The sequence below is a fragment of the Phalacrocorax aristotelis genome, chromosome 10 (genome assembly GCF_949628215.1).
Source record: "Phalacrocorax aristotelis chromosome 10, bGulAri2.1, whole genome shotgun sequence".
Lineage (NCBI taxonomy): Eukaryota > Metazoa > Chordata > Aves > Suliformes > Phalacrocoracidae > Phalacrocorax > Phalacrocorax aristotelis.
In genome coordinates this window covers 18,956,025-19,097,346 of record NC_134285.1, presented here as the reverse complement: position 1 = coordinate 19,097,346, position 141,322 = coordinate 18,956,025, and the positions used below count along the sequence as shown (strand labels likewise).

General features: G+C 46.3%; 6 protein-coding genes across 14 annotated transcripts; 2 read left to right on the top strand and 4 right to left on the bottom strand.

Moving 5' to 3' along the window:
- Nucleotides 1-10,372: 10,372 nt before the first annotated feature.
- VPS18 (VPS18 core subunit of CORVET and HOPS complexes) lies at nucleotides 10,373-22,767 on the bottom strand. The gene is made up of 5 exons (XM_075105558.1): nucleotides 22,570-22,767; nucleotides 16,644-16,785; nucleotides 16,369-16,460; nucleotides 13,772-15,642; nucleotides 10,373-13,017 (listed from the first exon to the last, which is right to left on the bottom strand). Exons 1-5 carry the CDS (start codon nucleotides 22,658-22,660, stop codon nucleotides 12,289-12,291), a joined length of 2,925 nt encoding a protein of 974 aa, XP_074961659.1. The 5' UTR covers nucleotides 22,661-22,767; the 3' UTR covers nucleotides 10,373-12,288.
- Nucleotides 22,768-34,649: 11,882 nt separating this feature from the next.
- RHOV (ras homolog family member V) lies at nucleotides 34,650-41,589 on the top strand. Its single transcript, XM_075105557.1, has 3 exons — nucleotides 34,650-35,002; nucleotides 38,321-38,379; nucleotides 38,723-41,589. The coding sequence occupies exons 1-3, from the start codon at nucleotides 34,807-34,809 to the stop codon at nucleotides 39,161-39,163; spliced, it is 696 nt and encodes a 231-aa protein (XP_074961658.1). The 5' UTR covers nucleotides 34,650-34,806; the 3' UTR covers nucleotides 39,164-41,589.
- An 18,410-nt stretch (nucleotides 41,590-59,999) lies between these two features.
- Nucleotides 60,000-80,221, bottom strand: SPINT1 (serine peptidase inhibitor, Kunitz type 1). Its single transcript, XM_075105578.1, has 11 exons — nucleotides 80,108-80,221; nucleotides 79,471-79,943; nucleotides 70,582-70,733; nucleotides 68,932-69,070; nucleotides 67,634-67,804; nucleotides 66,901-66,927; nucleotides 65,805-65,930; nucleotides 64,868-64,918; nucleotides 63,883-64,053; nucleotides 63,133-63,189; nucleotides 60,000-61,989 (listed from the first exon to the last, which is right to left on the bottom strand). Exons 2-11 carry the CDS (start codon nucleotides 79,898-79,900, stop codon nucleotides 61,793-61,795), a joined length of 1,521 nt encoding a protein of 506 aa, XP_074961679.1. The 5' UTR covers nucleotides 79,901-79,943; nucleotides 80,108-80,221; the 3' UTR covers nucleotides 60,000-61,792.
- PPP1R14D (protein phosphatase 1 regulatory inhibitor subunit 14D) lies at nucleotides 79,561-104,051 on the top strand. Of its 9 annotated transcripts, XM_075105587.1 has the most exons (7): nucleotides 79,561-79,990; nucleotides 80,694-80,775; nucleotides 88,158-88,949; nucleotides 89,093-89,574; nucleotides 93,834-93,929; nucleotides 94,141-94,173; nucleotides 96,226-97,065. In XM_075105587.1, exons 4-7 carry the CDS (start codon nucleotides 89,392-89,394, stop codon nucleotides 96,292-96,294), a joined length of 381 nt encoding a protein of 126 aa, XP_074961688.1. In that variant the 5' UTR covers nucleotides 79,561-79,990; nucleotides 80,694-80,775; nucleotides 88,158-88,949; nucleotides 89,093-89,391; the 3' UTR covers nucleotides 96,295-97,065. The 9 variants fall into 9 exon arrangements, 7 of the variants coding, with proteins under 7 accessions (XP_074961688.1, XP_074961691.1, XP_074961690.1 ...); XM_075105590.1 differs by lacking the exon at nucleotides 88,158-88,949; XM_075105589.1 differs by lacking the exon at nucleotides 79,561-79,990 and having other exon boundaries at nucleotides 80,363-80,775; nucleotides 88,158-88,310.
- ZFYVE19 (zinc finger FYVE-type containing 19) lies at nucleotides 101,385-112,944 on the bottom strand. The gene is made up of 11 exons (XM_075105581.1): nucleotides 112,619-112,944; nucleotides 111,966-112,087; nucleotides 110,089-110,142; nucleotides 109,376-109,536; nucleotides 108,133-108,278; nucleotides 107,083-107,197; nucleotides 106,308-106,517; nucleotides 105,720-105,799; nucleotides 104,893-105,003; nucleotides 103,319-103,461; nucleotides 101,385-101,906 (listed from the first exon to the last, which is right to left on the bottom strand). Exons 1-11 carry the CDS (start codon nucleotides 112,670-112,672, stop codon nucleotides 101,834-101,836), a joined length of 1,269 nt encoding a protein of 422 aa, XP_074961682.1. The 5' UTR covers nucleotides 112,673-112,944; the 3' UTR covers nucleotides 101,385-101,833.
- Nucleotides 112,945-117,826: 4,882 nt separating this feature from the next.
- On the bottom strand, nucleotides 117,827-137,661 carry LOC142062719 (embryonic protein UVS.2-like). The gene is made up of 11 exons (XM_075105574.1): nucleotides 137,544-137,661; nucleotides 137,363-137,387; nucleotides 136,301-136,438; nucleotides 134,173-134,290; nucleotides 133,450-133,628; nucleotides 127,998-128,079; nucleotides 123,781-123,908; nucleotides 121,887-122,002; nucleotides 121,224-121,449; nucleotides 120,003-120,121; nucleotides 117,827-119,427 (listed from the first exon to the last, which is right to left on the bottom strand). Exons 1-11 carry the CDS (start codon nucleotides 137,610-137,612, stop codon nucleotides 119,197-119,199), a joined length of 1,431 nt encoding a protein of 476 aa, XP_074961675.1. The 5' UTR covers nucleotides 137,613-137,661; the 3' UTR covers nucleotides 117,827-119,196.
- Nucleotides 137,662-141,322: the final 3,661 nt, after the last annotated feature.

Here is a 141,322-nt window from a genome sequence, read left to right as displayed (position 1 = left end):
GTACTAGCAACAAGTGCATGGCTGCTCGTGATACAGATGAGATTGGGATAAACATCATCCTTCCAGAGAACTGGCAGAGGGCTGCTGTGCCATTGGCATCCTGGGTGAAAAGAAAGGATTCTTAGGGAAATCATCTGCATTCACTATTCCATGGAATCAAGTCCAAATTTCAAAAAACTCCATCTAGATCTTGAATGAAGAAAGTGATTTCACAAAGTAAAGGGGTTTGATGGAAACCTGGCCACCATGTCTACCAGCCCACCTAGGGAATAAATGAATAGCCCAGCATTAGCATGTACTGCACGTGTGTAAGACTGCTTTTTGAGAAAGTTCCTCAATGCAAATCCTTTGCTAAAATTCACAGTGAATGGCACCAAGACGATTTTTGGGTGAGTATGACACGGCTTGTTTCATATAGGGACAGTTACTAATGGAAACAGTCTAAATGCATATAGATTTCAAACAGTAAAAAGCTGTACTACAGGTCTTGCATAGCATAGGAAACCAGTGAGTTTTGAGGTAGATAACTCCAGTAACACCGCTCTAGAGCACGTCAGGGAAGACTTCTTCCTGCAAGGACTCTAGAATAATTTAGATGTAGACTCGTATGTGGCAATGATGTGGTTGTCTCAATGCGCAAAGCAGCAGAACTGGGGTGAAGGACTCCAGAACACATGGAAGTGGAAAGTCATTTTTTCAGACTGGGCATTGGACAGGGCAAAGGTGATGCTGGTCCAGGAGGGTCAAGGATCTACTTGCCTGGTGACAGAGCTGGGGAAAATTGTCTCAGAAAAGAGAGAAGGGAAAGTATTTCTGACCACATTGGTTGGTTAGAGGTCTTGATCGCAAGAGGATTGAATGTTCATTCCTAGCACTCTGGACACAGTCTCTGACTCTGGATAAAATCTGTCAGTGGTGGAGAGTATGTGTATCTTCAGAAATGTTAACAGTGGCTGGAAGAAATTGGTTCCTCCATTACTATTTCTTTAACTCAAGAGAAGGTGCCTGGTTGTCTGACAGTGCAATATTTGAGCCAGTGGAAAGAGAAAAACACATGAAACCTGTTCACAAGCTGATTATTATGCAGATCAGCAATCGTTATCCTTTCTCTCATTACCTCAAATGCTTTCTGCCATCTGTTGGTAACAAACCTGCATCTGGCAGATTACCAGAGGAGCCCTAATCAATGGGTAATTGGGGTAGAGGATTGTGTGGACAATCCTGGCAATGAAAGCACGGAAAAAGTTAGAGCAGGAGAAGAAAGTCTGCCTGTCACAAGCATGACATCCTACACCCAGCGTATCTCCACCATTCTGACAGAATTCCTTCGTGTCGGGAAGAGTGTGAAGGGGGGGAGACACAGATTTGTCACAGGCAATGGGATGAATTATACCAGCCTCTGTAATGATACCTCAAGCAAAAGGTTAATTTCCAACTGATTATGCCAGTGAGTGCTGCCAGGAGATGCACAGAGCAGAGCAAGCACAAACACGCATGAGTTTGCATTTCCACGGTGGCCTCATAGAACCATCAGTTAATAAGATGTAGAGGATTCTACGGACTCTTTCAAGTAATGGCTCCTAATCTAGTCTCTTAGTGCCTTCTGATGAGAAAAGCTTAAAATATGTCCTCTGCAGGTTTTCCTTCTCCGGCTATGTATTCAGAGTCCTGCTCCATTCCACATAGTCCTTCCAAGACTTGATTACAGCAGCTCAGACGTAACATTTGCATTATTCCTCTGGCTTCCAAAAGAAACAAAGCTTTTTAAATCATACTTACTGGTGCCGAGCTCCCAACAGAGACATACTGACAGATTTCAACTGAATTCCAGAATGAGGCAGAGTCTCAAATTTACCAGATTTCTACAAGTTTTGAGGGAAATGACAGCTGGGTGGGACAGAGAAACCCAGACAGCACCTCCACTAAGGGAAACCAAAGGGGAATTTGCTGCTCTGCATTCATGCCATCAGCTGGCTGATCGGTCGGCAAATGCTTTGAGCTACTCTGCACACACAGAGCTGTCAAATGACTGCCACTGCTGCTGTCCTTCTCTACCATGAGTACCTAGAGAGTAAGAGATGAAGGTTTAAGTGGTAATTGTAAATACCTCTGTAAGAATCAGGTTTTATTGATTCACCTTTCAAAGAACGAATCAAAATAAAAACAGTACTGTACTGTTTGAAAGACCCAATCCATGCTGCCAGCCCTTCTGCTGCTCTGTATAGACCCACAGGACAATTTCAACCAGAAAAATGTTTCAGAGCATTTGACCCTCTCTAATCACATTATAAGGGTGCATTGAGATGTCAAGATATCCAAGTTTCACAACAACACCATAAATTTACAAGGTTAAGTAATCTCCCAAAACTAGATGGAAGGTGAAAAAGGCAGCAGTTTTTTCTTTTAAGCTGCGCCTTGCAGGCCACTGCTGTGTTGCACCTGCGTGCGCTGGCACCAGCAGCTGGGAAGGTACATACGTAACATCTACTGCCCAGACATCACCCTGGGAGTGTTGCATTCGTTGGAGCGTGGAAGGAACAAGGAATTCTTGTAGTAGGTAAGAAAGTGGTCCAAAGAAAAGAAGGAAGTAGAAATCCCTATAAATATCCAAATGCTGCCAATGCCCACACATGCTGGGCTGGGATCCAAAGTAACTGTTTTGGGGTGATAAGGATCCTTATTAGGCACCTGAACATGGGAAAGGAGCACCAACACCCAAGCCCAACACCAACACCGTGTTAATGAGACTGTGACAGAAAAACAACGTCCTTGAGTGATCTAATATCCAGGCTGCTGTGACTAAAAAGTGAGAACATGAATCTTTACTATTCAAAGGGACTAAAAGGAGGCAGCGGAATGCAACTGAAAGTTGGTTTTAGAAGCGTGCTCCCAAGAGATACAGATCTTATTTTCTTCCTGCTGTCACAGGAAAGGAGTGACTTTGACACGTATTGGATTACATTAGGGCAGAGAGCAACACCCCCATTTATTCAAATAAAACAATTTGGTGTGGTGTTTTGTTTTTTTTAATTCAGCATCTCAGGGACATTGCTGCAATCTCCATCTAACAGCTTCAGCCTGCAACATGCTGATTCAGTTGCATTTACATCCCCACAGACAGTAGGCATCTGGACACTATTACTTTTTGAAGTATAGTTTGTGAACCAAATTAGATAACTTAAAACTTTCAGAGAGGGAACAGAAATAGAGCTGGTAGAGAGAATTTGCCACACTGCATTTCTGGGTCTTGTTTTTGTTTCGAAATGTGAATATTGTGTGACCCCATCTTAGAAGGGGGAAGAAGGGCTTAGTCTCTTCTGTGCAAGACTGGATAGCTGTTTGTCAATGGGAGGAATACTTTCTCCAGCCATCTTGAGCCTCCCATGCTCATTAATGGTATTAGTCAGAAAGAAGGGGCCACAGTGAAAAGCCAAATCCTCTTCAGGTGTCATTTGTGGCACCAGAAAAGCAGTGAAAAAAATACGAAAAAAAATCAATACTCAGTTCATCAACATGACCGTGCTACTGTGGGCAATGTCTTTAGATTTTAATTTCAAACTTTGTTAACACAGCCATCCTATTGCTTCACTACTTAGCTCTGAACAGCTGTACTGGGCAAGTGAGAGGTGGCATTATTTCGAAGTCATGACACTTAATTGTCCTGCTGACACCTTAGTAGTGACTCAGCTGTGTAAGCATCTAAGAGCATTTTAAGGATCCTGAGTATTTCAACATACAGGCAGGTTAGTTTAGGAAATAAAAGCACCTGAAAGCCAGGTATGACACTCAGCAGCATCCACCAATATAGGAGGTTTGTAGATCATCCTCTGCGTCTACTGCAAATCATAATCCTTCCCTCTGCAAATACTGCAAATCACCCCTTCCCTCACAACCTGTTCTTGATGCTCCTGTTTGTGACTCAGAGAAAAGTAGCATACCCTTTAGGAAATAGATGTTAGGCAGAAGCAAGTATTTTCACAGTCTGTGCTAATTCTGCTGTATTGGTATAAAGACTGCAAGCTACATTCGCCACACTACCCTGGCACAGCTTTGGTGTTTCCCATGTTTCATCCTTCTGAAGCCTGGAAGCCAGTGGGCCTCTTGTTACACTCTCCACGTAATTATCTTCCCTTCTTTATTAGTTTTCAAGCTTAGCGGCAGGGAGTTTCACCATTCAACCCCTATTAAACCTCATTAACCCTATATTTAGTATTTATGTCAGAATCAAACAGTTCTTTGCTAGATTAGTGAGCAGAGAAAGTGAAAGAAGTGAGTGGGAGATGGAGGTGGCTGCTGAGCTGGTCCCTGTCCCAGTGACAGAATAATAATAATTAAAAAAAAGGTACAACATGTCAGGCATCACGAAGAAATGACTCCTCCACCACTGTTGATTCAGGGTTTCATAAAGAGGCAGTCAGCTCCAGAAGTGTTCCGATTTCTGAAGAATGGGATAAGACGACAGCACTTTGAACTTCTGCCCAAGGCCCCACCTACAGATTTTGGCTGACTTAGGGAAAGCATCCAGCAAGCTTGCTCTGGCCTAGCGTTATACAGATGTGCTGAAGGACTGGCAGTAATACCTATGTTGTGTGTAGAAATTCTTCCTACTTCCTCATTTCAACCTAAGTTCAGCCTGAACTTCCCAAGTTGTTGTTTTCTTCAGAGCATAACTCAGGGCAGGACAAGATGCCTGGCAGGCAAACAATCCACACCTTTACTTTTGGCTCAGGTGCCACAGCATCAAGTGAGCAACTCACCGTAACTCAAAGCTACTGAAATGCAGTACCGAATCACTCAATTCCATAAGGTTACCGCTTTGAAGGTACCTCTCCATAAGGATACAAGGGCCCCTCAGTATTCTTCTGGAAACTCTCTACTGCTCTGTAACCACACTGTAGGAAAAAAAACACCAGCTTTCAGGGAGCAAACTCTGATTCTACACCAGCAAAGAAACTATTGCCAGAGTCTAGGCTTGCTGACTGCTGAATACTGCTATACATTGTTCCACTTCAGTCTCCTAAAACTGGCCACATGTACAAACGTGAGGTAGATCAAGGATCAGAAGACATTTCTCAATCAACAGACAACACCAAATTTAAGAAGATGCTACTTATAAACAGAAAAGTCAGCATTAACTGATTTGCACCCACTCAAGCTCACAGAAGACAACATTTCTGTCCTTCATGTGTTCCTTGAGCAGTCTAAGCTGAAAGAAATTGAAAAAAAAAAAGTTACTTTACAGTTCTTTCTTACTTTCTCATGAAGAATTGTCAACAGAATGAAAATGAACTCTGGCTTATTATGGAATGGGTTTTGGTATGTTCTGCTTTCATTAGATGTTTCCTGTTCTAAAATATTTTTTGCTTTGGAAATCCTGCCACTGCAATTCTTTGAAGCACATACTGGGGATTACCATAAGCAACCTTTCAGAAGAACAGAGCAGAAAGATGACGCGGTCCTAGTTATTCCAGTCTCACTAACTGGACAAGCAGGCAAGTGTTTGAAACAGACTGCTGAACATAAGGAACTGCTTTTCTCCCAAAACGGCTGCTCAGCAGAACATACCACTGTAACACAAACACCGATGTCACTCTGAGACAGTCATGCTGTGTCACACAGGCAAGTATTAAACAAAGAATTGGGACATCTAGAAAAGCAAGCCTCAACTCTCAGTTTCCTCCTCATCCAGCAACATTCTGCTCAGTCCTTTCAAACACCATGAGCTGATCTAAGTTCATGGTCCTGTTATCAAGGATGGCAACATATGGTTCAGCTGCATGTGGAATATTATGTACATCAGCTATACATATTGTTATCTTCAAAGCTACTATGAGAAAAATTGAATGACAGCTATTTTGCTAGAACCACATTAATTAGCCAAAGACCACCAATTTTTGACTACCCTTACTTTCACAGGCTTTTACCAGAGAATAAGTAACTTGTTCACATGGTGAAAAACTCACAGCAGCCATCAAACCCAGCCAGGGCAGCTGCTACTAACTGTCATGTAGAGTCTGTAGAGAAAAGTCAAAAAAAAAAAAAACCCCAACCCAACCCCAATACAGCTGCCTTCATGTTCCTCTTTGTGACATTCCTAATTCATCCAAAGGCATTGGCCCAATATACACAGCCTTGTGTGTGAAAAGGAGAGAGGAACAGAGTTGAAATATTAGAGATCAAAACACGCCAGATCTACTCTCAGAGAAAACAACACTGTGCACCTTGTTTTTAATAAATGTGGGAAAATAAAAGAGAATCTACAGATAGGAACAACTTTCTTATTACTGTGGGACTGGGTTCATGATTTATTTATTAGAATATCTATTCAGTATATACACGCCAAGTGATGAAGAGAGACTGTTGAATAACTGGCGAACTGGAAGACACAGATACCTGCTTAAGCGGAGTCCAGCACCCTCCGAGCTCAGGCCGTGTTACGAAGATCACATCCCATGCCAAGTGACCAGCACGTGGATTTCAGTTGCACAAAGTGGAGAATAGCTGCTTTTGGATACCAAACAGTTGTTTAATCATTTTCATATAAGTCACCACCTACAATGAACCATGCAATACGGAGCATGAAATGAGGGGTAGGCTATGGTTCAGCTTCTCCTGAACGCTTTCAGCGCAAAAAAAACTCTACCAGTAGTATTCTCAGTTACAGATGAAGCAAACAAACTATGTGTTAAACAAACAGAAGGCTAGATCAAATCCTTTTCTGAAGACAACCCAGCCTGCAGCCAATACAGAAGCATAGCAGGAATATATGAACCCCTGCGAAGTAGGGAAATGCCGAAGTTACTACCTGACACTCATCAGGTACAGCCTGTATGCACCGTTACAAAACGTGGGTATTTATGAGGTGTTTGGAAGCATATGATGGAAATCTCTGTGCAGTGAGGCAGCCTGATGTTGTATGGACCCATCAGCTGTGCTTATTCTCACACCGACCAAGTTCTGCAGCTCAAGTGCTGAATTAAAACAGCTCTACAACTACCATCATAGGGGCCGTGAAGCACTTTTCAGCAAGTCTGAACCCAATACTGACTTGCTGCAAGCTGGAAACCATCCTCTGCTGAGCTGCCCCACAATGACAAAAGGTCTGTAGGATCAGTTATAGCTGTACTGGTAACCTTAGAGTGCTCGTATAGCTTCCTTGTTCCTAAGCAACAAGTCTTATTCAGACACGCTGCCTTCAACACCTCTGGCCTTTACAGAGAGGAAGTGCCTGAGCCCCTTTTTCTCTCCATCCCAACCAGTTTCAACAGGTAGATCTAACAAGTTTGTTTAATCTTTTTTCCCCTCCTTCCACCTGAAAGCAGCTGCAGGGCAGGTTGCTTTAAAGCTCATACCCCACATAAGTAGCCTGATGCCTTTCCATCTGGGAGTGAAAAAACCCAAACACTGAGTTGAGGGGGAAGTACCCCGAGTCTCCAATATCACAGTAAGGGTATGAAGCTCAAATCCTAGCGGGCTTATAAGGCGTAAAGTCTGGCCTGGGCACGATCACAGAGAGCAGATGGTTTGGAAGCTGAACACATACACAAATTTAAGGCACTCCTTTAATGTCCACTTTCAAGCCCTAAGCTCTTCCATTTTACCAAAATTCCTATTCCAAAGGAAAGGAGCCTTTTCTTCTTCAGCACCTCAGTGTGAAAAGTACAGATCCATCAGTACTGCAGTTCCACTGGGGAAGTTTCTCTGAAGTCAGACACATACAGTTTGGCCAAATTATTTTATAGAGACCACCATTCCCTCTAATTTCTAGGGCATCCTTTCCCCATGTACAAAAAGGATCGCAGGTCCTGGTGAGACTCTCTCTGCTTTGAGGATGCCATAAGATGCTCTCACTACACATACTACAGTGAATCACATGGTGCTTCATCTATTCTGGAGAAAAAGATTTAATCCATTTGAATAAAAATAATAATAATTTTTAAACCCACAGTTCCGTAAGTCTTGTATATTTCAAACTTCAAATTTCATCTCAGCACATTTGTTGCAAAGAAGAGGCCTGTTTTCAGTCTGTCTTCCCACTGCTCAGTACAGGGTTGTTGGATGAAGGAATGCAAGGAACAACAAACTTCCCGTCAACTCCCACTAGAAGCTAAGTATTTGCACTTGTAAACATAGACCGTCTATACAGTGACACAGCAGTAGTGAATGGGAACTAGCCATTCCAACAGTTACATGTTAATACATGACTACAGTGTGAGTCAAACTACTACATGTAATTTTGATGGAGTACAAGATGTTCCTACTCCCACTTGCTCCTTTATCGGGATTATGACCCCACAACACAGAGGCAAAAACACACACACTAACTTCTCTGTTTATGCAAGTCTGTGTGCAATATCATATTACAAACCCAGCTTTACTGGTGCTTTTAACAAAACACATTAGATATGAACTCAGGCAACTAAGGAGCCGGCTCACATTCACTTCTACGATCTCTGCTGCCAGGACAGGGTGAAGAGGAAGCAAGCAAAGATGGCCAGGCCCAAGGCCACCACATATTGCAACTCCAAGCCCAGAGATGGTCTGCCTACAGTTTACTAAATCAGCTAGGTCTGCAGGAATTCCAGGTCACTGGAATGCAATTAAACAAAAGAGGACCGATACTCATTTGTTAACAGAGCAAATCCAGCTTTTGATATTCAAAACCTGAAAGACAGCAATCTGTGAACTGAAATTGCCTTTTAGAGAATTTTTTTAGCATTTTTGGCTCCAATAACTACCTTACAGGTCTGTCTCCACCCTCCCCGCTTAAAGGCACTGGGAACCTGCCTCAGTTCCTCACTGTTTCATACCATTCTTTCTCCTGCTACAGAACACCTTTAGCTTCTCTGCAGCAAACCTCAGTATTTAAAGACAGCAATGACATCTAGCGGCTTATTAAGGATTTGCCTTACTAAAGTTTCAGCTCAGTCATTTATTTTTAGAAAGTAGACAAAACACACAGCGCTCAGCATTTCAGTTAGCAGCTTCCAACCACATAAACCAAAATTCTCTACAAAATCTTCCGTAACACACTCACAATTGTCCCCCACAAGGCGCGGCATTTCCCCAGTCCCTTGCTTGAAGCCTAAGAGAGGTGAGGTAGTATGTACAAGTCTGCTTTAGGCCTTGCCTGCACAACTACATTTCTTCAGTGTAAATCTAGATACAGATATTTGTTCTGGTTAAATGGGGCTGGGGCTCCCGCCCTCCCTTTTGGTTATGCTGTTCTCTAGCTGCATCAAACTAAACGGCAGAGGTTATTCACATAGACAAGGACAAGGCCTAAGGCCACATCATTTGTAACAGCTGGTACACAGTTCATTCACAGCTAAAAAAAATATACAAAGGACTGTGATTTCTAGAATGTAACTGTGCTGAAATTACAAGGAGAAAAGATAAAAATGCTATTCTAAAAGCAAAGAGGAAGAGATCTTCCAGATTAGATTTGCAGAACAGTAAGCAGTTAACTTCCTTCTACACCCCCAAAAAAAACCTTACCTTTTTCACTGAGTGATATTGCAAAATTGCCAAGAAGCACAGGTGAGCGGTTACTGAAACTTTTGAAGCATGTGACAATGTAAGGCAGGCTCAGAAGATATCTTTATGTAGCTTCCTGTACTACTGGCACTACTCATTTAACCACTGCTGGAGCCTATGCAGGCATTAACAACTCTCCACAGTCTTGGCAGTGAATGATCTATAAGATTTTTCGGTTAACAATGGTGAGGAAGCATGAGATTTGTGGTGTACATATCTGGTGCACAAGCCTACAGCCCTCAGAGAATGTTGTACACTAATCATTAAAAAGCCCCAAAGTACTTCTAGTTTTAACTGAGACATATTAATATCCAAGACTGGAATCAGTAGGTTCTTGAGGTGCCTTCCCCTACCACCCCATCTCAGGCAAGGACTTGAGCATTTTTATTTACTCAGTATGCCTCAGTTCCCACAGACACACGCTTCTTCCAATATTACGGCAAGCAGATCTCCCTGGAATGGTCTATAAGCAAATAATATTGCTAATCTTCAGAGCACAAAAGAAACATTTAGCGATGCAGCTGTTCTGTGGCACTAAAACAAAAAGAACGGAGGGCTATAATAATTCTAATATGCCAGGAAAGCATCCTGTAAAAACCCGAAAGTAAGGAGATGGATCGAGTATTAAGAACATCTCAAAAAAAAAAAATTGGAAATGCTCCCTGCATCAGAATGAGCTGCTACTGATGTTTCTGTGAAAGGGCAGAAAAACAGCCACTTGCCTTTGGCCAGAAACGGCGTTGGGGGCTGGGGGGGCGCTACTGTTGCTCTATAATGACATATACAACCTTAAATATCACACTGCTTACATGAAAAGATGATGATTCAGGAGCGGTCAGTTATAACAGGTTTAATGTTGAACTTCAAAAGACATCATATTTAGTTTTCACCACAAATTCTTCTGGCAGACTCAGCAACTTATTCAAAGCAAAAGGCTATCCAAAGACAAGGAAAACTACAACATGTGGATTTCTGAACCACTGCTTAATGGAACCACTGAAACAGTGGTTTCTGATAAGCCAGCAACAAACACTACCAGGTTGCAATGAGACTGCCTATCCCATGGCTCCAACAATGAAAAGAGGATTTCAAAGATGCAGGTCTTCCTACTGCCCAGTCTGATTTTTATTACTTATGTCATTTTACACAGCTAAAATTCATTCATTCCAGGCTGAAGATCCCAACAAAAGCACAGATGTTCTTCTGGAGCTCTGAATGGTTATCAAAACTCTCAGGTCAGCTCCTGGAGGACACCAATTTGTATTCCCTTTCAATGATGTGAAGATCCATTTCTTACCACCTTACGAACAGGGTAAGTGACGAGCAGATTGAGAAAGGTACTCAAGCACATACATTCATGTGAAAGAACTGAAGAGCTTTTTCAGAAGACAGTACTTTCTTTTGCTTTAATTATAAGAATCGTAATTTTTCACTTGGAGCATTCCATTCTTCAGTCTATTACTACCTTTGTGATTCAGCCCCAAACAGCACAACTTCATTCAGATTTTAGTTTCTTCAAAAATAAAACAAGGAACCCTTGCTAAATTAATAACGAAAATATTTTGTTCCCTCACTCACAATGTAGTGATTGTCACCTTCTGTGAAGAATTTTCCAAGTCAGAGCAACAGACAGAAGCACTGACCTGCAGCCATCTCCAGAAAGTATCAAGTACCGTCAGGAAGGCAAAAGACTGCCTAGTCACAAGGTACTGGCTTCAAATGGCAAAGCAAATTTCACACCACACAACTTTTCTGTAGTCTACCCTTGAGGGAACCTAAATCTAGATCTCAAGTGCAGCTTGGAAAGAACCACAGCAGGACAATACAAAAGCTGGGCTGCGGCCCTGCTTGCAAAGTATCAGTTGAAACATCACTACTGCACATACCAATTTTGGTTTGGGGTAAAGATCAAAACAAGACCCACTATAGGAAGACAGTCATAGTAGAAACAGGATGGAGAGAGGGAGGAAAGGATGAACAGACTAGGAAGTATTACCAGAAACAAAGTGAAGAGCACCTAGAGAAAATTCAAATGTATGGGCTTGTCCACAAACCTTGTGGGAAAGAGAATTATGCACCTTGAATTGCAGGCAAATGACTTAGGTATATTATGAGACACCCCTGCTTGAGAATTATACACATACTTATATTACGTTGTGTAGAAACATATATTTGTGTAATGTTATTTACAAAATATATATGCAAGAGTATTTGTCCTTTCATGTTCTTTCCATGTATGTGGTTAGAGGCTCTCAGCAAAAAGGAAACAGAAGGCAGTTCCAGCTTTGGAAGTGATGAACAAAGACTACACTGCTTAGTGTTCTTCACCACCTTTCCCTTTAAGCTCATCTTCACCAAAACAAATACCATGCAACAGAGAAGACAAATCATAGACTGTTCTCAATTCCTTCTGGATGTTCCTTCTGGTCCCATTGCATTCTGGACAAGGCACTCCATTAGCTTCACACCGAGAACCACAGAAGAAGAGCAAGCAACAAACATCTGCTAAAAAAATATTCCAAGTAAGTTAGCTCTAACTATTGTTGAAGTTCTTAAGACAGCCATAGCTATATCTCCCCATTTTCAAGACCAGTTCACTGTAATCCTGATATCAAGACCCCGCTACTCTTTCCTTGGAGTTCTACGGATGCCACTGTGCTCCTGCTTCTGGAGTTTATATTCCCACTATACAAGCTTCACAAGTTGTGAACAAAACCACTCTGGTGTGTTGACAGTTGCAGAATTGGAAAACTACAGCCAGCTTTGCATCTCCTCTTCATACTTTTGGGGATCAATAAAAGGCTTGTCAATGGACCGGATCATCAGCTCACCACAGTACACACATTCGGCTGCCACAATGTCATCGATGTCAGCTTTGATCTGTTCCCGGCTCTGCTGTCCCTTCCCCAAACTAATGGTATCTGTGTCCTTGGGACGATGGTGGCTCTTGGAAGGCTGACTGGTAGCTGCCAGCTTCTTCTGAAGATCTTCAAGTTTTGCCTGCTTATAGGCAGGAAGGTTTGGGAAAACTGCTTGGAGGAGACAGTCATAGTGAAACATGTGACCACACAGGAAAAGGTAAAAAGGGCGGTTTAGAAGTGGAAAGTCACAAGCAGCACATTTTTCCTGAGGTTCCACAGAGCCATACTTATTTCTCATCTCCTGGATATCCTCTCGGATTCTCTTGGCACTCTGTGTGGCTTCCTCCATCTCCCTTTTCAGCTCTTCAATGTGCTTGTTGTAGTCCTCCAGGGAGTTACAGATTGCCTCCTTGAAATGGTCAATAGTCACAAAGTCTGGAAAGAATGGCAAGACGTCTTCAATCTTCAGCAGGGCACAGCTGGAGAGGCAGGCCATTGCCTTCTTGACATCCTTCTCTTCCTGAACAACATGGCGAGCAATCTTCAACCAGAGCTTCTTCCGGAGTTCCTCATCATCTTCAGGGAGATCTGCACAGGACTTGGCGAGATCAACATCCACCTAGAAGTTGTACAGACAAGGAAACTGAGTTAAGCTTCCCTCTTTGTGTATCCACCATTCAACTTCAAAGCCTGCTGTCCGTTATAGGAGGCATTAGTAGAAAACTTCTACTAATTGCCTAACTTCTACTTCATTGCCTAGGGCTGCACTACTGACCTGCTCCTTCTTTACATGTCAAACACCTCTTCTCTCCACCAGTATTGCTCCCCAAAGATTTGCTTGCTACCCAGCAGGGAACAACAAAGCCCAACCCTACAAAGGGTAAAATCATGTTACGGTATCTCTGCTGCCCACATATTTCAGCAGAGACACAGCAGTGCAAATAGAAAAAATCCCAACATCTCCCTGAAGGTCAGACTAAGCTAACAAAGGCAATTCTTCTGTGATAATTATCATCACAGCTAGGAATAGGATGTATTTAGAATCCTGAACAATAGCTATACAAATCTTGCATAAATGCAGATGTGTTAAAAGTATGTTATGTTAGAGACTGAGCTTAAGACAGACAGTCCTCCCTCTTGTACCTTCCATGCCCCTACCGTCTATTATGGTTTGTCACAGTCAGTTGTAAATTAAAACACTTGTGAAAGCGTAGAAGTATGTTAACAGAGACAGGTCTTTCTTTCTAGACTTAGCTGCACAGCTCCTATACTGATGAGTCTGTCCAGTTCCTCTCAGTGCTTGGCTGTTCAAGATAACTTGAACAAGCTACATTCCTATATATCATAGCGTGCATGCGCAGACACACACATACCTGTAAGGCGAGGTCCACAGCCTCCTCATACAATTCCATCACTTTGTAAATATGGACACACGCATGGTGATGCCCATGCTCTGCACACAGGCGCAAGGCATACTTCAGGTCATAGTGGATCCTGTTTGGGTTGGTTCCCGCTTGCTCCAGGTATGACAGTAGCGAGTCTGGCCGACACAAAGCGTAAAGAGACAACAGGTAGTTGTGAATGGCTTGCTGCGTTACCTCCAACTGGTAGACACAGAACTCCATATATCTAATGGCTTCATTGATCTGCTGGGTGCTGGCACTCTGGCTGTAGTTAACAAGGGCTGGAATGAGGTTCCTGGCATCCAGCCTAGAGCCCATAGAAATCCAAGCATCAACTACCTTCTTGGGAATATGCTGGATGAGGACTGGAGAGAACTTGTAGAACAGCTTCTCATCTCTGTGCCTGGCCAGCACATTTAGAGCTTCATCGTACTCATCGTGCTGGCAGTGGTGAGCTACTACGCGCTCATAGTCCTGCATGATGACAGCAAAGTACACCATGTGCTCTGTGTCCCCATGGCTTGCCAACAGCTCATAAATAGATGCCCGGTTATTGAATAGACAGTCTTTGTTTTTAGGACTGCTCAGGAAAGTGCGAAACTTCTCCCGTGTATCCAAATAGAGATTTCGCTGTGAGGGATCTCCTTCCAATATACCTAGCCAGTTCAGGTACAGCTCTGTTAGCCATGTGGTCAGCAGAGTTGCCTGTGTCTTCTCAGAAGGCTTTAGGTTACTTAGCTTCTTAATCAGAAACTCCATCAGGGCCTCTTCTTGCTTGGCTTCAATGAACCTAAGCGCAATTTCCTCAAAGTAGTTCTGGGTCAGTGCATAACATTTGGCACTGTCTAGATACCGCTTGTTTTGGAAGCAGTGCTCTGCCTCTTTTGCCAGCACAATATCTAGGCACTCTGGACGATCTTTACAATACTCTTTGGCTAAATCAAATTTGTTCATATTCATATACATCTTCCACACATCCCTAGATTCCCGCTGGACGTGGTAGCGGAACACTACTTTCTCAGTGTGGATCCATATCTGCTGGACTGTGGGATCTTTGATCATACGTGTCAGTAAGCCAAACTTCTCCAGAAACAGATCTTGAAAAACAACCTGCCCATTCAGAGTGCATACAGCCTTCACCCGATCAGGCAGCAGCAACAGGAAGTGAAACTGAGTAAGTACAATGGATATTGGCTTGTTCACAGTTATGTCAATATCAGAAGGATAAACCCAGACCCGTTCATCACTCAGAATTGAATCAGGACGGCTATAATCCAATGTACCATATAAAACGCCATTTCCCATCATCCAGGCAAAGGAGCGCGGGTTGGAGCGCAGTTTTGGGGTATAAAAGGCTATCTCACTGAAACCAAAGCTGGCCGGAAACTCCCTGAAGCTGGGCAAATGGTCAGCATGTATAGCAAATATGGAGCTGAAGCCTTGCTGCTCTGTCCCTTCAGGCACTTTGCCAACAAACTGGAAGAGTCTCTTTCCAGTGGTGGCTATAATAAAAAATTTCCCTTCTATCCCTCGTTCAATCTCCAAGCAGCAGACTGGGGCAGGTCCTGATTCCTCCTCCAGAGTGTAGACCTGTCGGAAGTACTGGTCAGGATTAGTGCTGAAGAGGCTTCCCTCGCTGACAGAGATTTCAGCCTCATAGATCTGCCCCTGGGCTGTTCCCACCAGGATAGGCCCAGTGTTGGTCTCTGAACCAAGAAATTTGTTCCAGCCCACGCTTTCAATCAAGTGGCCTTTCCAGCGGGAGAGTGCTCGCACTTTCTGAACACTTCTGTTCAGGTAGAGGCATTCACTGGTGTTCAGAGCAATCAGGAGATGAGAGCCTGCCAACAGGAAAGGGATATGGGAAGGAGAAGGAGAGAACAAATTAAAACTGTGCTTAAGCAAGCCAAATTCCTGAGGCTTCTAATTCTCACATTTGATAAGCTCAGATATCAACATATTCAATCCTAGACTTTCCCAGGCATTCATAGGAACGTGGGGGATTTCCATGCTGGATCAGAATGGTAGTCCATAAACTCCTAGTCCCAGATGCTTCAGTGAGAAGGTATTCTTCCATTTCAGTAAGTGTTTTAAGGACAGTTCCCAGAGTTCTCTCCTACCCCTGGCAGCTGGTGACAGATATGAGCGTCTCCTTCCAAACTTTTGATTTTTGAAATCAGTCAAAGCTACAGTGAGCTGCAGAAGTTTTACAGTCCTTTTTAGAAATTCTTATATAAACACATACAACACAGGGTGTCTGCAAAGATTTCCTTTTATTGCTTTCAGCAGCCTTGCTCAGACCAGCCTAATTGCATGTGTTTCATTTCAGAGAGTTCAAAAGCAACAATATTCACACAACAAGCCAGTGTTTTTCTAATAGCACAGGGGCAAATCAGTAGGCAGGGCACCTGGGCAGTGGAGTCCTGCCCACAGAAGAACCACCTGTTCTCCTTATTGACAGAACAGAAAGAAATTGCCTTCACTTGAATTGAATGTGCTTGTTATGCACACTGAATTGTATCTGCTGCCAGACGCTGTCTGTAAATATACATAGTCCATTGCCTCACCTGTGTGGTCCAAAAACATCTTGTAGACTTTGGCTTCATCTTTGCGTCCCAGCTCTACCTGATTAGGTTCATCCGGCTTCCCAAGATCAATCCTGCAAAGAGAAACCATGAAAGCATGCTTCCAACAAAAGTTCACATAGGTGTAATTGCTTATTGCTTTCCATATTGGGTTCATGGCTACTTATCCAGTTTGTAACTGTAAGTTCTCTAGCAACTTAAGAAAAAAACAAGGCAAGGGAAAAAAAGCAATAACTTGAGGTCTCTGGCAGCATTACCTGAGAAGGGTGTCTTTGCCAAGGCTCATACAGAGCTGGTTAGAGGAGACCACTAAGCTGTTAATTTTCTCTGGAGGAGCAAAATCAATCCTTTGCTTGTTAAATATTGGTGTTTCCTTCTCCAGTCGTGCATTCACATATCCTGGAGAAAGAACATGAAAACTTAAAAACAAACCAAGACAAAAACCCACAATGACCACCCCACACTACATCAAAATCTAACCTAGAAGGCTAGAAGGATTATCACCTGCTCCCAGTTTTACTGAGAAAGGAATGTGCTCCATGGAGCATGAACACAGACAGCAGCACTCACATAGATATTTATAACAGGAAAGAAAAGTAGAAATAGGCTTTACTGCCTTGTCACAGAGCTGCAAACTTGTCACAAGCATTAATTTGAAAGCACACAAAATTCTAGGGGAAGCCACAAAACTGTCACATAAACTGCATAAGAAGCTGAAAATGAGAGTAGAACCACCAAGCAATTTGTTTTCCTTCGTTGAGGGTTTATTTGATCAAGACAGGAAAGAATGGCTGATATTACAAAAGACACAAAGAGGACTCTGGTTTGACACTCCCATGCAAGCTACCCAAGGGACCACTGTGACACTAATTGAAATATATTTATCTCTTATTGCATGTTGGAATTGAATGAGCTACCATACTTGATATCCATCATTCACAAGCTAAAGTTATTTTTAAAGCCATGTTGGGGTTTTTTGTATCCACACAGAAGACTTCATCATAGAGAGAAGTCTGTTGGGTTATTTGCTGCACAGAACACAGCTGGAGGTCACAATGATGCTTGTACTGTAACCCTGTTTTACCAATCATAACACTATCCTAACTGCAACTTCCCAGTTGTTGCTGGAAGGCATGCAAACTATTTATTAGAGCCAAAACAATAACTAAGACCTGGTGTTTGCTCAATCAATGCTCCAATCTTGGCATAAATTGTTTCTTGAACTGAAACCAGACTGGTTTACTGTTTCATGGCAAAGATGGAGCCAGACTAACCTAATCCTTGATCCTTTTGAAAACCATGCCTGAATTCTAAGAAATGCCCAATTAAATTAAGATTAGAGTTAAGGGCTGAAGATTGACAAGACACGGCCACCTCATGGACACATGTTACGTTTTAAGCCCAACCAAGCAAACCTGACAAATCAGTGAACTGAAAACTGGAGTGTGTACAACCACAGCAAGTTAGCTCATGTGACGGAGTAAGAATTCAGCTAGTCAATTTAGTCCCAACCAGCTTGGGAAATGTTGTATCCATAGGAAGGCACGTTGAGGGATTACTTATGAAGGATATCGAGGTGGGAAAGGCACAGAATGGAGAAGTAAGGTCCGACTTGACGGAAGTGACAAACTTCTGCAGAAATATGTTAATAAATAAAGAAATAAAACTTAGAAATCTATTGCTCTAAAAAGCTCTTATGATCTTCAGTGCAGGTGGGCAAAGCATAAGATGCAGTTCAAACTCCAAGACTTGTTCCTTTGGCTATAAAAGCCCAGCCATAGGTAAGCAGTCAACAAGCTGAAAACTTTTAAGACAGGTGAACCTGAAACACCATGTGGCAGCAGAGAGAAGCAGCATGACAGATTTAGTTTTCACAGAAGCCAGATAGAGCTCTACACCCAAAAACATGGGACTTGAAGAGACCATTCCGTTCTATTCCTAAATGAGGACAGCACTCGATATGGTCTTCCTATGAGGAAAAAAAACTACAAAAGAGTTCAGATATGCCAGTGAACTGCAAAATCAGAAAGAATTCTTATAAAGCCAAAACCAAGTGATGACACTCATTAGCAAAATCCTGGAATGTATGTGCATCCACAAACAGATTTTATCACAAAGTTTTATCCATATCTGTCCCATGAGACAAGTTTTCCCAGTGACGGAATTTCCCAGACGCACGAAGTCTTACATAACCCTCTGACACAGAAAACAGCAGAGGATCTCAGTCTACCACACTGCCTCAAGTTAGAAAGCAAGACGGATTGATACACTGCTAGGGTAACCCGTCTGCTTTGCTCCGTGTGCGAATGAAGGATTTCTAAAACAACCAGATCCATGCAGCAGTTAACCTAGACAAGAAGAATAAAACTGAAAAGAGCTATAGTAAGTTAAGGCCATTCATGGCCAAAGTAGCTAACTAGGAAGATGTAAACTTAAAGAAAAAAAGAAACATGGGATTGTACCTCAGAGGAAAGAAACTGTTTCCATTCTAAGGAACATAGGCCTGACACCCTCTAGACTGGGACTAACAATGCCACTTCAAAGCACATTCAATACCTATAATGTCCCCCAAATTATCCTGAAAAACTCTAACTTCAGCCATGTTGCTGTTAAAAAGACCAATGGAGTAGTGGAAAGCAGCTTGCTAAGACTACAGATCCCTTAATTGCCTATTCTGCCAATGCCTTCTCCTTGCCGCTGCCTCAACACTAGATTATCTGCGGGATCTGTAAAGGATTCTTATTTTTAGAAGAAAAAAGCACATGCAGGAACAGACAAAGCAACCACAATCTGAGTAGGCAGCCTTTTGCTCAGCACATGTGTTTTGTTCTTACACACTGATCCACATCTTAAACACCACCCACTTATGCAAATGTGCGTTCCTTCCAGTTCAGCAAAATAGATGTTCTTAATTTCAGATTAAGGAGCTACAATGCCACATCTTAAATTTGCTGGTATGAACTGTGGTTCAAAACAAGCAGACGAAATTCCCAAGCTGCAGATTCACATGATGTCACAGCTAACCAGTAAATATAAATACATATTTTTATATATATAAAAAGGAAAGATTTCTCTGATGGGAAAAAAACCACCTAACAACAGATCAACAAATCACATTAATTCAGACAATCTTCAGTTTTCTTCAGATTGCCACCAGGCAAAACAAGGCTGACTGAGGCAGCAAGGAAACCCGAACACAGGAGGGCAAGGGAGCAACTAGCACCTATACACAGGTAGGGGTTGAGCTGGGGTGAGGATTTTGGTTTTTCTTCTATTCAGTTATAGTTCAAGCCAGTGGATTGGATTCCAGCATTCTGAACTCTTTAGGACTGTATCCATTACAATTATAACAACTGTAGGTTCGTCATCACTAACATGATGATAGCCAGCATCCGTAATAGGAGAAGGATGCACTTTAGTTTACAGTTCTCTATACAAAGGAGATGTCTATTTTATAACATGTACTCCTTTCAAACAGTCTGCTCCTTCATCCTGACCCCAATGTCTCTCTTCTGTTCAGGTGAGATCCTACTGCAGCATTTCCCACCCTGATTTCTGGGCAAATCTGCATTTTTCCTTAAAGTTTTTAATCTGTTCAAAGATCTACGCTCACCATCATCCATCACATCTAGTGGGTCAAAGTAAGTTTTTTCATGCTGGAACTGCAGTACTTAAAGTTTGGCAACAGAGTCACTGCTTGGACCTACAACTTTAAGAAACAGCACCTGAAGTTTAACAAGCACAGGGAACAACTAACTGAAACAGAGGAATAAGGTTTAACATCTTCCAAAATTTCCAACCTAACTTTTTGGAGTCCTTTCAGGAAGTGAACTATTTACTTGCATCTTTTACCAAAATAAATTTGCTTAAACTTCAGACTTCCCACAACTGCTACAAGCCCAAGTTTTGTTCAAAATCATCAGTACAGTCTGGTTTAAGAATAATTAAAGTCCTGATTAGGCTGTGCCTTTGCAATTCAGCAGTTTCCAAAACTTTCTTTGCCAACATCAATTGTCAGCAAACAGGCAGATTTCTCAACTCCAAGACAAGCATGACTACAGACAGTGTTGCAGAAGTGAAGAAGAAAAGCTGAGTCCTTGAAAATTTATTTTTGGTAACACAGCTTGTCCCAACACCGTTTTGCACAACACCTATTCAGAACACTTATTCTGTATCTAACATTACACAACAAAATAGCTACACATGTTAAAACAAACACAGAGAACATATCTACTTCAGTACCTAGACTCAGAGTAATTCTGCTTGTGTATACTCAACGATATACATAGCAGGACATAATTCATCAATTCTTACCACATATGTAAACCTCACAGCCTGGTTTCCCCAAAAGTTAACAGTGGGCAACACTATATGAGGAAAACCTTGAAAGAATGTGTCTATGCATTTCCAAACTTATAACTCAAAATTGCCAGCTCTGCACAGCAGCTGGTACTACCATGACAATACCAGGCAGAACAGAATCCTCTCATAACTTACACTTCCCTGCCACTCTCAGTAAAACATTGTCAGGTAGCATCTCACAGGGAAGAGTTATTGAACCCAATAAACCTTGAATTTATCAACGAATATACCTGCCATTTGTTTGCTTTCTCTCACATGAAAGAGATATGGAAGACTGTCCAGAGGAGGGCCACAAAGCTGGTGAAGGGTTTAGAGGAGAAACCATATGAGGACCGGCTAAAGTCACTTGGTTTATTCAGGCTGGAGAAGGGGAGACTGAGGGCAGACCTCATCATGGTCTACATCTTCCTCACAAAGGGAAGAGAAGGAGCAGGTGTTGATCTCTTCTCTCTGGCCACCAGCGAGGCCAGGAATGGCAGGAAGATGTGCCAGGGGAGGTTCAGGTTGTATATTAGGAAAAGGTTCTTCAACCAGAGGGTGGTGGAGCACTGGAACAGGCTCTCCAGGGAGGCAGTCACAGCACCAAGCCTGACGATATGCAAGAAGCACTTCGACAACATCCACAGAGATACAGTGCGAATTTCAAAGTTGTCCTGTGCAGGGACAGGAGTTGGACTCAACTATCCTTGTGGGTTCCTTCCAACTCAGGACATTCTATGATTGTATGAAAAAACTGACTGGTCATCACACTGTTATATTACATTAATTGTACACCTCCCTGAACAGTGCAGTGTACCAAAGCTTCACAGACCTTGACAGAAAAGTTTAACAGTAATATAGATTGCTTTCTTGGTAATCTTCTTCAGCAGCAACCTTGCCATCACGTAGTCAGCCTGAGGGAAGCACTCCAAACAACTAAGCCTTTGGTAAACTGGCCCCAAGTTAGGAAACTAATGCCATGCAGGTACATCTGATACGGGCTGCCCAGAGAGGTGGTGGAATCACCATCCCTGGAGGTGTTCAAAAAACATGTAGATATGGCACTTCAGGACATGGTTTAGGAGACCTGGGGGTATTGGGTTGGTGGTTGGGCTTGATGATCCTAGAGTTCTTTTCCAACCTTAACGATTCTATGATCTGTGCAGACAGCCAGAATATAGTACTGCAACAGTGGGGTTCCTCGGAGAGAAGGGGGGTGGGGGGAAAAGCTAACCAAAAAAGGAAGCAAGCTGGTGAGATTATCTCAGACAACTACCACAGCTCTGAACTGAATAGTGCTGAGGTGTGGTTAGAATTCCTGACTACAAAGGCATGCCACTTCACATACATGTGTTTCCACCACGCACAACAAAGGGAGTATGGCCTTATGAAGCCCTCCCACAGACAACAGCGCCTCAGTTTTGCTAAGATGACCTGCACCGCCCCTGAGCTTCAACCCAAATCCAGCATCCCCTTGCATCAAAACATTTCACACATCAAGTGACAGACAAACAAACCGCAGCTGATGTTATGTTGCATGCACAGCGATACACCTTTTACTGGGAGCACTCCCCGCAGCCTGACGTACCCTACTCCCCACCCCGGCCCTAGCTAAGGAGCTGCCACCTTGCCTCCCCGCCTCCCAGAAGGAAAACCCGCAGCGGAGTTCCCCGCACGCCGGGGGCCCCGCCGAGGGGCTGAGGGTGGGAGCCGGCCTCCAGCCGCCTGGTCACCCGGCCTCGGCCTCCATAGCGGGGGGGGGGGGGGGGGGGGCCCACACACACGACGTGCCCAGAGCCTGGCTGTAACCACAGCCCGGCGCCGCCGGCGGGGGCCTCCTACCTGAGTGCGGGATGCCCACGCTGACGCGGCTCTGCTGTACGGACGCGGAGCGGTAGAGGGAATCTTCGTACTCGTCCAGGATGGAGGCCATGGCCGCCAAGAAACCGCCGGCGCCAACCGGCACCTCAGGCCCGCACCGGCTGCTTCCGCCAGCGCTCAGCTGACCTACCTCACGTGACCGCCCGGCAGCGCACTGCGCCTGCGCCGTGTGCCGCCCCCGTCCCGGAGCGCGAGACTCCCGGAAGGCGGTGTTCGCCTTTCCCGAAAAGGCGGCGAGAGGGCACCTGGACGCGTCCCGCCTTCGCCGGTGTCACTTACGCCCCTGTGTTCTCCCAAAAAGCGTGTTCGTTTGCCCGGTGTGCAAAACGCCGAACTGCACCCAGAACGGAGGTAGTGCAGAAGACACCGAGTTGGGCGGGAGTGTCGATCTGCTTGAGGGCAGGAGGGCTCTGCAGAGGGACCCGGACAGGCTGGATCGATGGGCCAAGGCCAGTTGTGTGAGGTTTAACAAGGCCCAGTGCCGGGTCCTGCACTTGGGTTACAAAAAGCACACACAAGGCTACAGGCTTGGGCAGGAGTGGCTGGAGAGCTGCCTGGAGGAAAAGGACCTGGGGATGTCGGTTGACAGATGGCTGAACACGAGCCAGCTGAAGGTGCCCAGGTGGCCAAGAAGGCCAACAGCATCCTGGCTTGTATCAGGACTAGTGTGGCCAGCAGGAGCAGGGAGGTGATTGTGCCCCTGTACTCGGCACTGGTGAGGCCGCACCTTGAATCCTGTGTTCAGCTTTGGACCCCTCAGGACAAGAAGGACACTGAGGTGCTGGAGCGTGTCCAGAGAAGGGCAACGAAGCTGGTGAAGGGTCTGGAGAACAAGTCTGATGAGGAGCGGCTGAGGGAGCTGGGGGGGTTTAGCCTGGAGAGGAGGACGCCGAGGGGAGCCCATATCGCTCTCTGCAACTACCTGAAAGGAGGCTGTAGTGAGGTGGGTGCTGGCCTCTCCTCCCAGGTCACTAGCGATAGAACAAGAGGAAACAGCTTCAAGCTGCATCAGGGGAGGTTTAGATTGGATATTAGGCAAAATGTCTTTCCTGAAAGAGTGGTCAGGCATTGGAACAGGCTTCTCAGAGAGGTGGGGAGTCACCACCCCTGGAGGTATTTAAAGGACGTGCAGATGTGGCACTTGGGGACATGGTTTAGAAGGCCTGGGTATGTTGGGTTGGGTTGGACCTGATGATCCTAGAGGTCTTTTCCAACCTTAATGATTCTGTGATTCTATTTTATTCAATTCATTTTTTGCGCAAAGGTGGGTGGTAGGTGGTAACTACACAAAGCTAGCACACCGTGCCAAGAAACTACAAGGTATTTTTACAGCTAAATGTGCCAGTAACAGCTAATATGCATGTCCCCCCAGCTAATCATTAGTTAGTTTCTTTCTCACTCCACCTTTACAGCTGCCTTTAAATTTACCACACATGCTCAGTAAGTGGCGTATTTGGGTAGGGGGTGTTTCTGTCCTATAGGTGTGATTTTTAGTATTATAATGAGGATAGTTCACCTAAAGGACACTTAGTTTTAGTTCTTACCAACATCCCAGTTAGTCGTCCTCCTTGACTATATACTTTATCACCCAGCTTTTGGCATCTTCTGAGGTGGAATATTCCCTTTTATCAGTCTCTTATTTCTTCTTCAAGGATATAGTTGTATAAAAATGCTTCCCTAGCTCTCAGCTCCCTTCTCTGGCCGCCACATTCTGTTTTGCCAAGTCACATGATTCATTGTTTTTACTTAGCAGAAAATTCCATTTTCCTTGGGATATCACCTATAGTCACAGCCCGGACCTTCATGTCCCTAATAATACCCTGAAGATGGCTAATCAGCATGTACCCTTGCTTCCAGGTCTTGGAGTATGTACAGACACGGCAAGGCTGTCCTGTGCACCTGTGTGGCGCCTGCGGCTTGTACTCACTGCCATCCTGTTGTGTGTAGCCATGTGCATGGTAAATCACCTGATGAGGGCATCAGTGTGCTTTACTGGGATCACTGAGTTGTGATGGTACTGCAGATACAGTATTTTCTAGTGATTCTACTGATTGCAACCAGGAATTGGCTGGTTTTAAACGCTCCTGTAAAAACTCCTGTGCTGTGATTCTTCTGTAGCACTGAGTAGTAAAATCTTGGCTTTATTGCTAATATAATGATTGTGTCACAGCATATGGGGATCCAGCCTAAGGCTGTCCTTGAACTGTGCTAGATTTGCTCTGCAAGTTTATCCCAGCTTTCTAGACTGTGTTGGACCCAGCTTCTGTATCACTAAATAGTACTTAAGAGGAAGGGTTTTCTTTTGTTCTGATTATGCCAGCAATTCCTATTTACAGCTTCATCCTCCAGATTGAACTAGCTGAATTTATAACAATGGCATTAGGAAAAAGACTAATCTCTTAAACAATACTTTTGGGTTTCATAATATATAAAATTAATACAGATCACAGAATCACAGAATGTGTGAATCACAGAATCACAGAATTCTGATCACAGAATCACAGAATACAGATGTACATGTATATACTGTGTGTATGCTTTATACTGTCTATTATATGTAATCTTCACAATGCTTTCTGGAAGGAACAGAGAAATGTTGTCCCACAGGATACAGGACAGTTTGCAACACGGAGAGATCCATTACACCAGGGAGGAGGTCTTCCCAAACCCAGCTTGCACATTGGGTGGCAGTGAGGCACCACTAGCAGCAGTGGCATGTGGTTGGCTTTGCACAAACAAGAAGGTTTCGTCTCCTTTTTCTCTGCCCTTTATTGGACACCTTGCCCTCACACACTAGGGCTTCAGTTTGCATTGCTCAGCCTTAGGCCGTCTCCCCAGCGCTGTGCCAGGTATGCAGGTCCTACACTAGCTGGGTTCCTGGAGGCTCCCATGGCATGCCTCCGTGGGGGTCACCTCTGCCTGCTTTGCTAAAAACATCAGATGGCTCAGCTCCCCCTGAGTCAGCCTGCCTGCAAGCACTGGCGGGAGCCCAGACCCAGCTCCAGCCTCTGCTGTTTACCTTATTTATGTGTGAGCTCTGAGCCAAAGCAACAAAACCACAGTCCTTTGCTTTCCAATCATCCTGATCATCATAAACAGCAACTCTTTTCTTCCAGCTTCTCAAAAGGTACACACAAATTACATTAGGTTTAGGGTAATGAGGTAGGAAGGGACTTCTTGCACTATCTGATCCATTATCCCACTCTTGTAGATACCACATCATATAGTCCCTTCTCTATTCCTATGAAGCTCTGTCTGAAAGCATGGGTATTTTTTCCCTTTTGCTTCAGCTCACACCTGTTCCAGATGCTCATTACTCTCATGATTTTAAGCTCTGATTTCCAGTCTAATGTAAGCTGTGGCTAGTCTGAATCCATTTGTTCTTATTCGAACACTGTCCTTTAGGTTAAAGGACATATTAGGGTGTTCATTTCCTTCGCAAAAATCATCACAATCATAGCCTTCATTCAGATGTACCAAATCCAGGATTTACCAAATCAAGTAGTTCTTGCCTTTCTCCTCCTAAAAAGAGGCGGCCATTAGTTTCCTGGAGCATCTGAGTAGTTCATCTCTGCTTAGGTTGCACTTCAGCTCATGTTTGTGTAACGGGTGAGCATAGTTTGACCCCTCATTTCAGATGAGGTCTCTCCCTATTGCCCTCGACAGTGATGCTTATACTTTTTTTAGTCACATTTTTAGCAGTAGAAGACTGAAGGGTTATTTGGTAAGGGGGAAATAAACTCTTTTGAAATATATCTGGAAATTAAGGTAATTTACATTTAAGCTAAATTTCTCAGCGTCCAGCTCTATGAGGTGTTTCCGTTCAAAGCCTAGATCAGGACATATCTTTGTAATCTTTTTTTCTTGGTCAGGTCCAGAAATGGAAGAGATTTCTTCCTCATTCTGGCAGATATTATTGTCACTTAGGACTGATGCCTTATGAGAAACCTTTTTCTGATTTTAGTGTGGTTAAATTGGAAGCCAGATCCTCACCTTATTTGGAAATTAAACATCAGCCTAAAGCTAATCCAGGCCCACAAGCCTGCTCCATCCATCTGCACTATCATCTGCTATGACTGTTTGTTTTAGAAACGTGTAATAATTATATTCCAGTGCTGCATTCACAGATTTCATGTTCTGAAAAGAAGAGAAGACCAACGGTTGCAGGCAAAAGGTTTATCAGCTCTTTGATTCGCCAGGAGAGTGTGGAGAATCAGATGATTACATTTTGTGTGTAGTAGAGGTATAAGTCTAAGAGGGACTTGTGGGAATGATTTAAGGGGAACGATTTCAGTGATGGGTTTGGATTGGAAACCTAAGTTCTGGTCTTGTTTTTGTACAGCTGTGATTACACTCGCAGTAATTTTGGCTTAAACAGTTAGCATTTTCTCCAAGCTATGGACCCAGCTATTGACATCTAGATACTGTATGACATGCTAATCTCTTCAGCTGCTTTGAGGAACAGAGTCTGCATAATGGTGCTGGCAAATAAGTACTGTGTCCAAGGTCTGGATTCCCAGCAGACTAAGCCTGTCTAAATCTGGGCTTCCACAACACTATGTCACTGTCACTGCTGGCTGCCCTGTCCAGCCCGTACTTTGTGCCAGTATTAGCATGTGTACGATTGCAGAGTGAGCCCGTTCATTGCCCTGCAACAGATGACTGTGTGATCCACAATCTAAACAGGAGTGCTGGGGCAGAAGAGAGGGCAGGAAGAGGTGGTTCTGGGAAAGGTAAGGCCAGAACAAAGGCAGTTCAGATTTAAATGATTTGAACTGTCCCTGAGATAGCCTAGTGACACAATGATAATTTGAATTAAACCCTTGACTTCCTCACATATTTCCATTACAGACCTGGTAAGGATCATAATTCCACCTCACTGTCTATAGAATATTCCTTCACTGTGACCAATATAAAAAACACGCTGCATTCATAAAAGCCATAATGGTGTATTTTCCCAAACACAACAGCCTCCATGAAATACCAACAAAGATGTGATATACAGCCAGGCTCTCAGACACCCTGCAGATACCTGTGTCCCCCACTGAATCAAGGCACCGTCTCCCAAGAGTGACACTTCCCCAGTGACACAGTCAGTTTCTTTGAGTGACCACTTGAATTCTATGTACAAATATACTATAGTAAAAGAAAGTGCAGTGGCTGTGTACCTATGGGTGTTATGGTTACCCATGAGAACCTGAACTGGAACCTACATGGGATGCCATACAACAATTATAATTTACAGTGGAAGAGATCAAAGCTCAAAATGAGCTTGCCAGAGCCCACCTCCGAACCATTAACCAAGCGCTCCAAACTCCTTGTCAGAAGCAGATTTGCTGCAGACCAGCAAATGCTGGGTGGAATCGGATTATGCCAGAGCAGCAGTCGCAGACCCGCTTACCACAGCTCCTCTGGCACCTTAAGAAGTTTTCGCACAAGTGGACAGTTGAGATCAGCTGATGCTGCATGTGCACTCCAGAGCATGCTGCCTTTCAGTAAGCACACCGAGTGCCCTCACGGAAAGTGTGTGGCGTAACCTGTCAGTCCTAAAATGAGCATAAAAGCACCAGAGGGAAAGGACAGAAACATGCTTTTACAGTGAGAAAAACTTTTTCCCATCACCAGCACCCTGTGGCTAATCACTCAGTTCTGATCCTCAGGGAAGATCTATAAATGATAAGCTTGAGAACTGAAACTGGTACTTGGTGGAGACAGTAGTCTTACAGCATTTTATGGCTTTCCTAACGACCCCTCTTCAGCCCAGCCCCTCACTGTTTGGTGTTAACTGCCCGGCTTTCCCTGTTTCACTTGGGAGATATGACCCTTATCACCTTCCTCTTGCTAATTCTCTCATGCCTTCCAATTAAGTGTTAACTCTTCTTTTTTGTGTAGAGTATCTAATTGATTGAAATAATTAAAATGAGCTCAGAGCATTGTCTCCCAACCTATCCTTAGTCTGAAGTTTGCTGTTTCTGTTTCAGGTTTAAAGAAAGGGCTTTGAGTGCCTTAAACATTGCCCGCTTTTTCACATTTATCAGTTGATTTATTAAAAGATGTATTTTCTCCAGCAGATGGCAACATACTGCTAAATTATATACAGAACATCTGAGAGGAAGGACTCGTTCCTGTGCAAGTCAGATGGGAGATGAATTTGTCTTTGAAAAGGGGCTGAGTACAATAGGGGTGCATATCTTTCCTTGGAACATTTAAGAAAAATATTTTTGAAGCTAGTGGCATTGTCATCTCATTTACATTTATCATTCCGTAATCTCAAAATGTAGTATAATATTGTTGCTCTTTGCCTCCGCATTTACCTAGAGTGGCAGTGAACAAATGAACCAGAATGTCTCTGCATCCCCCATGGCATTGTTTTTATTCCAAGGAGCAATAAAGTAGTTCAGAGGCCAGGATAGTGGGAGGTGTATTCTCACATTGTTTCTCTCCGGTTTTTATCTTCCTAAAAGGCATTTCAAAATCACACATCTCCAGTGCACACTGGAAATACCCATTAGCTGCTGTAGAATCGTAAGCTATTTTTATTGCTGTGGACTCAGAAACTACGGAGCTCCTATCAATCAAGAGCTCTATAAGGGAAAGCAAATACTAGGATCTTTCTTCCTTTGATTTCAGCTGTGGCAATTTTTCTATGAATAGCCAAAGCCTGATTTTCCACTGACTTGTGCGTTGTGGCTATTTCTGCCTCCGCAAGGTTGATAGAAAATGATACGAAGAGGCACTTGACATCACTTACTGCAGGTTGCTGTGACTAGCCGAGGTAGACCGCAAGGGAAAACCAGACTCGGGCTCTTGCCTTCACCCTTTTGTCTGTCACTTCTTTTAAGTGGTAATTAGGCTTGATTTTTCCCAGGGAGGATGCACACTCAGGTGCATGACAAAACGCCAGTGACTCAGCACTGGTCTCATTGCTTGCGATTATGAAGGCAACTACCCAGGCAGCGGCTGTATCTTGACTTACTCAGCGTATCACTTGGATCCGGTTTGCTCTGGCACCTGCACTCCAGTTTAACCCCTCTCTCAATCTAGATGCCCACCCACCTGCCCCCGTGCACGGTGGCATTGTTGCTTGTCCTCATCATCGCCCCATTCCTCGCACATAGCACTGTGAAAGGATTCAGAAATGTGATCCAGGGGCATCGTTTGCCAAGGGAGTGTATTGACATATGCAGCCCACTTGTACAAACGCAGGTAACGCTGAAGGCCAGGTTTGCTCACTACCACGCTAATGTCACCGAAATCGGGAATAAACCTCGTAACACCAATGCAGTGTTAAAAGGCAGGCGTTCTTTATTTAAGGCGTTGGGTGCACGGGGGATCGCTCCTCCTAACGTGCACGCTGTCAGATCTAATTGTGCCGGTTAAGTACATGCTCTATATACATATTCATTAGTGTCATTGTCCCCCCATAGACGATATACATATTCATCATATGCAAATGTCATTCACGCATGCCTGTTGGTGTCTCTGGGTGGTGGTCGGGGTCTCTGGATGAAGGATATACTCTTCCTCACTGCGTCCGCTAGTTAACCCTTGCTTTCGCGCAAACTCAGTTCTGAGATTACGCATGTACTATCCTTGAGGGATGGTCTGTTCTTGGTTTAGTGTTTGCTCTGCAGTCCCTTATCTTTATGGTTCTGTACATCTACTTTTCTTAAGGTCAAATTTCATTGTAACTTTGTTTAGGCACTTCTTACCTTGAGGCCTTTCTGACTCCCCCAAAGCAACAAGTTTTAGTCATCGTGCAGGCTGTTCCTGTTAAGGCTGCCTCATTATCCTGGCTAAGTTTGGCTCCGGGCCCCAGCATTTGTTGAGCTACACCAGATTGCATTAGTAACGCCCAACCATTTATTGCTACCTAAAAGTGAGGCTTTAATCCTTAAAACAGAGGTTTGGACCCTAAGCACTAAGAGTGAGGGTCTGGGACCTAAAAATTAGGCTTTGAGCCTTAAAAGAGGGGTTCTGACAGAAACACATTGTCTGTTGTTTCATTTGAGGTAATGATTACCTAACGACTAAAATACAGATCAAAGAATACACCGATTGTCCCCAGACTTAATGTTCACTTGGGTAGTACAGCAGCATCACGGTTGGTTAACTTCATCACTCTGGTTACATTAAGAGCGGCTGATGAATTTTTCTCTCTCCCTTGGTAAGAAGGGAGCCCTACTATTTTTAAAACTGAGGTCAGCCAACTCCCAAAACATGCCATGCTTTTTCTGGAGAAATGCGAGCAGTTTGGTAGGCTTTGCATAAGGCTATGGTAGTGGCTCCCACTCTGACTTTCCGGGAAATTGGTCTATGGCCACACACAATTACGAAGTTGCAAATGAGATCAGCCGGAGAGGCAGAATATGATGTTGTCAGAGGTGCAGTATTGCTCAGGAAGCAGTGAAAGTAAGGACCACTAGCTGCAAAAAAATCCCAGCATCACAATTTCCCAATATTGTAACACTACACTTAGAATCATAGAATCATTAAGGTTGGAAAAGACCTCTAGAGTCATTAAGTCCAACTGCCAACCCAACACACCCAGGCCTCCTAAACCATGTCCCCAGGTGCCACATCTGCACGTCCTTTAAATACCTCCAGGGGTGGTGACTCCCCCACCTCTCTGAGAAGCCTGTTCCAATGCCTGACCACTCTTTCAGGAAAGACATTTTGCCTAATATCTAATCTAAACCTCCCCTGATGCAGCTTGAGGCCATTTCCTCTCATTCTAGCGCTAGTGACCTCGGAGGAGAGACCAACACCCACCTCACTACAGCCTCCTTTCAGGTAGTTGCAGAGAGCGATAAGGGCTCCCTTCTCTGGACACGCTCCAGCCCCTCAGTGTCCTTCTTGTCCTGAGGGGCCCAAAGCTGAACACAGGATTCAAGGTGGGGCCTCACCAGTGCCGAGTACAGGGGCACAGTCACTGCCCTGCTCCTGCTGGCCACACTAGTCCTGATACAAGCCAGGATGCTGTTGGCCTTCTTGGCCACCTGGGCACCTTCAGCTGGCTCGTGTTCAGCCATCTGTCAACCGACATCCCCAGGTCCTTTTCCTCCAGGCAGCTCTCCAGCCACTCCTGCCCAAGCCTGTAGCCTTGTGTGTGCTTTTTGTAACCCAAGTGCAGGACCCGGCACTGGGCCTTGTTAAACCTCACACAACTGGCCTTGGCCCATCGATCCAGCCTGTCCAGGTCCCTCTGCAGAGCCCTCCTGCCCTCAAGCAGATCGACACTCCCACCCAACTTGGTGTCCTCTGCAAACTTCCTAAGGATGCGCTCGATACCGTCATCCAAATCATTGATAAAGATATTAAACAAGACTGGGCCCAACACTGAGCCCTGGGGAACTTCAGAGAGGAGACTGTATGGAATAGTTTGATCTGATCCATAGCTTCACCCCCACAGCAAGATACAAACCCTAGTTTCCTCCTCATCTAAATTGGCTTAGTTATTGTTTTAATTTAGTCTTTAGGACTTCTTCTTCTTCTCCTCCTCCATCTTCTACAGCTCCAGTCAAAAAATTGGCTGTAATTAATATAAATGGGCAGAAAAGGAATTGTCTTTCTCTAAATAACTGTGCTTTTTTAATAATAGGACTTTGTACAGATGTATAAAGTTTGTTCAGTGATGACACACACTGCCTAAAGTTATTGAATTGAATTTCCTCTGTAAATCACTGTATACTCTAATGGAGCAGCTTTTCTGTTTGATTTCAGAAGCTAGCGATCATAGTGCAGTCCAGCTGTATAACAGCTGAATGCTAACAGTACCTGAAATCTATATTTGGTCTGCCTGAAAAGAGTTTGATCTTCTGCACTTAATTCCCAGTGGATGGGAATTCACATCATGAGGAATACTGTCATAATTGGTACTAATTTTAATTCCCGGGAGAGAGGCCAAATATTGCCTTGCAGACTGCCTATTTCCCACTCAGCCAGTGAGCTGATCTTGGCATGCCGTGGGGCTCTCCTGCCTTACCTGCTACGTGTGCGGAGCCTGTCCCCACGGTCACCTGCCAGTGTAGAGGCTCGTAGGAGTGGGACGGACTTTCACTGCATAAAACAGAATTGTATGAAAATCTTGCAAAACCAAAATGTCTGACTTCTCGCTGCGTTGTGAAACTAAACCTGTGTCTTCTGTTAGCTGTCAGAGTAAGGCAGGACCTGAGAAACGAACCCGTGGGAGCTGCCCTGTTTGTTTGCTTAATCACTTAGTTTAAATATAGATTAAAAATCACTTAAGCTTGTCGACAAGTTAAGTGTGTGTCAGCCAATGGCTGTCAGAAACTGCAAGTGAAAAAGAACATGGTCACAGAAGGAAGAGATTTTAGGAAAGGAATGAGAGGAAAAGGGATTTAATCCTTGGAGCAGGGCAACTATGTCTTCTTAAGGGGCATCCATTCCCAAGTAAACAGCATATAAGAAACAACAGCAGCCAGCTTCTCTTCATCTCTTCCCCTGCTACTGCGAACACTTGCTAACAGTGAATAATTTGGTGAATAATCCCCCGTTTACATTAATTTCTTCTGATTAAATGGAAATGTCATAGTTTACAGAATGTCGCCCTGTGCCTGAAATGCACTGAAAAACCTCTGCAAGATCCTCGCTTGCTGTGCAGCCGGCCCCAGCTGCAGCGTAGCGTGTCCCGTCAGAGGTACAGCCACACCTCACACGTCACGGAGTATCGCCTGTCCCAGCACTTTCTAGCTCTTCTGGCGCAGTTCAACTGTCACTTGGCTCTGAACTAACGCTGAAAAGTGTCGGACTGGAAAAAGCCAACCTAATGCAAGCCAGTCACTTGAACGAGCAGCCATTCACTAGATGATGACCTGGCACATGTTTTACTGACAGCCTAGTTTATAATACCATCCCCATTCTTTGTAGCTATAGAAGTTTACGGTTACTAGTAAAAACACAGAATAGGTTGATCAAAGCAAACTGCTAGAGAAATCTGTAGAGAAGAAGCCTTCTTCCTGTTCCCAGGAAGCTTCTGGGCTCTCTCCAAAGAGTGGGCATGCTTCGTTCAGCCAAGACTCTTGAACCTGGGGGGCTGCAGTGCTTGTGACCTGTCAACCATGGGGAAAAGCATTTTAGGCTGTGCCTGACTTAAAGATGTCTTCCTGAGTTTAGCATTAATATAGGTAAAACACCTGGGTAGCTTACCGGCGTGGGTGCAAACCGCAGCGAGACACAGGCTCGGGAACTGCTAATCAACAGCTCCTTGCAGCACAGGTCTCCCTTGCTGGGAGCACGATGAAGGACGTCAGTAACTGACTTGGTGGCGTTCATGGACAGCACGAGTTTAGCTCCCCCATTGGGAAACAGCTCCACTTTCAGCGCTGATGTTGCAATACTAGGTATTGTGTGCATTAATACTTTCCCTCCAGTGTTTTCAATCGCTCGGTGGTGTTACGCTGGGGTGCAATAGTTGCTGTGATAGTGTGGCCACACCTCTCCTTTTCAGTGTCGTGCTCCCGCTGTTCTGTTTGTTTAGTCATACTGCATCTTCTCAGCCACCAAGGGCACGGTGTAGCGTGTGAGCTACCAGAGGTGAATATGAAAAAAGGCAGCGGACTGGCAACCCGTGCAGCTGGGAAAACATGCTTTGTGGCTTTTGCCAGCATGAGGCGACAGAGGAACTCGGTAACAGCAATCACATAGTTAATAAATGTGATGTGTTTCTGTTTCATTTGTTTTCTGTTGCCCCTCATCATACTGACCAGCACTGTTGGTTTTATTCCTGCCATGCCAGAAATCATCACAGATGCTGCAGGTGGGGTCAGTGGAAACAAATGCATCCGCGCGGCTTCTTTTGAAAAGAGCAGGGGGGGACTGCGGCTTTCCCGGTGTGCCCCCAAAACGGAGCACGGCGTGGCACTCGGGTCCTGCCGAAATCCCGCGGGGACGCGCTGCTCGGGGGCCGGGGAGGCGGCGGGGGGGGACGGATGCAGCGGCGGGAGGCGGTGGCGGGGCGGGCCGGGGCGTGACTAGGGAAATGGGGGCCGGTTTTGGGTGCAGGGCGGCAGGTGTAGCCATGAGGAGCGGTGCGAGGCGGGTCGGAGAGGGTGGCCCCGCTCGGCAGCTCGCAACCCCGACGGCAGCCCGCCCGCCCGGGCATGGCAGCGGCCCCGCCGCGCCGCGCCCCGCGCTGAGCCCCGCCGCGCCGCCGGTGCCGGTGCCGGTGCCGGTGCCATGCCTCCCCAGGAGCTCCTGGACTACTCGCCCGCCCTGCGGAGACACAGCCCTCCCCGGAGCAGCGGCCCGGAGCTGGGCATCAAGTGCGTGTTGGTGGGCGATGGCGCCGTGGGTAAGACCAGCCTGGTCGTCAGCTACACCACCAACGGGTACCCCGACGAGTACCAGCCCACCGCCCTCGACACCTTCTCCGGTAGGTGCCCTCCCGGGCTCCGCCGTGCCTCGGCCGGCCGGGTGTGGAGTACGGCGGGGGGCAATCCAGGGGCACGGTGTGCCCGGGGCGGCGGGCCGCCAAGGGGGGGGATTTGCGGGCGTAGGGTGCTCGCAGCCATGGGGGCCCAAAGCCCAGGGGTGTCGTCTACAACGCAGACCGAGCCCCTTGGGTGTTTTGTGAAGTTGGGCAGGTGGAAGTCCTGCGTTTTGCAGCTTTGCCTGTCAATGGGGCGTGCGTCAAGTTGTCTTGGACGTTCTGTGGCACTGGGCTCCTTCCTGGTTTGGTGGTGTTACTATGGCTAAATAGAAGGGGACTTAATTTTTTCGTGGTGGTGGTTTTTAGCTTCAGAAACATCATGGCATTGTACCGTAGGCTTTCCGGCTTCAGCCGATATTCAGCAAAAACATCCTTTTCCCCACATGTCCACTTAAGCTGGCATTGAACAGAGGCTGCCAAAAAGTTGAAGTGCTTTATAAGTCTGGCTAGAGTTGCCTTCCCTGTTGGCTGATGCGCTCTCATTAGTTTCTACTTTTGTAAATGCTGTCTTTGTTCTGGTTCTCCCCTCCTTTTGGGCTCTGATTTCTAATATAAACCCCAGGAAATTACAAAGCCCTTTGAAAGATTTCTGATCTTCATCTCCTACGAAGAAACACAACAGCGCATGACAGTATAGATGGGTAGATAAGAGATGGGCTCAAGTCAGACCAGGAATAAGACTTCTAATGTGTCATAGTCTCAGGGGCTCTTAGAGGGAGCGTTTTGTTTGTCCCAGTGATCCCCCAGTTGCTCACTCTTACGCTGTGATTTGTTGATTTGCCTTGACCCTCTCCAAGCTCTTCAACTGTCACTTGAAGGAAATGAACTGGGAACACGCTGCTGCTCAGGGTCCAGTGGTCCTCTGGGAACAGATGTAAGGAGCCCTCGAGCCCTCCAAGGGAAAGGTTACTGCTCTCTCTGCCCCCTTTACGCTGATGTGTACTGTTTTTGGCTAAGAGAGGCTTGACATTGGCCTCCACGTTTTTGGAAATGGCAAATCCATAGTAAAATGATCTAGAAAGGTGGAGGCAGTATGAGTTCAGAGACTCCCCAATGAGCAGCAAGTAATGTGAAGATAACTGCACATGGGTTTAGCCCCACTTTGAATGTCCAAGTACTGAGTCTGACTTCCAGGGGTGTGTAGCCTTTGCAACCGATAGAAATCAAAAAGATTAAAATTGGGTCTTCCAAAGTTTACTTTCTGCTTATTGGGAAGAAATGGGAGAATAGAAAAGTTTCCCTTCCCACTCCTACTCTTAACCTGGATAAACTTGAGGAAGTCCCTCCCTGGATTGACGAAGCACAGTTTAGGATCCACTTCAGAAATTTCAGCCCAATTCCCTCCACTCTTGGGGAATACTTGCAACTGAAACCGCCAGCAGAACTGAGCTTCACAGTTTACATCCCTAACCCCAGTTCTGGTCAAGGGACTGCAATGCCGGTACCAGATAAAGGAGATAACAAGACAGGAGAAAGTATTGCATTATCAGGGGAACAGCCCTGGGACTGTGACCCAGCTGCCTCTGGGTGCTACCTCCTGCTGGGTGTCACTGCCAGGTAGAGCAGCCGTGAGTGAAACACGTACCCGGTGACCTTTCTCCACCAAGCTATCCTGTTCTGCTGGCCCCTTTGCTATTGTACTGAAAGCCAGCCTCATGCTGAGGGTGTGTACCTTTGCGAGGGCGGTATTTGGAGGGCGGTTGCAGAGTTGCTGGCGTAGCTTAACCTAGCAGCAGGTACGGGGTGGGGGGTGGGGGGGACACGACGGGATGGAAACTTTGTGCAAGCACTGGATTAGCAGGTAATATACGCGGTGCCTTTCTTCTGGAGGCTGTAAAACATTTCACAGATGATAATTCCTCTCTCAACACATTTGTGAGGCAGAGGAAACCAGATACTAGAAAGGCAAATGCCCAGTGCCTTGAAAATCAAGTCAGGATCTAGCAGGTTCTTTGATCAGGAACAGGTTTCTCTTCCTGCTCTGGGGCAAAGATATGGTAACCCAACTGTTTCCCAGTCACAAGGAAGCAATGACTTTCAGCTACACCGCGAGGAGTGGCACTGTGGTGGGCGCACCCACCCCTTTGTTTTTCCTTCAGTCTCAGTCTCCCACCAAACTTCAGTTCATCTTTTGTCTGCCTCCTTTTGCCCAGGGTACCTTCAGGGAGGAGTGCTCTCCGCCAAGAGCTTGTGTGGAACTCTCCAAGTCGGTTGTTTCTATCACTTTTCTTACCTGGCTAATTACTTCAAGAATCACAAAAGATTGATCCTGGTTCTGTTTTGGGGTTTGAGTGTTCTTTTAACAAAAAAGCACAATAAAGCCTCCTCCTGGGCACAGCGAGAGCATTTAGGTAGTTCGTGTCAAGTGCCAGCCATTGTCACCTTAGCCAGGATGTCTGCCTCTATTCACCAGAGCACAGCCCTACGCACTTTGTTAGGACTTTCAAGTGATTTCCAGCTCCCTCAGCCCCTTTCTCCTTTTCCTTGGTTCCTAGCCAGTCTCTGTGGTGTCTGTGCTCTGAAACATCTAACAGTTTCATTCCAGATTTCCATCAGAGGTCCTGCCAGCCCTCAGTCTGAGTCAGCTGATACCACATGAAGGCTTGCTGTGATTAGGGAGTGAAATGGGAGCAGACCTTACATGTGTAACTCAGCAGTTTTTCGGTGTGCCTGTATAGTCTCTGAAGGGGATTTCACTCATCCCTGTTTCCTTAATAGTTTCTCTGTTTCAAAGTTGGGTTTAGGTCTTTGCTTTCCCTTATCTAGGACACTCACAGAAACTTTTTTTTTTTTAATGCCAAATTTCTGGCCTGGATGGGAGAAAAATCTCCAGTAGGTTGTTTAGTGGAGACTGATTTAAACTTCTACTCCTGGCCAGGGCACGTGTTCTGAAGTTCTCAGTTTGTGTTTATCAGTATCTGCTTACCTGCTTTGTGAAGGGTTTGTTGGCTAAGGGCTTTTCTCTAGAGAAGCAGCTGTCCAGTAATATGGAACGATTCTTTCAAAATACTGGAGAAGAGCCCAAAACACCTGAGGGATAACCAGATCAGAAAGTCTACTGCAGGTCTCTTCCTGGTGCAAGCTTCAGCTGTTTTAGTGAGGTTTGGGAGGATGTTCGGCAGGGAGGCCAGACTTGAGTGACTTTAGTGAGCCTGTTCAGTGTGATACGAAACAGAGTGCTCTGGGGGGAAAAAACTATGAGCGCATGCGCGTAAGCTGGGCAACTCCGTTAGACTCATCCTTATTCTTTTTGTGCTACAGTGCAGGTCCTGGTCGATGGAGCCCCAGTCCGGATCCAGCTGTGGGACACTGCTGGACAGGTAAGATCTATCAAAGCAGCTGTCAGCTCTGGTCCGTGTGGCAGGGACTGTATGCAGGCTTTTGAGGAAGGCAGTGTTTAACTGGGAAGGAAGGAAGGAAGGAAGGAAAGGCATTAGTCCAGCCCCAGCCGTTAGCTGGTATGGCAGTCACAGACAGGTGAATGACAGACTCCCTCAGCTCTGAAACTTGTGCCTGAACTGTGGCATGGCCACAAAGTCAGCACCATGCACTGCCTCTGAGGGTGTCGCTGTCCTAGTTAACACGTGAAAGAGCCACTGCAGCATCATGCTGTTAGGAGATCCGTCCAGTGAAGACTTTTTTTCCCCCCTCCATTTTCTGCAGGAGGACTTTGACTGTTTGCGCTCGCTTTGTTACCCTGACACCGACGTCTTCCTTGTCTGCTTCAGCGTGGTAAACCCAAGCTCCTTCCAAAACATTACTGAGAAATGGATCCCTGAGATACGAACTCACAATCCCCGGGCACCGGTGCTGCTGGTGGGGACGCAGGCAGACTTGCGGGATGATGTCAATGTCCTCATCAGCCTGGATCGCTATCATGTGAAGCCCGTGCCCCGGCCTCAGGCAGAAGGTCTAGCTGACAAAATCCGGGCTGAAGCCTACCTGGAATGCTCAGCACTGACCCAGAAGAACCTCAAAGAAGTTTTTGACATGGCCATTGTCAGCGGTGTCGAGCACAAAGCGCGTCAGGAAAAGAAGATGACTGCCAAAGGCATCAAAACTCTCTCCAAGTGCCGCTGGAAGAAGTTCTTCTGCTTCGTCTGAAGCTGCTTGCGGGGGGAGGGGAAGAAACACCTGATGCCAGTATTGGCTTTGCACCTTCTTGGAGTGACTGCTCCTATGGCCCCCGTGAGGAGGGTATGATAAGCTGCTGGGCTTGGAAACCTGGCTCTTGCTGGGTTACGGTATCAGATGCTTAGGAGACATGAACTGGATTTCCATTGTGCTGGAATGTGGAATGGTCCAGGCAGCTATAAGTACCTGCCAGACATGTCTGTAGCATCCCAGACTGATGGGAGCCTTTAATACACCAAGACTCAGTTACCCCAGAACAGGCAGGTTCCTTACATTGTTCAAAATGACCACTTTTCTGTCTGAAGCTAACACACTTCTGGAGTCCTGATGCAGTATAATAAATGTGAGGGACTTTTGAAGTCTGCCTGCATTTTGGCTGATTTACAGGCTTGGCAGAGAGTGGGGCAGGGGCAGTTACAGCAACTGCAATGTGGTCAGACACGGGCTGCCGAGTTTGTAACACGAGAACTTGGGTTCCCTCTCTGATTCTGCTTGCCAAAATAAGTAGAAGTCGCTTGGCTGTGCAAAAGCTGCACCTTTTTCTTAAAGGTCCTGTCTTGTGAGTACCCTTGAGAAGGTTTTCCCTAAATAAAGGCCATTAGCAGGCTGAAGAGAAAAGGCAGTGGAAGCTACAGTAATTCTTTAAGCAAAACGTTCTTTGAGAGGACTCTGTAGTCTAGTGGGTGCCAGGGCTATATCTTAAGAGGTAGTCATGAACTTGGGGACCTATTTTGAAAGGCCTTTTGCGTGTGTGGTGTTTTGAGAGAAAGAACAGATGAGGAGCAGTGATGAGTGGCTCTGTCTGTCTAGCAGAGAGGAAACTGTGTCAGTGAAGGGTTTGTAACACTATGAAGGGGTGAAGTGTAGATGGAGAGCCATGCACGTAATGAAAGGAGAAGAGAGGAGGAAGAAAAAGGTGGGGATAAAAAGGAAAAAGAGGGAAGGAAGGGAGATGGAGAAGGAAAGAAGAATGAACATTGTTAAATGAAAGTTGTGATTCTACTTAGTTGGGATGCTAATTTTAGGGAGTCTTCTAGGGACCTGGAAAATTTGCTAGTGATCTCAATTTCAAAGTAATGTTGTCCATACCTTAAGTTCTGAATCAAAAGGATGGGGTTGTACTGAGAGAGAACATTCCTCTTGGTCAGTAAAATCCTCAGTTTCATGTCTACACAGGAGAACAGAATTTACCTTGTACTGTTCTTCCTGAGGCTGCAGAACAGGAACGGAGGGCTCAGGGCTTTTTTCTGTTGTGTTCCCTTTCTTAAAAGTCACTGCTTGATCTGCTGAAATCAAAAGCAAAGGAAATCCATGAAGCTCCTGCCAGAGAAAAACATTGACTATATTTGCTCCGTTCCCCTCTCACGTCTTTCTCAGGGGATTAATTTCCCAGTGAGTCTATTCAGTTTATTACAGAACTTACATCAATTTCTGAAACTTCTTTCACAGAGACATTTCATTCTGGTTTATGTAGGAGAAAATGTGACGGGTCTGTCAAGCAATGCGTTCAGTACTCAGGGGGTTCTCTGCATCTGGCCATAGCCCATCGCTCTGGGAATGCTCTGGAGTAATGTGACAGAAGGGGATATAGCTGTGGATTGTTTGCTCTGCACCAAAACCAAGCACACCTGAGCTAGTGGGCCTGTAGAAAACCAAATGCAAGTAATGCAGAATGGCTTTGGATCCAAACAAATGCCTGCAAACGTCTCTCACAACCATCTCTCTGTGGTGCAGCTCATGTAGTCCCCAGGGTGTGAGACAAGCCTGCCTTTTCCCTGGGTAGTACAGTATGAAAGAGGTGGGCAGGTCTTCTTGCAAAGGGATGCAAGAAGATTGCATGGCTCCACAGCAGTGGAGCTGCTCGTAGGGTAAGGCTTAGAGACCTGAAAAAGACGGCATGTCAAAATGAGCTGAATGTGGAAAGGACTCCCCCGGCTGAAATGCCATCTGGGTCCAGCGAGGGGTCCGAAGAGATGGAGAGTACAGAGGCAGTAGCTAGAAGTGACATGTCCTACACACCTCTAGGCAGGACACCACTTCCTGAACAAAGCTCTCATTCAGCAATGCATCCCTGCAAGTATTTCCTAACTGTTCAGGCACCTATGCTGTATCACTAGTTCAGTTTGTCTGTTGGGTCTTTACGCATTTCTTTTGCCTGTGAGACCGCGGGCTGTGGTGCGGCCTGCTAAGGAGCACGGCATAGCCCTGTGGAACAAACCCACTGGTGGAGAGAACACCAGCCTCCCCTCCTGCTGGGAAAAGCAAGGGTTGTCCTGCAGTAGGTTTGTATGAAACAGGGATTATTTCATTCTAGAAAAGGAACTGTACTGAGAGCTGCTTTCTTCCTCTGTGACTATGGCTAATATTTGTTCAAATAAATTTTTTTTAATGTCCACAATTTGTGTTTTTGATTTTGTCAGCACAAAATAAGACGGGCTTTAAGATGGAAGAGGAGTTATTCCATTTTACTGACAACAGCATAAGAGGGAAATTGCCCCACTTCTCCTTCCATGTCCTAACCCCCACTAGCAATGGTAAAAATCCCCTGATACCTGAAACCTTCCAAGATCCTCCTGTTGCCTCAGTTAACTCTCCTCTCTCTCAGCGGCTGCTCAGGGTGGAGGTTGCTGAGGGGGATGGAGTAGCAAACACTGAAAGCTTTCAGTGCCTCTCCCTAGAAGCCACCTGCCAGGGACCAGTCAGGGGGCCCTCCCAGCGCTCACTGGACAAGCCCATGTAGGACTTGCGTTTGGAGCCTTAATAACAGCGTGCTGCGCTGTCATTAGGCTGGGGGGTAATTTAGCGACTGGCTTTATTTAACTTCCCTGTTAAACACTGTTCAAGTACTGAAAAATTTTGTCTGTGCCACGTAGGACACAAAGGCTCTCTCCAAGCTAGCTCATGGGACTCATCCTACTGGCCTTATCATCAGCAACCCAGGTAAGTCAGGGCTCCTCTCTGTCCACATCTGGGGCCCCATCGCTGCTCTGAAAGCCAGAGGGCTGGGAAGTGAGGCCTCTGGGGGAGTTTAGCAGAGAGATGGGACAGAAAATGGACAAAAACCACAGTGTAGAAGAGGTAATGAACAAATGTGATTCAGAAACTAGAAAGGAATAGGAAATAACTGCCAATAAAACAAGATTTGGGAACTTGGGGTGTTTTTTGACAGAGTCTGAGACCACGCTGTCCTGCAGCGTGCTGTTTGCTAAAGTGACCCGTGGGATTATTTGGAGCCAGCTCCCAGCTTTGCAGCTTCCCAGCATTAAGGCTTACAGAAGAACCTGTGAATGGAAATCACAGCAAAGTGTGAATTAACTTTACCGGCAGTGAGTCATCCCACTGAGCCCTATCCTGTCACGTGCGCAATAAGCACCCTAAAACTCCCTGAAACGTGTGAACAAAGCTGAGCTCCTGGGGGTGGGGGTAAATTGATCTCATTAAATGGAGTGTCCTACCAAAACCATCTGAGGCATGTTTAAAGCCTTACTCTAGTCCCCTTCATGGTGCAGTACTGGACCTGTGCTGCTACCTGGCTCTGGTACAGTTTGGGCTTTTTTCTGCATTACAGTGCTGCTTGACCAACCTGTATTTTCAGATGATGCTGAGAGTACAGGGGAGTTCCTGGGAGACTGTTACTAACACAAACCACCCCACCAGGGCGGCTGAAGCTAGCCACGCCCATTACTAGGCCAGCACAATTCTACACAAGTGCCACTTACTTTAATTCCAGAAAGGATCCTTATGACATCATTAGTCGATCTGACTTGCTCTATAGCGCAAAGCTCGGCATCAAACGCTAAAAACCCCAGTGTGCCTACAGGGTAGAAACTCTCTAGTACCTTCTTTCTTGCTCAGGTCTCTGACTCGGCTCCTGGTCAGCAGGCTCCTGCACAGTCCTGCATCCAGCAGAGTAACTTATCAGGGCTTTCCCAGCAGCATAAGCAACACTGCGAGTGCTTCAGCACAGGTACACACCACATCTTGTAATTCTGTATGAAGCTGGTGCGCTAGCTGCCGCTCTCAGCTGCCATCTCCGAAAGAGCCGGGCTCAGGCATCAGCAACAGTAGGAACACAGTGTGGAAAGGACCCTTTTATTTCCTTTCTCGGTAGGTAGCACACCCTAAATGGGCTTAGCTGTGCCAAGAGAGTTCCCAGCTGGCAACACTTTCCTGAGCTTCCACTGAACCCTGACTGGGAATTAATCCCCAAAATAATACCAAGTTTCATCTGACTCAACACAGCCTCCTTCCAGCGCCAGAAGGGCAAATCTGAAAGGTCCTTTCAGGAGACCTTTATGTCTTGTAGGTTACATCCTATTTACTTTGAAGGGACAGGCTGAATTATTACCAGGCCAGGAGCTGACATGAGTCCAGCAGCAGGAACCCAGCTGTGCTTGAACCCTGTTGAAATGCAATCACCACAGAATAGCATCCTTCCCCCATTTCCTGAGAGGGTTATAATTACATTAACAACCATATCACCTTCTTAACACCCCCCCCCCAATCTAATCCTCAGGTGCTAGCTAGCTTTTTATTCAGCTTGCTCTAAGTTTAATGCTGTTTATCAGTTAGGCAACCACTCCACCTTTGAAGCAGGGTCTGATTTGATTTTTCCCAGCTGTAATGACAGCTAAGTAGCCTGCTTCAACTTTGCTCCTAATGCCTTCCTGCCCCTGCTTTGGGATAGATTGGTTCCCCTCCCATAGCCCTCTCCGTGGCCTCGCAAAGAGCGGTGTGGGGACACCGGAGGAACAGGAGTGAGCAGAGGCACTGCTCAAACAGGCACTAGTACCACAAAAAATGTGCTTCAATTGGACTGCTGCTCTTCCAACCCCACCCAGAGTCCTCTGTGCCCAGGAGGCTGTCCTTGGCCCCCTTGGTCTGCTGAAAGATCTTGGTTTTCCTTTACATCATTGCCTCTCTTGGAACCATGCTAAATCGCTCTGTAGTGGGCCCGGGAGATAAAGCATTTATACAAAGAAACCACTCAAATTTTACAATATGGTTCCAAGACTGTCCTCCCTGTACTGGAGGAAGCTGGTCAAGACCCAGCTCCCAGTCTGCATCTGCTCCCAGAAGAGGAATCAAAGAGCTGGCCCAGCCGGCACCTGGGCCTCCTGGAAGCTGCTTACTCATGCCTCTCAGAGTCCAGCCCTGGGCTCTCCGTTCCCACCATTTAAATACAGCATTGTACTTGCAAAGACCTATTGCACAAGAGAGCAGGGTATGTTTCAACGTATCCCTTAGACAGGTTCCCTCTGCTGCAGCCCCATGTGATCCCCGTTCCCAGGGTGACACCATGCCCTTTCCAGCTCCCGGACTGAGTTGCTCGGCATCCAAACTTGCAGGACTTGTTCTGGAAGAGCAGGAGGAGATGTAGGTCCCATCCTCCCCCTCCATCCCGTCACCCCCAGTGCTGCCCCTGGGGCAGTGTTGTGAACTGAAATACTCTGGTTTCTGCTGCTGTGGAGGAACATCAGGTGTGGGGAAATTTGGCTCGGGGACAAGTTTCACCACGAGTCACTGAGCCAGGCTTTTCTTTCCCATGAGATAATCTTGGGCGGGGCAGACAATCTCTTCAAATTAAAATACAATGAAAATACACGGGCTTCCCAGGGTTTAGGGTAAATCTCTCTTTCCTTGTTTTCTCAGTAAGCGAGCCAGGCGCTGCTGAAACCTTCCCCAGGCTTGCGGCGCAGAGGCCAGCGCTACAGCAGCCGTGACCACTCAGCTTGGAGTCGGCTTTCTGGCCACTGCTCCCCCAGCCCTTGGTCAGCAGCAGCAGCCCACCTGTGGGACCTGACTCTGCTAGTGGCGAGGATGGGAATGCTTGACCTTCCATGGAGGAACCTCCACAGTCCTGTAGAGGAGGATGGATGGGAAAGCGTGGATTAGCAAGTCAAGCATGTATGGCAAAGCCCCCTTCCTGTGGCACCCCAGCAGCTGCGCTGCTGCCTCTGTGCTGGTGGCAAGGTGGCACAGGGACAGCACTGGTGATTTCCAAGCAGCCACACACACTTGTGCTGGTGCCATCTCCACCGTTACACTCTGGGGGGGAACTCAGGGCACTCAAGTCATGGGCCTGCCCTTTCTCCACCATCACCCTGCCACCGAGCTTAACCCTCTGCTTCTCCAGGTGCACACCTGGTTATGTAGCTCAGTGGCAACAAGGACACAGGGAGAAGCCAGGGCTTTAGCTGGGACCTCGCTGGTGGTGAGCATCAACACCCCAGCCGTGCAGACTAAGGTGCTTTCTCATCCAAAGGGAAAATCAGCATCACATGCTGCAGCAGGGCCCATCCTGAGAGGATTCGGTTCTCCCAGCAGAGGCTGCATCCCTTCGGGGTAGATGGGAGACAGGCTGGGAAAATGTTGCCCAAGCACCGAAAATGGGTTTTGGGCAGTGTTGCAGAGCCCCGGCTGCCCTCCTGCAGCGAGCCGTTTGCTGGGCCGCCTGCCCAGGGAGCGGCGTGTGCCTGGGGACAACTGGTGCCCGCCACTGCCGGAGCCGCTGGGACAGCCGGGACGGCTCTCTGCGGCGCTGCGACAGGCAGGGAGGCGGGAGGAACACCCGGCTACGGGCAGAGCTTCAGAAACTGCACATTCATCTTCCCTGCCAGTAGGTCAGAGAGCGCCCGGGGCGGGCTGATGACGCATGGCACACCTGAGATCATTTTCATGGGAATAGACCCGTGAGAGACAGCGAGAGGAAGAGTCGGGGAAACTCTCCCAGCACTTCAGTCAGTGTCAGCATTCGCAGGGCAGATTTCACAAGATAAACAAAAGCCTTTAATAACCATACTGGAGGGAGGCTTTGAAACCCTGTGAAACCGCTGCCAGGAAAAAAGAGTGGCAGGCCTCTTGCGGAGCTCCAACGCCACCAGCCAGCCAGAGACTAGGTGGCTACAGAGAAAAAAAAGACTTGCAAAAACCAAACTATAAAGATCCAAGCGGGGGGTACCCCAGCTGTACTCCCAGCTGCGGGTAGTAATGCGCATGGTGCTATATATAGCACGGATGAATATTCATTCCCCTTGCTAAGGGGTTTTAATAACATGGAGCAGATGAAAGGTGTCAGCCACCCTGGAATATTATCCAGGCAGTGGTGTATAGTCTGAAGGGAGGGTAGGAGAGGATATCTAATATTGTGATATCTTCTGTAGGATTATTTGGTGTATTTCTTGTAAGTCAAATAGATTTGTAGAGTAACGAGGGTTATTAGCGCCTAACAGTAAAGTCTTGTGTGTACGAGACTCCTGTCAAAGGATGCAAAGCCTGAAATACGGGGACTCTGTGCTAACCAATAAAATACAACCATACCTTGGAAGGAACGTGACATCCTGCAGTGCCTGATTGTCTGCTTTATGAGTACCAGTAACAGCAACGTCCTACCTTTCCACGCAGTGCATTTATTCACTATCTCCAAACACCTCTTTTCAGATGATGAACACACTGCATTAGGTGAGAGGGTAAGTCCAAACATAATTTAGGTCACCAGAAACCCAGAAATGCCAAGCCAGGCTTTAACATAATTCCCCTGTGCGCTTTGGGGTGAATGACTTTCCGTTTTCCATTTGCAAAAGGGAGCTCCCTCCCCTCCATGGAGTGTGATACACATTTATTAACTGTTATTCACAGGGTGCCATAGCAGGGGAAGTGTTATAGCCAGGAACATCACAGCGATTCTCGTCATGGTCGTCAAAACGGGACAAAAACCCTGAGATGTGTCTAGACACCAGTATCCATTACTGTCTTCTGTGAGTTTCCTGAGAGATGTGGAAAACGAAACTCTGTGATTATAGCTCCAGCTCTGGGGTTCAGGCAATTAAGGGAGAAAATCAGTATTCATTTAGAGCAAATGTCTTCAACCTTCAGAGCTGTTGAAGGAAACATGAAACCCCATGGTCTGGAAAATTAGGAGACGATTAAAAGGAAGCCCTATACACATTGCTACTTAAATGGTACTTATGCTACCTTGGTTATGTGGCAGGAGAGGAGGAAGAATGAAATGTGGTGTCTTCACATAGCTAGTACTATCCAATCCCCAGAGAAAAATAAAGAGATGGACCCAAAATGCAGAATGTAGGCCATTCACGTCTGGCTCCGCTGCTTCCACTCAGTGCCGGTAGCACAGGTAAATCTACCTGAGCACAGCCACAGCCCAGGTGGATGAGGTTCCCACACAGCAGGTCGGGGAGCCCAGCAGCAGCAGGAACCATTCCTGAACAAGACTCAGCACTAGCTTTGCTTGTCATTGGAGAAACAGCATCCCACCCTGAGTCTATCACGTTGTAGGATGGGGAGAAGAGGAAGAGGCATTCTGACTATTGAGACACCTCTGCATAGTTTAGTGGAGAAGGTCAGCCAGATGAGAGCAGCATGTGTTCCCAAGAAGGCCAGCTCTCTGGGTAAGCAGCCAACAGCCTGGGCAGGCATGCCGGAGCCCATGCTGAAGTCTGTGCTGCTGGGCTGTCACGGTACATGTCATGGTACAACATGGCTGGATGAAGCTAGCTCACTGCCACCGCGCCCCTGATCACGCTTCCTAACTGAGGTGCAGACAGGCTCTCAGGTGCAAAAAGACACACCCGAGGGGGTCGAAAGCTTCCCACCGCCACTTGCTGTCAGGCGTATGTTGACCCATATTCTCCTCCCTCTTCCAGAGGTGAGACCGGAGCGGGGCGGCTGAGCTCCGGGGGTGTTCCCCTAGAGGGAACGGCACACTCTGGGCTCCAGCCTTCCTCCTGCCTCATCCGGACGAATAGTTAGCCAGTAAAAGGGTAGTTTTGCTTCTGCTGAATACCAGTGCTGACTTCACTGATGCTGCCTTTCCGTGTTTTAGTGGCATCTGCTGGAAATAACTGGCGACATCTGTGGTGTAAATAATCAGCCTCCCAGCAAGAAAGGATGGGGGGACAGCGCGAGCATTTAGCTGTTACAAATGAGGCTCTACAGCAAGCGCTGGTTGGTTTTCCCTAAACTCCTTTCTATACATCAAGGAGCATAAAAGAGTACAGAGACCAAGTCCTGCTCTCAACCCTCCATCCTAGAGCATGGCTTTATTGGTAATTGAAAACTACATCTCAGCTTAATTTTCTTCCCACACTTGGCTGTACTCTATCTTACCCCCATCTCAAAGAGGCATGTCAGTCCTTTCATATCCTCGCTGGAGTTCACAGAGGTTTGCCAGCATTAATCAGAGGCAATTATTTCTGCCTCTTTAGGCAGGGATATCAGACCTGAGCCTAGCGTGACTCATCCCAAGATTGCTTCCCCCTGCAAGGTTCTTCCAGACATCTCCTTTGCCTGGAGACCTTGGCTGCCTTTGGTCATTCCACGCCTGGGAAACTCTTCTGGCAAGGAGCAAGCCCTGACTGCTACTCAGCCCTGTGTACGCCACATCCCTGCCTTTTCACCTCACCTGGTGGGAATGATTAGAGGGTTACAGGCTGCTGCTGGCCGGGAATTATCTAACCAACATTTTCACATTTTGGTTGATTAGCTTTTTAAGATTTTTGGATGGAACAGTTCTGTTTTGGTGACCACCCACTGCAATGCAGCCAGGGCTGCTGGACCACAGGCCTGTTCTCGGCAGTGGGTCTGGATGAACCCTGGAGCAACCCAACCACGCTGACACTCCTGACTCAGGCATCTCCAGGATTTCCACCTTCCTGTTGGGAAGAAATGAGTTGTGCCTTCAGCCCTTGCAGCTTTGATGCCCTAAGAGCTCTGGCTGGGAGGAGATCCTTTTCACGATCCATTGGCTCTGTGGGAAGGGAGATCCCTCAGAGGTGGACAGACCATGCTGCTTCTTTCATTTTGGAGAGAAAGGACTCATGGTTTCCTAGAGGGAAAAGTTTCTGTCCTACAGAAATCTGAGAGTTCAGTGAGGGTCATAACAAAAATCTGCATTGGAATATTTGCCAGAAATATTCTAAAGTAGTAAAAATATATTGCCCAGAGAAGAAATGGAGTTTCAGCAAGCTGTAGCGCTTGGAATGAAAGTGAAATCTATTAATATTATTCACAATATGAAGTAGATACTTTTTATCATTATTATTACTTACTAATAAATGTTTTTGTTATTAAGCCCCACTGAAGACTGCGTCAACCTCCTTGAGATCCTGACTCTGCAAATAAACACTCAGGTGGCCCTGGCCCACTGACCTGCATGTACCTCCAGTGCTCCAAGCAAGTGTTTGCAGGAGAGCAAAAGAAATCTGGTGGTTTGAAAGGGCACAAACTTCCAGCACAACCTCTCTGGCTGGCTAGGGAGCAGACCATTGCACGTCGCTCCTGCCATACTACGAAACGAGGCTGGAGAAGCATAAGTGCTGGGGGCCTGCTGGGATAACTCTGTGAGGATCACCCCCCTTCTATTTCTTCCCTTCCCCTCCAAGCAGCCCACCAGCTAGGAGGGATTTCTGCTGTTCTGCAATAATTTGGAGGCAGTAGCCGTAGATCTGGCTTTGGGGTGCTGCTGTGCAAATACACTGGGTTGGTGTTCTGGGGTCGAGAAGGAAAAACGAGCAGGAAGGAAAGAAAACTGAAAATAAACCATGTCTCAGTAAACAGGTTAAAGTCACTAGGGAATAATCTAGTTTTGTACAGAAGGGGCAGAGCCCTCGAAAACTCAGGGAACTGGAAAAGGGCCTGCCTCTCACAAGGGATGGGAAGCTTCTGGGGGGACTCACCCCACAAGTGGGGTGCTGCTTGCAGAGTCCTGCCTCATCCGTGCTGCCTGAGCAGGCTACAACTTCTTTAGGCAAAGCCTTTCCCTGTGAAATAAATACCACGCTGGCTATGAGGAAGCTGCCCAGTTGTAATACATATCAGTGATTGCAAAGTTGAACAAAAAGAAGCTGGTTCTGAATTCAGCGAGAGCAGCTCAGTGAACACTCTGACATGGCAGGGGCTGGCCTGGCAGCAGCTCACGTCCCACGAAGTTTTCCAGATGGTGCTGAATGCAGACTTATTTTCAAAGGCCAAATCTCAACACACTGAACAGGGAGGGAAAATGGACACGAGGCAAAAATGCAAACGCCTTCTCCACGCTCCTTCGCGACACACACAGATGTGTTCAACTGTTGGCAGTGAGGGCAAAACAAATGAGCTGTCACTTCCATCTCAGGCGCTGCCAGTGACAGGGAAATCTGATAATAGGGACGGATTTCCAACGAGGAAAACAGCCGTATTTTTGACTAGCACTTCACTTTTTGTTAAAAACTCTTTTCATCTCCTTAGCCAGTGTGTGCATCCCCGGCTCCTGTTCTTGAAAGGTGGACAATAGCCTCCTCGTCAGTAGGAATTATCTCTGTGTTATGAAGAGGACAGAGACATGAAAAACAGGCTTGTCTGACAGGGCAAGCCTTTCCATCACAGCAAAACATTGCGGTGCATAACAGGCTGCAACACTGTTTTGGTGCCCATTGTTCCTTTGCATAAAAGCCTTTGAACCAGAGTTAGTAATTATGGGAGCTGCACACTGCACAGCTCCTCAGCTGCTGATATGTTTATCAGTGGAGCATCAATCTGACTGGCTTCCAGGAGGTTTAGATGGCATGGGGTCATGCTTACATCAGCTAATAAACTCCTCAGAGCTGGGAAGGTCTCTTTCTTTTGTATCTGTGAAGCAGACAGCATCAACGGAGTCCGCATCCCTGATTTAAATAGCTGCCTCAATTCAGCAATGACAGCGTATAAGGCTTTAAATCTTGGGGACTGGAGAGGTATTAATAGAATCATAGAATCATAGAATCGTTAAGGTTGGAAAAGACCCTTAAGATCATCGAGTCCAACCGCTAACCCCTTGAAGATAGACCATGTCTTGTTTATGAAAACTAGTAGATTACAAAGTTGTCTAAAATAGAAGGTAAGTAAGTGGACATGAGTCAGGAGGCCCTTTCCAGCCCTGCGTTGAAAAGCAGTTTCAAAGGACTGCCGTACCTTACAATTACAATTGTGCTGGGAATGGCTCCCGAGTCTTGCCCAGCTCCACAACACTCATCTCTATGAGAAATTTGGACCATACTATGTGTAACATGTATTACTCCACTCTAATTGCAGCACAGACAAGCATAGACTTGGTTAGGAACTGAACACGGTTTGTCTCATTGCTTTCAGTGGCCAGTTTTAAGAAACACCGTACATTGGCTCTTCCATCATAACAGAGACCTTAACCAGGAGCCTGGCCGCCCAACCATCACTGTTTTTCCTGGGACAACTGGGCAGAGAGTTGATTTCCCTACTGCCTGGGCTGGGACAAAGACTCTGCCCCCATCAGCCACCCGCAGATTTGGGCTCACAAAAATTGACCCAAGACACCAGGCATGGGAGCACAGCACCTCAGCAGACAGCTCCAAACCCATGTCACCGAGGCAGCAGCCTGGTCACAAGGAGGTGGCTGGTCGAGCTCTGAACGTATCAAGGAGGAATTGTTTTGTCCTCTGCCCCAATGAGAGGAACAGCACCCTGGAGAGGACAGTTTGGTTTGGCTTTGCTGAAAAGCACCATTAAGCTGGGTGAGAAGAGAGCCAGGTCGTTTTACCTCCACACAGTTGCTGGAGATCCCCCAGACAGGAGCTGGATGGAGTGTGCATCCCATGTAGATATACCGGGGTGAACATTTCCTTACCTTGAATTTTGCTGAAGGACAATCAACCGAAGTTAGCTTTCTTGGAATCAGAGGCAACTGTTTTTTACAGCCAAGGCACATTTTCAATCATTAGGGTTCCCATGGTGCAAGGTTTGCAAGTGTCCCACCTAGACTGGTATTGGAGTGCACAGTGCCAAAAATCAGCTCAGTGGTTCAAAATGGAAAAATTTATTACCACTTCCTTTCCTGACACCATTACATCTGGTGCAGAAAGCTTACAAGGTCCCAGGAACATAGAGAGAGATACGGTGCTTCTGTGACCGGAGAAAGATGCTATCTGCCTGCCTAATGCTGCGAGATTTGGATTGTGCCACACAGTCTGGTGGTTCCAGACATGTTGCAATGCATATCAGAAGCCTTTCAGGGGTGAAAAAAAAAAAAAGACAGGAAAGAAGGGAGTGCTGAGAGTCAAACAAAGCTAGAATTTATGGGAAAGCGAAGGGGAGGGGGACAAACAAGAGCAATAGGAAGTTAGACTTTGAACAAGCCTGGTCACGCCTCGGGTACCGGTTCTATCTGCCCTCTGCCTGACCACAGCCCAGTCTGCCCAGTGACTGCACTGGGAACTGGGGCACGGAGCAGCACCAAGCCAGCGGGGTTTGTTTGCTGGTGGTGGTCCTGTGGAGGGGAGGCGGCCAAGACGTTGTGATGAGCGTGTCAGTCTGCCAGCAGCCCTTGCCGAAGGCCCCTGCGCAGGCACCACAAGTGGCTCTGGAGGGGAAGCACTTTTTCACGCTTGACGTCATTGTTGCAGGGTTGGGGAAGCAATTGACTGCGGGACAGTGACAGAGGAGGACTTGGTCATCTCTGCAGCTCACCTTGGTGTACATCTGGTAGCCGAAAGGGGTGGCAGAGGAGGCTGCGGTGACAGGGCCAGGTATGTTCACAAGTTATCACAGCTTGGCATCACCCCCCCTTTACAGAACAGAAATGACTCCCCCCCATCCAGCACATCTGCCTCTCCTACCCTACAGGTTACAAGGAGCTAGCCAAGCTCTGAGCTTGGTGAGAAGAGGCAGCACGCAACTAAAATAGCAAACACCTGGGTGTGGGAGCCCTTCCCCTTTTGAAAACAAAACTAGCAGACTCCAAAGTCAATTGCAAACTGAGATTAAGTGTTCTGGATTTCATTAGTTATGTATCAATTAGGCCATCCCAGGAGGAAAAGTCATTAGGAGCTATGGAGTAGAAAGGCCATTCGTTGGACCAAGTCAGGTAAGACGGTAATCCCCCAGGGAAGGACAAGCATCCTGCGCTCCCCACCATCCTCATTTCCCCCCAAGGGCTGGAGGCAGCGACTGTGCATTGCTGCTTTGTTTCTGCTGAAGAGATCAGGCAGAAGGAGGCTCAGGTACCCGATCTGCAGGTCATCTGAGACTTGAGAGCACCCCAGGTAGAAAAACCTTCTGGAGGAACTTCACTGGAGTGCAGGGAGTGCAGGGAGTGCAGCAGGGACACAGGGCTTGGTTGCCTCCAGCCTAGAAACCTTCCAGGCTCTTCAGAGCAATCTAAAAAAAAAAGTGCTACCACCACTTTTTTTTTTTTCGCCCAGAGGGAAATGAGCCTTTCATACCCACTCTGTGTACAATGCAATGATTGCATTGGACAAAATGCTGAGTTGCACGGTTCCAGGGATGCAGACCCTGCGAGCCCAGGCCCAGGGCATCTCTTTCTGGCTCTGGGAGTGCCTTTTCTCCTGATGGTCATACACACAACCCTGCCGGGCAGTCCTCAGCCTCCTGTCTCAGGTGACTTATGCAAAATAAGTGGCTGCTTTTTTCCCAAATGCAGGTCCTGCTTGAGCCTGCACTCCTGGGCTGTCACCGCTCTCTCCTCCAGCTGCCAAAATCCAGGCTTGAGGGAGAAGCTTCTGCAGTTTTACGTGCGGGTTTTACTACCACTGTTTCCCGGTTCTTTCCTCACAGCCTCCTTGGAACAGGCCGTCAGAAGGGTTTCCAGCCCACAGCTGGTTAATCACGCACAATTAACATAAACCTGAATGCAGTGGGGAATAAATGAAAGCTGGGAAAGCCCCCGTTTCTCAGCAGCTGGATGAAGCAATTTACAGAAAACCCAGAGGCGTGGGGAAGAAGGAGCCTTTCATGAGGTTGTGGGTCCTTGTGAAAGGGCAGATGAGGGCAGTTTGGGGCAGCGCCCCGGCCCCCTCAGCCCCAGTGCTGTGGGCCAGGGCAGGACAGCAGGTGAGCCGCCTGCCCCAGACACCAGCCCCACTGCAAATGGCACAGGGGAAAGTTCTCAGAACCACAGGGAGGGCTGAGCGGCGAGATGGCAAGGTTCCTCCCCATCTGCCAATGAAGAGATACGCTGAGCAGGGATGTGACTTGCAGGACAACAAGCAGAAGCTGGATGCCATTTTCTAGATCCTCGGTCTGGTACTGTAGAGCCAGAGTGTACAGGGCTAGGGGAGGTGTCAGGGCTGACGGCTATGGTTTGACGCTTCCCTCAGAGATGCTCTCCAAAGATTGCTCCCGTAGGTTTTCTCCTGCCAGAACTGGTGCTCAGCGGATGCCCTGGGGAGTTGGTTCAAGGATCTGCACTACCAGAAAACGTATCCCTGAAAAGTGTATAGCTTTTTGCCAGGATGTTTCAGGGGGGCAGTGCTAGTGTGAAGAAAGCAGCCAGAGTGCGGGACTACCCCTTCGTCAGGGGCTAGCTGTAGGCCAGACTGTTGAACTGCTCCTTTGGGCTCAGTTTTCACCATTGGCTCTGCAGGCTGCTGCTCACCCGGGGGTCCTGCCCTGTCTTGCACCCTTGGCCAGAGGCTCCCACCAGCCCAGAGGAACAGCCCGGCAGAAAGCTCACCCAGCAGAAAATCGGAATGTCGCTTCCAGCCTGTTCCACCAAGCAGACCTGGCTGACGCTTGGCGATATGAGGACCAGCGCCCGTGCACTGGAGCCCAGCTCACCTCCAGTGCATGGAGACAAACACATTCGGCAGTCTGGGGGAAGCTCCAGTGGATAGTGAAACATCAGCTGTGAGGTGCAGCACTTGAGATCTTAGATCTGTTCCTTGCATCCAAGGTCTTGCGGAGGAAGAGGGGCCTACTGGTGAAAAAATACTGAAGAAAAAAATAGCTATTTTCTTCATACTTGGCCTTCCTTCTGGACCTCACCCTGCCCCGGGGTTGGTCAACACTGGAAGTTTCCCCAGTACACAGTGCTTTTAGTATTCAAATGGCAGTGTCTGGTTACACCGACTATTTCCAAGCAGAGTCCTTCAGATGCTTACTCGTTTTCGCGATGACTAGATATTTGCACAGGTTTTACAGTCTTGTGTGCTTAAGACAGTAATGTGACAGGAATGCAACAGAAAAAGAAGATAAAGCCCTGCTGGCTGAGAATGTGCATATACAAGATGATGAGAAGAATTATATTGGGCACACACATTGCGCTAGCTTTTCCCTTTATCTATGGGGTTGTGATCTGAGCAGATTCTGTCTTATCGGTCCCTCAGCAGCTGAACCAGGAGGTAAGTGAAAGGAGTGGAAATTGCATGGCTGAGCAGCAGAGGCATGGTGGAAGGATCCAGAAGACCAGAAGACATGGCAGGCAAGAGGCACTTCCTGCGCAAATCTGGTTTGCATTTAAAACAGATTAGCCCAGGATTTGGGGTAAAGGGGAAAAGGCTTCCCCCTCTCCCAGAGCTCTAGGGTGAGCGGAGAAGGAAGATTTGTTGACAGTGTGTAGTTCTACAGCATAAGCAGGGATAGTTTCTAAATGTGAGAGAGAAGCAGTTCAAACTGGTTTAACAGAAACTTCATGCACCAAAAACCTCTAGCGAGGACATTAGAATAAGAGCATTGCATCCTCGGCAGCGGCTCCCATCTGCTCAGCTGCGGAGCCACATGGTCCGTGCAACGACCCCACAGCTCCCCAAAACATCTGTCTTTGTCATTGAGCCTCCTTGAGTGTGTCACAAATGCCCCTTCATCCTCTAATATAGATTTCCAGCTGCCTCCAAGGCAGAGAAAAGGGTTGTGTGGCAAGGACTGGAAGATACAGCTACCAGCTTCCAAATTTGATGACACTCTACAAAAGGATTGTTTTGGCTTGCTTTAGTTTTAATGAAGGCTTTACTGCCTGAAGTCCTCTGATTACAGGAAAAATATCTTGTATTACTTTCAAGATATAGTGTGTGTGTTGGGAGGAGGAGTAGAAGTCAACAAAAAAATCTGAGAAACTGATCCAAATAGATAAAAAACAAGAGGGAGAAGCACCCACATGCATTTTTTTAAATGTCTCACTGGCAAGTTTTTGCTGCTGGACTGGTGACCCCAGGAGCTGGGGTTGGCGCTGCATAACCCATACAAAACCAAGGAGAAGCAGACCCAGGGCAAAAAGGACCCGCAAAAGTCTTGGGATACCTGAGGTCAATCCTCGGTTCTTCTAAAGGTTGTACCAGCTCTCCCGTGCCTTGCAGGTGGGTTTGAGGCTTCTGGACCAGGGGTAGAAATGGTAATATGGCCCATAACATTACCACAGGTGGGGGGGAAGGGAACAGGACTTCACATCTTGTGGAGCTCGTAGAGGCCCCGAGCGTCTCACGTCGTAGCACCCAGCCCCAGCAGTGCACAATGTCCCTGTTGGTTTGACAATACGGTGTCCAAGGCAACACTGGGTGGAATATTAAGATATTGCTGCCCCCTCTTGTGGACATCTCAAAGGAGCTGGCAAACCACACCGGGCTCTGGCTGACCAATAACCCCATAATGAATAAAAAAATGCAGCAGTGCTGGCGGCAGCCAGCCGCGGCGGTGGCGGCAGGAGGCAGGCAGCAGGGCTCAGGTGCCGTGGGGGTGCAGCCGAGGGAGGGAAGGGCTCCTGTGATGCTTATGTGAGAGGAACACCGTCTAATTTACAGGAAGAGTTTCTGGCCGGGGGAGTCCCAGTAGCTCAAATTCCTGGGGCAATGCCTTGCTTCAACTGGTCACAACTATTTTTTCACACTCCCGAAGCGGTTGGCATGTGGGTCAGGTGTGTCAGGGCAGAGACCAAAGACACAGGCACTTTGTCTACATGGAGACTTGTGGAAAATTTCCTCTCTTCTTGCCAGAGCGCCTGGCTGACTCCAGCAGGGCTCCTGGTCTCTGCGGCTCCTGTCAAAAGCTCACTGTCATTTTGTATATCCCCTCATGTAGGCTGGCTCTGGGCAACTTAGCAAAGACAGTAATTAAATGCTGGCTCTGGCCTCCGCGAAATCTCCCAGAGCTGTTACAAGAAGTGATGGTGAGTTTCAAAACTCCTGACACAGCTGGAGATGAGGATGTCTCAGAAAGGCAACCACTGACTGAGGGCCATGGAAGGTCTGTCACACCTCAGGTGGCACCTTGCCCAGGAAACACTCATTTCCCCGTGACACTAGTCAGCCAAGCTTCCTTGTGAAAATGTTCCTCCATACTCTTTTACATGCTGCAGAAGAGATTGGATCTGCTATAATCTCTATAGCTGACTGTATTTCTCTATGACTGTAAGCTATTACAGTAACATGCAGTTCTGTGCTTAATGACCAAGGGAGAGCATTTCCAATTTCTCTCTCCATTTCTTCAAGGGGGAAAAAAAATAGTGTGTCTGGAAAGTTTTTGCAGGCTGTTTCCCACACGGGCACTACTTTAGCAAGCAATGTTGCTTCCTACATTCTGGTCTAGCTGTGGCATTTCGTATCTGCATCTGCTCCATTTAGGAGCTCAAAGCACATTATGGTAGGAGCAAGTTTAGTTATTCCTAATGCCTGCAGTAAGGAGAGGAAAAATTACATTCAAGACTTCTCTTTACATTATGCAGAGCTTGCAGACAATCCCATTCCTCCTTCCCCCATCAGTTTTAGGGCTTTGTTTTTAACCTGAATGCACTTCTTGACCTCAAAGCCAAAATAATGTGTTCCTTAAGCAATACGTTTGGCCAGAGAGCTGGAGTAGCTTATCAGAAAGTATCACATCACTGTGACTTTTGTGCAGGGGACAATATTCTGGCCTGCCACTGTGGAGCCATCCCTTGTCATGCCGGGGCAGCTGCTGTGTTTATTTGCAGAGCCATTGTGCCACAGGGAAGCTGGTGACACCAGCTATTTAGCTGTGAGCTAATGCTTCCTGCACCCAGCCTGGCAGCCACGCAAACCCTGCAAGGTCCCCTCTAGCCTGCTGGGATTAACTCAGCCAAAAGCTCAGGCAAGCCCTCCTTCCTGACATGGAGCAAGGTGGGTCAAAAGCTTTGCTCGTCAGGAAGGTGTGAGAGGCTCAGCTGTCATCCTTCCGCAGCGGCGGAGGCCACCAAGAAGTCAGACCAGGCGCTTGTGAAGAGGCAGCACGTTTCCCCCAGCGGAGCTGCAGAGTGGCCAGCAGCTCATGGGGATTGGCAGGAGCCTGGCTTCGTAAGCTGTGCAAACAACCCCCACAAAAACACTGACCTGGGCAGGGAAGACATTGCCTGCACACACTGCACGGACAAGGGGCCAGCTCCAGATCCCCGGGAGCCTCCTGCACTACAGAGTGGCTGCGCGGGGGGACGATGGGCTCCGGAGGGGCCACGCTGGGGAGCGCTGCACCAGGAGGAGCAGCTCTGCCCAAAACCAGCAACAACGTCACATAACTGCTTGTTTCTGGCCACAGCTGGGGGAAGAGCAATGATTTGCTCACTGTCAGGCACAGCCAGTGAAACAAGGAGGCTCGGCTGAAAAATGTTTCTTAATCGGCTGACAGCAAGGCAGTCCTCAATTCTGGTTTTTGAGGGAGGGGGATTTTAATTTTGCAGAAAGTTTCAAAATCTGGGCTTCCATTCCCATCTGAAAAAACAAACCCATTTAAAAAAGCTGGGATTTCCTGGAGAGCAGAAACCCTTGTTTCTGGCAGGGGTTGAGCCACCCTCCACCGAGCGGGTGTGAGGGCTGAAGGCGGGTGGGATGCCTGGGGATTGCAGGACCTTTCCCCAGCTGCCCCATGCAGGAGCTGCTGGCGCAGCCTGAGTGACCCCAAATGGTAAGACACGAGGAATGCCAGACACCCAGCGTGCGTGGTTACAGGTGTGGGTCTGGTCCCAGTGCCAGCTGCACACCTGAGCTTCCCTGGGTTGCGTTGTACCAAAATGGTAGCACTCCTCCACTTGCAGCAGAGAGCGCCCACCGGGTGACAAGCGGGAGCAGGGTCTGGCCCCTTCGCATCCCCTCTCACTGCCCTCGGGCATTTTGGGCAGAAGGAGAAAATGCTTTGCAAGGTGCAAAGCAAAGGGGAGGGCTCTGGCCGCACCTGCAGACTCCACCAGGGCCATGTCTAATACCTGGAGACACAAAGATGTGCTTTAAGTGAAAGAGCCTGTAATACATGTAGCCTTCTCTCTTTGGAGACTATCCAGAGAAGCAGGCTTGGTTTCAAACAGCAGTTTCACACCTGGGATTACCTGCTCTGTGCCAGGACTGGTGACCCATCAGCCAAGCCGAGCATGGCCCAGCAGAGACCTGCTCCTGGGGCAGCTCTTCAGGGGGGATGGAGGATAACGTGGACGTGAGTAGCTGGAATCAGCAGGATGGGAGAGCTGGTGTAGAGTGGGGGAAGAGAGGTGGAAAACAGAGCAAACCCCGCAGTCCAGAGCAGAGCACAGGGGGAAAGCCTTCCCACTGTGGAGCAGCGTTTGGAGACCAGTGCTGCCAGGTCTGTGATGCAGGGGCAGGTTTGCCTGGTTCCCATACATATCCATTGCTGATTAGCCAAATTTACATTTAGCTAACTTTACATTGCAGTGCCTGATCTATCACCAGCCTGGAGACACAGCTAGAGCAACTCCTGTTTGAAGAAGAGTGTCTGCTTTTGGTTTCAGACCCAAACCCCAAACCCGTCTGACCAGCTGGAACCCAGTTTCAGGTTACACCCTGCCTTGCTCTCTGGGTGACTTAGTGGGTAATGATCTCACTCCCAGCACACCTCACACGGTAGTTGCCTCTCCAGGTATCCACACATGTTGCATCCCCCATCCCCACACCCTCCCCAAGCCATGGGACTGCTGCTGCAGCAGCAACACCGGAGTGCCCTCCCCTGAGCTACCGCAGTCTGGGCAGATGAAAGGGTGCAAGATAGCAGGCATGGGAATGGTACCTGCCCCCTCTGCAGGCCATTGCTTCTCAGACATCACTCCCACATCAGATAAGACAAACAATTCCTTTATTATCAGAGTGAGCACACACAAAAAAAAAATAAATCAAGATGTTAGGTTTATTGTATAGGACATGACAGGCTGGGGGAAAAACAAAGAGATGGAAGAAATTCTGTGAGACAGATCATGAAAAGCTGTAGAGGAATCTGACCAGCCCCAGGGACACTGAGGCAGATGCCCGTGATGTGAGCGGTCAGATTGGCAACAGGCTGTGGGCCATGGTTTCTTCCCTTCCAGCCCAGGCATCAGCCCAATGAGGCAGCTCTCCTGGGGGTGCAATTGAGAGGAGGACCTCAGCCATGCCCTGAGCTGGACAGAAGGCTTCACCAGAGCCTTCCAGAGCCACTCTGCCCTCAGTCCTGAAGGGGCCCAAGCGTTTTAAAGTCTGTACATAGATTTATGCTTCTTACACACACACGCGTGCACGCACACATGCAAACACACACGCACCGATTTCCTCTCTACTCACAGCAAGTTTTCCAAGAGCAGCAGGCGCTGGAAGTGTGGGGATTGGTGCCAATCTCACAGCTGACAAAACGTACCAGGCACTTCAGAAATAGTAGCTTCTGCCTCAACAGAAGTCCTCAGCTCCCAGAGGCACAAGCCTGGACAACAGAGATGCAGCAGTACAGATCTGGGAAGCACCTCACTGCAAACAGCCTGCGGGGAAGCAGACAGGACCTTGCCGAAGCGGGGATGCCACATGCTGCCACGGGGCCAGGGATGAGCTCTGGACCTCCTAGGGACTGGGCTCATCTTGCACTGGGGGTACGGGACAGCAGGAACGAGGGAGTCCAGGGACATTAGCTGGTGGTATCCAGCCCTCTCCTGTGTTCTGGGAGATGCCAGGGACTCGGGTCAGGCTGCGTGCTCGGAGGAGAGCGCAATAAAATCAAAGCTGCAGCAAAGGTCCAACTGCGAGGGGGCTCAGTCCTTCCACCCTCCCCTCAACATCAGCAGGAAAAGCAGGGACATTTCCTTTCACTTCATGTGAGAATAAATAGATATTTTCTCAGTGTGTTTCGCTTCAGACTGAAGACTGGAAAATCAAACAGACCAACTCACTGAGAGAAAATGGTAGACACATACTGTACATAGGAGGCTGTAATATGACAGCCAGGCAGAAAAAAATCTAGGTGTGCTTTTCTGTTAAAAAGCAAAGCCTAGTGATTAAAGCAGGTATTTCTGTTTCCTTCCATCTCAAAAACAGGAACCACTGGAGAGTGTCACAGAGCCCATGGAACAGGTCTGGACAGTTATGTGAATCTCACAGCCCTAAAGAGGCTCACCATGATGGGGAGGACTGCTGGGAGGCAGGGCCACCTTGCAGAGGACTAGGGGAAAGGGAGGAAAATATGAGGTTGGGTGGAAGAACATGGCACTGCAAACAAAAATTTGCTGGCTTTGGTGAGCTTGCACCATTCACCGACATGAATGCTACACAGATCCAGTCCCAGGGTCCTTCAGTAAGTTCTGTGGAGTTGTGCTCTGGGTTTGAGCAGGAAGAAAGATGTAATTCAAGGTTTCACTGGATTGTTTGAGGTTAGAAAGGGATAGACATCAGAGAGCATCAAAATGCTCCCAGATCCTCACTTTCCAGAGCAGCCATTTAGCCAAGACAATCACAAACACTAGTACTGCCAAATCATGGCTAGATCTTGGCCTGATGCTACAAATGTCTTCAAAGAGAAGAGTCCTTCATGCACAGGCCTGTATCTAAAAACAGAACCCTGGAAGTTTTGGGGAGTGCCCCAGTGCTGGGCTGGAGAGAGAGAGGCTGTAGGTCAGACTGGTTTGGTGGCACTGCTGTAAAACAGATGCTCAGTGTCTTCTGTGGTGGAGAGGGTTGAGTTGGTAGCAGCGGTCGGCTGACACTGGCGGCTGTTTTTCTTCCTGTTCTTCAGGAAGAAGTAGCCGATGATCGCCAGGACAACCATGATGCAGATTCCGAGAAGCACAGCAATCACTACCTCAAAGGCACCTGTGGGGGATACAGAAACACGTTAGAAGGGCTGCTCCATGAGCTCTGATGTGCCTGGGGCAGTCAGGAAGAAGCAAGCACAAAAGCCACTGCAGAAGCTTGCTGGCAAAGACAAGAGGTGGGCAATAGCTGGCTTGATAGCAGGGTGGTCACTGCACAACTGGGCAAAGAAGGCGGCAACCACATGGCATAAGGGTATAGCCAGGGTATAGCCAGCCTGTCTCTCCCAAATTACGGTTCCCATAATTTCCCAGATGCACCACGCCATCTAAAGGCTATTCGGTAACTTCAGCAGGCTTGGCCATTTGACCCATGAATATCAAGCCCTTCTGCAATGTTGGCCTTGCTACATGTGTCAACAGGGAGGCCACCAAGGGGTGGTCGAGAAAGCACCTCCTGGTTGGCATAACACTGTCAATGAGCTGTCGTGGATAAGCTGAATTTGAGAGGAAAGAGCTCGTAGCAGTGCTGTGAGCAGTTGGTCTTCTACAGCCAACCAAACTCCTGCATCATCAGTGGAGACAGTCAAACATGATGCATTTGAGAGCTGGTGTGAATATGAACATAAAATCAATCTCTAGAGTGGAAGAACAGAAGCGTATAATTTCAGTTGTCTACTGAAGAAAGAGGCCTTATAGCTCTGTGGCGAAAGGACACCAACTTAATGTGATATTCTTTTAAGAACTCGTAATTCAATGGCTTTGGTGTACTTCACAATTGTAGAGAGGGTGTGTAGGGTCATCAGATTTCCCCATAGTCTAGCACCTAATGTTAATCACATGCCCACTCGGGCCTTCTTTCTTGCAGAAGTTAGTGGTCCATATGTGAACTTGGCTCTTAGGAAGAATTTTACTTGCCGTTTTCTGATGTTGAACAGCGGAGAATTCATGCAAGTTGATGAAAAGAAAATCAGTAGCCTCTGATATGAACTACCGAGCCACAGACACAGGAGAAATTGGACCACAGATGCACAGTGAACAGAAGCATCTCTTGCCACTGCAAGCATCCCACAAATCCCACATCGCTCCCTCAGCTTCAAAAAGAGGGTGGAAGAGAAGGTTATTATTCGCAAGGAAAGACAAAATATTTTTCAGGACAGTGTAAAAGCAACAAGCAAGATCTGTAGGAAAAACTGTCACTCACTTAAGATAGCACTCTGGGACTCAAATGATTCCCATCTCCGGCCAATGGCATCTGCTTCTGCATTGGGAGCAGAGAGGGAGGGAAAAAAGTTTTACAAAGAAGGTTGGGAGCAATGGATAAGACACATTTCTGAGGAGCATATTTCCAGTGCTCTGAAATGACTGAATGCATATAACATCCCTCTTGATAGCCATGGTACTGAGCTCTCAGGGCAGGCTGTGAGGCACAATGTGGCTGAGGGTGGCACTTCAGAGAAGCATTAACAGATACGGCTTGTTTCAGCTGTCGGCCTCCACAGCAACACGTACAAAACTCTACAGTGTAATTCTTTCCCTCTTGTTTGTTTAAAATTTCTGCCTAATATGTGCCATTGAGGATTTCTTAATTTCTTCCCTCCAACTTGGGAAGAACTGGAGCCAAGCTAGAAAGTTAGGTTCTCTTTAGAGAGGCCATACCATATCTCTAGTTAGTTTTGACATCCTCTTCTGTCCCTTTTTCAACATCAGCACCCAAAATGCTTTCCAGCTCTGAGAAATGACAGCCTGCATTGCAGAAAGATGCTGTATACACACACAGTTCCCCTTAAGCCATTGGTCACGTTGAAGAACACTGTAAGGCATGGCCAGGGTTTGAGAGCAGAGCTGCTTTGACTGAAAGCTCCCAAGTCACTGTTTCTTTTGGACTACAGAATTTAATCTGGAGTAACTTTCATAGTTTGATCAGTAAAACTCCAGCCTTCACTATACTTACTTGTGATGCCTGAACATGATTTCATGCACTCTTCCTCTTTTTCAAAGTTGTTGTTGTTGCCGCCACAGCCCCCGTAGGTGAAGGGGTCACATTTCTCAGAGAATGGGTTATAGTACCAGCGGGGGATGCTCTCAGTGCACTGTCCAGTATCAGGCAAGTCCACACAGTGACCTGGCAAAGAAAGGGAGAGGTGCTCTAGCCCAAGTGGTGTGTTCCCAGAGCAACAACATTTTCTGCTTACAACAGAAGAGCACAAGTACCATGGCAGAGGGGATCCATGACCAGAGCAGTGGCTCTCAGGTTCCCACTGCCCAGCTGCCAGCTGCTCAAGTTGGCATTGCCAAGGTGAGCTGTCACCTGCCCATAAACCAGACTAGCAGGGAGGAAAAAGGAACATCAGAGCGTGCAGTCATGCTAAACCTTGGATTCAGTCCCCTGCAGAAACCACCTGTCCTCCTTGGGAGGCAGAAGGGAACGTGAAGAGCCTGGACACACAGAAACCACATTTCGGCTCAGGTCTCCTCTACAAGCAAGCTGTGTTTAAGCTGACTTTGGATAATCGCTTTTAGCCCAGCGACAGTGCCACTGTCTACACCAGTACAAACATGGCAATGGCATGTGATCGAGCACAGGCATATGATTACTCGTATTATGCCACTGTTGTGTCCCCCACACTGCTTTGGTTTGCACTATTTCCAGAAAAGCGCTGTAGGGTTTTGTACAGGCCAGGTACTGCACCCATCAGGTAATATGCATGAGACCTGCTTGAGTGGAAAAAGTTTAGGCAGGAGAGCGAAAGCCTCCTATAAACAGCTGTTCTCAAGGTCAGAGAACAGGCCCTTGCTCATTTTTAGCACAGGGACATCCCAGACGCTACACCTGTTTTTGGAATTATACAGGGAAGCAGTTTTACCATGGAACAACAGACTGAAGGAAAAACCAAAAGCTGGTAGATGTCAGCTAGGGTGGTCTGGACGGTACCCACCTTGCTTATGTGTGACATTGATTGCCTGCAGTCTATTGAACTCAAGAGCATCTGCAAAAGAAACATTTCATGTTAAAGCTTTTCTCACCAGTTGAATACAAAAGAAATGCCTCCGTCCATGTAGACATGGGCAGACAGGGCTTTCCTGCGCATTTCTTCGCTATCACATGCCAGGGAAAGGGAGATATAATTTGACGTTCTTAAATATCTCAAGCCATGAGAGGAACATGGGAAAAATAAAATGTAATATGAGAAACTATTCCAAATTTCTGTTTCATAAATACAGAGACAAAACTAAGGAAAACAAAGGCTGCTTTCTTAGGTTTTTCCTCCACCAAGAAGTATGGGGAAACTGCTATGACTCCAGGTTTTAAGAAGCGTGAAAGAGCACTCATGTGGGATATAAGAGAGGACAAGAAGGATGGATCACATGCTTGCAACCTAAAAAGGCAAAAAACCACCCACATATAGGAAAGAGATTATGGGAATTCTGTCAGAAGAGGAAGGGAGGAGGGATTAGACTTGGGTGACTCGCCAGTGTGCATTTATATTAGCATAATGAGAGGATGTTAAGGGAACTGTGACACTGGACAGACCGGGAGAAATCATGGTCTCATTTCCTTTCTCCCAACTCTAGGAGAGCAGGTACGGTCATTCAGTGAGAAAAATATTGGAAGTGGAGAGGAGGAAAGGCTCTGAAGTCTTACAGACAGGTGCAGAGAGTCGAAGAGTATTTACGAGGCAGGAAACATCTCAGAAGGAAGATCTGCAGAGATACAGGAGATGGCAGAACCTGCAAATATAATACGGCAGAAAGAGGTAATGCAGGGTCAGGAGATAAGAACAGAAGGCACTGAAAAGCACCTGTAACTTAGATTGCACTTTTCCCTCCCTGGGCAGATACTAAGCTGTCTAAGCCAGAATTTGAAGTACTTACATTGTTCACAGTACATCTCGTCCGATCCATCAGCACAGTCGAGAGTTTCATCGCACTCCAGATAAGCATCAATGCAGCAGCCATCCTTGCATCTGAAGAAGGGGGACTGACAGTTCCCATTGCACACTGCATCAGAAACAGTTCAGATCGCTCATTAAAATTCATTCTTTCTCCCTGCCACACAGATGCTTTACGAAGGAAGCTGCTTAAGAGCTGCTGATAGGGCTGGCAAACAAGAAACAAGGCATATTGTTTAAGGTCTATCTTGCTGCCTTGGACTCAAAAAAAAAAAAAAAAAAAAAAAAAAAAAAGATTTCCTGTTTATGAATGAAACATTGCTCTGGGAGCAGCCATGCTTCCTCTCAAAAAAAGAAGTACACAGAAGGTGGAAGCAAGAATGAGCCACTCAGGAAGAATATGGAGACACTGCCCAAGCATGGGGGATTAAATTAGGAAAGCCAAACTGAACCCTGCACACCAGGCCGTGAGAGCAAACGGAGAAGAGTGGTTATCCTGCTCTGCTCCAGAGGCGGTCCCAAACGCTGAGTACTGCGCCCAGTTCTGAGCTCCCTAGTGCACAGAAGACATTGGCATAGTGGAGTGAATTCAGTAGAGACTCAGCAAGGGGCTGAAGCACAAGACCTAGCATGAGGTTATGGAAAAGACAGACTCATTTTGGAGGTGCATAGCAATAGGGTGAGCAGCAACAGACACAAGTGGCAACAAGGGAATTTGATTTGGCGTAAGGGGAAAAAATTATAACGAGGGTCATAAAACACTGGCACAGGTTGTCCAGAGAAAGTGTAAAATCTCTTTCATCAGAGATACCCAAAAACTGGACTGGATGCAGTCCTGAGCAACCCAATGTGACTCAGTGTGGCCCTGCTTTGAGTTGCGGGTTGGACCAAATGACCTCCAGAGGTAATTCCCAACCTGAATTATCCTATGACACGGAAGTGAAAGGCTTAATGAAGAAATTAGTCTCCAGTGCCCCACTTCCCACACTGACTGAGTGCTAATCAAAAGCCACAGGAATGGACGTGAGGCACTGAGCCTGAGCTCACAGCAGGGTTACACGGGGGTACAGGAGGCTCACCTGGCTGTTGTCGCCCACCAACAGAACCTGAAGAGACAAGGGGAAAACTAAAATAAATTTACCATCGCATCATTTTGTCAGCTCAAGATCAGCTTTATATTGCCTTCATATCTCACCTAGGAAGCGCATATTTTCTGGAAGCAAGCACTGTAGGGTTTAGGGAGGGGAAACACAGGTATCCACCACCCAGAGACCCCAGATGAGTAGTACGCGTGTGAGACAGGCCTGGAGGAGCACAGGGGAACTTCCCACCACTAGCTAGACTGTGCTCAAACAGGCTTTCTTTTCCAAGGCTTTGCCTCCTCCTTAAGCTGTGGACCGCAAAGGGCCTGGCAGCGGCTCAGCCCATTTATCTGAGGTGGAGCTAAATCATTCTCAGACTTGGCTAAGAGTGCCAAGGGAGAAGGTTAATTGCATTTTGTGAGTGAAGCACTTCTGGCTCCCCCGCAGCACAATGCTAACCCTCTGAATTTAGGTTTCAGATGTGACATGAAGATCTGGTGACGGTTTCTGTAGCCAGAGACACACCAGGGACACTGACAAGGGGAACTGCGCCCCAGGAGCTGGGTCAGATATGTTGGCAGTGTAAGACTAGGACTCCCCATCCATAATTACCTGGTCTCTTCAGCTTTCTGGGCTCTAACTAGCTGCCAGCCAAAAAGCTGCAGTACCTGCCCGCAGGGTCATCCCAATCCTATGAGAAAGAGGGGGCTGATTTTTGAAGCAGGCTCACCTCTAACATTCTTGCAGGCGAGTTTACACTCCTCTTCCCGTAAGTAGTTGTTCTTGTTGGGTTTGCAGCCACCAAAAATGAACTCCTCACACTGCTGAAGGTTCGGGTTGTAAAACCAACGTGGAAAAGATCCCCGACACCAACCCACCTTCTTAGGAGTCAAACAATGCTCTATCGAGAAAGTCAACAGAAAAGACTCTTAGCTTGCTTTGCTTTCACATATACAAAGGAGAAAATCTTCCAAAGGGAAGTTCATCAACAGTGTGGACATTGTCTGACAGATTTATAAAATCTTGGGTGGCATGGAGAACCTTCTCCCTGCTCCCATGGAGTAGGGAGTCAGGGTATATATTTTCTTATATGAACGTCAGGGTCACAAAATCGAATTAGAAGGTGCCACATCCATAAAACGAAAGGAGCTGCTTCTCCACACAGCACATAGTTAAGCTGTGAAACTCCTTGTTTCAGGATGTTGCTGCTGTGCAAAGATTACATGAGGTCAAAACAGATTCATCCATGGCTACTAAACACAAGGACGCCACCTTCTGCTTAAAAAAATAATCTCCCAGCTGCAAATTCCTTGGGGACTAGCCAAACATAGTAGGGATTTACTGATAGCATGTCATGTTCTTGTACTCTTTGCAACTCTGGACACTGTTGGATGCCGTGTACTGGATTTTGGACAGACCATTAGAGTCACCCGGCATGGTTGGTCTTATATTTTTATGGTACCTGTGGTGGGAGGAGAAATTCCCTGCTTAGCTACTACTCAGCCATTTGCCCAAGAACCCCTTGCTCCTAATGCACTTGTAATGCTGAACATTTTGATCACTAAACAAGGCCATTAAAGTAAAACATATAAATAAACCCAGGGACACTTTGAATGTCGTGCAGATGGCTCCACCTATCCTGCGGCTTAAGGCAATTAGGGCCTTCACAGCAAAACCATGGCGTCAACAAGACCTTTCAGGTGCTCCTGTCTTATACCCTCAGCTGCACCCTAGGCTTCAGCCACTCTGGCATCACCCCGCAGAGGGCAATGGCATGCAGAGAGGATGGGGTTATTGCGGGTCACTCCTTCTGCAAGAGGATGCAAAAACCCTAACACAGACCACTATGAATGCGGAGACCTTCAGCTACTTGTCAGGTGCAGGCTTTTACTGGGAAAATTTGACATGCAAGTCCAGTCTCTTGACTGTGCTCTTTTCCTATCTACCCCTCTGAGAAGAGCACCAGTAATGCCAGAGTAGCACCCAGGCTGGGGGACTCCAGCTGGACATCCGTGGGCTCAGGCTCACCTTCAGTCTGCTCAGAGTTCAGCACCATGATGGTGATGTTGGCGAAGTCTTGCTGTTGTGCAGTGTCCGTGACAGTAAGCTGGAAGACGTAAGTCCCCATCTGTAGGTTGGAGATTTCTACCTGATCTTCTTCATGCTTCTGAGAATGCGAAAGAAAGGCTTATGCAGAAGAAAATACCTCTAATGAAGGAGTGAGTGAAACCATGCCCATTTTCCTGCATTAGGAAGAAAGAAGCTTGGCTGAAACCCCCCAGCACCCCCAACCCCCCTGGCATGAAAGATGTCTCAGTGCTATACAATCTCCCCAGATCCATGGGCTGGTACCCAGCTGGAACAGCAGAGAGAAAGAATACCACAGGCATAATTAGATATTTCATATTTTGGGACATTATGAAGGCACAAGGGGAATAAAAATCTTTGGAGAGCTGAAATACCTGAAGTATTTATTTTACTTTTTTAAAAATAAGCCCCGCTATGAATCATTTACTTGGTACACAAGGAATAAGCTAGGTGTGTTTAAGAAATATATACTCTCTTATTTTGAATAGGACACGTATATTTAGTTTTAGAGATGGAAACAAGTGCCTACTTCTTTGCCTGCTGAGAGGTTTCTAAAAGACAGTGAATTATTTTGTCAAAATGGAAAGCTGTGATATTATTGGACAGAATTTTTCCCTATATTTGCTAACAAATTGGGCCTCCGTTTCCAAGCTATCTCCCTTTTTCATTAGGTTTCAAGAGAACACAGTGTCGGCATATATCATCTTAATGTAGTTAACGCAGCATAATACTGGAGGACTCTTTTTTTTTTTCTTTTCTTCCCCTGAAAGTTGCTTTGGTTGGGCTTGGGGGAAGGGAAAAGGAAGGAAGCACTTCCAGATATCCACAGTCCCCTCAGCACCCTAGAGCCAGCCATTTCTGGTCTTCAAAATCAGCTGTAGGCCTGATGCTCTTGTTTGCTAATTCTTCCAAAAGGTGCCATGAGGACTTCATTTGAGCTCCAAGGCTTTCCAGAGCATTTTGCAGAAGTTTAGCAGTAATCATTTGCTCTTCTAAAGCCACAATTCACATTTAACTTCTATAAGATAGGCGGTGTTCACACCCCAGAGATCTTGAAGCCAGTCAGGAGACATGACTTCTGCTCCAGCTCAGATAAAATAGGAGTAACCTATGGTCTAAAGAGAGGCAAAGTTCAGGAAAAGCCCCAGGAGAACAGAAGCAGAGCCTAAGACTGGATTATTCAGAGCCAGAGGTGGAGAAGCACCAAAGTGAAGCAGAGAAAAACTAAAGGCAAGCCCCTCACTTAACTACAGGAGCTTGGGAGCAGAGGCAGGTCTTGCACCGAAGCTGCTGCCCTCATGAATACCTCCACCCAGGCAGACCAGGTGTTGCTCAGGAAGGCTTGAGATGACATCCTGGTGCAGGGAACCCGAGACATGATGAGGCCAAGAGATGCCACGTCCCAGTAGTGTGCAAAAGAGTGGGGGCAACCATGAGGAGTGCTCCGTAGCTTTTGGGAACAGGCTCATGGGTGGACTGCCTCAAGGAGGGAATGACAAGGTGGCCTCTAGGTCACTGACTGTGGGAGCTCAACCTAGTGCAGGCTATAGGTGACACTGAGCAAGCTGCTTCCTTTCTGCAGCTCCCTACCTTCATCTCCACAGAGGGGTCGCCGAGGACCTGCTTCCATTCATAGCTGACTATCCCTCGGTCATCCATGCTCTCTGTGCCTCTCAGCATCACTGACTCCCCTGGCTGTACCCTCATGTCCATGCCAGTGCGGGCTATTGGAGGATGGTCATCTACAGAGGAAAAGCAGAAGAAGGCTTGGGTAAGAGGCTGAAGGGTCCAGTCCTTGTCTTCATAATAGGAAGACAAAGGGAGGGGGATTCTTCCAGGCTAAATCAATACAGACTTCAACCACCGAAAGGAAAACACTTTTATACATCTGTGCTTCTTGCAGCCTGAGCAAGCAACAGGTAATCAATACCATTATTACTGCCCTCACTAATTTAGTAACTCCGCAACCCATGCTAGCAGTGCCTTTGAGCCCGTTGACTCTCAGGCCACTTGCTGCCCACAAGAACCATCGTAAGAGGGTGTCCTTGTGGCTACAGTCATTGTGCTTCTGACCATCGGACCACATCCTCGCAAAACAGCACAGAGCAATCTCCACCCTCCACTTAGGGAGATGACCTGATGTGGGCGTTGAAGAATGTGGAACCGACTCTCATCATTCCTACAACCACCTGTAAGCACTATGTTAGCACACTTAACCAGAGCTATACAATGCGGGATTTGGATGGAAAATATCGTTCCTCCACCTCCTCTTCCACCCTACTCTCTGACACGCATGCCTTAAAAAAGGCACACAAATGCCATTCATGAGACCATTATTTTTGTGCCATTCCACGGAGTAGCTTACTAGCAGCCTCCATGATCCACTAAACACTTTTCCAGGCTGTAAGTGTAAGAGATGAAAACTGATCCCTGCCTGTGCCAGCAAGAACAGTCTAAACAATGACACAATTGAGCCCGACCCATAACCCCTTCTGGCCCAAATGTCTCTGATCGCAGGCTTCCTGCATAGCTCGGCCCATAAAACTCCACCTGGTAGTGCCTGTACCAAGTCCAAGACTCAATGTTCAAGTTCAGACTCAGTCTTTTGTAATGGCATCGATTGTCATTTATAAGCTAGATATAAATCACTCTACCATTACTCTGTTCTATCGACTGTGACTGAAGAAGAGGATTAGTGCCCAAACCCCTTAGAAAATTACTCCATCAGCTAATTACTTGCACTGTCGTAGACGTCTAGCACTGCTGACACTTGCTAGAGCCTACTGAAGGGACCTGCAATATAAGGCGTATATACCAACAAACCTGACATTCAAAACAAGATGCTTTTTGGTTCTTTCATCACTAAATTCAGTAGGATAGAGGGTTTTGCAACATGTACTCCAGATCAGCTACCACAAATCTACCCAGAATCTTCTATTTTCTAGTATCTTTGACCAAATGAAGACATATTCATTCTGTCCTGGTCTTACAAATGCTGCTGCCACCAGAAAGTCAGAGGAGAAACAAACCTCCCTTCTTTACACATTCAAGCATCGTACTCAGCCTGTCTGGCTGCAGAATCGGGAAGGGTATGTGTGCACCAGCCCGCTGCGGTTCCCCCTGCAGCTGATCTCCCCCACCACGGGGCTGACGGGGCTGTAGTTTTACTATACGAGAAGAAGTCGGCCACTTCTAGCTTGTGCAGCTGCAGGGCTTATGGTTACATTTATTGCACCAGACTGCGAGCTCTCTGCAGTCTGTCACTGCTTCGGGACGTGGTTTAGGAGGCATGAGGGTGTTAGGCTGACAGTTGGACTTGATGATCCCAGAGGTCTTTTCCAACCTTAATGATTCCTTGGCTTTATCTTTTATTCCAGCTTTTCATGTAGGTATTGGGTGGAAACAATAAGGGATCAAGCTTATATTGTTGAGCTTGATCCAGCCACTAACACAGGCAGAGGATACCCAGCTGGACTGAAAGAGGCCAGGAGGACACCACCTGCATCACAAGCAGAGATCCCACCTGGTGTCCCTTCCGCTTTGGGTGAGGCATACCTCCCTGCTGCTTCTTCCTCAGGGCTGCATCCCAGAGTGACAGGTCCCGTCTCAATCAGGCACAATGATTCCTTGCTGAAAGACACCAAGCAGGGCCAAGAGAGCCCGGCACCTCTTGGTTTTGAGCAGGGCCAGCAGAACAAATAAATGGAGTTTTGTTTTATTTTCAAGCAGTCTTGCTGCAAGAATATTCATAGGAGAAAGCAATGACTGGGGCTGGCAACACCTTCCAAACTCAACACGGAAAAACAGCCCCACAACCACCTTACACACAGCACTACAAGCCCTAGAAAGGGAGCACATTCCTGCCAGTCCTCCCAGGCAAACACCATGACCCTGGCAGCAAGAAGGGCAGCCTGCAGCCTGCTTCCTGCCACCCTCCCGCCAGGGCGCGCCCAGCAGGTGGATGTGATTGCACACGGGAAAGACCAGTTCTTCAGCACCGCTGAGGCTCGTCATTAACTCATGACAACTCTAAATCGTGTTTTTTCTTTGTCATTTTTAAGCATGTACACTTTAAAAAAAAAAAAAAAAATCACGGGCCACATATTTCTCCACAGGTCAACTTAGTTACTTTGGGTTGTGGATTGCACAGTGAAGTAAAACGTTGGTTCTGATTAATGGGTCAGCAACCTTTCTGGATCCCATTTCTGGTTAGCCAAATTCCCCAACCCTCCTCACCTCTTTGGCAGCCGCTCCCACCAGAAAGGAAGGATTTCATTTTCAAGTCTCTCCCTTTTCTCCTTAGGATGCCGGAAAGCTCAGTGACTTTGGAGTATTTCTGCTACTCTGACTACATGAAGCCTTCCGTGGCGAGGTGACTGTTCTCCACCCAAGCTTCATAACCAAGGGCTGACTGAGCCAGCATGACTGTCAACAAACTGCTCCTAGAATGGAGATTCTCCATTCAGTTCGTTTTGCTCTGAAAGCCTGTTTGAAAAATGAAAGTAACCTTTGCTATAGTGCTCTTTTGACTATGGAAAGTTCCTGCTGTAAAACTGTGTAATTAACAGGGAGAGTAAAGCTTTATGATGCTGTTCTGTGTCGTGCTCTTTACTGTGGAACACGCACTCCTGGAGTCACATCATTAAGTCCTGGAGTCACATTATTAAGTGAAAACTTCCACTTCCATCTATAAAATTCATCAGAAGGTGAAATATCTTTCCTCTATGATCTTGGAGAACAGCTTGATAGAAAAAAATCCAAAATGCTTAAAAACAAATTTACATGGCTCACTGTGTATTCATGCCTCAGTCCCTGTTTTTTGCTTTTTAAAAAATTTAATCTAGTTTTAAGACTTATGCAGTCAGTGGTTTGTCTGGTTTCACCTCCAGCAATGAGTAAACTTGAACCAAAGCTGACGGGGGAACAGGAATCTAAAAGATATTAAATTCCTACAAGGGCTGCAAAAGTAAGCATCTAGGAGGGACGAGAGACCCCACTAGGGACCTCACTACCCGAACATGCAGGCACTAGTGAAATCCCACAGCTGAAAGCACTTGCAAAGCTCCCAGGTGGGAGATTTTTCTTGTGGAGCTCAAGTATCAGCCCTTGCCCTCGAGACACAAATTCACAGAAAACCAGATTTCCTCCATTCCAGTGCTCATGCAGATGCACCCTGCGTACTTGAGACTATAAAGCAATGCTTGAAAATACCTCAGAATGATTTGAGGTTGCCACTAGAAAGAGCTGGAAAGCTTTTTCGCGGCCTCTGAGGGGCTCTTACAGCCTCCTGCCATTGCAGGAGCAGCTCACAAATGAGACGAGCGTGGCTTGCACTAGGGACACTGAGGCACTGCAAAGGGAAGGACCTCACTGGGGACAAAAGCCACTGCTGAAAGCCACTGGGCGGCCCAGTAGCAGAGACAGGAGCAGAAATGAGGCCACCCAAATTCCAGCCCCCATGAGACACGCAACCTCAGAGATTTCAAGGGTCAGAAGCCACCTGAGCCTGCCTGCTGCAAAAGCAGGTGGGCAGAGGTGGGCAGCAGCACAGCTCTCCCTGCAAATGCTAAAGCTCTGCTCTTGCGTTGCTTCCAGGGAAGTCATTCAAAAGCGAACAGCTTTCACCGAGGCTTCATTCAAATCTTGCCCATCGACACTAGAAAACTCTCCCTTGTAACAGGCAAAGGTAATGAAGGATGATGCTGCTGCCACAGTGTTAATTTGCCTGAGGAGGGGGAGAGGGAGAAGGGAACAAGGCAATGCAACATAGTGCCTGGAGAAAGAGAAATATACGCTCTTTCTGTAGGGATTCATCCTGGCTGGGCAGCAAATAGAGTCATGATAAAGCCATATAGTTTTCCAACAACTCATGCAGACTGAAGCAGCTCTCAGCATGAATTTCTAGACGTTTCTATAGTGGTTTGTAAGTGGTTTGCACACAGCAGGTCAATTTAGCCTCTCTAAAACGGTATGGCATGACTGAACGACTATATTTTCAGAATAATGCAATCTGCTGCTGCTGCTACCAGGCTCCTTCTATCCTTCCTCAGGGTGTGGAAAAGCAGTCTGATCTGCTTTAGCAGGCAGAGGCAAAGACAGTCCCACAGGTCTTGGTGCCATTTTAGTAAAGATCGCATTGTTCCTCCAGTCTCCTTAAATAACTCCAGAGACAAGACCTGAGGTAGCCACAAAACGCGGCACATCAGTAAATCCTGTGTGACAAACAGTAATTTTGCAGCAAGTGGAGTGGAAGCTGCTCATCGCCTCCTCTGCGCAGGGAGCTGAACCGGCTGGTCTCTGGGGGTCTTTCCAGTATACGTTAGCCTCTGAATCTGTGGTGTGGGTACTGAACATGCAATTCCCCCTCTCCTGGCCTCAGCTGGACGCTGGAGGATGAGCAGCTGGCTCAGGGCTCAGCAGCATCAGCCAAGGGCAGAGCAGCGACTGGACCTGCCTCAGCCCCGGCCGGGATCCCAGCACCGCTCATTACAGCTGCGCTGTGCCCGCAGAACGGAGACCAGCACGGCAGCAAACGTTTGAAGGGGGATGAACTTCAAACGTGGGGAGCTCTCCTTTTTGAATGCATTACCAAAGTTTTAACCTGCAAATCCCTCTCCATGGCGAGGCAGGGGCAGGCGCATCCCGAACCCTGCAGCACCCCAGTGCTTCCCGTCTCCCGCTCTCAACATGGAGCAGGAAAGTGTCACTGAGCATTTCACAACCACTACAAAAGGTTCAGTTCAAGAAACGGACAAAGGTTCAGGGAGGTTATTTTCCAGTTTCACACCCAGAACTGGTTTGCCTAGACCAGAATAAGCTCAGGGTAGTTACTTAAACACTAGGCTCCATTATTACCAATAAAGTGCATGGTGAGCCTGCCCCTCCCAAATGAGCCAGGCAGAAAACTCGCACCAAAGTTCAGGCTGGAGAATCATTTAAGAGGATAGTGCCATTTAACATTAACGTCAGAGACTTTGGGCTGTACGTTAGCTGGAACAGGCATGAGACAGAGCCAAGCCGTTGTCACCAGCTTATGAAGGACTCAGAAGCTCTTGTTCTCCTAATTACAGAAAATATGCTTTGATGATCTGCAGAAGCTAGATTTCAGCTGTATTCTCTGTTGCCTTCACCCCCAGGTTTTTCCGAAGTCATAACACTGTAAGTGCAGCCGCAGTGGGTTAGAGCAAGGGTGCCTCTGTCCCTGTGTTCAGTTGCCAGCAGTCTTGCTGGGGATGCTCGAGCAAGAGCAAGAACAGGGAAAGCATACACAGTGCTTCCCCCATAATACTCTCCAAGCTCTCAGCTACTTCCCTCAGGCTCCAGAAACACTCCAAGATTACATTTCCCTATTCAGCAGCCCCCAGCTGTGCTCTCTCTTTCAAGAGTTATCTAGTCCCATCCTGAACACATCTAAACCTCTTAATTCAACAGGTCTGCTCCCTGTAGCAGTAGTGTAGGTCTTGCAACGTGTGTCTTTTTTGTTTAGTGTCACCCACAGGAATCACTAAATATATATTTCACTGTTCACAGAAAAAGCATGCTTTTAGTCCTCATAATTGCAGAGGATGTCTCAAGATTGCCACATGGGCATACCCTAAAGGCTCCTACGACACCTGACAGCAGCACATAAAGGAAAGGGATGGATGATAAAGCATCATACAACTTTCCTGCAGACCTTTAGATCCAGTCTCAGGGGGTTGAAGATAACCTGGGCTCCAGAGCAGCCAGAGAGTTTCACATTTTAACAGCGATACAGCAAAACAGCAGGAAAACTAGACAATTTTGTTTCCAGTCCAAAACCTGGGCCAAGGTTTTTTCCCTGTAAACATTTGGGAGGAAAACCTGACATGCTGAAAACAGCTTCCTTAACATTTGTTTCACCTGGCCTCTTCAGGCATCCTCAAAAGGTCCAGAAGGAAAAATGCTGTAGCGCTTCCTTATGCTGCCAGGTGGACATGCTCAGTGCCCAGAGGCTCCTTCATTTGGCCTCCTGCACCTTCGCACCCTTCCCCTCTACCCGTTGGTGGCAGCCAGGCACCCGCCTTCCTGCCTAGACTGGCCCCTTCCTCCTGTGTAGACCCAATTCCAGCGTCACAGCTGGAGGGGCTTGGGGTTTAGTTTTGGATTTTTTTGTTTGGATCTGAACCAAAATCAAGATCTGCATTCTTAAGTGCCTCATCAACTGCTGTGGAAAGGAGAACCCACTCGTATGGTCTGATTTAACCCTTGTTACTGTTGGCTTCTTCTCCTGTAAAATAACTCCTTCTCAGCTCTGGATTAATAAATTCTGATAGTCCCTCATCTCTCTTCCTGCCAGCCCTTCAATGTCATTCAAGGTGATTCAGAAAGCTTTTGGTATCAGCCAAAGACAATACCTAGATATTCCAGGAGAGGAGGGAAAAGCGTTTCCCATCAAAGCACAGCATGAACATTGCAGCCTAATCCAAACACGAAGCAGCAAGCTTCCCAGTGTCTTGTCGCCACAGCTGGAGACCTGCCCAGCACCCGGCACCCTCCAAGAGAGCAAACACAGGGTGTGGAAGGGACTGAGCCCTTCCTACACCCGCAGCAGTATCGTGGCAAAGCCCCATGTAAGCGAGGAGGGGCATGCCCATCTTGGCAGGCAGAGTACCCCTAGCAGCATTTCTGACATGTTTTTACTTCTCACTGATAAGCCCTCCTGCGTCTTCCTGCTCCACCACAACCATCCCAGCATCTGTGCAAGTAGCATTAGGGATGGTATGCAAGGCAGCGCCTGCGTATCAGTGGCTGGGATGCTCCAGCTAGGTGCCATGGATTGGCAAACACAGCACTGCTGGTGGCCGAGAGAGCTCAGTGAATCAGGGACGCTTCCTAGAGACCCACGCACGCCCGATGCCAGGCCCTGGGAGCAGCCCAGGAAGGAGGGGGTTGCAGTCTCTTCATATGGGGCACTCATCACAGAGGGGAAGAGACTGAATTTCTCAACAGTGCATTGTATTTTGATCTAATCTTGTGAAATAAGGATGTACTGGAGATGATGCATTCCCTTTTCCTCCTACAACAAAGCGTGGAGGAGTTCAGACAGCTGCCAGCATGCCAACTCCAGCCCTGGTGATGTGGGCTTCCACGGAAAGGACTTTGAGCCTGGACTGGAGATGCATGACAACTACTGCAACATTGAGATAGAGATTTACCAGAAGGCCCTAAAATGCAGTGGGAAGCAACTAGGAGGGACAGAGGACAGGAGGACCCCTTCAGCCACATCACTGCCTAAACCAGTGACATCCAAGGGCTGCTCCAGAGGAGGCGTGCCCTACTCCAAAAGCCCTGCACCGCTACTTAGGATGGACAAAAGCGGTCAGCGTGGGGTTTGGTGCCATTTCACACCTCCAGCACCTACAAGGCTCACCGGCTGGCACATCCCAGCAGAAGATCAACAGCCTATTCAGCTCCCGTCATCGAGCACAAGCCCATGCGCCCACCTGGACGCTCCCCTTGTCATCTTCACAGATCCTTTACTTCCCTGCCACGGGTGGGCTGGGAGGGGGTGTGAGGAGGATTACCCTTAGAGTTATCCCCTAACAGCCCTGCCCAGACATCAACATATAATAAACTGGTTAAGGTTGCCAAAGACCCACGCAGACTAGAGATGTCCCAGCCTCATTAGGCTTCCTCCAAAACATGGCAAAGGAGGCAAAATAAGGAACTGCCATGTTTTCAGTATTTCTTAACACACTGCACTTCTTTGGAGACAGCAGAACATGTGGCAGGCAGCCAGCTCCAGATTAGCTTGTTTTCCACCTGGTTTTCTGGTTTTCAGGTGCGATCTTTCAGAGCAGGGAACCAGGGACTGGGGGAGAAAAACCCAAGTCCAAAGGGGGAGTTTTCTAATCAGCCTCCCCCAGCTGCTCCTGCTCCCTTCCCCAGCAGCAAGGACCAGCCCCAGAAAGCAGAGGGATACCAAGACACCTCACCATCCAGGCTGCCGCTCGCAAGATTCAGGCTGTAGCAAAATGAAAGGTAAGTAAGTGGATTTCATCCTGCCTCCAGCCCCTGAGCAATTAAAAGATTAATGGAGCCCTTTAAAACATGGTGATGTGTAGATTTTCAGGGGATTTCACTTTCCAACCTCAAAGGCCTGGGGGGGGGGGGGGGGGGGGAAGGAGAAGGAAAACAGTATCTTTTTCTCTATATTGTCAGGTATCAAAAACTCAGCCTGCATTTGGTAAACACTCGCTCCACCCGCTTCAAATAGGTTAAAGAATTATTCCCTCTCCGTTTACTAATAGGTAAACTGAGGCACAGATCTTAAGTGAGTTTACCAAAGTTAGGGAAAACCTTTGCGGCAGAGGGACATGTAGAAACCCCATCTTTAAAACGGCTTTATCCTGACCATTCGGCAGCACGGCTCACAAATGACGGCTGGAGAGGCTGGCACCAGTGGCCATCGGGGCTCTTCCAGCCCCTGTTTGCACAGATCCGTTCCGGGCACCTTACCACTAGATCCATGATCCTGCATTGCCAAGTAGGAATCGTACACGTCCTTCCTTAAGAAGTTAAGAAAGCCGCTCTTCCTGGCAAACCTGCAGACGAAAGCCTGCTCGTAGAGGCAGTTGAGGAGGAAGCAGCCCTGGATCTGGTCTTCCTCCATGCCCGGGACCTGCTCTACGAGAGCCAGGTTACAAGCGGGGTCCTTGCAGCAGGCTCTCATGCAGTCCCTACTCCGATGGACCATGGGGGACGACAAGAAGGTGGCTCCATTCTGGACAGAGGCATCCGTATCCAGCACCAAATCCGGCATCCCTGCCGTGAAGTCCTCCAGGCACGCTTCACCGAAGGGTTTTTCCTCCTGCCCTTTGCCGCAGTCCACCACCAGCGCAGCGCAGACACAGAGCACGAACCACGGCCCCGGATTCCCTCTGGCCATCCCGGCACCCCGATCCTCACCGCCTCGAGACCGTAATCCTTTCCTAAAGGAGGGGAGAAGATAGATGAAGCGAAGAGGGCCAGTGTCCCGGTGCGTGCCAAACCGGGCCGAGCGGGGCCACGCTCCGGCTCCCCGCTCCCCCTGGGGCGGTCGGGGTGTGTGTGTGTGTGTGTGTCCAGCCCCCCACCCTGCGACTCAGCCCCCCACCTGGGCGGTGTCCGGCGAAAGCGCTGCTGGGAGCGGGGCGCCCCCCTCGTTCCCCTGCGCTTCCCCCCCCCCCCCAAGGTGCGCCTTCAGCCGCCTCCCGCGGAGACAAAGGCACGGAGAGCGCAGGAAGTGAAACCCAACCCGGGGGGGGACCGAGTCCCTCCCCTGCACGCTGAACTGCGTAGGAGGAAGGGGAGGAGAGCGGGGCTGAGTCACCCCCGCGGCCGGACCCGCAGCGCCCGCCGCGGCTGCTGGGGGGGGCGGGGGGCGCGCTCGGTGCGGCCGCCCCGAAATGGGGAATGCACCCGCTCCGAAATGGGGAATGCACCCGCTCCTAGGACACAATGTTCCGTTTGAGTGAAAGCCCGCGGTGGCATGCCCGGAGGCTGACCGTGTGGCAGCAGTGAAAACTTTCGGTAGCCACCCCACACCGATGAGCAACGTTTCATTACTCTACTCGACCTCGTATGGATGAGCCGCGGTCCGCGCAGAGCCCTCGCCTCGCAGGACGGGGCCGTTCGGGGCCGCGGGAGCACAAAGGCTGCCTGCCGTAGCTCCCATGTATCTTCTCCCTTCCTGCTTGCAGATCCGCGATGAAATCCCTGTGCTCAGCGCGTACACCAGTGTCATCCAGCCCCTCTGCCTGTTAACAGTCCTAACGCCCCTGGGTAAGCTCCTTATCCCTCTGTCGTCGTCCTTAGGTAAAGCAGGGAGAGCTTGTTAATTCGCTCAAACATTATTTGTAATGAAAGATTTGTAATAAAAGAACAGCAGCAAATGTAAGACGATGCTGAGTGGCGTATCTCTGACGAGAGATGGTGAGCAGCAGCTGTGTATCGAGCAGCAGCCGGCTTTGTGGTTTTGGGGACCATTCTGGTGTCCAGCATTTCAATTCTTGCTGCTTCTCTCTGTATCCTCATGGGATTTATTGAGAAATGTTAGAGACATGTTTCGTCCCTCTGGCTGTCACAGACAAACGCTATGGGAACACAGTGTTGTGGGAATATTATTTTTCAATACCTGTCACGACATTCTATGGCCTCATGCTGACATTTGTGTATAGTAGTGACTTCTGTTTGGAGAAGGGAACTGCTTTGATCTGGCTATGGTAGGGTATAAAAAAAAAATACAGGCAAAGCCTAAACCATGAAAATAGGTGATAGGGCAGTAGGAAACATGCCTGTCTGCAGAGCAGAGATGTTAGCTTTCCTTATCGCCTCTATGAATCTTTTTCAGCAGAGGCATGGGTGTCTCCCACTCCACACTCAGACCCCATCTCTATACCAGGTCTTTAGGACCCACCTGTGGCTCATGCGAGCGGTAAAGGCAGAGCTGACCTTGCTGTCCTGCACATCATCTAAATACGTGCAAGGAGAAATAAAAACAACAAGGTTGCCTCCTTCTTTTATTCTGCACTGCCTGAGACACTCTGCTGGGGGCTCCCTCTTGTATTTAACCTGGAGGAGACTTTTTCCTGTATAAATATTTAAAGCCTTCAGTCCAGAGCCAGGTGGGACTCAGTGCAGTCCCCTGACCCAGCGTGCTGCTCAGGGAGCAGCTGGCCCCATACCCTGGGGCCAAACACTGGTTTGCAAAAAGCAGTGACCGGGCTTGGATATCCACACTGGCAGAACTGCCCCTAAACAGTCTGTTTTGGTATTTTTGACTAACTGGCAACAATCTGATCTGCCTCAGAAGCAGTGTTGTGTTACAAAACCTCTGTCAAGGGTTCCTGCAAACCTGAAGGACATGACGTCTCCTCTGCTGTGCCAGGTAACATAACTCCTACAAATGCAGAGCTGGGAGGACTCCTTGATTGGCACCTTTAGCCCCGTTTTGGCTTTTGGGGTGTTTTTTGGGTGTTTTGTTTGTTGTTTTTTTTTTAATAGTTATGAAGGGATGAGCCCTGTCATAAGCTGATCAAGCCTAGCCTTTAGAGTAGGTTGTCCTGCTGCAAGATTTTCTGCTGCTCACCCTAAATGTATTTATAGTTACTTTATATTCCAGTATTCTCATGCACTATTATCCTTTCAGTTGAAAAAATCTTATCTCCTTTTGTCTTTTCAGCTGTATTTATTTTAGTGAAATCGTACCCTAACTCAGCCTAATGCAAGCAAGCCAGGATCTTTCAACCACTTCTTTTATGGTACAGTCTCCATTTCCCCTCTCTTGTCCTAACGGCTTTTTTCCTGCACATTTTCCAAGTTCAGATTTTTTATTATTAAATATCTGTTAGAGAATGCTATGCCACAGTCTAAAGAATGGATCACTGTTACGAAGTATTTAATCTTCTTTCTCTCTCTGCTGAAGTATGTTGCTGAATAGGTCTTAAGATCATATTGGTATCATTCATAGGCTGACTGCAGAGCTGTCTTATGAACCATATATGTTCTATGGATCTTGTTCTCGCTGCCATTTTCAACTGATCAGCCCCCAGCTGAATTTTTTGGTGACAATTTCCTAAGTGTGTGATCTTAGTTTTTATATGCTCTGTGTTCTTAAATTTGATCCATTTTTTTTACTGCTTAGCAGATGGGTCTGGCTTGTTTATTTGACCTTTAAAGGTTAAATTTTTGGTCCTCCACTGTGGGAGGAATGCATCCCACCTCTGTGCCAGTAGCAAGCTTTCTAAATATGCACAGTTTCTTCTGGAGAGGTTTAGTAATTAAAATTTTAATTGAGATTAGTCCCAAGATCAAGGACTCTTCTAGGAACCTCTTTCTGTTGCAGCAGCTTTCCTTCCAACTTAGTAACTTACTCTTTGCCTTCCCAGCCTAGAAATCCCATTAGAACCCTCATCTTCTGCCAAACAAATAATTTCCCACGACTTCAGCGGAGCCATGTGTTATTCATATTAGAAGGGCAAGGAGGGTGTGTGATTTTATCACTCAGGAGTGTTTTTAAGGGGTCCTGAAACAGTGAGTCATCGTTGACTTTTGTCTGTCTTTGAGAAATGTCTGTTCTCAGTCTGGCAATAACTATTCAGGAGATGACTTGGGAGGATAAACCACACCATAGTTTAATATTTGACTAAGATTATATTAGACACGCATGGCTTGTAACAAACGGTGCAGGAGCCTGTGCCACCAGCCTTCTTGTGATTGCTATGGAGACCCCAGCACCCACTGGCAGGAAGGTGCCCACCTTCCAGAAGGCAGCGATCCCAACAGGCAGAAAAATAAGGAAGCCTTGGTCCAGGTCCCCTTTGCCCCATGGCATCACCGTCTGCAATGACTTCCGGACAGCAGCTTGTTCCGCTGGCTTCTGCAGACGAATCCATTCTGCTGTGCTTTACCTGGGAACCGCTCCAATGTATAACTAACACTTGGGAGACAGGTTTGCTTGCTTGCTTGTTTTGTTGTATGTGCCTCAGGTTAAACCTCCTGGGACGGTTTAGGGGTGAGACCCGGATGCAAGTGATGTGGCAAGGGAAGGAGACAGGGAGGGACCTCATAAGGCTGTGACTAACCACTGGTCTGGCAGAACAAAGCAAGGGAAAGGATGACAGGCTGCTGAGTCCTCCTGAGCGCCATTTCCATTGCATCGAGGGTAGCTTTGGGGAAGGGAGTAACAATGAGGGTATATTGTTTCTTTGGGGAAGTTCTTGTCTACAGTCCTGCATGGCACTGGCTTTTATTTTAATGTTGCCGGTCAAGGTAAACCCCTAAGGGCAGGAGCACTGGGAAAGTAAGAAGGGAAAACAGCGTCAGGACTAGCTACGCCGAGAAAGTATCTTCATTTTTGTCTTGTTTGTGCTAGGCTTTTGCAGGGAGACGTGTATGGGAATGTGAAGCAAAGAACCTTCAATTTGCAGGAACTAGAATAAACATTTCCCACTGAAGTCCCCATAGGCAACCTGAGCTGTTCTTTACAGCACCAGTGAGTGGAACAGGGTTGGCCGTGGGGTTCCCCATGGCCTCTCCTTCTCCATCGCTTCCTACAGTGATGGCATCCCTGGGAACCTTCTGACTTTCCACACCTTCAGGCCAGCTGCTAGTGCCTCTGGTGAAAGGCTGCTCTCCCCTGTGTTTGTAGCTGGTGATTTCCCTGCAGCTGTGAGCAGTACAGTCCCCACAAGTGTAATTGCAGCCTTTCAAGGGGATCGTTTCACAATGAACTTCTTGGTGCAAGAACTACACAGGTGGCCTCTGTGAGCCTGAAACGTTGAAGGCAGGCTGGAAAACAAGGAAGATTCCCTTCATCTATTCAGCCAGTGCTTCTCTTGTCTCCAATTCTACCATTCAAGGAGTTGCTGAAACCTCTGTGCTACATGAAAACACTGATAACGCTTTCAGTGCCGCAGGCCCCTTTCTGTAGGGAAACAGCAAAGCAATACAAGAGGGAGGGCAACAAAACAATATGGACAGGTTTTCAAAGATCCCTAAATAATCCATTTGGCATCTAATTCATGTTATCAGCTTCACCTAAGTATTCAAGGGGGGGGGGGGGGGGGGGGGGCTTTGTGCTCAGTGGAGATACTTACTCATCCCACTACCTATCGGATGTCGAGGATGGACACGGATAGTCAGAATTGCCTAAAGAAGGAGTTTGCTACTCCCCTGGTGTGCCAAGGCAGTAAGTACAACTATTTCTCATTTACCCTTCTCAACTGCTGATAAGCCATTAGCCTTTACCCTTCACTTGACTGTCAGCAGGCAGGCTAGCTTGCGTGGGCTCTTATCTTTATTGCTGAGACCCATCTATTTTCTGAGGTGGTGCCAAATAGTGCAATTTTGGGCTGATCGGTCAAATACTAAGTTGGGCAATGTTTTCCTCTTTCTCTTGGCATTCTTCCTTCTCACTGCCCTCTCAGTGCCTTATGACAGGTGAGACTGTCAGGGGAAGAGGAGTATGACTGATTACTGATCCTGTGACTGAATAATATATAGGCTGCTCTCCGCATGCTGGTGGGAAGGCAGCAGTACTGCTCAGATGAGAGGTGGGGACTGTGTGAGCTGGAAAACCCTGGCTGCTTCCTTAAGTCTCCAGGAGTTGAAGACAAAAGCTCTGGGGCAACAGTCCAGCCTTTTCTGTTTCCACACTCCTGTGGAGACACTAGAGGATGAGGGAAGTGGATGATGGGTGTCAAGATGCTGGGTGTACTGGGGCTGCTCACTTGGGGCTCTGGGTTTTTTTTAAGTCTCCACCTCTGGCTACATTTTCTGACCTGCACAACTCTTTTCTATGCCTGTTCCTGCTCACGGGAGGGTGCAGAACCTCTTTACCTTGTGGTGTCAATGTAGTATTGATACAGTCACCTCTGCTGTCTTCCCTGGTTTAATTTGTGTTAACCATCATGTTTGCAAACACAGGGAAAGTGATTATTTTCTAAAACAGGTGGAGAGTGGCTTCTGGCTGTCTTGAGGGGAAATGTTCCTCTCTAGGCTGGGACTCAAGGGAAAGGGGCCGACCTGGTTCTCTGGAAAGATGAGCTGGGGCCCTGCTGAATTATTGAGCATGCACCACAGTCATCAGCTCGGGGAGAAAGAGAAGCACCAGCTTAGATCACAGGTGTGGGATGGAGGTTATTAGCTTCAAGAACAGAGGTATGTAACTAGATCTGCCTCATGCATTTGGTTGCTCTGCTCCCTGGATCAGTGTCACAGCTGCTTGGTACTGCGACGCAGATGCTCAGCTTGGTTTGGTGGCCCTCTCTGGGGCCATAGACAGTCACAAAAGCCCAACTGCACAGTATCAAATACCCCCTTCTTTCAGAGGCAAAGCCTCACTCTTAGGGCAGGCATGGAGGAGCAGCACCTGCAGGTCACACACATGGAAACTGAAGTACAGTGTTTCAGTCTAACACTCAAATGTGTTGGCCGCGTTTAAACCCCTTTTATTCACCAACATAAATGATACGCAGATTTGCAGAGGACACGATCACCAGCAACTGCAGAAGGAAGTCCACTGGAGCTTACGTGTGCGCAGCACTTGTGAAAAAACAGGTTGCCTGATTAGATGTCTTAGTTGCCAAAGCATGTGAGTTCACTTCTGAAATTTTGGTCCAGGTTGTATGCCCAAGGCTATACGGAGAGGTAACCAGGTTGAAAATAAGATCTCATCTCCCAGCAATGCCTGAGGTCTCTGAGATCCCCCCGCTGTCCATGTCCAAACGAAATGGTGAATGTCCTCCTGTCCCTTCGGCCACCTGAATCTGCTGTGAGGTGAGGGAAGGACAGGACGAGGTGCAGCATTGTGGAAAGAATCACACAGCTGCTTCTTGTTTGGTGGCAGCTGGCGCTTGTCAGTGCTGGCAGGTGCCTGGTGCACCCGGAGGAGATGCTGCCTTCTTCAAATGGGACAATATCACTTACCCTGTGTAAAGGCACTCAATCCTGTGCCTGCAGGAACTTCTAGCACAGCCTCCAGAGTGTTACTGCACACAGTCTTTTTGCTTCTTCCTCTTGCTTTAATGATAGATTAAAATAGTTTATTACCGGAGGAGGCCTACTTTATCTGTAAATATTTATTTCTATATTGCCACCTCCTCATTACAAAGAATTCATGACTAAGCCATATAAGCCAAAGCAGTATGATGACCATCCTGCAATCTGGCTCATTTTGGCTTACGGCTTTCCTAAGAGGGCCTCTGACATCACCCATGAATCTCTTATTCCATTGTAGGGTGACACTGATAGAGCAGCACGAGGCCAGCAGGGTCTGCTTATTACTTTGTCGGTAAGAGTATGGACGGTGGGGTGAGCCTGCCTGTGGACCTTTTCAGATGCGGTATTTCAGGGCATTTCTCATGCTCAAGTGAGGTTACAAGTCAACAGCAGCTCAAGGCATTTGAAGAGCCATTAGGACACGTTACATTCCCCTTTTCCTCATCCTCACACCTATCCTGTGACCTACACATCCTGTGCTTCATAAATTCAACTATGCTTACAAAAGATTAACAGGGCAAACCCCACCTTTCATGTAGAGTTGAACTGAACTGCTCAATGAAGAGCACCAGAGTCAGCACAGGAGATGGAGGAAGGGGGCAACTTCCTTGCCGGCCTCTCGGCCGCTGCAAATTTTTGCACTGACTCAGGGATGCCCGGTAGCTTCTCTCATAAGCCTGGTCCTCTTTCTCTGGTCTTAATGCCAGCCTGTCTGGAGTTCCTCGGGACCAAAGAAAATACAGGTTGTTTGCCCCTATTAAAAAATGTCAGCCCTCGAACACTAAAATAGAGCACTTCTGTTTGGAGACAGGAACTTGACACCTGGCAGTGTGTCTCCTTTGTTCCAGTTACCCTGTGAAAAATCTGCCTGTGTTGGGCCAGCATATTAACCTTTGAAAAGTCAATAGTTGCAAACGCATTATAGGATGTTCAATGGGTTTTGCAAGGTTTCTAACAGTTAAGAATCTCTGAAGAACCTGCACTCACTGAACCTCTTACAACAAGGATTTTTCTGGGAAATTTTGGTCTAGATAAGACAATTTTTAGAAGTGAGATTAGAGGGAGGATACAGCAATGCAGTGAGGAAAAATGGGTAACACTGCTTAAATTAAATGGCTGACAGCTGTCTTCTGAATAGAAATTTTAGGCTGTCTGAAAAGTAGAGGAGGTGATATCCATTTCAGGTATACTTTAATACTTTAGCCCTCACTGATGTGGAAGCAAGTTTCGGGATCAGCATTTTGTGGAATTTTCCATCAGAAAAGGCTTTTATTTTTTTTTTGTTCAAATTCAGGATGAAAAGAAGGGCTCTGCCCATTTTTCTATCATGCCGTGTACAGGATGTTGCTGGCTGGCTGTACCACCAGGCTGTATCACCTGTACTCTGGGTACAGGGATGTGTCTTTGGCAGGGGGACTGGGTACAACACCCAGAGGAGAGCAGCCCCTGTGCAGACTGCCCCGCGCAGCCCTGCAGCAGCTATTAGTGGGAGAAGGGTTGGTGGCTTTTCCTTCACTTCGTCTAGCTCCTCGTCTCCAAGCGGGAAGTACCTTGGCTGCCAGGAGCCGCAGAGACTGACTTGCTTTCCCCATGTAAATCATAAGACTGGGATTGTTGGATCTGCTTCATGATGGAGGGGCTCAGCTGGTTTGTCCGTTCCACAGGGCATCTCCATTGGCAGGTCACCAGAGGGCTCTGGAGCGTATGAATAAAGAGGTGTGATACAGCGTCTAGAGGGAATGCAGGTGTCCCAGCGCCCTGGCACCCCTTAAACCCAGCCAGCCTGATTTCTGTTCCTCTTAACTGCGCTGCTACATGTATCCTTCTAAATGGCATAGGGCAATAATGCTGCAGACCTTTAACCTGTCTTCCAGTAAGAAAGAGATTGTAAGCCAAGCAATGATAATATATAATATAAAATATGATAGCAGTTTATGATGCTTCAGCAGGTGAACCTGTTTACCGTTGTTCAGTGGGAAAGAGAGAGTGTTACATCCCGAGACAGGCCTGGCCCTGCAGTGTCACTATGTCAAATACTGTGCTTTTTATTTTTTTAACTAAAAGCACAGATATTTTGTTTTCTCTCAGAAGCACCTTGCTCAAATGATGTCAGATTCAGGCCACTGGGATTTCTACAGAAATTTTTTGAGAAAGTTGGAATAAATTTACAGATTGTAGAACAATGTAAATGGGGCTGTTAAGACCAAGTTTGGCTTGCAGTGTCACTGAGCTGGTATTCTCACTCTTGCAAGATAGTGGATGTAGCCACCTGGCTCCAGACCACTTCTTATCTGCGCTGGGTCCAGTGCTTTAGCTGGAAAATGCCAAATACACATTTCACCAGGAGCAAAACCCTGTAGCTGCAGGCACAGTAGTTTGCAGAGGCTCCTGGAGCTTGAACACAGCAGGATGCAATGCATTATGTATGGATCGGCCCTCTGGAATTGCACATGCACGTAAGTTATGCCTGTAGGAAAACAGTCATTTAAAACCACCCTTTTCCCCACCTCTTGGAGCCGACTTCTGTTAAATATTAACCAACTTGGTTCGTCAATTCCTTGGTTTGCTTGGCTTCTTTTAACAACAAATGTTATTGCAGCAACTCCTCTGCCTGCCTCCCGGCTCCTCTCAGCACAGCCGATGGTGAAACCCAAGAATCTGCTGCTGTAACTCTGCCTGCAGGGCCTGGCTGCTGCCCCGGCCGTGTGGTGGTCTCCACCTCCCTCCCTGGCACCGCCAATGCTGCCTGCCTTTGGCACCTGGCAGTACCTCGCGCTGTGAGCCACTAGTTGCAGAGAGGCGTTGGTTAAAGGAAACAGAGAAAAGGAGCGAGGGCGTCCGCAGGAAGGCGAGTTCCCGCTGTTGGAGGAGGAGGAAGCCGAGGAGGAAGCCGTGAGCATGGCCAGCAACTCCAGTGCGCTGCCCCGGGTGACCTTCCAGACACCAGAGAAACCTGGGGAGGAATCATCACCCAGGAAACTGGGCAAGTTAACCATAAAGTACAACCGCAAAGACCTACAGCGCTGGCTAGACCTGGAGGAATGGATCAACACCCAGCTGCAGGAGCTGTACCAATGCCAGGTGAGTAGCTGGGGCAAATGAGCCCCTCGCTCATCAGGTGAATGGGACCAGAGGCCCTGTGTGCAGGGACAGAAGTTTGCTTGCTCTGCCTTACTGGAAATAGCTTGTCATCTTCAGCCTTCGTTAGGTGTCTTATTACCACCTGCTACAGCACTCTCTCTCTGGTGTGTGCTGTCAGAGATGCTTGCACCAATATGATCCAACTAGCTTTAAACTGCCTGGTCTTGCACCTGCTGGGAGGGCTGTAGCTATTGCTCACCGCGAGCTGCAGAACCTGGAGAGATGTACAAACCCAGGATGCTTCTTATTGCAGAGCCCCATGTGGTGAGTGGCTTTGCTGCAAGCAGTATCTAAGCTAGCTGGGTTGGAGATATCAGTGTATCCTTGTTCCTTTTGGTCACAGGAGTGTAGCTATAGACGCTGTTTGAATGAGATGCTCTGGATAATGCTGTACCTGTAGCTGCAGGGTCTGGGCGCGCCACTGGCAGCAGGGGAAAAAAGAGAAGAAACCAAACATGCTCAAATGTAGAGATCTTACGCCTTCATCTTCACAAATCCCCAGAGCTGTCTTCCGTGCCTGAGATTCCCCTTGCACCAGGAGCAGTCCCTCTTCAATTCCTCCTGCCTGAGAGCTGTCCCACTAAGAAAGATCCAGGAGTGCCTAGGCCCAGCATGTGAATGGCACCAGGCCTTACTCGAGCTGTTGCAGGGTACATGATGCTTTTTCTGCAGGGTGGTGTGACATTTAAATCAAGTTCCAGCACTGGCTGGGTACACTGAAATTTTAACCTGGTAGTATTGCTTCTGTTCATATTTTGTGCTTAGATGGATGGCACTTACACTGGGAGCCTTTGGAAGGGTTAGTGCTTTTCCATGTTTGAGATAACTCCTTTGGAGTGTGGTACAGAAAAAGGCGAAAGTATTTCCCACATTGTACATCATCGTCTTAAAGCCATTTAAATAGCTTGACTAAGGGTTTTGCTTTTAACTGTAGGACAATGGCTGGTGCAGTAAAGAGAACATAGCTTTCCTGACTCGCAACCCAGTACATCTTCAACAGAAGACATAGACAGGTTTAACAAATTGTGTAAAACGGCTTATTCATGTCCTGGATGTGGACGGACTAAATGAACTGTCATGCCCTTTCTGCCCTGTTTTATTTGCACCCCAGCACAGTGTTAAGCACATTTTTGAGATACAAGGGAAAAAGAGCTGATGATTGCTTAGAATCTTCCACTCGGAGCATCAGCAGCTTCAAATTGCAATCAGCAGTGGAAGTGGACATATTTAAACAGTCCAGGAAAGGCGATTTTTGTGCTATATGCCATGATGCTACAGAGAAACTCTTGTCTGCCCAGGCTGATTTTCTGCACCTGAGAGCCACAGAATGATGTCAGCTCCACAGCTGAAGAGCCAGACTTCAGGAACTGTCTCTGAGGGTGTCTGTATTATTTCTGTTGTCGTTTATTATTATTATCGTAATAATTTTCTATGTGACTGTTTCCTATTTGATATTTGTGGGAACGTACCAGGCTCTCGTGCCATGTTGGGAGAAAAAAATAGTTAATTTCTGGTTTAATTTATGCAGCAGAAAACAAATATGGAGAAGAAGGTCCTTCTGTTGCAAATGCATGGCTCCTCTGAAAATGAGCATATTACTGCTCCTGTTCTGTTAACAAACATTCTTTGACTTTCCAAACAATTTTATAGCTTGCGTAGTAAAAATGAGAAAGGATAAAGCTCATAATCTCTTCAAGACTTAATTATGAATTTCCAGTTATTTTCTATTGTTTCTAAATTATAGTAATAAATTCTCAGCTGTATCTAAGGCTTCTCGATAATGCATTATGAAACATTATATGGAGCACATAGGAGCAGATGTTATCGCTAGATCAAGTCAGACAGACAAAATGCAGCCCGCCTGCAAAGAGCTGGAGTGGTGGTCCCAGTGAGCGAAGGCTGTCCAAAAGAACAGTGGCAGTGACGGTGTCGCTTGCCAACCACGTCTGCACTGGCATTTAAGGGACTGTCCCCGGACTTGGTAGCTCAGCCTGACTGCTGAGATTTGCCAGAGATAAGCAGGCAGAATGGCTGCTGCTTTGAGTAACAGAATGTCTTGCCCTTTGGGGAGTTATTGCCGTTTTAAAGGGAAGGTTTGGGAAGGTTTTGGTTGTGGATCTGGTGTTTTTTTTTTTGTTTTTTTTTTTTTCCTCAAGATAGATGAGAAGCACTTGGTAGCAGCAGTAACATGACCCAGGATGAGGCTCCCTGTGTGCTACTCTTACTTGCCCAAGTCTACAGATGTACACTTGTAAAGGTGTCAGAAAAACAAGTCAGGTTACATTATCACTTCTGGGTTTCTGAGAATTAGCTGTTTACTGTCATCAGACTGGCTGCCCAAAGGGGATATTTTTTTTTCTCTACTACAAAATCCCAGCAGGCACAAATGAGAAATCCAGCCATGCCCTTACAGGAACAGACTGCCATTGGATTGACTTTGCTAGCACCTCTCCAGCACAACAGGTTTCCCAATTTCCTGGGGTATTTGGGCCAACCTAAGAGATTTGCTACCAGGAACTACGTAACATGATGCTGTGCCAGTCTCTGATGAGACTTTTAATAGGATACAACAGGGGGTTAAATAGGACCTTTTCAAATAAATACATGTGCCACAGTAAATTACTTGTAATCACCCAGGTGTCCAGCAGGTCCTCCTGCTCTCTTCTGTGCATCGTAGCAAGACTATTTAGTTAGCCCTGCTAGTCTGGGCTTCCTTGGGTCCATCGACTTCTGTCACATTGCCTCTTTGTCAGCTTCTTCCTTTGCTCCACCTGCCCTTGGCAGCGCAGTGTCCCTCAGTGACTTCCAGAAACCTGTGTGACAGAGTCAGAGCAAACAGCACTGCAGATTCAAACGCCAGCCAGGTTAGTTCAAACGTCGCCACATGATACAGATAATGTGAATGCTATGCTGTTTACTGTCATTAAGATTTTTGCAACAAAACTAAGACTCAGGTGACAATTTTGATTTTCAGGATGATTCCCTGCACATGGAAGCCAGAACACCATCCATACTAGGACCAGAAAGTCATAGGGAATTCCTATCCTGGCTCATCCTCCTGGCCTATTTAGCTTCCTAGCCAGAGACAGTCAGGATGGATCAACACTTGTTGTCTAAACAGTCACAGGAAAACTATTACTTTTAAGAATAAATGCTGTGTGGGTCACAGTACAATATAGTTAAGCCTGTTTTATTATTGTCAAGTCATCTGCGTAACAAAGCCAAACAAAGGTTTCTACTTCCTCTCTGGCTTGGTATCAGAGGCTGCTCAGAACAAGTTTCTTTTTTTCCTGTAAGTATCACCTTTATTGTTTAACATTTTACTTACACATCCATAAACGCTACCCAGCAGTCAGGTACTGCGCTGTTTACTCAGTATACTTATTCTGCTGATTTTTATGTTAAAATATCACTAGTGTTGTGTTGTCAAAGACTCATTTTACAAATACGCTGGAAACCGCATCCTGCTTTCCTTACAGTCTTGTAGAGACATGCGGAGCTAAAGTGTGTTTGTGATCAAGTTTACATATGTTTCCAGCTAACACCCCCATGCATTACAAGATTATTACTGCGATCACCAAAGCTTGAGGTGTCCCTCATGTTAAAGGAGACTGTTATAACTCTCTCATGTCTGTTAGAAAGCTGGAAAAATAGTTGGGCCTTTCAAAAGCATAACTGTTTTTCTCTCTAATAATGCAAAAAGCCTTGCCGTAAATACCAACTCTGTGAATGTTTTTAGCCTAAAAGCCTAAAATCTCCTTGTATTAGTTGTGCCTCTGTAAGATTAAGCCTGCTGGATTTCTGTTTGGTGAGTGCTTGCGCACACTCTTCATAGATGAGCATTGTCCCAGGCTGGCTTACGTTGTATTGCAGTTGGCAGTTGTAGTTGGATACTCTTGAAAGGGTCTTCCCGTGGTGGATGATGATCCCTGAGCAGTGGTATCAAGTGTTGAGGTGGGAAAAGATGAAGAATGTGTACATCAGGGTGTGTGGCTGTAGCAGACACCACAAAGGGGCTGGAATCCTTACCCTCTTTATAAGAACTTCTTTATTTTGAGGTGATTTGTATTTTGACCTCAACTTCACAGCATAGTTCTATTTAACTAGTTCATTCCCAGCTGCTTAGTTCTTAAAGATGGCCTTTAGAGTTCTTAGAAGTTCGAAGGTTTATTAACTCTGCATTTTTTTTTACCTTTTAGCTACGAGAGGAAACAGAGGCAGCAGCTCCTGAACCACAAATTGATCTTGAAGATCTTCTGGACGTCCCTAATGAAGAACAGAAATTAAAACTACAGGTCAGAGAGAGGGACTTGGTGACTATAACGTAGGGACTTCCTTCTTAAAGAGAAGTAGTGGCGTGTGGAGTATAGAATATGCGTACACAGTGTTGCATGATGCTTCCCTGTGCCTTAGCCTGTCAAATGTAGTAAGATTATATGCCCTTTTTGTAGGGGGGGGAGAACAGGTCAACTCATAATACTAAAATGACTCCTCGTTGGTTTTTAGGAAATACTCCATGAGTGCTCCAGCCCAACAGAGGTGAGTGAAGCACCACCAGTGTGCGTGTATATATACGTATCCCTTATACTGTGCTCTAGAGAGTGTGTCTTTGTTGCTGCTTGGCTGAATAGCTAAGATATTACTGTGCCTACCATGATGCTGCAGATTTGTTTAATTCCCAGTGGGAGGTGTTTGCCACTTTATTCTGCTGTGTTAGAAAAATACCCATAAATCTACATGGGTGAGCTGAAGGCAGAGCAGTGGAGCAAAGAAAGGAATTATGCTTTACAACCAAAGAAAGTTCATTCCATGTTTTGGACATCCTAAGTTGACCAGGCTGAGTTGCTATTTGATTCTCAGTGTAGAAAAGCCATAGACAGTGATACGGCTCACATAAACCATCCTGCACACTGCTAACTAAATGCACTCTTAGCTTAAACCACGCTAGCGTTATGAGTGACAAGGATGTAGGATGGCCCTCAGATGGGATTAGGCAGATAACTGTTGAGCAGTGGCCACGTAAGTTAGTTTTACACGTTTGTTTTTCCATGTGAACTTTACAAGTACTGGTTTTGAGTTAGAGAGTTAAAGATATCGCACAAGCTGTCACAAAGCCCGAAGGAGTGGAGCCCAATACTTTGCAGTGTAGTGCAGGCACCACACAGCAACTGCCTTCACTGCACAGCCCACCTATGCAAAATGGGGTCCCCCATCACTGCTTCAGTCACATGCATTGCATGTGAACGTTGTGCTTGGACATCGTTCATCAGTCTCCACCTCTTGCTGAGCCTATGTAGCTGTGCAGTGGTGAACATACAGAAAATGAGGTGGATGCACAACCATCATCGAAATGAAACTCAGCTGTAGCAATCGTTACAGATACTCTCCTAGCAGGGTTCAGCAGACAAGGCTGGCAATAGGGAAATAGTTTTCAGAGTGTCTGAATTTCAGATCTCAGGCAAGAACCCCACATTCCCAGGGAGATAACTGAAAAGAGTTTGCTCTACTGATTCAGGAGCCATGAAAGTGTCTTGCAGACAGCATGGTACTTGCTACCTACAGATACTGCTGCCCCATTGGCAAAAATATGTACTTTCACCCTGGTGATCTTGAATACAGTCCCTTCGAAAGATCACAGCAGCCTATTTGCAGACAGCAGACAAAGGAAACAAACTGGTTTCCTCTGAAGGGACTGACTTGAAAAGGTACGTATGATCCTAGGCATTCACTTCCAGAGCAAGCTGTGGCAGGCAACCTCTGATCACCAAAGTGATCACCAAAGCACAAATGGTAGCAAGCTGCAATACTTCCAGTGACTTTGCCTAATTACAAGGACATGTAGCTACCTCTTTGGGTGAAGAAAGGTTGCACACTCCTTTATGGTGATGTTACTTGTCATGTAGAGGGTAAAGTTTGCACTAGTCACATCGGCTTCTGCTTGGAATAACCAGATGGTCCAGTTTAGTTCATAGTCCTTGGCTGTGTCAGCAAAGTAGTCGGGTTTATCTCCATTAACTGCTCATCTATCTGCTCTGCCTCAACCCCGGCACCAGTTTATCATTAGTCCTGCATGTGTTTTGCTCCACCTCTTCTCTGCCAGCCACTTCCTTGTAGAATTGTCACAGCTCCAAGATGGTTTGCAATCTACAACATGGAGCTTTACAGGTTCAACAAGAGGGACAGCTTGCTTTGCCCTAGATTGTGAGGGCAGCAGAATTGGGCAGGAGGTTATGGTGGCAACAGGAAGCAGTGGAACCTAACAGAGGACAGCAGCATCCTGAGGTCATCTCAAGGTGGAAAAAGCAGGTATCTGGGATGAAGAGGGGCAGACTGGCTCCTGGGGAGAAAGTCAACATGGCTGCTCCAGAGGAAGACAGGGGAAGGGAAGTAGAGAGGCTTTTAGACCCTTCTCATCCATCAAAAGATCTCCTTTCCTAAGCTAAAAGATAGATTTGCTCAATACGTGTCAAAATTCTGGTTTCTGCTTAACACAAAGGCAAATGTGGGAATAATGCAAGCGCCATAGTACTCTTTGGGCTGGAAAGCACTGGAATTAACATGACATCCTTCTTCAACCAATTCTCATTATAGGACTTCATTACGGAATTGCTTAGTCGATTGAAAGGCCTCCGGAGAGTCACTAATCCTCAGAAGAAATGATCTTGCCTACATGGAACTTTGGTCACAAGGAAATGTGTATCTTCCCCACATAAACCAGGATCAGCAACATCACTTCAGACTATGTTTAAGACTTGCTATTATTGGGAAACATCACCAAGTTTGTGAACTTTGTACCAGTGGTTTGAAGTCTTGACTCCTTCCAGGTCTACGCATACAGCAGAGAACTAGATCGTACATTTTCCTGATTCTTAAAGGGCATGTTAACCTGGGGAACAGGACAAGATGTCCTTCCTTTTGTTTCTTCTAGGAATTTCCATGCTGGCTGAGGACCACTGAATACAACTCCCAGGAGCTCATCACGACTTCTTTCTTTCTGTCCACTGCAAGGAAAACAAGGCATTGGTTATCACTCATGCATCGACATGGAAGATCAGTTACTGTTAAGCTACATGCTGTTTCACTCTGTCTGGGACCCAGCTGCGATCGCCTGCCTGTTACTGCTGTACCTGACTCTACAGCATTGCATGTACTTCGTAAGTCGTATTAACCCTCTGTTATTCATGAAGGTTGGACAGAAAATATACAGTAGGACGGAAGGAAAACGTTCGAGTGCATCTGGTCTACTTAAGGGGAAGTTAGTGAAACAGCTGCTAAGGCTAATGGAAGAGAGATTGGTTTTCCTTTTTTGTGGAATTTAGGACTTAATGATTTAGAAGTGTCTTCTAAAGGAGCAAGGTCTGGGAATGATTTTTCTCGTTTAAAAGCATGTTGGAAAAATGCTTATTTTGTATATTAAAACAGAGAAAAACAGATGTGCACTGCTTGCTTTTGCTCTCTTTTTAGACACTAAAGAAAAACTGATGTGAAAAAATACCTGCTCCCAATTTCCCTGCAGGGAGCATCTTGGAGCGAGTCTTTTACAGACAGGTAAGTCTCACAAATGAGAAGTGTAGTAGGACACATTGTTTTGCTGCACAAACTCTTCTGGCTACAACTAACTTGCGGCTGGAAAAATACAGAGGAAACTACATCCAGCCTCTCGGCAAGTCAGTAACTTGACACATGTGGCTAGGAAATAAGCAAATAGAGGCTGATTGCTTAGGCAGAGCAGACTCTCACACTGTATCCTGCCCCTATGCTCTCATGCCTGCCACTCAGACACGAAGGGATGAGTTGCTGAGTCACATCCAGAGGGTCTCCTATCTACCAGGATGTTCAAGGCTAGCTTTTGAGTATGTGTTCTGTCAGACAGAGACAGAAGGGGCCAACTCTGGAACAAAAGGGACATGCAGGTTAGCTAACAAAGACAAGCAAGAACTCTTGGGCTGGACCAATAATATCTTATATATTAGTGTTTTCATCTTTATCAGTAACAGGGTGACAACCATTACCTTTTGCTTCCTCCTATTTTCCAGTAGAGGTGTCAGTGAACTGTGGTCTGTGCACATCTCTGAGAGGACAAAATCCAAGCTGCAGGAACAACTATGGTGTAAGGGCTTGCTTACCTTCACATGCTGTTCTTGTATGCGACAGCCACCTGCAAGTTAGCAAGCCATGCAGCACATACCGCATCCTAAGGCTGCTCCAAGAAGGTCTAAGCCTCACCCAGTAGGTTGGAGAAATGGTCTTTCTTTAACAGGTCCATATATATTTATGGTAGCCCTAGGGATATGCCATTTTTGGCTTAGGAAGGGGCTAATAGGACACGCCTGCCCTCCTGAAAGCTCAACTTTGTAAGTAAAATAACAGCAAAATTAAATCCAGCGCTGCACTGGCTGTAGATCTGGCATTGCTCATGGATTCACACCTGCTAGGACTTGTGTATCACCCCCACGAGAAAGGAGAGCAGCACACTGACAAAGAACTCGCAGCAGTGTTAAAAAAACAGACTAGGTTCAAACAGAATTTCAGGTGGAAGCTCTAGGTGGACAGGCCATGAGCTAAGCATCCTAAACTGGAGCTGTAATTAGCTGCAGTACAGTAGTGCACAGGAGTCCAGATTAATTATGTACCCTACCAGGAGGGTTTGTTTTATTCAGCTGAGCTGCGACAGCATAAAGATCTGAGACGCCTCTCCTCTGGCCTGAGAGATAGATTTTCTCCACCCTGGGCATTGTTCTGTATTCCCTCAGTATGGAGTGATGCAAAGAGAATTTTTGTCTACATTTTAAGGCAGACGTTGTTAGAACCCAGGAAAAAGCAGGTTCTCGAAACTCTGCTTGACCGAGTTGTCTTTGTGCTTATTCTGAAAGTAGCAGAGGGCTAAGCTGCAGCCCCTGTGATGTGCAGTTGATTCTGATACATAAGGACGTCGCTACCCTATGAGAGCACCTCAAATGAGCAGTGTGATCATAGGGGCAAGACAAGATGTAGCCAGTGCTAGATGATTTCTCAACTCACTGGTGCACTCAGAGAACTTCTTTTAGAGAACTTCGTTTTGTTTAGTACTTAATAGTAAATCATACTTGCTTTTATTTACTTTTTGGCTGTTCTCAGCCTAAACCATAAGGCTAGACTAAATTTTTCATTTTTGCTTTTTACAAACAGCTTCCAGTTAACTTTGCTGTTTCTTAACACTGTCACTAGCATAAAGCTATAATGTTTGGTACGCAGATACCATGTAAGAATGTTTCTTCAAAGGAACTTTGCCCTCTTGATTATACCAAGATAACTGAGAATGTATGAAAGTTCATGTGCTTTTCTAACTGAAGGTTTACGAAGGTATATAAAATAACCTTTACTGCATTTTTCCCTTAGTTATGATCAACATTTACAATGCCTTTAAAAATATTCTGGCTGCTACATTTGGACACATGACCATATTACAGGATTTGACAACGTGCATGCTCATGCAGTTTAACTAAGCTGAGACCCTTTTTTGTAAGCTAATCTGAGTTCAGTCTTGTGTTATCGTGATTTCGAATTCTTGTTGGGGTGGAACCTACATTTGACAGTTCACATGCAAAACGTTTTGAGAGGGAAAGAAAATCTTCTTGTGCCTTCATGGCATGCTACAAAGACAGAAGCAAATAAGCTGATTTCTCTCTCTCGAAGGGACCAAGCTCTCTTCAGTCCTTGAATGGCTATGGCTGAAGTTGATCTGGCCTGTCAGGAACTGATTGTTTACCAGCACCTTTTCAAAGACGAGGACAGGGAGTAAGCAACACGGCTAAAAGTGCACTGCCCAATTAAAGGTCACACAGCATTCCTCTTTCATAATAACAGATTCAGCTAGGTTTGCTTCCTACAGACAGCTGATCTAGATACCCCTTCTACCCCTCCTGCATAGAAGTCACTGAGGCAACAGCTACAGTGGGAATGGCTTTTCAGGAGAAAGTGATTGGGCTGCCACTAAAATGGCCAATTACATGCAGAAAGCTCTGCAGCCACAAAAATGTCCATTAGTGGTGCAGGGAAAGCATCAGCGTGTGTGTGTGTGTATGACTGAAGAGGCTTCCATGTATGACTAAGTTCAATTTCAGGTATTGGGTTGGGTGCGTTCCTGGATTCCTTGGGATGACCCCACAGAAACCAATCTGGGAAACTAAAACTGCTTCCGGCTGTAATCTGTTCCTTTACTACTGATGTGGTGTGAACAGGGCAGGGCTTGCAAGACGTAGGCTGCCTAACTGCACAAGGAGCTCAAGGTTTGTTTGTGGCTGATGAAGCATTCAAAATGTTGCAAGCAGCACACCAGCTCACGCTAAAATATTTAAAAAGGAAAAAGAAACCAGCTGTAAAGCAAGGATTAAAATGCCTACTAACTGCTTAGAAAGGGCACAGGCTGAAGCCCAAAAGAGTGGCTCAATGTTAGAAAATACATAAGAACAGGTATTTGCATCTTCTGTACATACAAAACACAAAGGATTTAACTTAAGACAGAATTGCCCATTTTTAAGACACAATTGCCCATAATTACCTGGGTCCAATAGGAATGAAAAAGCGTCATTCCTACAATCACACAGAACCAGAACAGCATTTTGTTTCATTTTTAAGACTGCAAGCTTCTCAGGGCAGTAATTCTCTACTTAAATTTTGTGTAACACAGGGCTCATTGTGAGCTCTTTCATCAGAACAACTCAAGTAGTTTTCCTGTCTGTCCCAAAGAGACAGGCAGTGGTGAAGCAAGGACTGCCAGGAGAAAGAAGATCCTCCACAAAAGTCAGGTTTTGCCACCCTTACCTAACAAAGTGTTTGATGGCACTGCTGGATACACTTACAATTTTTAGTGTGTTAACCTGCAGTATTACTCTTCTACATTGTCTGATACAGGTTTGTGTTGAAGGGCCTGGTCCAGTCCAGCATCTTAGCACAAACCTGTCTTCAGCAGTAGTTTAATTTATTTGCTGTGCTCTGCCCAGGGGTGGCTGAGGTGCAGGCAAACACTATATTATCAACTCACCTACAGAGGCAGTGACCTTAAGCACAGGGGCAGGGCAGGCAGCTGGGAGTGGCAGTGTCAAACCAGACAGGCAAGATTCATTGGAAACTCCCTGTCAAAGGCAAATCCTTGATTTTTTTGCCATTGGAATTTGTCAACCTTAGAGAGCTGTCTCAGAAGTCACACTATAATCCTGGGAAGAGCTCATCCTGATGGGATTTTAGAGCCAATTTAGGGCAAGTTTAGTGGGGTATTTGAAGCAATTCTAGGTGCTTTGGTCACTGGCAAGTGCCACTTGCATATGGACTGTCTCCAGGGAGTCATATGACTGTATTAAACTGAGCTTCTCTCATAGCCAGATAAAGAGCATCACACAGGTAACATTTTTATCCTACCAGCAGAGCGAATAATAAACAGCCAAACCCTGCTTTCGGACTAACACACAACTCTTCCAGACTGACATGCTGCTCTTACAGACCACATGGAACCTCAGCACAGCACTGCAGATCACAGCGCTGTGCATCAGTGGCATCACAAAGCATCCTTCATTTCAAGTACGTGAGCAGCACTGTCGTCATGGCAGAATAGCCCCTGCAGCTTTTCCAGCCACCCCACAGAAACACTTTTGATGACTCATGAACCTTCATTTCTTTCCCTAAGCCACTTACCACTAGACTGATACCATTATAAGAGGGCAACACTTTTAAAGGGTTATCAGGCATTTCCAGGAGAGAATTTAACCGCAGGCCTCCATAAATATTTTTATTATGCTTTGGAAGTTCTCATCATACACATGATCACGACATAGACAGTTTTCTTAGCGCAAAGTGCTTTGCTGCCTGTTGTAAGCTGTTAGCAAAAGCGGGGAGTTACTTATCAGCCAATCAGTACTGCCTTAAACACACATCTTCACTGCTGCCCACATTGCCTTACCATCTGTATTTACAGACTCATATTCACCTCCTCATATCAAGTCCTCATTTATCCCCAAGCATGCACAGCAAACCCTGCATTTCTGTGGTTGTATTTGTGAGGGCAAAGTCACACGCCCTCCAAGCCTCTCTCAGATTACAGCACATCCTTTAACTGTCCAAAACATCACCCATTTTGGCTGCAAATCCACTCGGACTCTTCCCATATGGCCAACCCCTCTCTTTTCCCATTCTCCATCTTCTTTTCTGCCCATGAAGAGTGTGATCACTTCTGCTTGCAAGGAAGATGATAGTGGGAGGTGTGGTGGTCCTTCAGGTCAAACTCATCGTGGCCTTCCCTGAGGAGCAAACACAAAGTGCGTTTAGAAGGAAACACCCAGGCAGGGAACTCACCCTTAACCGCAGCACAAGATGTCTCCCAGCAGCCCTTAACCAGAAATCTATCCCAAGGGTTAGCTGTAAGGACCCAACTGGCAGCCACATGGACTGACTACTTAAGATATTTACTTGTAACAGAAACCTCTGAGATGCTTTCTGGAAAGGTCTGCTCATCCTCGCCTGCTTGAATGGGAAATCAGAATAGGTCCTTCTGTCTCTTTCCCTCTTTGAGAGATTCATGTAACTTATGGCTCATTTTCAGCACCGTGTCTGGGATTCCCAGGCACATTAGCAACTCCTATGACAGCAGTAAAAATGACCGTCTGCTCCACACAACTCTGAAAAAATAACCATTGTGGCTAAAATGCAATGTTTTGGCAGCTGTCTTAACCATGCTTAGGAGCAGGTAATGTTGAGTAAGGCACATGCTTGCATCTGCAGCATGCAACTGACACACACACTCACCTGCCAGACTGCTGCTTCTGCTTTTACTGATGTTTGCTGTCTGATACTTTTGTTTGTTTTGGTTTTAATCATCTAAAGTTGCCATTCATACGTTTTCTTACCATTTTCATATGTTCTCCCCCACTCCATTTCCATCTCTCTACAAAAGCCATTTGCAGAAAATGAGAGAATATACACAAAAGCATCTCTTATTATCCCAAGCAGATTCTTAGCATCCTGTTGTCTAAATGTCATCTAGCACTAACCTGAGAACCCAGCTAACTACCCAATACTTTTGAGGCATGAAAAAGAGATGCCACACAAGCTGTGAAGAATATTTTTGTATTCAAAGGAACTAACCCTCCAAATCTGAGACATGCAACTTTTTTGTCAAAAAAATCAAGGTACAGATGTTTAAGAACCAAGACTAAAGCTGCTGCAAGGCCTTCCTGAGGAAAAAAATGTTTACCCGTACATATTTCAAAGATTTTTTTTTAATATGGCTTAAGACTGCAGAGTCTCAACCTAAGGAAAGCCTCTGGAATATATACTATCTGATCGCCCCTCTTATGGGAATCCAGCCCAGACCATCCCTCCATGTCATTAACAAGCCAAGTCACTGAACAATGGTCTTGCTTATCCCATCCCACGCAATGCAGCACATCAGCTGCTCCAGAGAACACTGAGGCAGTGTGCCCACACATGCACTGGAGCAGTACAGACAGAACATTTCTGCATAGGACCAGTTTAGTCCCTGAAGCCTGGGGTCAGTACTGATTGCACAAAGTATTTCCATAACAACTCAGACCTCGGTTCTTCAAATCTTCCCTTCTACTGCCTGCTTTTCTGCCCAACAGCAAGAACAAACAAAAGCGGCCAAGCTTACCTGTGATCCGCCTCTCAGACCAAGAGGAATTGCAAAACTTACTGAAAACAGCGCTGGCAGTAGAGGTCCCCATCGCAGCCGTGGCAGCGCAAAGTGGCATCTTCATTGCAGATACAGCACCAGGGTAACTCATCCTCGTCGCTGTCGTCTGCCCTGGCAAGAGGTATGGTGGTTGGAGTCTGGCTCTAATTCACAGAGAAAACAGAGACACAGAATTCAAATCCCAGCAGAGACAATATAGGACTTTCATCATAATGCATCACGGCCACAATGACGTGTCACACAGTTCGTAGTTCACCCTCTGTTGATCCTAAGTCTGTGAGGTTAACTTGCCCAGAGCCCAAGGATAGCCTCCATATGTATCCAGATTGTTAAATAGAAACCCAAGGTATTCCCTATCATTCGCTCGTGAATCTATGTTGCTCAGAAGGTAAACAGGTATTCACCCTCATTTAGTGTCTATAGCAATATACACCAACGTTGTCCATACTGTCTTAAGGGCATGAAGTCTATATCTTCTGGCAGGCACCAAAACAATACCAAGTGACTGACAATCCCTGCTGCAAAGGCGAGCGATCAAGCAGTTTTACTGAAAGCAGTTATGTGGGAAGGGAAACCAATGTGGAGGTGCAGGGGTTGTTTTCTCCCTGTTACCAAAAAAAAAACTGAGGGACAAAGGAAGTGGTTTGCCAAAAGGCCCCTACTATTGATTTGTACCTGAGCTTGAGCCAAAAAGATATTTTGAAATTATAATCTAAAATCTATCCAAAAAGCCATCTATAGTCTCCTCTTGCTTTACAGAGAACTCTTGTGGAACTTAACAGCCATATACACACTGGGACACTGTGCCTGGACACTGGTAAAGGCAGCTTCCCTAACACAACAGCAGTAAGATGGCACTATCTTTTACATCAGTAATCCCAGAAACGCAAGGTGGCATACCTATGAGATGGATGTTTTCAATAGTGCTTACAATTAAATAATTTCTTCCACTGGGGACAGGCCTGTCAGGTGTCTGTGAGTCACAGGTCCATTTAATTCTCATAATATACATTAGAGAAGGTGTATGTATTTCCATAGTAGGCTGGAATCCATTCTGAGCATAGGATATCTTGTTACTAATTCCTTCCTCTGACATTATGTGACAACACAGACAGTCAATTACTATCTTGAGGTTCTATTCTGAATGCTGAAAGCAATGGCGAGCCTCCCACTTACTCTGGTTCAGGCTGTATGGTACCAGACTGTGGCCTTCTTGGTCTAATTATATTGCAGAGTTAAAAATCCCTTCTCTAATATCCATCTTGTGAGGTCTACACTAACTTCTCCTGGTTTAGAGGACACCATCCCATTCAGCAGAAAGCCAGCCTGAAAGGAATTGTATTCCAGGGAGCAATTCCTTTTAAAACTACAAGGGTGACACTCAGCTGTGCTCAGGCTTGGTCAGCCTTGCGTAAGCCACGCAGCTTGTCTGCTCTAGAGAAGCTGGTTGTTTGGTTTTTTTTTTTTTTCCCCTTGCATCAAGCCTAGGCTACACCAAACTTTTGCTGCAGAACTGTACTCTCCCAAGACTCTGGAACATGTTCATTTCAAGAGATGCTGAGCAGCTCACTCACCTTTTGCTTTTCTTTCTTAGGCAGGTTCTGTTGTGAGGGTCCTGGCTGGGTAGTCTGATCTGGAGAAATGTTGAATCCAGTTGCTTCATCCAAGGCTGCTTCCTCTGTGAGCTGGTAACAACAGAAAGCAATAAGTCTCTAGTTTCAAACACAGCTGGGAGCTTTATCCTAGGTTCTCAACCTCCTGCCCTTCTCCTTGCTCTTGTGCAGTAACAGGAGATGACAAGCCTGAATACATCTGGTGTTATCCAGACAGATGTGAGCTTGCTCTGTCTGCGCTCTGAACGCTGCGTGTACGTGTGTACAGCCAGTGTAGCAGCAGGGGCCTTCAGATAACACACTCTGCTTTGCAGCACAGCTATCAGCAGACCCTCAACATCACGCTAATCACGCGCGTGTGATCTGTAATCAGGCAGAAGCTTAAGCACAGAAAGCTTGTGTCTGCCTGCAAGACAATTCATAGACATTTTAGAGAGAAATCTAGGCGCAAGCTGTGCTAAACAGCACACATCTCATCATCTATGTTCTAGCTGAGTGGGGGAAAAAAATGAAACAAGAAGTAAGGGAGTACCAACAGAGTGGGGCTGGAGAGGAGACACACACCATTAAGCATGAATGAGAAAGACCATGCGACAGAGTAGAAGTAATGTTGTCAATTGCCTGTAGCTGAAAGGCCCATGGGAGCTCCTGTTGGAAAAGCACTAGGAAGGGAAGGAGTGAAACTCTGCCCAGGAACAACAACACATCATTTGCATGCTCACCAGGTAACATGCATACCAGCAATAATTGAAAGGAAGATAAACAAGGCCACAGCTGCCACTTCTGACCTGTTTTAGCACTCTGCGAATGGCTTCCTCCTCAGCCACTTCCTCATCACTGTCAGGGAGTTCATAGGTTTCCAGTGTCACTGCAGGAGCAAGAGACAGGAGACTGTAACCCACGCCTGCCTCAAACCTTGTCCCCACTTATGTGCCAGAGACAACCCTTTGTGGAGTGAGCTGGCTTTGAAATTCTGGCTCTGGCACAGACAGATCCTCTTCAGAGGGGGGCCCCTCAGAAAGGGCATTACTGTTTGTTTTTAATATTGGAAGAGGGAAGGAAAAAAATCCCCACCAAAACCAGAGCTTTGCTTTTAAAAGCTTTGTTAACCTCACCAGAGCATGCTAGAATTATCTCAGATAATGGTGCAAGACAAAGCAGTCTGACCTTACAGCTCCGGCCTTTACCCTCAACCAAGATCTTTCACACTGATTTCATGGTGAACCAGCCCATATGCCTTTAGAGACATAACACAAAATCTCAGTCTGTTTCTTTCAGAACAGAGGAATTAAATGGATTAATGCCTCTCGGAAAAGAAATTAATCTATCACAGGAACTTGGTTCCTCTCTTGGCACTGTACTCGTCTGCTACCCACCTTTCTCTGGGTCCTCGCCTCTAAGCACTGCCAGTCTCTTGGCAACTTGTAGGACCTTTTCCTGCCTAGTGTTCTCTTCCCGCAGCTCAGCAGCAGCTTCTGCCAGAAGTTTATTCTTCTCCTCCTCTAGCTGTTTTGGGTCCAGATTTGTAGGGCAAACAGAATCTTCACTTTCCCTATTGAGATCATTCAACCTTTGGCTACTAAGAGCTGCAAAGAGACACACAGAACATGCTGGTGACTCAGCAGCAATGTTCCTTGGTCACAGACAACATGACTAAAGCAATGGTACGAGAGCAGCTTGCTGCTCTCCATTAATCTGGAAAATAATGGGAGAAGGCATGCCACAGTAGGATCTGGACTCTTCATGTAGAGAAGAAAGTGAGCTAATCTGTGGTATACAGTGAGATGACAGAGAAAGCACCACAGCTAGTAAGATAATGGTATCCCAGATTCTGATGTTTTGAAACAGAGCGCAGGTGTGTTAGGAGTAGCAACAGCTCCTCCCCAGGGAAGGGTCACCTTAGAGAAACAGACAGGAGCAATCTGAATAATACAACCCTGAGAAGAAGGAACCATCTCCCAGGCAAAGACAATGAGACCCAGTATGGAGTCAGATGGCTGCTCTTGGTCAATCTGGGAGTCATAGGGGGACATAAGGACAAACTGGACACCTAGCTCACCTGTAAGCTAGACAGGGAGGCACATATTCCCTTCTCACTATAGCATGTACATTATTAGACAGAAACAGGTCTTTCAAAGCCAAAATAGATACCGTGAGGCTGGACTCTTGGTCTGTAATGTGCATCAATGGCAACTTCCTCAGACAGTTGAGTTAACAGGTCATCTGTCTGCTGGACCAGACTTCTGGTATCGGGAGGTTGGTGTACCTGAGAAACAAGGAGGGCATGGGAATAGGCAAATGAGAGGGAAGTGGCACACTCAATCAAAGGAAAAGTTTGGTAACCAAGATCACCCTAGGTGGGCGCAGCATAAAATGATGCATCCACTGATCTTGAGAGTCTCATCTTACCATTACCTAGTATCAGACTTTCAGGGCCTTTCTCAGAGGTGCTGAATGTGCACAACTCTAAAAGCAGTCACCCAAACAAGGCAAAGGGGTGCTGAATGTACAGGAGTACATGCTGCTGGTTCCCAACCCCAGCTCTGTCACAACCTTCTATGTAAACAAAGTGCTATTCTCAACAGTGCCAGCCAGTTTCTCTTGTCAGGTGTCACAATCATGATCTTGTCACCTTCCTCAGCCCCGCTGAGGTCTCTAACAGCTGGGTGTGCAGCACTGCTGAAAAAGGAGCATGAGGAAATTATTTCTCCGGGACAAGATCACTCATACAGGCTTTCAAGGCATATATCCAACTCATTCCTCTGCAATCTCAGACTAACCACTCTGTGCTTCCATTTCTGGAATAAGTAACAGGATTTTGCCCAGCTGGGATGCAGTAACAACTACAAGATACAATCAGAAGGTAGAGCTGATAAGCCCCAAACACAGACAAACAGCTCTGAAAAAATTATCAGACCACTTAGGTATACAAATGGCTTGAGAGGAAAAAACAGAGCATCCATTGTTAAAAATAAATACATTAACTACATTTGACACAAAGGAACATACTGCATTCAGATTGAAGCAGTGAACTGGTAAAGGCTGGCCATTTGCTGCTGGAGCAATGCACTAACAGGAAATGGAAGTTTCTGCAGAGAGGTACCTGGCCACAAAAAGGCTGAGGAAAAGCTAACATGCTGCGACACCAGTCACTGCGTCGGCTCAGAATACACTGCTGGCTAAAGAGCTGAGGGAGCTTACAGGTCTGGGAACGTCGGAAGCAGGATCTCTCCCCTGCAGGACAGCCAACCGGTCCTCTATTTCCTGTGTGGATGGAACAGGTCTCCAGCATTCCTCCTTCAGGGCAGCCAGCCTAGATTCGATCTCAGCCTGAGTAGGGATGGACTCTGCAATTCAGAATAACCCAAGGGAGGAGATCACTCTGTTACTGAAAACAAAGGGTTCAAAATTTTTTTTCTTAAAATTTTATTTTTCTGGGATCAGACTCCAAATACCTGAGCATAAAACCTCCCTCGGCCCCTGACTTGAGATACTAGGGTCAGGCAGAGAAATAAGTGTCATTTAGGCAGTATGGTCCATTGCTCCCACATCTCCTAATGTAATCCTAGGCATATCAGACTGAAACTGTCCCTGTCACATAACAGGATGAGAGGAAACTGCCTCAGGTTGCACAGGGGAGGTTTAGATTGGATATTAGGGAAAATTTACTCACTGTAAGAGTTATCAAGCACTGGAACAGGCTGCCCAGGGAACTGGTTGAATCACCATCCTTGGAGGTATTTAAAAGACATGTAGATGCAGCACTTAGGGACATGGTTTAGTGGTGGACTTGGCAGTGTTAGGTTTACGGTTGGACCTGACGATCTTGAAGGGCTTTTCCAACCCAAATGATTCTATGATAATTAGGTCACCGCTTTGCAGTGTGTTTTTTCCATTTCAGAGACCACATATCATTTTCTAAATAGTTTATTCTCCCACAAGCACCACAAGGCTGTCCCAAAACCTGACAGCTGTGGACTGGGATAAGAGTCCTTTTTTTCTCTGTGAGGCAGGGCTGACCAGAAATTAATCCCACAGAGGCTGGCACTGCTGCTGCCCAGGACAATGACACGCAGGAAACCTTCTGCAAAGGTTTGGCCAAAGACCCTTATTTCATTCTGCTTCTATTGGGTTTGACACAGGCTTTTACGCCAAACAATGGAAAATGAGAGTGATTTTACAGGTAAGATACTGCCCCAAAAACTGAGCAGCACTTTCAAGGGAAACCACAAGAAGCAAAAAGAAACTGGAATATTAATCTAAAATCATTGTAGAATCTTGCCATTGTGGCAGCAGGACATGGATGCTCTGTCCAATTTTAACCCTCCAATTCCCTAAAAAGGCAGGCTCTGAAAGCCCAGGACTTCCCTCTCCCTCTAGGTTCCATGTTTCCCAATTAGCAGTATTCCCACCCAAGGTATCTCTGCTGTCCTCCAAAACTCACTTGGTTTCCTTTCTTCCCTGAGCCTCTCCAGTCTCTCTGCAATAGCTCTATCCTCTTTTGAGAGCCCCTGGTATCTGGAGTCTGCTTGACCTGGGAGTTTTGCAGCTGCCTTCTGTTGTTCTTTCAGCTGGTTTTGCTTAGCTTCAAAAGCTGCCACACGCCTGTTACACGAAAAATGTTACATGGAAAAAAAAGACATGATGGCTGAGAACAGAGTTTTAAACCCTGAGATAAGAAAACAACCTCTGTGAACTCAAGAAGGCTATTTGAAGGATGTCAGTGTAGAACAGAACAAAAACCACTCCCTCCTGTATCAGGCTCCCCCATATCAGCACAATGATGTACTCATAAGAGTGATGAAAACCTTAGCTCACAGAAGCAGCACATCTGGCATCATTTGCAAGGAAACAAAGAACATTTCACCACCAGGTTCCTGCTTCCGAGCAACCCTGATCAGTCACAGATAAATGCAGGCATGTGGCTCCTCAGGAGCCTGTTCAAAAGAGCAGACACCCCAAACCCACCCCCCCACCCCCAAACAAATGGTAAACCCAAACAACAAAACAAAATCCCCATCCTTAATCTAGCTCTGAACAAGCAAATACCCACATCACAACCCCCGCTTTTGCTGGTCTCTATAGGGGAAGAGGAATGAGGGCCCTAAAGGCTACTCTGCAGCAGAAACAACCGTCTGATTGGCAAGCGCAACTCACTTTTTGTAGTTTTCTGGTGGTGACCATTTTGCTGAACTGCTTTGAGATAGCTCTCTGGAAGACAAAACCAGTGATCTCTCTGAACTCAGCCTGAAATGCTGCAATCATCTAGTCTCTCAACTCAAGAGGAATCAGTACACGTTTCTTGACCTCCTGATACAGCCCCTTTCATAACCTCATTAATATGGAGAGCGATTGTCTTATGGAAGGGATTAAGACAATATAGCTGCCTGGGACAGCAGGGGACTTCATTTCTAGTCCTTTGGTCCAGTTGTTTTGCACCTGGACAAAATGTGATTTAATATGGTCACCGGTGATCCAAAGGAGGAGGGGCTGAATACCATTGCTTTCCACAGCCTGCACCTCTCCGTTCAGAGAACAGATAGAAAGTAGTTAGGTAAGACTCCCAGTGTAATAAGCTGCCATGCAGCAGAACGCTCTGAAAGGAGCTGTGGCATGCAACAAACACAGAACTACACAATGCACAAGCTAAACAAAACGTTACCAAAATTATTATATAACCACTGGTATCGTGACAAGAATCTTCTAGCACACTTGAACACAGCACAGCACAAACGCAACCTGTGTAACTATCCTCTACTTTGCTGTATTCAGGTTGAGCTGCTAAACTACGCACTTACGCAAGGTAGTTTTATTCATAAAATATTAATTTTATTCATTCTTACAAGTCACAGCTACAAGCACATCTGTGCTGTGCTAAGGCCTTTATAGTAATGAAAAAATGCAACATTGTTGGACCACTTTCCGGTTCTAAAGTTTCAGTTCTGAAAGCTATTTGCATGAAGAACACCACCACATGCAGCTTACAGAGCTGCAGCCTATGCGTATTAACCACCTGCTATCCAGTCAGGGAGGATTTTTTTTTCCTGCTGGAACTCTATAGTACTGATATTAAAGAGATGAGAAAAAAACCCAAAAGAAACATGGAAAAAGGCTGCCCTGTTTTCTTAATGTCTTTGGAATTATAACGAGAAATCAGAAAATTTCAAAATGGAAAGACTGAATACTGTATTTTCACCGTCAATTGCTCACACTGTTTTCATGAGCCACTGCTTCTGGAATGAAGACCTCTGCTAACAAGAGGCCCTTCTCCTTTAGACACCTGCAGAGGCAGAAAATTCCCCACTCGCTGGTAAAAAATCCTTGCTATAGGAGGGAAGTGAGGAAGAGAGGTAAGAGAAATGCAAGAGAAGGAAAAGGACACAGAAGAATTGGCTGAGAAAGGTTCTGGCATACACTTGTGTTACTTGTTCATGTGTATAACCCATATTGCTACTAATTATCTTTTTTTGTTTTCAACAGGCAATCTACAGGTTATGTTTGCAATTTTTTTTTTAAAGCAAACTCGTTTTATGCTACAAAATTTTATGTCTTCAGGATACACATAGCAGAGATCCCTCCTCAGCGAGGGTTTGTGTTGCTGTTTGCCCTCAGAGGCAATAACACTTCAAACACCTTATTCTCAGGCCGTTCAACTACTGCACATCTGAAAAGCCTGCCAGCGCTTTTAAAGGGGTGTAGATTTATGGGCAATAACAGAGGGGCTTAACCTGGTCTCATCTAGCTAAGATATGCACATTCAGTGTCCATCCGTGAAGATTTAAACCTGGTTCTTCCAGACTACTCTGTCACCATAGAGAACAGCCTCACAAATCCCGATTCCTTTCTTTGGACTGAACTGCTGCTGCATGAGCTGTGCAGTAACAGCCCAGCTTGACACTCCAGGGTACAGGCAGCGTGCATGTACAAGTGCAAGGCACAGCTCTCATGCAGAAATCTGCAACACAACATTAGGACGCAAAATGAAGAAAGCAAGCAGGACGCTGTTTTTGGGCAAAGAAACGCTCCCATCTTACCCGGTTAGTTTTCCGTGACACTGCTTGCACACCTTCTGCTGAGCGCTTCCACAGCGGGGAACGGCAGCGCTGAATCTAAGGCAACCTGAGCAGAACAACCGCCCGCAGCTCCTGCATCCGTGCTGCGAGAGACACCAGAGAGGGGCATGTCAGGGCTTCCCCTAGTCGCTATAGACGCCTCATTGCTGCTGCTGGCCGGAGGGATCCTCCTGGCAGCGGGAGCCACGCCATACCAAGGTGCCCTAAGGTAACGCTGGGGTTACGCCGGTTTTTTAAGAGAACTGTATCATTAGCTGCTGCTGAAGATACGGAGCCTCTCGAGAGCCTTTGAGCGCCAACACATAACCCCTGCTAGAAGCAGAGACACCATTTTGTTCTGTAGTATAATAAAGTACAATAAAGTGTGTGTGTGGGGGAATTCTCCGAGACAACGACCGAATATTCGATTAGAGAGATGAGATCTAATGAGGACTTTCCTTTTTGCAGTGATGGCACAGATTTAAAAGGCGGAGTCCCCACGAGAGCCCCGTGAGCCGGTACCACAGTGCTGGCGGCGAAGCGTGCCCCGGCGCCGAGCGAGGCAGGACTCCCGGTTCCCTGCTCCGGCCCTGCGGGCTCCGCAGCCGCCCCCGGCCCCCCTCAGCCGGACTTGCCTCTTTCTTGAAGACAGAGAACTTGGACGCGCACCCACAACACCGGCTGTCCATGGCGCTCCCTGAGCCCGACGGCCGCCGGGGCCCTGCCCGGCGCTCAGGCACGGCGCTGCGCCCGGCCTATGCCGAGCCCCATAGTTGTGTGTGTCCCCGCCGCTTTCCTTAAGGTCATTCTTAGACCTGGGCGCGGCAGCGAGCCAGGACTAACGGGGAGGCCGCAAAACCGCCCGCTCGCCCCTCACGCACCGAGCCGGTATGGCACGACGCCCGCACGGCCGCGGCGCACGGCCCGAAGGGAGCTGTAGTCCCCCGCGCGGCCCTCCTCCCGTCCGGCCCCCAGGCGGCCCTCCGCCGATAAACTACACTACCCAGGGCTCCGCGCAGCACCCGGCGCCGGGCCGGCCGCGGTGCCTGCTCGGGAACGCGGGACAGCCGGCTCTGCCGCGCGGTGCATCGTGGTACGTGTAGTCCGGTGCCGGGGTCCTGCCCGGGCAGGGGCTGGGGAAGGCTCCAGGCGAGTACGGTTACGGGCGGGGTTCCCCAGGGCTCAGTGCTGGGGCCAGTCTTGTTTAATAACTTTATCACTGATCTGGATGAGGGGATCGAGGGCACCCTCAGTAAGTTTGCAGACAACACCAAGTTGGGTGGAAATGTTGATCTGCTTGAGGGTAGGAAGGCCCTACAGAGGGACCTGGACAGGCTGGATCAATGGGCCAAGGCCAGTTGTGTGAGGTTTAACAAGGCCAAGTGCCAGGTCCTGCACTTGGGTCACACCAACCCCAGGCACCGCTACAGGCTTGGGCAGGAGTGGCTGGAGAGCTGCCTGGAGGAAAAGGACCTGGGGGTGTTGGTTGACAGATGGCTGAACACGAGCCAGCTGAAGGTGCCCAGGTGGCCAAGAAGGCCAACAGCATCCTGGCTTGTATCAGGACTAGTGTGGCCAGCAGGAGCAGGGCAGTGATTGTGCCCCTGTACTCGGCACTGGTGAGGCCCCACCTTGAATCCTGTGTTCAGCTTTGGGCCCCTCAGGACAAGAAGGACACTGAGGGGCTGGAGCGTGTCCAGAGAAGGGCAACGAAGCTGGTGAAGGGTCTGGAGAACAAGTCTGATGAGGAGCGGCTGAGGGAGCTGGTGGGGTTTAGCCTGGAGAAGAGGAGGCTGAGGGGAGACATTATTGCTCTCTGCAGCTGCCTGAAAGGAGGCTGTAGTGAGGTGGGTGCTGGCCTCTCCTCCCAGGTCACTAGTGATAGAATGAGAGGAAACAGCTTCAAGCTGCATCAGGGGAGGTTTAGGTTGGATATTAGGCAAAATGTCTTTCCTGAAAGAGTGGTCAGGCATTGGAACAGGCTTCCCAGAGAGGTGGGGGAGTCACCACCCCTGGAGGTATTTAAAGGGCGTGTAGACGTGGCACTTCAGGGCATGGTTTAGGAGGCCTGGGGGTGTTGGGTTGGCAGTTGGACTTAATGATTCTAGAGGTCTTTTCCAAGCTTAATGATTCTATAAGACTCCATTTCCTGGCAGGCAGCATGCTGGGCATGCAGGCTGGGAGCCCGGTGGCAGCAGGGCTGAGGTGATGGTCAGCTTCTGGCGGTGGCAGTTGGTCCTGTACACCCTGCAGTGGGTCAGGGATGGGGGGGGGCCTGGCAGTGCCTCTCCCCTGCACCCCTCCTCGCCAGAAGGGCACACAGGGCGGCCGGCCCAACACCACAGGGAGGGCACACCTCAACCTTCCCGCCCCTCAGGAGGCACCTTGACCCAGCCTTACTCTTTCTTGGATGTTCACTGTCCCACAGTAATGAAAGGCTTTGGCTCTGTCAAGGTGGGAGAGGGAGGACTAGCAGGCTGTGTACTTTGTTGGTTTCTTGTGATGTAGTTTAGCAATTGCTTACAGCAGTTGCCGTATGACATCACTGCCTGATACACTGATGTGTGCCATGCTCCCAGTACAGCAGACGTTGTTAGTAGGGAGTCACATTTTTGCCCATTAACTGTCTTTGGGTGTTAATAAGGCAAAAAGTGTATTCTCTAATGCTGACAGGGTTGCGCTTGAATTATTCTGGTTGTTTTTGTCTTACACCTTTGATGAGATCCTGGCAGATCTGAAGAGCATGAAAGCAGCTGAACATCAAAACTGCAGTTATCCCCAGCCAATATTTCTGCCAGTGTTTGTTTGCATTCTTTCAGAAGTCAATGTCCTACAGGGCTCATAACAAAAAGTTACTAAGTGTAGTTCTAAGTACCATTTGTTCCCGTGACTGTTAATTCTGTGGGTTTGCAATTACATTTTGCATTCTTCCCACTTTAATAGATAAGTCCTACATAGATAAAGACCTACATAGTTATATTAGGGAACTGACTGATCTATTCAACGAACTAACACTCATTAATATTTGAACAAAGCTAAATTCAAACCAAAAAAATTGGGGGTTCCCCTCTCAAGCTTTCAGGTTTCTTTAATGGTAAAGAACATTAGCAAAAGAACTGTATAAAACTTGGAAGCTAAACTTTGCATCTGTCCAGCAATTGTATTAGAGACCACCCGTAAATTCCAGGTACTGCGGGCATAAAGCAGGGAATCGAGACAAATATGAAACAGAATTTATTCAAACGAAAGACTTCATTTGATGTTGTCTTTGCTATTGAGCTGGTCAATGGGAAAATAGGAGCAAGAAATTTTAATCTGACTGTTACTGATTGAGGGGTGTACTTCAGAATGCTGCTCTTTAACACAAAATATGGGCAGAGACCCAAAGAACCTTCCTATCCAGAGCGCACCACCAACAGAGGTGCACGGAAGGGAGCAAGGCAGTTAAAGAAATTGAACTTACCTGTTTAGAAATGCCTTGGTTGAACTTGCCAGAAGGAACTGAGAGTCATGATCAGGGCAGGCGAAGACCTCGCTCTCCCGTGACTGGGGAAGAGGAACAAGGTACATTCACATTCCCCTGCTGGTATCCACCAGAGGGGGCCCGGCTCCCACAGTTCTTCCAACTCCTGCACCAGAAGGCCATCTGGCAGCTGAACAGTAGCAGCTTTTGACTTTTTTCCTCTTGCCTGCAGATATTTCCCATGATAAAGGGAACGCCGATTATTAAGATCCTGTGTGATGACTTAGCCCATAAGGTTTTCAATTTCTGTTTAAGTGTAGGAGAGATTAAATGGTCTTTGGTTCATATGTCCTCTCCTCGCCCAACTCAGTTGTTACACAGTCAATTGTATGTTCTCTGTCCTACATAGAGCTACAAACGCTGTGTTCTTCTCTAACTTGCTGTAAAACTGTGCCCCAGTGTATTAGACTTGGCATTGATAATCTTTGGGCTTGATTATTATAATGGAATGCATCTAGAAGTAAAACTTTTGGTTTGAAAAAGTTCAAGTTAATTCAAAATGGGCCTACTAAGTCTCCCAGGCTGTAATGTTTCTCCTTGCAGTTCAGTGTGATAGAAAGGGCAGATTATCACCACAGTGAAATTGAAAACTGAGTTTCAGTACTGTCTTGCTGTTTCAGTAGGCTCATTTTCTTCCTCTAGACAAGGAACCAACTGTACTATCAGCATGCCAAAAGCTGTCCTTATTTTCTCTCAGGCACTGGGATTCTGGTCATGCAAGCAAGTGTGGTCTCAACCACAGTTATTTACTTATGTAACAGAAATGTGGTTTAAATTAAACACAGAAAAGAGCTATGAGTAGTACATTTTTTTTTGTGTGTTTCTGTAGTGTTGTTTTTCCCCTACAGCAGTAATTGACAGATCTCTGTTCCGGTTCTTACAGATTACAAAACCATACCACTCAAAGGCCCTGACTTGCCTCCCAGACAGGAACCTGGACAGTCCCAAAGCAGGTAAGATTGAAATACATGGACACAAACACTCTTGTCTCTTCCACACAAGCATGCTTCTGGAAGTGTCTCTCTTATCACATATATGTTTTTATACACAATTAAGGTAATACCTGTTTGTGTCATGAGGTATGTACGTATGTGGGAAGACACATATCTATTCATGACTGCTAGATGCCTCTGTTTTTTAAGGTTAAATCCTTACATGCTGGATTTCAAAGATGCGTTAAGTGAATGCCGAACTGTCATTAGAACCTCTCAAAATCCTCCTGCAGTGGTATTGGAATCCTAAACTTGGCTATACTGTCCACTTTGTCTACTGACTGGTCACTCTTAATTTATATATCTCAGAATATGAATGTTATTAGCAAGCTTGTAAATAATTTTTATATATGCCAATGCTTGTCTGTTAGATGCAAGACCCCTTACATTGTGCAGTTGGGTACACCTAAGCTCTTGCCAGGGTTTGTGAATTCTACAGCTTCTCCATTCAAGATTTGCAACTAACTGTGGGTGAAAATGAGCAGCAGTCATTATAAGAAGGATGCCATTCACCAGGATGTTTTGTATGTGGCATTTTCCTGTTTGGTGGGCCATAGATTTATAGACGAGTAATGTATTACTGAAGTGGAGACTGTTGGCAGGAAACCAGAGATTTTAGCAATAATTAGAGGAAAGCTGAAGGTTTTGATATCTGCAGAGGGTCAGGAGATGATTTGGAGCATGTGTGGAAGCTCCAGCTAATGTGCATGTCCCTCAAGGAAAGCGGTTAACAAGGACCCCTACCAGAACTCATGAAAAGCAGAACCTTTAGATCTCAGGCTGAAAAGCCTTTCCTATTAAAGAGTTATCTTACTCATCACATTATATTTCAGCCTGTCCATACATTCAGGAATCTACATCATTACTGTTGAATTCATGTTTTCAAAACAAATGAGATGAGTCTTCAGCCAGGCTGTGTGCCCTTAGGGCTTATGACTTGCCTGCAGGAAGGGCTTGCTTACAAGTAAAGTACCTTGATCAAGTCACATTGCCACGTCTCCGACTCCTACTTAAAACCATATTTCTAATGACAAATTGCAAGACTAATATTCCTCGATGTAGTACATTGCTGTTTCAACGTGTTGTTCATGCTCCTTTACCAAATACAGGTGAACATCTAAAGCATCAGACCTATGTAGAGCCCCACATCAGGCAATGGGAACTAAAGGGAAACTAAAGTAGTAAGTTACAAAGCAGTTCAGCACTGCGTATTTATAATAAGGATCCATTCTACTTTGTATACATTAACAGTTGTCACGCAGTTATTACTTTTGCACCTCCATGAAAGTCCTCAGATTTGGGGAGAAGAATTAGCTTTTGTACAGTCTGAAGTTGCGGTTAAAAATAGAAATAGACTTTAATTTTCTCTCATGCTGCTGAAATTATTACATCCTCCAAAAAAGGTGCCAATCTAAATAGTGAGCCAAAATAAATGAATACTTTTTATAGCCAGAAGACAGGAGCTTGTAGGAACCACAAATATTTGCATGCACTTTCCCACCATGATGCAAGCAAGCTCTAGACCCTGATATTTACATCTTACCAAATATCGTTCTTCTGAGGATGCAAATTAACCAGTGCTTTGAAAGGAAAACATTAGAGATCCTTAAAAAGCCCCCAAAAGTGACAGCATAATTTAAAATTTCCTTGGCTGCCTTCCTAGCACCAGGAAAGCAAATTGGCATTTTCTACGTGCTTTTCTTCACAAAGGCATAACTGCAGCAAGAACCTTTATTATTTATTAAATTTTGGCATCTTCCAGTTTAGCGCTGGCATTCAGTTCTGAATACATCAAGTCAAGGCAAAGTGTTAGCTGTCTACAGTGGTGATTTCTTTCTCTTCAGATGTCTCCTCAGAGGTGGAAGATTTCTCTATACAGGCAAGGTACTTCACACCTAATATGTTCTCCAAGGTTATTGGCTCCATTTACATTCGGTGGACTTTGCATTATGTTTTCAGGCATCATTTTTAAAAAATATTTTGGTAATACCCCACGGACAATTTCAGTACCTGACTCGGGCATCAGCAAAGTGGTAACAATAGGTGTTTCACTCCATTCCCTCTCCCCTCACTGCTTTTTCCTGCCACTCCTAATAATTTCTTCAGTTAAATCTGTTATCTGACCTGGTTCATCTCACAGAAGAGTAGTGCAATTCTTTGAGTTGAGATGCTGTACCTGGTGATATCCAGGCTAAGCTAAGTTGCCTATACGAACTGTATGAGTGAGCTTGACTTCAAAGCATAAATAAACATGTGTCTGAAGTTTTTTCTGTATGCATACTGGTATGTACATTATGGTTGGATGATAACATTTGCCAGAATACAGATTAAAGTTGCTACATAGCTATATTCTGAAATTTTTATGGGTACAATTTCTAACACTAGAAGTTCTTGAAAATCTGCTTACACAGTTTTTAGTTTTGCAATTTTATTTTTCTATGCAACACCAGCAATGAGAATACTATAACAAAAAGCTTACAGTTTCAGACAAGCTTCCCGTGGGCAGGAACATTTTTGTCCATAATTCACCATGCAACTTACACCACTGTAGATGTAAGACCAAGAGATCAAGCTTCAAGCTTGTTAAAGGTATCAGGGAGCTATATTTTTGCTGAAATTGGTAGCATCTGGACCTTCTCCCATGGCTAGCTAGCCTCTTACTTTTATTCTGTGTTTTCCAACTCCCATACGTATAGTACTACCTACCAAATGTATAACTCATCACGAATCCGGGCAACTCCCAAACTATATCACTGTGAAATTCAACCAGCACGAAGTTCCCAGTGGAAGTAAAGTCTGCAACCTTCTCTGTCCCACAATAAGGGCCAACTGCAGGTGATGTAGGTCGGCTTCCATCGTGTATAAGCAAGTGGTCATAGATGCATTTGTCACTATCTTCCAGCTCAAAGGATAACATTTTGAGAGATATCTGAAGAAAATACAACCAAAGCACTTTGCTTCCAGGTTATACGCCTTTCTCTTACCCTTTGTATGTAGCAAGCACATATACTCTGAAATCCTTATGTGCAGGCACCTTTTTTTATTCTGTGTTTGCACCACATCCTGATCCCGTATTGTAATGTAAATTAGTAGCAAATTATTTGCTCAGTTCATCAGCATTTGGATTGGAAGGAGAAGCAAGGGACAAGATTGATCTTGTACACTCTAATTTCTCTTCTCTAGAGAAATATTAAGAAGAGCATCTGTGCAATATTTTAGTTTTCTAATGGGAACTCTTACCTGGGGGTTATTCTGAACAAAGCCTGATGGTACAAGCTAAATTCATATGAGTTCACATGCAGGTGTAAAGGTTTTCGCTTGCTGAACACCTCAGATACCAAGATCCAGCACAAGTTCTTAAACTGGATTTTTGTGTTCAGATTTTTACTCTGAGAATGCCAGCTCAAAAAGTGACATTACAGCTGTTATTCTCCAAGGCAAGAGAAAAAAGATTCAGTTGAAGAACACTGATGAAACCCACAAGTGAGTTCATCTGTGCCTTACCTTGTATCCTACTGGAGAACTGATGACCCAGAAGCATGCTTGGTTTTTGGGGTATTTATTGGGATAGTTTGGAGAGGTGATGACTCCATTTGAGTCTGTGAAAGTATCTCCACAATTCACTGAAGAGTAAAGGAGAAAAACAGAGACGGGCATATTAACAAGAGTATTTTGGCAGAAGTGAGCTTGCTTACTGTATTCTTTCTTCAAGCCAAGAAAAAATGTGCTACCATGAAAATCTACTGCTGAAATATTTTCTTTCCTTGCTTAGTATTTGTAACAGCAGCTGTACTGAAGGAACTAAAAACATTGCTCCTAATTAACATTTGGAGGACAGGAAAGACCTGCATCTAAAGCTATATCTGTCTTTACAATTGAGTGTTACCATATTGGCATAGCATTCTAATGGTACTAATGTACTGTACTTTCAGAATAGAATTAGCTCAAGTATTCAAGATTGCATTATCAAGCTAGATCTAATGCTATCTAGAAATTACTCCATGAAAACTAATGCAAAAAGAGTAAAAATGACACGTTTCTAAGACCTCCTCAATTCATGCTTTAGAAAACTCAGCATTTTGAGTTGAAATCAGGCAATAACAAGTTATTTGGGCTACTGCCTTCTAACTGGAAGCATGTTGCAGCACAACAGAATTTTATCCAGCAGTCCGTAATGCATTTGTATGTTTGTAAAAGACACCCCTCAAGCGACTACAGTAAGCTCTGTGTTTCATGTAACATAACAGAAGCCTTTAATTCAGAAAGCGTAAGTTACCCAAGGTTAGTATCTCCCCTGTTGTGTAAAAAGACACAAAACCTTGAATAACATATTGCCTAGATACTGGCTTAACAAGAAATCTCAACAAATGAGATGTAGAGTTCTGCAGTCTTTGTGCTCTTTGGCTGCACTGCTCCTATTACTGTCGTTGCATTATTTTTAAAGAAATTGTTCTAAAGGTGTGAAGAAGCCTAGAAGAGGCTCTCGGAAGAATGCGAGTGGGTTCTCAGGATTACTAACATGAGACCCATGCAACATTCCATCTTCTGTTTCCTGCTAACCTTCAGCCCCATCATTGCCTAGCCTTCCTGCATTAGCAAGTGCTATGGAAGTGTAAAGAATAACACAGGAAAAACCTACGCTGGAGTACATGTTCAAAATTTTCACTTCTTCCATACAAATACTATTAATGCTGTTCTCCAAGCTGTGCAAAGGAGTGATCATACCCCTGTTGTAGGAGGCTTTGAATCCTGTGGCTGTAATGCTCTCATCACTTGCAAACTCTACCAGCATTGTTGATCCAGATGCCACTAAGGAGGGCAGTGGCCCCTTCCCACAGTATCTGTCCAGCAAGATGGGGGAATTCTTGCTGTTTCCGCTGTAAATTTTTATATAGTCGGAAGTACAGTCTGAGGAGGTTTGGAGATCAAAAGTCTCAAACTGCAGGAAAATCTTGAGAAACAAGAAAACAGACATTGTGTTTAATGCTATACACAGGGAAAGATTCAAACCATCTAATTGTTATGAAGTGAACTAAGATTTCATATTCATTTTACTATCCGTGTATCACTGAAATTTTACTCTCTGTATAAAAAGAGCATAAAATTTCACCTAGCTACCCTGTTACTGAGCCCAGTGATTGATGTTTGACTATTGCTTGCCTTTGAAAAGTCATCCAATCTTGACTGGATAAAAATCAAGTCAAATAATGCATGTGATAGTCTTAATAAGTCTTATGAAAATTGTTGAGAACAGTCTTTTCATTCACTGTGTAACAAAATAAATGTCTTGGTCCATGAAAATTACTCCCAGAGGGTAGTCATAATAATGAAATAATGCTGTGTAGCCTTGACACTGTGGTTTAAACCTTTTTTTCCTAATAAAATTACCTTACTTCGACGGATGCGGATCAACCACAGGCAGTTGCTATTGTTCGGGTATGGGGATGGATAATTGACAGAGGAGAATGAGCCTTTGGATTTAGGCAACACAGAGCTACAGCAGTCTGAAGGGAAGAACCAACAACAGTGTTGAAGATAATGAAAACTGCACAAAAATCTTCCAGAAACACCTAACAAGTCTCTCCAACCATTTGCATCAAGTCAAGCTTGTAAAAAAGAAATTAACTATAATGCTTACAATTGCGGTGATGTTGCTAGTCTAAAAGTTATTCAAAACCTGCAAGTGAAATAAAGCTACTTATCTGCTTCAGCTACTGATGTTTTCTTTAAAGACACTAGGGCTTCACTCACATAGTTTAGTTTACTAAAAAAGGCCTGGATCTCTCATGAACTTCCTTAGCCTCAATCACAGAAGTAGTTTCAATGACATCTGAACGTCAGTTCCCATCAGCAAATGTGTGTGTATTCCTAAGTGTATGCAAAAATCAAGCTTGAAAACTAGATTCTGTCAAAGCAAAGCAGGGTAGTCACTGTGGGAAAACAATAACAGAGAGCACTGAAGTCAAGCTACAGACCTAGTGAGTGGTATACAAACTCTGTTCTGATCTCATCTGTCTTTCGTGTTTCCACATGTAGTCTTCATTTATTGCACTGTGTGTAGCTCCCCAGATTACCAAATATGAATATATGACATCTGAACGTATAATTTTATGATATTTTCCTCTTTCTCCCTACTTTCCCTGAGACAACCAGACTTTTTGTCCTCTTTTTTTTTAGTCCATGAGTTTTTCTCTTTTTTAATTTAGCCCTTTTCTTCAAAAACATACAGATCTAATTATGAAATGACACAATAATGGTACTGAAATGTGATTCATTCCCAGCCCCACTATCAAGACTAAATATTATTAAATACTTGTTATCGCTATATTTGAGACCATGACAGATATTTAAATTGTAAACTTGTGTTATCTGAAGTTAAGAATTTGGGAGGAACCACTCTCAGCAATGATTTCTCTACCTATCCAACTGAAGGAATGCTGATTCCCACTAATTACTGATATTTATTTAATTAAATTCTAACACAACTCAGAGCAGAATTTGGTTCACTAATATTTAGGCCATTTTAATGTTTCTTGCTGTTTTGGTGGAAACTAATTGAGTTAACATCTCAGAAGTCAAATACCATATAAATCAATCAGCCTATGTACTGGGAGTTGAGGCAAAAACTGTGTATTGCAGGAGCACACCTGGTGTTTTACCTGTATTTTGCACATCTTAACTGAAGAGTTCCTGCTACAGAAGAATGCTAAATATTTCTAGACCTTAAGATACCACAGTGATGAGTTAAGAAATGGATGGGGCAAGGAAGTAGGTAACTCTACAAAAAGCCCAGGGAATTCCCCTCAAAGAGATGTTCTGATCAGCCTAAATGGCACCCATATTTATAGCCCTGCAGTCATTTTCTAATTGAAAGAAATCACAAACCTGCTGGCACTACTGATGCACATGACTCTCAGCTATAATTAATCATGGCTAAGGATAGCTTACATGCTTTGCAACCTTCAGAGCTTTCCTGAAATAAGAAGTTGACAGAGGTAGCAACCGTGATTTTTCTGATGGCTTTTGCTTATGTGAAAAAGCAGGGACTAGGTGAGAATAACTCAGAATGACAGTGAATTACTGAAAGTAAATTGTCCTTTCCAAGAAGGCAGCAGCTTGGCACAGGGACAGGTCTGTTGCCACACACATACCAGCCCTCTTGTAGGGTGAGGGAGATATGTGTTGAAAGGACTGTGGGCTGAGTTTCTTTGGGGAATGTCTGACAATGTCTACAGACCTCAGTTGTATAAGGATTCACATGCCTTCTATATACAGCACTTACTGCACTTGTAAAGCTTGTTGATTTTAGCTACATCCAAGTTACTCAGCCCTTCTCTCTGCCCAATGGGTATAGAGGGGTCAGGAACTGGTACAATAGTTGGTTTCCCTGGAGTGCTGGCGAAATCATACCTGTAGAAACAAGGAAACCACATTTCTAGACCACTTCTCTTAAACAGTAAAGTTCTCTAACTGCATAATCATATTCATAGAATCGTAGAATCGTTAAGGTTGGAAAAGACCCTTAAGATCATCGAGTCCAACCGCTAACCTATCACTGCCAAGTCCACCACTAAACCACATCCTCAAGCACCACATATACCCTTCTTTTAAATACCTCCAGGGATGGAGACTCCACCACCTCCCTGGGCAGCCTGTTCCAGTGTTTGACAACCCTTTCAGTGAAGACGTTTTTCCTAATATCCGTCCTAAACCTCCTCCGGCACAGCTTGAGGCCATTTCCTCTCATCCTATCGGTTGTCACCAGGGAGAAGAGACCGACCCCCACCTCACTACAGCCTCCTTTCAGGTAGTTGCAGAGAGCGATAATGTCTCCCCTCAGCCTCCTCTTCTCCAGGCTAAACAACCCCAGCTCCCTCAGCCACTCCTCATCAGACTTGTTCTCCAGACCCTTCACCAGCTTCATTGCCCTTCTCTGGACACGCTCCAGCCCCTCAGTGTCCTTCTTGTCCTGAGGGGCCCAAAGCTGAACACAGGATTCAAGGTGGGGCCTCACCAGTGCCAAGTACAGGGGCACAATCACTGCCCTGCTCCTGCTGGCCACACTATTCCTGATACAAGCCAGGATGCTGTTGGCCTTCTTGGCCACCTGGGCACTGCTGGCTCATGTTCAGCTGGCTGTCAAACACCCCCAGATCCTTTTCCTCCAGGCAGCTCTCCAGCCACTCCTGCCCAAGCCTGTAGTGTTGCAAGGGGTTATTGTGACCCAAGTGCAGGACCTGGCACTTGGCCTTGTTGAATCTCATACCATTGGCTCCAGCCCATCGATCCAGCCTGTCCAGGTCCCTCTATAGGGCCTTCCTGCCCTCCAGCAGATCGACACTTCTGCCCAACTTGGTGTCCTCTGCAAACTTACTGAGGGTGCCCTCGATCCCCTCATCCAGATCATCAGTGAAGATATTGAACAGGACTGGCCCCAACACTGAGCCCTGGGGAACACCACTCGTGACCGGCCGCCAACTGGATGTGACTCCATTCACCACCACTCTCTGGGCTCGGCCGTCCAGCCAGTGTTTAACCCAGCCCAGAGTGCACTTGTCCAAGCCGTGAGCAGCCAGCTTCTCCAGGAGAAAGCTGTGGCAGACAGTGTCAAAGGCCTTACTAAAGTCCAAGCAGACAATGTCCACAGCCTTCCCCTCATCCACTAAGCGGGTCACCTTATCATAGAAGGAGACCAGGTTAGTGAGGCAGGACATCTCTTTCATAAACCCATGCTGGCTGAGCCCAATCCCCTGGTTGTCTCACACATGCCGCGTAATGGCATTCAAGATGATCTGTTCCATGACCTTTCCCGGCACCGAGGTCAGGCTGACAGGCCCGTAGTTCCCCGGATCCTCCTTCCAAGGTTCTTGTAGAGGGGCGTCACATTTGCTAGCTTCCAGTCATCTGGGACCTCCCTGGTTGACCAGGACTGCTGGTAAATGATGGAGAGTGGCTTGGCGAGCTCCTCTGCCAGCTCCCTCAGTGTCCTTGGGTGGATCCCATTCGGCCCCATGGACTTGTGAACATCCAGGTGAAGGAGCAGGTCGGTGACCGCCACCTCTTCAGCAGCTGGGACTTCATTCTGCATAGTAGCTCCATCTCCCAGCACAGGGGCCTGACAACCCCGAGGATGACCAGTCTGACTATTAAAGACTGAGGCAAAGAAAGCACTAAGTACCTCAGCCTTCTCCTCATCTTTCGTGGCAAGGTTACCTTCCGCATCCAACAAAGGAGGGAGGTTCTCGCTGGCCCTCCTTTTGTCACTGATATATTTATAAAAACATTTTTTGTTATCTTTAATGGTGGCGGCCAGTTTAAGTTCCAGCTGGGCCTTTGCCTTCCTAATCTTTTCCCTGCATAACCTCACAACACCCTTGTAGTCCTCCAGAGTCACCTGCCCCTTCTTCCAAAGGCAGTAAGCTCTCCTTTTTTTCTTGAGTCCCAGCCAAAGCTCCCTATTCAGCCAAGTCGGTCTTCTCCCCCGCCTGCTCGACTTACAGCCCATGGGGACGGCCTGGTCCTGCGCCTTTGAGACTTCCTTCTTTAATAACATCCAGCCTTCCTGGACTCCTTTGCCCTTCAGGACTGCCTCCCAAGGGACTCTGTTAACCAGACTCCTTAACGATCCAAAGTCTGCCCTTCTGAAGTTCAGGGTAGCCATTTTGCTGACCCTCTTCCTCACTTCTCCCAGAATCAAGAACTCTGTCGTGTCATGGTCGCTGAGCCCTCGACAGCCTCCGACCACCACCTCACCCACCAGGCCGTCTCTGTTCGTAAACAGCAGGTCCAGCGGGGCACCTCCCCTGGTTGGGTCGCTCACCAGCTGCATCAGGAAGTTCTCTCCCACACACTCCAGGAACCTCCGAGACTGCTTTCTCTCTGCTGTGATGTATTTCCAGCAGAGATATGGCAAGTTGAAGTCTCCCATGAGAACTAGGGCTAGAGATTGTGAGACTTCAGCCAACTGCTTGTAGAGTACTTCGTCTGTCTCCTCACCCTGGCTGGGGGGTCTATAACAGACTCCCACCAGGATGTCTGCCTTACTGGCCTTCCCCCTGATCCTTACCCATAAGCACTCAACCTTATCATTACCGTCGTTGAGTTCCAGACAGCCAAAACACTCTCTAACATACAAGGCTACCCCTCCACCTCTCCTTCCTTGCCTGTCCCTTCTAAAGAGCTTGTAGCCATCCATTGCAGTGCTCCAGTTGTGCGAGACGTCCCACCATGTTTCCGTGATGGCGACCACATCATAGTTTCCCTGGCACGCAATGGCTTCCAGCTCCTCCTGTTTATTGGCCATGCTGCGTGCATTGGTATAAATGCACTTCAGTTGAGCTATTGATCTCTTCTCCAACACAGGCATGCCACCCCCAGGTTCACTCCTAGCAAGCCTGGTTTTATCCTCTTCCCCCTTCGTTATCTAGTTTCAAGACCTCTCAATGAGGCCAGCTAACTCCTGAGCCAGAATCCTTTCCCCCCTTTGCAACAGGTGAACCCCATCTGTCTCCATCAGGCCTGGGGCCATGTAAACTGCCCCATGATCAAAAAACCCAAAATTCTACCGCTGGCACCAGCCTCTGAGCCACGTGTTAATGAGGTGGGACTTCCTGTTCCTTTCCATATGTCTCCCGGCTACTGATGGGATGGAGGAAAACACTACCTCTACCTGTACCACATGCATAGAATTTCAATGGAAAAGGGCAAGAAGCTTCTCAGGGACCAGTTAGTCTTCCCTGAAGAGGACCAGTATGGTGTGCAGCAGGTGAAAGCATGAGAGCACAAAACGAAAAAGTGGCACTGTTCTGAGTGAAGACATCTTTCGCCAATGTCCTGGCAAAATTACCTGAATCCCACCTTCATTGTTCCAGAGGCAGAGGCACAGGAGTAGTTCTGTATCAGTTACTAATTATTTATTTGCTATATGCAATTTCCTGCCTCCTACTAGACAAGTTTTATTTCACAGTTTTGTTCAGAAGTTGTTGCTTGCTAGTGGAAATAAAGGAGAAGGTACATGATATGATCTTGTACATTATGGACTAAAATGCAACCTTAGACAGTGTTCCCAGATGAATATGAAGCAGCACACAACATCTTAATGGTATAAAAAAAAATTCCATCTTCTCTCTGCACGTAAATATTGTTGTCTCTGATCAGCTGTTACTACATTAAAAAAATAATTCAGACTTCAGAACTGGTTTAGATCAGTGACTCAGTAGAGTTAGACTTTGGACCATAGCCACGTCAAAGGCCTCTAGCAAGAGACAGGAGTACAGTGAAAGAAAACATCCTAATTTTTTCTTCTATCCATATCAACTCTGCTTTCCCGGAATCCTGCTGACAAACGAAGTGTGCTCACCCTTAATTATGCCCATTCACTGAATTTTAAGTGAACAGCAAAAGTAATATCCTGCACAGGTCAATCCCTTCTTCCTAACCTGAGCAGAAGATCTGAAAGCTGTTTTCTCCTTTGAAAAGACATCTCAGAAAACAACTTACGCGCCATAGTGCATCACAGAAGAGTAGTCATAGGGAAGGCCCAGATTTTTGGAATTCACTTTTGCAAAGTTTCCTTGTTCCCCTGTAAGGTAGGAAAGCAACATTTCAGTCAGAACAATTTTTGCTGCTCTAATAGTACACTGTCTGCTGTCATAATCCTAAGAGTAACTTAGGATACAAATACTTCTTTTCATGAAATCTTGGATCTATCAAAACCACCAGAGCCTTTTGAAGCTCATGGGAACTCATTTTCACTCAGTCTAGTAGGTTTCAGAATATAAACCTAATCAAACAAGTAAAAGTTTTGATATAATCAATGAATCCATTCCACTCTTCAAGTAAAAGTATTCACATGTCCATTTTCATTCGGGTGTCTCCAAATACATTTCAGTGCATTATCTTGAACATTATAAGCATTCAGCCTATGTCCCCAAAGCTGCATCCATACCTTGAAAGGGAAATTTGGCTGGCCAGCTAGATCAAAAATTCAGAGGTATGTGTAGGTGACCACCAACCTGTCTTGCTGAATCCTTTCACCAAAGGATTATAAGACCATAGAAGAAAGGGATACAGTTTGCTTGTTACTTGCACCAAAGGACATGTTATCAGCCCTGTTCTGGCTTTTTCTCTGGTCAAACCTATCAGCAGGGACTATAGTGAAGTGATATGACTCGCATGAAGCAAGGGCACTCAGGAAGATCAGCTAGAAACATTATGTCTGAATATAGCTGCTGAGCATCTCATCACTTTTCAACTGTTTAGCCCTAGAAAGCCCATATGAGGTAAGAAAGCATTACACGATACAGAGCCCAGAGACACAGACTGGAATTCATGTCATCTAGCTTTAGTTAGGCACTGAAGCTATTCATCAAGGTTCCCAGGACAGACAGAGGAGAGGGAGAGACACAGATGGAGGGAGTTTCATCTGAAGGCACCTATTTCTCTCCATTGACTGGAGAGCATGAGGACGAATTGCACACTGGGTCTTTTGTCCATGGTAAGACAGGCAAGTAAGCAATGTCAGAGCAGGGAGCTGAGTGCAGTCAGCCTGGCCTTGAGGCTAATGCCCTAACCACGGAGCACTCCTTTCCAGTTCAACATCTGTACCTTCAAAACTAGTGGTTTGTAAACCACAAACCATCTGGACAAGAGTTCAGCATTGGACGCTTGTCAGAAAAATCTCTGGAGTCTGCACAACTTGGCTGGCAGGCTTGCAATCAGAGCCAGTCTATTCCAGTAATGTCCTTCAGCACTGGTCTAGGGCTAGGAAATGCAAAGAGAAGCTTCAAAATAATGAATTTTAGAAAGTTTGGGGATAAACCTGACTTTGGAGTTTTTCATAGCTCAAAAACTCAGTTAAGGCTCAAACTGGTTCTCAACAGCATTGGCTTTCCTGACTCTGCTAGGTTTTTATCTCAGTTCCTCTTATCTGCTCTGCTGACTTGAGAAAGAATTATCAGCAAGTGCACAGCTTCTTTTGAGGGGATGAACAGAGAACACAGTTCAAATGCAGTGAAACATTTAAGCATATGACTACTGTTTGGCACATAAGTGCTTTGCTGAATTGGTTTGCTAAAAAGAAAAAGTCACAGCAGCCTGGCTGGACAGAGGCACTGCCAGAAAACTAGTATCTGCCTCATCACATGCCAGAGAGATTTGGCTGTCTAGACCTGCACACATATGGGGACTTAACCCATCTTTTCCACTCTTAAAAAAAAAAATCTACCTCTGTCAGAATCTAAGTGTAATGACTCAGAAGAGCTGAAAAGGAAGCTTTGGCTGGAGACTCTGAATACAGTTTTTTTTCCCCAAAAGTTTGGGAAAAACAAGCTGAGTTTCAAGTAGCTAAGTGGACAGCAACTGATCAGGCTGCATTTTGTCAAAACAAAGAAGTAGGATGGCTTCCAAGGTAAATTTCTGGGTAAAAACAAAACCCAGCAAACATCCACAGTACTGCAGCCCTGACAAGAGAAAATCAGCTTGTGTCGGAGAGCTGGGAAGCTGCAAAAGGTCTTGAGGTCTGGTTCTGCACCACTGAGGTTGGGGGAGCTCTGCCATCATGCCTGTTAACAGCAGCGTGTTTTTACAGGAGGTGTACGCTAAAAATCCTCATGAACATATCTGTGTTTCTTAATTTCATTTTCCCTATGTACCTTTGCGTTTTTTCCCTACACTGCTTGCATTGGACACACTTTGCATTCTAACTCCCTTGTCGTGCCAAGCTTCTCAGCCTCCACTCTTGGTGAATGCTGTTAATACACTGAAGATATACCCCATCTCCTTTTGCACAGCCTTGTCTTCTTCACTGCATCCCCCTCTTTTATCCTTTCATGATACTGTGCCTGAGTCGGAGCTTGGTTACATCTGTATCTTTTAGGAATGATGACATCTGAACCTGTGGACTTCCCCCTGCAAAACTAGTGTAAGATTTTATGTTTGTCTAGTATCTTTGGTTTCATGTTCTGGCTTCATGTTTTCAATTTCTCCTTCCTATCACGTCCTTTGCTAGCATTTCAAATATGGCACACCCTTGTACAATGGCAAACAATTCATAGCAAAATTGCACCTTAACTCTACAGCTGAAACCTCAATAAAGAACAGCACAAATGGAATGTACTTAGGCTATCATGGGAATAGCTGAAAAAGTTTGGAGAACAGTGTGTTAGGAATTTACAATAAAAACAATCAGGTTCCATCTGGAGAAAAAGATATATTTTCAGCTGTGCATGATATTGAAGAGTTGAATATCTTATTTGTTGAAGACACTTACTAGAATTTGGTATTCAGTTGTCCCACCTAATTTACTATTATTTTCTCTAATGAACAAAGTACACTCTTATCTTTTTACAATTGTTGTGGATTGTCTAGCTCTCATAGCTGTCAGACAAATGATTCCTTGCATCCTTTCTTCCCCTACTTTCCTTCTACATACCACTTTCTCACTTTCCCTGGAACCTCCTTCCATTCTCTCTACCCTCCCCTTCCCAGAGCCTGGAGCTCTCTATATGCTCCCGTGTTCCCGCACACAGATCAAGGGCACATGCCCAAATGATTCATATCACAGAATCACAGAATGGCAGGGGTTGGAAGGGACCTCTGGAGATCATCTTGTCCAACCCCCCTGCTTGAGCAGGGACACCCAGAGCAGGGGGCACAGGAACACATCCAGGCGGGTTTTGAATGTCTCTAGGGAAGGGACTCCACAGCCTCCCTGGGCAGCCTGTGCCCCTGCTCTGTCACCCTCACAGGAAAGAAGTTTTTTCTCATGCTTAGCTGGAACTTCCTGTGTTTCAGTTTGTACCCATTGCCCCTTGTCCTGTCATTGGGCACTACTGAAAAGAGCCTAGTCCCATCGTCCTGACACCCACCCTTTAGATATTTATAGGTATTGATGAAATCCCCCTCAGCCTTCTCTTCTCCAGGCTGAACAAACCCAAGCCTTTCAGCCTTTCCTCCTAAGGCAGATGCTCCAGTCCCTCAATCATCTTGGTAGCTCTGCGCTGGACTTGATCAAGGAGTTCCACACCCTTCTTAAACTGGGGGGCCCAAAACTGGACACAATACTCCAAATGCAGTCTCACTAGGGCAGAGTGGAGGGGGAGGATAACCTCTCTCGACCTGCTGGCCACGCTCCTTTTAATGCACCCCAGGATACCGTTGGACTTCTTGGCCACAAGGGCACATTGGTGGCTCATGGTCAGCTTGCTGCCCACCAGCACTCCAACGTCCTTCTCAACAGAGCCACTTTCCAGTAGTTCAGCCCCCAGCCTGTGCTGGTGCATGGGGTTGTTCCTCCCCAGGTGCAGGACCGTGCACTTGCTCTTGTTGATTCTCATCAGGTTCCCCTCGGCCCAGCTCTCCAGCCTGCCCAGGTCTCGTTGGATAGCAACACAGCCTTCCAGCATATCAGCCACTCCTCCCAGCTTGGTATCACCAGCCAACTTGCTGAGGTTACGCTCTATCCCATCATCCAGGTCATCAATGAATATATTGAACAGGGCTGGGCCCAGCACAGACCCCTGGGGAACAGCACTAGTTACTGGCCTCCATCCAGACTCTGCCCCGTTGATCACGTCCCTCCGAGTTCTGTTGTTGAGCCAGTTCTCTATCCCTCACACTGTCCACTCCTCCAACCCACACTTCCTTAGCTTGTCCATGAGGATGCTATGGGAGACAGAGTCAAATGCCTTGCTGAAGTCGAGATAGACAACATCCACTGCTCTCCCTTTGTCAACCCAGCCAGTCACACCATCGTAGAAGGCTATCAGGTTGGCCAAGCATGATCTTCCCTTGGTGAATCCATGCTGACTACTACTGCCTCTACATGCCTAGAGATGACATCCAGGATGAACTGCTCCATCACCTTTCCAAGGATGGAGGTGAGGCTGACTGGCCTATAGCTTCCCTGGTCCTCCTTCTTGCCCTTTTTGAAGTTTGGAGTGACATTTGCTTTCCTCCAGTCCTCAGGCACCTCTCCTGTCCTCCATGACCTCTCCTCCACAACCCTTCTTGCTGAGAGTGGCTCAGCAAAACATCTGCCAGCTCCCTCAGCACTCGTGGGTGCATCCCATCAGGGCCCATGGATTTGCAAGGGTCCAGGTGATCTCTGACGCAATCCTTCTCATCTGACGGTAAGTCTTCCTTTCTCCAGATTTTTTCTCTCTCTTCTGGGGGCTGAGATGCCTGAGGGCCAGCCGTAGCAGTAAAGACCAAAGCAAAGGTGGCATTCAGTAACTCTGCCTTCTCTGCATTCTGCGTTCTTTTCCCTAAATAACATTCACTTGTTTTCCCCCTACAGCTTCACCAGTCCTGATTGTTCCCCATTGCTCCTTCTTTTCATGGCAGTGTATAGTATTCTCTCCTCAAGGAAGAAATAATCGCAGTCTTTCGTGCCGGGTCCCAGAATTTTGCCCAGCCTAGTGGTTGTATGTGTTTCCATTCTCTCCACATTGAGTCCCTTGTTCATCTAAATTTTAGGCTATGTGCATTTCATTCACTGCCTACCTGCTGCCTTCCCTATTTCCATGGTTTTCCCCCTGACAGAGTTGCTGTGCAATTCCCCACCATGATCTCTGAATATCATGTTTCTCCCCACCTCAGCTATAAGTCTCAGAGTCTTCCCTCCTGGCCAAGACTTTCCTACAACATTTTGCATTCCTGATGAACTTGGTATTTTGGATATAAGGCGAGTCTGGGCTCAAGATTGCAATAAAAATAAGAACACAGAGTTACTTTAAGGCTGCATCTGTCTTGGAGGACCACACTAACGTTGATGTAGCCACAGAAATTCCCCTAGTACAAACACTGAACAAGAATTTCCATCGTGCTGAATGTGCTGCTGCTGCAATTCAGCCAGCATTAATCATGATTCTTATTTGCATTGCTCTTCACAGAAGAAACATTCTCCTTTATCTGAAAGTATATGTTTTCTCTTAAGATTTAGCAGACATACCTGCCACAATGTGTTCCCACATAATCTTGACAAACCTGTCCCGATCACTCCGTGCCTGTTCGTGGATGAAACCCAGTGCGTGGTTGATTTCATGCTGAATCGCTCCTTTATCCATGCAACCATTTTTCACCAGGCCTACTGCTTGACGTCCTCCAATTTTTCCAAAGTAAGACCAGCAGCTAAGAATAGGTGATCAATAACCAAAATGATCACATTCAGCAAATACAAAGAAATAGATGTACTGATTATGCCACCAAGGGCCTCCAGATGTGCAGCCACAGAAGGGGACATGCAAATGGTCACTGGCATGAGATATCTAGGCTTCCAAAAGCTGCCAAACTACATAGAGGGAGAAATAAAGCCTTCATGACGTGGCAAATTTTAAAACAGTAAAATGGCTACATCAAACTAAGATGAAGAAGTTTAAGTAGTTAAGCAAAGAACCTGAAACAATTATACTTCTTCAAATTTTTACAACAATGACAGAAGATATCTCATTTTGAATTATACCCCATTATCTTTAAGTCCACACACACGTTTATTCCTTCAGCCCACTAACTGATGTAACTACCAGTATATCTGAAGAAAAATGAAAAATTGCACCTGCTCTCTGAATCTTGATTCCTAGGATAAAAAAGGGCAATTATTTAAATCCAGATCAAAACAGTAAAGAAGCTGAAAGACCTTTTGAGTGCTTCCACTCCCAGGAGACAGGAATCTTACCTCTGCCCACGTTCAACATACACATAGTCTGTTTCTGTAGTGCGATTTACAAACTGCACGCAAGTCAGCGTGGAGATCTCTTGCAGAGCATCGGCAATCCAAGTCCTCTCTGTCACTGCTAGAAAAAGAAAAGGGCCAGGGGAAATATTCCTTGGTTAATCAAAACTAAGGCGCATTGATGGGGTGCATTCCTTTAAAACTTCACAGCACTCATTAGCTTTTTATCATACAAGTACAATTAAAAAAGGGCACAAAATCTTCAGAGATCTTCAAGTTGACTGGGCTTTCAAGGGGAGATGTAAAAATTATAGCTGGCCCTTATGCATATTCCATAGGACACAGCTGTTGGGAAGCAAGACTGGCATTGTTTCTTCCATTGGATAGAACAGAAAAAATGAAACAGTTTCAGATATGAATAATTGGATTAAAGTACCCCATACGAGCCACCTGACTGTAGCTAAGCACCAAAACCCTATTTTGTTTATCAGGGATAACAAATATCTGCCATCCCCTTGGGATCACTTGAGACAGCCAGCATTCAGAAGCTCTGAAGATCACAGTGTTTCTATTCAGGTACCAAACAAAGATTGGAGTGTTTATCTACTTCTGAAGATTTTGGCCTAATTTGGCTTCCTTAGTTATGAATCATCTACAACTGATTTGTATCTCAATTTCCTCATCTTTAAAGTTTGGAGGGAGGGAGGTAGATGGAATAACCCTCACATAACCACAAGAGGTCACGCTGCAGTTCTGGAAGCACATGGGCGGGAGGAGCAGCCTCAGTAACGCAAAGACTGGGCTTTCCTCAGGTCAAATGATAACACATATTCCCATTCGCCAGGAAGAGGAATCAGGAACAGGCTGTATTTCACTTCCATTCCATTTTCTCTCAAGGTAAGATCTTTTAAGAGGGGTCTGTATGGAAGCCTCAGACCAGAGAAACGTCAGCAGGAGAGAGATGGAAGATCTGCACAGCCCATATGAAGTGTTCTGGAACAAAATTTTTTAGATTAAGTCATTGGTCTTGCAGCCTTTTGCACAGGACAGAGCTGTTGACTGAGGAGAGGGAAATGATAAGGGAAAAAAAATCTCCTAGGATTTTTTCCTCCATTTTTGCCTCTACAGGATTTATAGTGCGGGAATATTTCTATGAGAGATTTGAAAGAAAATTATAGTGTTCAAAAAAGTACTCCTAGTGGGAATTTTGACAAAAATACATTCATAATGTGAACAAATTCTATTTCTTCTTCTGTACTTGCTAAATATCAAAGTGCATTTTAGCTAGCAGGAAGGAGCTAATATTTGTAATTAAAATTAATTAGCTGGTATTTATATAAAACTACCGCCCAGGTGTCCTGGTTTCACCTGGGATAGAGTTAAATTTCTTTGTAGTAGCTAGTATCGGGCTACATTTTGGATTTTTGCTGGAAACAGCGGTGAAAATGCGGGGGGTGTTTTGGCTGTTGCTAAGTCGCGCTTACACTGGTCAAGGACTTTTTCAGCTCCCCGTGCTCTGCCGGGGGCACAAGGAGCTGGGAGGGGACACAGCCAGGACAGCTGACCCCAGCTGACCCACGGGATATCCCGTACCATATGATGTCATGCTCAGTATATAAAGCTGGGGAAGAAGGAGGAAGGGGGGACGTTTGAAGTGACGGCGTTTGTCTTTCCAAGTCACTGTTAGGCGTGATGGAGCCCTGCTCTCCTGGGGATGGCTGAGCGCCTGCCTGCCCGTGGGAAGGGGTGAATGAATTCCTTGGTTTGCTTTGCTTCTGTGTGCAGCTTTTGCTTTACCTGTTAAACTGTCTTTATCTCAACCCATGAGTTGCCTCACTTTTCTGATTCTCTCCCCCGTCCCACCAGGGGGGAGTGAGCGAGTGGCTGCGTGGGGCTGGGTGGCTGACTGGGGCTAAACCACCACACCAAGTAACCCCATATTTTAGTGTCTGTAACTGAAATGTTTGGAGTATCATCCAAACTATCAAACAGATCAGCAAGAGAGACGTAAATAAATTCTCATTTAGACAAAGATGGCTTTTGCTGCATGCCACAGAAACATAAAATAACAGACAGTATAGGGACTGGAAGATCAATGCTAACTTTACAGCATCCATTTGCATACACTCACAGAAATCAGAAGAGATGTTAACTGGAACCTTGACTAGTCCATCTTGTGACTTGGGCCATAAACAACTCTCACAGTTAATTGCACTGCGTCGTCCTCTTCTCAAGACTATGTCTCCTTCATACACAGCTATTTCACTACCTGGCAGATGAAGACAATAAAGAACATACATAGCACTGACAAGGTGAATAGATGTGCAAAAGGTAGATGAGAGGTATACACTAACCAAGCTTTTGTACCTTTGAAAATTTCTTTCACTAAATTTAATTTCCTAATAATGAGAAAAAGGATTAGTAAATTAAGATTGAATGAAACTAGCATTCACAATATGCTAAGACTGGTTAGGTCTGCCTTGCTTCCTGGATAGAAAAGATTAATATTAATATAGAAGTCATAGTGCAGTGGTAATCAAAGTTATGACTAAATACATTTTAGCTTAAGTAGCTTTGGGAGTCTTCAGAGTGGAAGGCTAAGTATTATAAGTCATTGTTCTCTTCATTAGAGCTTGTGGAATTAAAGAAAAATCATAACTGACCTCTGTAAAAATGGGATGAATCATAGAAAAGAAATTACTGTTTTTACCATGCATATTGACCGCATGCAAACTATTCATTTCCAGGTTAACTGTTAATGTGACATAAGACATTGTGGCATACTCCTCAGTCCTGACTCCAAAATACTTGGAATACATTTCTCCTAGACAAGAGCTATCGGTTATTATGCCAAAAATGTACAATAGTCTTGGGTACAGCAGGCAGGGGAGTGCCTTATATGACAGAGGAAAGAAATCAAAGTGAAAAGTATTCTGATTTGCCGAGGCTACATATGGAAAAGAACATTCCACATAGCAATGGCTCAATAGGTCTTCTTAATTTCTTTATCATGACAGCATAAATAATCACACTGAATGCAACTTTAAAACACATCTGAATTCTGTGAATTGTTTTCCACGATGCTGGAAAATATTTTCAAAGAGAAAAATATAGCAAATAATGAGAACAAGGTATAGAGAAGCAGCCCCACCAAAATCTACAGTTATTTATATAACGATTACAATCAACTCACCTAAGTCATTGTTTCTTGTAACTTTCTGGAAAAGAAAAAGCGTATCTTTTAATACACACTTATCTCCATGGCAGAAAACTTCTATCATGTAAAATCACAGCAGTAAAAGTTTGCAACTAATTTTAAGATAGTCAGAGCAACTCAGCAGCAGCAATGTAAATTCTAAACATCTGAGACACACCTGGACAGGCTTACTTAGTGCAAAGCTATAGAGAAATGCTAAATGAGTTGGCAGAAGAAGGTACTTCATCGTCAAGCTTCTGAGATGATCTGCTCTGCAGCTTAGTTCTCAAAGCTGTGGTTAGTTTACTTGGGGCAAGTTTTATGGGAAAGCTGTGCTGTTGCTAACAAGTGCAACAAAATTAGATAACAAGAAGTATTTTCACAAAACAAAGAAGCTGCAGGACCTCTCAAGAGAATTTCCAGGCTCTCATTTCTTATTTATCTTCAGAAAACAGAGGAAGTGGAGCAATAGGAAAGAAAATCCAGCAACCTTAAAGTGACTCATCTTTAATTCTCAGAAGAACCCATGAGCTGCTGCAGGTCTCCTCGCTACTGACCTGCAGGATATCTGGTAGCTGTCTGTTTACAGCAAAACTCAATGTCAAGGAACTCTTTGATCCATCCACACTTTACTTGTCCTAGAAACTCCTCAGCTTGCTGCCAGGAGCCACCCTGTCCTGCAAAGCCCATCTGTCAGCCTGTCCACTCTGTGCGCAGCTCTCAGCCAGGCATTGCTGGCCGGGAGCACTGGAAATCTGTTGGAGCCAAAGATGAATCTGATTGTTGGTTGAAATTGTTTTCCTAATACCATATCTTGCAATATAATAATCACTGGCAGTGATTGTGTGTCCTTCTGGAGCCTACAAATAAATAAAACCACCAGTCCCAGAGTTTTGGCTTCCCACCTTCTGGGAAGCCCTCTTTCCTTTGGTGTCTGTGAATAGAAACAAGCCTAGAAAGGCAGGCTGAATCCTAGAAACCCCACACTGTAAGAGTAAGCCACACAATGGGAATGTTCATGTTGAAGCCACATGAACACCACCATAGGCAGGCAGATGTTGCTTTCTCCTCCCAGCTGCAGCCCCTGCACAGATACCTAGGTGTTGTAGAAAATCCTAGGGAATTGCTGCATCAGATCTTTAAGAAACGAGTAAGAAAACCTTTGGAATTGCCTGCAAAGGCAAAATTCAGAGCAATCTATGTGGTTCACAGCAGATCAAGATGGCAGAGGGTGCCTCTCCAGATAAATGCGTGGGCTGGTCCTTTGTTTTTAAGGAGTACTTTGCTAGGAAAATTTTAGCTGATGTATGTAAAGCTTTGCTACTAATATTTTCGTTTTACCTTACTAATAGTTTGTTCCTAAACTTTCTAAAATATTCCACATTTCTATGACTTTCACAATTCATCTACAGTTACAATTTACTTGTAGATTATACTGCAATAAGAAGGCATAGACATAAAGGACCCCTTTTGCTTTGGACGGTAAGGGGATGAAGTTCTGAAGTCCTCATTAGTTCATTACACCGATAACCAGAGGTCCTACTGCACAGTTCTGAGCAACCTGTTCAAGATCAGGTTCAAAAGAGAGACAGAGGGAGTCACAGGAGCACATCACAAAATGACAGGGGAGAGAGCAGAACTTATTAGACAGAAAAAGCAAGAGAATAAGACCAGATCACTGTGCAGAGCCTGGCGCTGGGTCACCCCAGGAGTACAGCAAGGAGGGACTGCAGGGCCTTCTGAAGTTGTGCCATGGAGATTTGCATATCCATTCTGTGGAAGGCTGTAATACCTTACTGACTCCAGTTGCAGACCACAGACCAGAGTAACCCTTGAGTCAGGAGATTCATCCCATTGTTTAATTAATTTTCCTGACTGCCAGAACGAATTGGTGATTTTTCAAGGCTAATTAATAGATTAGTCTTATATCACCTGATAACACATTATCAGAAGTTGTCTCGCAGACGCAAATTTCCTTTTTGGTGCTGCTTGTCTACATTGTCTGCTTTGATATTCTAGCAGAATAATGTTCAGGTCTCTCTATCCAAATAATTTGATCACACAGCTGTTACTTTCATTCTTTCTCTGTACGCCTTCTCTTATACTGTCTTTTGGCATTTCTCATTCTTAGCCACACTGCCCTTGATCTGCCAGATATTTTATCAATACTGTTTGTTAGTAATTTTAATATGATGTTTACCACATTCTTAGTAATGCTTACTTAGTTTCACCTTCATTCCATGGCAGAGAATGAGCACCTCTTTCACCATTCAATCCAAGTCCCTCTTTGCATAATATTAAATGACAAAGTTAGAAAAACCAAACACCTGTTGGTGTTTAAGCACAGGTTTTTCCTAGCTCTGTATCAGTAACAGGTATCATCAAAGCAACAGGAAGAGTAAGTCAAATGATCTTTCCATAACGGGAAAGCACAGAGGGCACTTTCCCTGGCTAAAGCACTAGAGTGTAGGAACCTGTCCGGGTTTCAGCTGGGGTAGAGTTAAATTTCTTCGTGTAGCTAGCATGGGGCTGTGTTTTGGATTTTTGCTGGAAACAGCAGTGATAATGCGGAGATGTTTTGGCTGTTGCTAAGTCGCGCTTACACTGGTCGAGGACTCTCTCAGCTCCCCGTGCTCTGCCGGGGGCACAAGGAGCTGGGAGGGGACACAGCCAGGACAGCTGACCCCAACTGACCCACGGGATATCCCGTACCATATGATGTCATGCTCAGGATATAAAGCTGGGGAAGAAGGAGGAAGGGGGGACGTTTGGAGCGATGGCGTTTGTCTTCCCAAGTAACCGCTACGCGTGATGGAGCCCTGCTCTCCTGGGGATGGCTGAGCGCCTGCCTGCCCGTGGGAAGGGGTGAATGAATTCCTTGGTTTGCTTTGCTTCTGTGTGCAGCTTTTGCTTTACCTGTTAAACTGTCTTTATCTCAACCCACGAGTTGCCTCACGTTTACTCTTCCGATTCTTTCCCCCGTCCCACCAGGGGGGAGTGAGCGAGTGGCTGCGTGGGGCTGGGTTGCTGACTGGGGCTAAACCGCGACAGAACCTCAAGGGAAACAAAATTCAGGAGTGAAAGGCCACGTGGTTGTCTAAGGAGCCAGTGTAATTAATAAAACTGAGAATAACTCACTTTTTTAGCTATTCACACCAAAGGTTATGCACACAATTGCTGGTGAACAAGCAGTTGGCTTAACTAAGCTGTGTGTTCTCCTTAAGGAGCTTATTACTTTTCAGGAGGCTTCATGGTATCTCTATATGTTTGAACAGGTCAGTTGTTCTTACTACCTTAAGAGTCCTAATTTTTTATTTAAGTCACAATCATAGAAAGTATTGCCCTTACTAGATGACAATTTTTTAAACCTGTTTTGTGTGACACTGCACTTGGACAGAAATCAGATTCTCTTGACAAGCACTTTTAAATAGCTTCGTATCCATTAAATGAAACTATTATGCTACGACAGGCTGAAAAGAGTTAATCACAAAAACATGCACAAAACTTCCTTTGTGTCCTTCAGGATGCTAGGATTAGTGAAAGCATGCATTCATGTCTCATTATTTACTGATTAGGAGAAGAAAATGAGATTTCCTGCTTTTCAGTTGCCAGTCAGTTAATCAGTTTAGAATAATTAAATCATTGACCTTGATTGAATGCAAAAAAAATGTTTTGGCTTTTGTAGAAAAGGTCACAATCGTGACACTAAGATTTTGTAAATCTGGTCCATGGTGCCTAGTCCTTACTTTGTCCCAGTTATCAGCCAGCAAAAGCAAACCTTTCATAGAAAAGGTTACTATAGAGCATAGTATATGCTTGACACAAACACTTGAAAGCTAGTTTTAATAAAATTAGTCAGTGTTAGTGTAGGTCAGTTTCTTATGCCATAGCATATATTGACATATTTCCCCATTTTAGAAACATTTTTATTCAAATGAGAGATTTATTCTTTAAAAG

Excerpts from the sequence above, each read along its gene's own strand:
- SPINT1 (XM_075105578.1), bottom strand. The coding sequence starts at position 79,900 with ATGGCCAGAGGGAATCCGGGGCCGTGGTTCGTGCTCTGTGTCTGCGCT. Across the intron at positions 66,928-67,633 it reads CGCCTGCAAGAATGTTAGAG|GTTCTGTTGGTGGGCGACAA; the intron begins GTGAGCCTGCTT and ends TTGTCTCTTCAG. Across the intron at positions 65,931-66,900 it reads TGGTGGGCGACAACAGCCAG|TGTGCAATGGGAACTGTCAG; the intron begins GTGAGCCTCCTG and ends TTTCTGATGCAG.
- PPP1R14D (XM_075105583.1), top strand. The coding sequence starts at position 89,392 with ATGGCCAGCAACTCCAGTGCGCTGCCCCGGGTGACCTTCCAGACACCA. Across the intron at positions 89,575-93,833 it reads AGGAGCTGTACCAATGCCAG|CTACGAGAGGAAACAGAGGC; the intron begins GTGAGTAGCTGG and ends TTTACCTTTTAG. Across the intron at positions 94,174-96,562 it reads AGTGCTCCAGCCCAACAGAG|GAATTTCCATGCTGGCTGAG; the intron begins GTGAGTGAAGCA and ends TGTTTCTTCTAG.
- ZFYVE19 (XM_075105581.1), bottom strand. The coding sequence starts at position 112,672 with ATGGACAGCCGGTGTTGTGGGTGCGCGTCCAAGTTCTCTGTCTTCAAG. Across the intron at positions 106,518-107,082 it reads ACCAAGAGTCCAGCCTCACG|CTCTTAGTAGCCAAAGGTTG; the intron begins GTATCTATTTTG and ends GTCTCTTTGCAG. Across the intron at positions 105,800-106,307 it reads AGGCGAGGACCCAGAGAAAG|TGACACTGGAAACCTATGAA; the intron begins GTGGGTAGCAGA and ends TTGCTCCTGCAG.
- RHOV (XM_075105557.1), top strand. The coding sequence starts at position 34,807 with ATGCCTCCCCAGGAGCTCCTGGACTACTCGCCCGCCCTGCGGAGACAC. Across the intron at positions 35,003-38,320 it reads CGCCCTCGACACCTTCTCCG|TGCAGGTCCTGGTCGATGGA; the intron begins GTAGGTGCCCTC and ends TTTGTGCTACAG. Across the intron at positions 38,380-38,722 it reads TGTGGGACACTGCTGGACAG|GAGGACTTTGACTGTTTGCG; the intron begins GTAAGATCTATC and ends CATTTTCTGCAG.
- LOC142062719 (XM_075105574.1), bottom strand. The coding sequence starts at position 137,612 with ATGAAGTACCTTCTTCTGCCAACTCATTTAGCATTTCTCTATAGCTTT. Across the intron at positions 122,003-123,780 it reads CAACAAGCTTTACAAGTGCA|ACTGCTGTAGCTCTGTGTTG; the intron begins GTAAGTGCTGTA and ends TCTTCCCTTCAG. Across the intron at positions 119,428-120,002 it reads GTTCTCCAGTAGGATACAAG|ATATCTCTCAAAATGTTATC; the intron begins GTAAGGCACAGA and ends TATTTTCTTCAG.
- VPS18 (XM_075105558.1), bottom strand. The coding sequence starts at position 22,660 with ATGGCCTCCATCCTGGACGAGTACGAAGATTCCCTCTACCGCTCCGCG. Across the intron at positions 16,461-16,643 it reads GGCAAAGACACCCTTCTCAG|GATTGATCTTGGGAAGCCGG; the intron begins GTAATGCTGCCA and ends TTCTCTTTGCAG. Across the intron at positions 13,018-13,771 it reads CTGTGGACCTCGCCTTACAG|GTGGATGTTGATCTCGCCAA; the intron begins GTATGTGTGTGT and ends TACAACTTCTAG.